This window comes from Peromyscus maniculatus, chromosome 6, assembly GCF_049852395.1.
Source record: "Peromyscus maniculatus bairdii isolate BWxNUB_F1_BW_parent chromosome 6, HU_Pman_BW_mat_3.1, whole genome shotgun sequence".
Taxonomy (NCBI): domain Eukaryota; kingdom Metazoa; phylum Chordata; class Mammalia; order Rodentia; family Cricetidae; genus Peromyscus; species Peromyscus maniculatus.
In genome coordinates, this window is record NC_134857.1 from 93,449,302 (window position 1) to 93,593,480 (window position 144,179).

Below are 144,179 nucleotides of genomic sequence, written 5' to 3' on the forward strand. Positions count from 1 at the left end.
ATATATATATATTATATATATAAATTATATATATTAGTATTAGTAATCTAAATAATAAATGTAATAAATATATTTAATTTAATATTTAAAATAAATTGGTGTGCTTTATTTAAAATATTTTAATAAGATTATATTATATATAATTCTCTCTTTTCCATTTTTGAATTCTTTTAATTCATCTTTATTTTTGGACTTTGCTCATATTTTATAGATAATTGTTTTATATCTTTCCCCCCAAGGCCTTTGAAGCGCTGTAAGCTACAATATTTTCATTTTTACAATAAATGTATAGAAATCTATCAATGATTCAGTATTACTTCCTAATCTGCGTGCATCTCCACTGCTGTTTCACCACTTGAAAACATTGACAGAACACTGGAGACATCCTACCAATGTCCTAAAACAAATGACAAAGTGTCCAACATATCAAAATATGTCTTCCTCAGGAAAATTATGTGTGACATGAGCTACTGCTCCAGATCGATTAGAATGGAGTAAATAACTGTTAACTGATTTGACTTACAGCCTACTCCGCTGAGATGGATCTCATACTTGACATTAGTTGGGTAACCAAGAATCAGAGACTACAGAGCTCAGCGACTTAGAGTAAAACCAAATACTACTGGTTTAAAAACAGAAAAGAAGGGGGGAAAAGCAGTGTAAAATGAATCTAATGATAGTATGTCATGTTCGCAGATGGTCTTGTTCAGCCATCGTTAGAGAAACTTTCTCCTGCAGCAGATGGGGAAAGTACACATTATTACACAGGGAATGAGAGACCTTGGAACAACCAGCCATAAATTTCCTTCACAAATCCCTCACCTCAGAGCTCAGGGGCCCCTCAGAAGAAGATGCAGGAACAGTGTAAGAGCCAGAGGGTGTGGAAGACACTAAGAAAACAAGGCCCTCTAAATCAACATGAGCAAGGCTCATTTGAACCCCAGAGACAGAAGCAACACGCACAAAGCCTGCACTGGTCTGCACCAGGTCACCTGTGTACATCATGCTTTTCAGGTTAGTAGTTCTGTGTGATCCGGAGGGTGGGAAGGACAGAGCCTCTGCATGTGCACCTTCTCTTGAGTGCTTTTGCTCCTGCCTGCTGCTTTGTCCTGCCCAGCTTTGATATGATAGATTTTGTTTTGCCTTATATTTTATTTTGTTATATTTTAATATTATCTCTTAGAAGCCTGTTCTTTTTTTTAACATATTTTTTATTGATTCTTTGGAAATTTCATATCATGCACCCCAATCCCAGTCATTTCTCAGTCTCTCCATATCTGCCCTTCACCCTTGTAGCATTACCCCCAAAGGGAAAATTTTAAAAATAATAATACAAAAAAAATATTAATTTAAAAACAAACACAGGAAAGTAAAAACAAGAAAGCAAACAATAAGACACTTCATTCCTCCTCCACCTTTGCTGCTTCTCCATCAACTCTTCATTTGTCTTAGTGACATTGGGAGCTCCTGTGTATCATACAGTATACCCTTTTGTCCAACGAGCTTTACTTGCAAATATTCATTGTGTGATGTGTTGTTGGTCAGGTTCAAGGTCTCTGGCTTCTGGTACACCATCAATATTGCACCTTCACCAAAACACCTTCCAGATATCCTGTGTTACTCAGAATCACAGAGATATTACGGCCTTGGTTTCTCTTCAGGACCAGACCCTTCAAGTGCTCTAGCAGATCATAGATGGGGTAGATGTTGGGATGTGCCAACTCATTGCCCTGGATATGTGCCTGGGTAGTAACTAAGTTAATCAGTTCAGGATGCTGGGTCCATCCCCAGCTCTCTCATGCCAGGGGTGAGAGGTAGGACTAGCTCTCCTAAGTGTGGGGCAGGACCAGCTCTCCCATGCTGGGGTCTTCAGAATCCACTATCCCAGGGCCAACAAGGAGCAGGATCATCTCTCCAGTGAGAGGGGATGTGGCCTGTTCAACATGGTCATCGTACTTCAACTCATGTTCACACATGGTTCGTATGTGGCCCTGTGGTAACATGGGCAACAGATAGAAACACAGAGCCTAGCTGCAGCAGGACTCCAGACCCAGACATGGCCAGCAGCAGCAGCTTGAGCCAAGATATCACAATGGCTCTAGGTGGCAGTGCAGGCCTCTTGGACCAGCATGAGCCTAGTAGCGGTATGGACCCAGGACTCCATCATGTCCCCAGGTGGTGGCCCAGACCCAGGTAATTGCATGGCCTTCTATGGTAACAAGAGCCATGGACATTGACACAGCCCCTGGCTATGGTAGGGCAACAGACCCAGATACACCTGTTGGCCAAAGCTTAATCCTAGATATCACCATGGCTCCTGGGAACAGTTAAGACCACTCCCATCTGTATGGCCCTGACGGCAGCATGACCCTCAGGCAACAGCATGGACTCAGGTGTTGGCCCAGACCCTGGGCATCTGCTTGGCCTTGGTGGTAACAAGAGTCGTGGATGTCAACACAAATCCTAGCTAGGGTAGGGTCAGGTACCCTGACATGGCCCTTGGAAGCAACTCAGACCTGGATGTCTCCATGGCCACAGGTGGCAGCATAGGCCACTCAGATCAGCATGGCCCCTATAGTGGCATGACCCTTGGGCACCAACAAAGCCACATGTGACAGCCCAGTACCCAGGCAATCTCACAACCTTCAGTGGTAACAGGAGCCGTGGACATTAACACAAGACTGTAGGTACAGTAGGACTATGTATCCAAACATGGCCCTTGGCAGCAGCCTCAGCCCAGACGTCACCATGGCCCCAGGTGGCAAGCAGGTCACCCACAGCAGCCCATTCCTCGCCATCTTCACCTCTTCATATCTGCCTCTCTCCACAGGACATGAACCATTCTGACTCTCTCTTTCATACCTCACCATATATTTACTCACCATAATGGCAACTGTTGACACCAGGTGGGTCATTGGTTTCTTCTACCTGCCCAGGCTAAAGAGCCACAGACTAGGGAGTGGGAGTTCTTCACCTACTCGGATCTAATCACACATAGCCCCATGGTTTCTTCCACCTGCCCAGGCCATGTGGCCCTAGGCAGCATGTGGGTGTCCACCCATCTGATCCTAATGGCGCCAGCTTGTTCTTTTCTAATGAGAGACAGAAAGAGAATATGTCCTAATGGGAGGGGAGGTAGGGAAAGACTGGGAAGAGTGCAGGGAGGATAACTGTAATTAGGATATATTATGGGAGGAAATAATCTATTTTCAGTAGAAGAGGAAAATGATTTTTAAAAATGACTTCAATTTGAAGTTAAAAGTGTAAGACTGTTATATATGTATGTAAACTCTGTATTTAAACTGTGGAAAACAATTCCTTGTACCTGCCCACTGCAAATCCTTTGAGAGCTAAGCATTGCTCACATTCCCTAGTAATATCAACACCGTGCCATTCAAACATATGAACAATGGCAATCTGTCCCTATTGAGACTATACCTGTGTCATACTGAACATAGCAGCACCCAACGGCTGAACACAGCAGAAAATCTTTATTTTGCACTGAAGTTGCCAGCATCTGTTCTAGTGATGAATCATATATTGAACATGAATACTGGAAATAAACATTTAGAGTACAAACTAATTGTTCATCATGAGAATGGTTGCCAATAATAATATTAACAGGTGAAGTACACTCAGAAAATCTCATAGGAAAATAAAGGAAACGCCTATTGAGAACATGTATTATTTCAATGGTTATTGAATCTTTTTTTTTTTTTTTTGGTTTTTTGAGACAGGATTTCTCTGTGTAGCTTTGTGCCTTTCCAGGTACTCGCTTTGGAGACCTCACAGAGATCCACCTGCCTCTGCCTCCCGAGTGCTGGGATTAAAGGAGTGCGCCAAGTTATTGAATCTTATTTCTGATGCCATCTCCTCACAAGGAAATCGAACTTAAAGCCAAAACAGGATTCTCAATTCATTTTGGTTTTTCTTGTTTTACTCAGTTTTTTTAAATTATTTTAATATTTGCATTAATATATTAAAAACATGAGTCATAAAATCCTGACCTTAATCATTATCTATACCAACAGGATGGTGATGGTTGATTTTTCCATCTTACCCAAATATCCTTTATACCAAAAAAAGAAAACTAATAAAATAATTAAAGTTCCTTTCTTACTCACTATTAGTGAAATCCTATGAGAGAAAATGGTGCTACAGGTAAGAAACACCTTTCCCCATCCACTCAACAAGTGTTGAATGAGTGTCCTCAGGTTGCCAGGCACTGGGGGTATTAAGATATAATGATGAACAAAACAGACAGGTCCCCATGCTAGAAGTTCCTTTTAGATGAAAGAGAAGAAAACATGTTAATAAATATAACTATGATTATAAAATGTTGATTAAAATAATCCAGGTAGAATAATGATCAGTGTAATAAAAATGTTAAAATACTGAGTTCAACACTGAGGTCTTCCATACTTGATTGTCAGGAAACACCTCTCTGACAGCTCTGACTTACAGAGTGAAAGCCATCAGTCCTTTGAAGGACAGAGAAAGAGCAACCTATGTAGACTAAGGCATAGGGATGAAGTAAGCTTCGAGTAAATGGTAAGAAGTATAAGGAGTGTTTTACAGACACAGTAGGTGTGAGGAGCTAAGAGTGCCAAAGTAGGAAAGGTATATTAGATATGTAAAAAGTTGGGAAGAAAGAAACACAATTTTTATTCTGAGAGACTTATGAATCTATCTGTTATATTTGAGATTTTATATTTTTGAATTGTATTAAAGGTATTAAAATGCAGAGACTACTGAGAAACACTAGAAAACTTGTACATTAGTAATCAGTTTAGTTCTTTTATGGTACTCCTGAATGTTTGAACTAGTGGGGCTGTGATTCTTAGACCTTCTCTTTGGATGATTTTTCTTCTGTTGGTTTGCCTTATCCAACTTTGATGTGATGGTTTTGTTTTATCTTATATGCCAAGGACTAGCTTCAGCAACTTCAGTGGTCTGAAGGATGGAATACCTGGAAGGCACAATAACGACTCAGAGACAATGTTCATGCAAGCTGACAGGTGATTTGGGCTTCTGTAGTTGCTAAGTTTCTTTTGCTTCCCTGGCTTCCCTTAGCTTCTCTTAGTTTCTCTTAGCTTCTCTTGGTTTCTCTTTGCTTCTCTTAGCTTTTCTTAGTTTCTCTTAGCTTCTCTTAGCTACTTCTCTAACTTCTCTTACTTTTGCTTCTACATTTGCCCTGGTGACCTCAGTCTTTTATAATCATAAGAAATGGGGGAACAGGAAAAAAAGGGGAAATCACCCAATACAAACTGTTCTTATGATTCCAAAGATTATTCTTGGAAAATCACCAATATACTCTTCATCATCTTTTACTAAACACAGGGACTACCCCAGACTTAACACTAAAGCAAGTATAATCTACTTTTAATATTAATGATTATACAACCTTCTGAGTACTTGATCCAGAGGCTAGCATCATGCAATTTTGCAAAAAAAGTAAAAATAAGAACAGTGGTCAATGTACCAGACAGTCATTTCCTTCTCACACAGCCTGCTCCGACTTCAAGACCCCTGCAGCCACCTAAGTTCCTCCTCAGCCCTCTGCAAACACTAAGCCACATAACTGGTGAGCTACAATGACCTCAGACAAGAAATCTGTCCCTGCAAGTCAGCAACTTCTGTCCTTCTATATCCAACAATTCCAAGGAAGACCTAATCTAAATTATAGAGCTTCTATGAAAGGAAGCTCACCTTTCTTGGCAGCTCTTTTCAATGTAGGAACCCAATAAAGCTTGTAGCAATCACTCCATCAATGTCACATTATCTCCACACTCCTTCAGGAGGAATAAAAAGTATCTGAGTTGAAGTTGCCATCTCCCTTTCTTGGTGGAGGCCACTATTCTCCTCCTATTCTAGGTTCCCACACTTTTAGTTTGTCATCCCATCTAGATGTTACTCCATCCACAGTCTTCAGCCAATACCGCTTAGGGTCTCAAGTTTTACACAATGTCCTTGGAATAGCCTCAGAAACTGAATTATTCATCATGACCAATTTAAGTTCAGTGTGTTAATACACATCACACCATGTGCTATAGTTGACCACACATTCAGTACAGTTTGTCCAAGCCTAAAAAGCTTTCCAGGCTGCAAATTTTTTTCCATGAACTGCATAACTGCCTTAACCCTAGCCTGAGTGATCACCTTTGTATAATTTCCTGTGAAATTTACTTCACTCCTTTCCTGTATCACAGAAATCACCATTGGTCTAAGAACACAGAACATGAAGATCAGATAGAAGAAAAAGACTAGTATTGCATGAAGTATTTATATGGAGGAGGGCATGACATGTGCATGCCATAAAGCATGACCTTGGGACACGTAGGCATTTCTGCCTTGGCCCTCTAGAGGCATGCTAAGCATGCCTAGTAAGATCTGGAGGGGAACACACGGAGGGTTGATGGTTCACAATCTCGGGTCCCCTTTTCTCTGGCATCACGTCAGTCATCTTATATGCCGTCCCGGGCACTTATAATGTTTTATAAGTTTTTATATTAAAATGTTTATAATGTTTTTATATTAAAAAACACTATTGAGACAAAAATCCTTTAAGCATCTTTATTCTCAGAACAGATGACAATTATGGTTGAAAGGAATTATGTATGTAAAGAAACTGAAGCATAGAAAAATAAAACCAGGAGTTTTCTATGGGAATCACTAATTCTAGAGAAAAGCAAAAGCAGAGAGTCTATTATCAGGAAGAAATAAGCAGATAAAACTTTACAAACATTATGTTAGCATAATAGATTATTTCGATTTTGGTTTTCTTTTTCATGATTTTTTTATATTGAATAAATTTTCTACCAATGTAAAAATAAGAAATCTAAGAAAGTTAATTATTTCCTGAAATGAATTTGATATTTCAATAAATAGAAATTTTATAAATATCAAATATTTATATATTATAAATCAGTGATAACCTAGCTACAATCTGTAGACCCAGAGAGGCTGAGCATAGAAGAAGGGACTAGGGGGAATATGTAGATCTCCTTAGATGGGGGAAATTGAATAGATTTTATAGGTGGACTGGGGCTGGAGGAGGGGAGGACTGGAATAGAAGGATTAGGTGGGAAGAGAGAGGGAGATGAGGTTGATGGAGGGAATGCAGGGAGAGTAGCTAGAATTGGGGGGCATTTGAGGGGTGGTTTAGAAACTGAGTGCAGTGGAAACTTCCTAAAATACACAAAGGCAAGGCTAATGAAGGCTCCAGATAGTGAGGGAGCTGGATCTCCAACTGGCCATCTCTTGTCACCAAACATAGCTTCCCGTACTGAGAATGGCTTGCATCCAATTGAGTTTTTGGCCAAAGGGGTCCTGTGGAAATTCCCAAACAACTCAGCCTGTTGCCAAGACAATCGGTTTCTCGCCAAAAACTGACAGCAAGACCCCATTGCTAAAGAAAACACCCACACAACTCATTGAACATGGAGAGCTAGGGCTAGTGCCTACATAGGACCTTCACCTCCATGTTCTAGTGTCTTTGGTATGGGAAGGTACTCTGCAGGCTGCCAGAAGAGAAGCATGAATACCAATCCAGCCACAAACCCTTTGACCTACAATCTATCCTGTCTATAATATATGCTAGTGCAATGGTGGCACAAGGCTTGTGGAAGTAACCCACCAATGTCTGATTTGACTTAAGGCTCACTCCACAAGATGGAACCCATTCCTGATACTGATTAGGTGACCAAGAACCAGAGACTAGATAGCCCAGAGACCTAGGGTAAAACCAAATACTGCTGAGCCAGGGAGGATAGAAGACACCAAGAGAACAAGGCCTTCTAAATCAACTGAGCAAAGCTCATATGAACGCACAGAGACTGAAGCAGCACTCGCTTAGCCTACACAGATCTGTGACATGTCCTCTGTGAGTATATTACTTAGGACTGTAAAGGAGGCTTGATCACTTGAATCTTAAGACTGTTGAACTTTGTACATAATTGTGATGAAAGTCTACACAAAGAGATCTAGTTGTCCCTCTTCATACCAAAGATTTGTGTAGGTTAGCTAGTTATCCATAGTTAAATGGCATTCCAAGCTAATCCAGACAAAAACAATATACTCCACCTACAGTCTTATGACACATAGATTATTGTACATAAGTAACTAATGTGACAGAAGAGAGTAAGGTAGGTGAGTATAGAGGACAGGATAGGAGGGGCATTTCTATAGTTGGAATGTAAATATCAAATGTCTCTCATAGGCTCGTGAACTTGACAACTTGGTACTCCAATTATGGTAAGTTTAGAGAAGCTATGAAACCTCTAGGAAATGGAACCTTGCTAGGAGAGGTTGATCATTAGAGGAAGGTTTAGTTTTATAACCTTGCCCCGTTTCCTTTTCCCTCTCTGTTTGCTTCTGCAGGGCAGTGTGAAAAGCACCTGAAGGCTGCTTTCTCTAACCCTACAGTGTATATCCTCTCAACCATTAAATTGTTCCTTTACAAGTCTTTTGTGATTGCCATGAGAAAATTTATTAATAATTAATACCAAAGAGTGCCACTGTCACTCTGAAAATCCACATGATCTGTAGGCTTTGGAACAGCTTTGATGGACAAATAAGGAAGAATTTGGAATTGGGGATTAGAAAAGACATTAAATGTTGAGAGTAGAGATATCGGGATTTTCCTCCTGGATATGGGAGACTAGAAAATAGAGAGAATTACTAACAATGGAGACCAGGTTCATGTGGCTTCATAGCAGAATATGGACTCTGGAAGCTGCTGGGCTTGAAGTCCTTCACATTATAGTCCGACAAAAATCTGCTGTATTTTTCCGAGAACTAGATTGAGGCTGAATTTTAACATGTGCTTGGCAGAGGAAATTTCAAAGGAGAGTACAATTCAGACTCTGGAATAATTTTTCTCACCATTCTAATCAAGCTCTATATAGAAAAGAGCAATAAATATGGTAGAAAGATATATATTAAAAGTGTTCAGTTTGGAGGATTAAATGGCTCACAAACTACAGGCAAGACCAATTCTTGAAAAGCAATTATAATTCTTAAGAGAAAACCTATTGCTAATCACTGGGACAAATAAAAGAGCTGTCCTAAAGATATTGTTCCACTCATCACATGCTTCAACTCATGGAAATGAAGATTCATTTGAAAAGAAAATGTCACTTATATGATTTCATGGTCTTAGAAAGCAAATCTGTAAGGCAGGATTTCTTCAGGGTCAATACCATAACCAATCTGAAGAGCAGGAAACTATAAAGAGCTAAAATATATTACTATTGTGAAGAAATCTGTAAATAAATCATTGATGTATGTGATATCCAGGATGGAACAAAAACAAAAGGAATTTTAACAGATTTGCATTTTCATCCTAGAATAGTTTCTCTAAAAGAATATTATTTAAAGAAACAATAATAATTTGCAATATAAATATTCTATTGTCAGTCTCTCCAGCATTACCCTACATGGAGGAAGAATTTTCATTATTATAAAGATCTAAGGTTGTCATACTATAATAATTGAGATAATTTAAAGATTTTTAAAATTATGAAATAGAACTAGGATTGTAGTTTAGAGTTAGAATGTCTGCAATCTATAGATTCAACTAAATTCTCATAAAAATTTCAGCACTATTATTCACAGAGATAGAAAAAATTATCTTAAAATTCTTATGAAAACAAAAGAGATTCCGAATAGCCAAAAGAGTTCTAAGTAATAAGAAAAATGCTAGAAGGATCAACATAGGTGATTTGAAGTTGTAATGTGGAACCATGGTGATAAAAACTATCATGGTCCAAGCTCAGAAATACCCATATACATTAATGGAGTAGATAGAGAGCCCACATACAAGCCAACAAAGCTGTAGTAGTCTGTCTTTGATAAAGGTGGCAAATGAAAACATGGGCAAGGGGCAGCTATCCAATGAGTGGTGCTGGGAAAACAGGATATCCACATGTAGAGGAATGAAATTGATACTTGTTTATCACTATATACAAATGGATCAATATTCAGTTCCCAATGGATCAAAGATCTTGTTTTAATACATGAAATAATGAAACTGCTAGAAAAGAATGCATTTCAAGATAAAGGTACGGTCTTTCTGAACTGGCCTCTTCATTCAAGAAATAAGGCTAACTTTTGACAAATGATATCTCATTACACTAAAAAGCTTCTGTACAGCAAAAGAAAAAGTCAACTGAGTGCAGAGACCACCTGGAGAATGAGAGAAAATCTTTACTTACTAGGTATGTGACAGAGGATTAACACCTGAAATATACAAAGAACTAATATAAATAAACAACAAAGAAACAAATGACTAAATGGGATTAAACAGAGTTGTCTCAAAAGAAGAAATAAAATTATCAAATAAATATATTTTAGAAGTGTTCAACATCCTTATTCACCACAAAAGTGCAAATTAAAACTAATTTGAATATTTCATTTCACCCCAATCAGAAAACCTATCATGAAGAAATCAAGTTACAAGTTGGTAAGGTAGGGGGATAGGAGGATACTTATTCACGTTTAAGGAGAACTTAAACTGGCATTGCTAGTTTACAAATCAGTGAGGGGGTGTCTCAAAAACAAAGCTTCCATGGTATCCAGCTCTAAAACACATGACATATTGCCAAAGGACTCTGTATCTTTCTACAGAGATATCCATACACACAGGCTTAATATTGTTCTGTTCATAATAGCTAGGAAATAGAATCAAATTAGATATCAATCAACTGGTAAATAGATGATGAAACTCTGGTAAATGTAGCTGGAGAGTTTTCTCTCCAGGCCCCACCAAGTCCCTGCAGTCTGACAGCCCACTTATAAAATAAACACACAGATGTTTGTTTATATTATTTACAAAATGTGTGGCCTAATGGCCCAGGCTTCTAGCTATCTAGTTCTTACATCTTAAATTAATCCATTTCTATAAATCGATACCTTGCCACATGGCTCATGGCTTACCGGCCTCTTCACATGCTGCTTGTCATGGCAGCAGCTGGCAGTGTCTCCCTCCGCCTTCCTGTTCTTTCAAGTCTCCTCTCTGTTAGTCCCATCTACACTTCCTGCCTGGCCATTGGCCAATCAGTGTTTTATTTATTGACTAATCAGAGCAACACATTTGACATACAAACCATCCCACAGCAGGTAAATTCTATTCAGATAGAAAGAAAAATGAAATTAGAAAATTTTCAATATGAACTAGAAAATATAGTAAGCCAACACATGCCCAGAAAGACCAATGTTGTTTATGATCTCTCAGAGAAGGATCCTAATTTCAAATCTTTAGATTTGTTTCTTTAACATAGAGTCCCTGTGGCAGCCAGGGAGCCTAAAAATAGGCCGTTGCATAGCACCTGATAAGAGGAGGTAAAGGAGTGAAGGAACTAGGAGAGATGATGTGAATGTAGAACAGGGAGAGAACAATATGAATAAAAAACTTTTGAAAAGTGATATGGATTGAGAAGAGTGGTGAGGGAGATTTACCAAAATTAAAAACATAATCAGGCCAAGTGACCATGTTTTTAATATCAGTAATCTCAACACTTGGGAAACAAGAAGCATGTTGATCTCTGTGAGTTCAAGCCCAGCCTGGTCTACATAATGAGTCCTCGAATAGCCAGAGCTGTAAACTAATTTTAAAATATTATAATTACAAAGTAAAAGGTTTTGTGAAGTGAGGTACTCCTCATACGTTAACAATGCTACACCCCAAAGCCACAGAACTCTAAACAAAATCTCATTTTTTTTTTCAATCCTTTACAATAAAGCAATTACTGGAGGCATCATCATCCCTGGCATCAAGTTCTGCTATAAAGCTATAATAATAAAAACAGCTTGATATTGGCATAAAAACAGACACATGGACCAATGGAATCAAATTGAAGATGCTGACATTAATCCACCTATGAACACCTGATTTTTGAAAAGGAAGCCAAAACTATACAACATCTTCAACAAATGGTGCTGGCATAACTGGATGTCAACATGTAGAAGACTGCAAATAGATCCATATCTATTGCCATGCACAAAACTCAAGTACAAGTGGATCAAAGACTTCAACATAAATCTAGCTGCACTGAATCTGATAGAAGAAAAAGTAGCAAGTAGCCTAGAACACATTGGCCCAGCACAGCACTTCCTAAATATAACACCAGTAGCACAGACACTGAAAACAACAATTAATAAGTGGGACTTCTTGAAACTGAGAAGCTTCTGTAAGGCAAAGGACATGGTAAATAAGATAAAATGACAGCCTACAGAATGGGAAAAGATCTTCACCAACCCCACATCTGACAGAGGGCTGATCTCCAAAATATATAAGAACTCAAGAAAGTAGGCCTCAAAATATCAAACAACCCAATTAAAAAATGAACTACAGAGCTAAACAGAGAATTGTCAACAAAGGAATCTCAAATGGTTGAAAGACATTTAAGGAATTGCTCAACATTCTTAGTTGTCATGGAGATGCAAATCAAAATGACTCTGAGATACCATCTTACACCTGTCAGAATGGCTAAGATAAAAAACACTGATGATGGCAGCTTTTGTTGGAGAGGATGTGGAGCAAGGAGAACACTACTTCACTGTTGGTGGGAATGCAAACTTGTACAGCTACTTTAGAAATCAGTATGGAGACTTCTCAGAAAATTGGGAATCAATCTACTTCAAGACCCAATGATACCACCCTTGGGCATATACCCAAGGACACTTGCTCAACTATGTTCATAGCAGCATTATTCATAATAACCATAACCTGGAAATAACCTAGATGCCCCTCAACCAAAGAATGGATTTTAAAAATGTGGTACACACACACACACACACACACACACACACACACACACACATACACAATGGAGTATTACTCAGCTTTAAAAAAAAACAGTGACATCATGAAATTTGCAGGCAAATGGATGGAACTAGAAAATAACACCCTGAGTGAGGTAATCCAGACTCAGAAAGAAAACATAGTGTGTTCTTATTGAGAGCTGCTCATAGCAAAAGGTTATGGGAATATACAACAGGTGACAACTACTGATCAGAAGGTCAACCAATCAGAACCAAGGGTTCTGTTGGAGGAAACCATCACACAAGGTATTTTGGAATTACTGCCTTTTGATTGAACTGGCTGTTTCTTGTTGTAAACTTCTTGTGCAATAACAACTATGATATCTTCCCATTACCATACATCTTCATGTATATGTAATCTCATGATTACATCTCAGTCTTATGGGTGGGCACATATTACTGTGGGTAATCAAGAAGATGACTTTTCATTTAGCTGTATAATTTTAATATATAGAAAATATACTAAGATCTGCTTCATAGCAAGATCTATTTTCCCATGAGACAGTAGACACTAGACTAAAGGCCTTTGTATATAGATCATAAGTTTAAAACTTTACAGTTATGCACAGAGATCAGAGTTGCAGGTGTCTACCAAGGTTACTAACACAAAACACCCTAAGAAAAGCCTGCCAATTCTTTGCTTACCAAGTCTGCTGATAACAAGCTATGTCTCAGAGATTGTTGCATTGGCCACTGCATCCCCTCCCTCTGGTCCTAAGACCTTGAAACCTTGTGTTACTATGGTATTGGCTCTGCTCCTTCTCGTCTATTCTAGGAATGTGCTATGGCCTTGAGGGTTTTGAAATTTTTCTCAGGATTGCCAGGAGTACTGGCAGGTACCCAGGGCGCTTTTAATATGTACTCACTCATAAGTAGATACTAGATGTAAAGCAAAAGATAATCAGACTACAATCCACAGCTCCAGAGAAGCTAGGAAACAAGGTGGACCCTAAGTGGGATGAATGGATCACCCTGGGAATGGAAAAACAGATGAGATCTCCATGAGTAAACTGGGGATAAGGAGGGAAAATAGAAGGGAGGAGATGAGGGATGAGAACATGAGGGAAGGGGATGGCCAAGCTGTGGGAGAGCAATGAAAGAAATATCTTGATAGAGGGAGACATTATAGGGTTAGGGGAAACGCTGGTGCTAGGAAAATTCCCAGAAATCCAAAAAGGCAACCCAGATTAGACTACTAGCAATAATGGAGAGGGTGCCTGTACTGGCCTACCTTTCATCCAGTAACTGATGGAAGCAGATACAGAGATACAGAGATCCACAGCTAAGCACCAGGTCAAGCTCCAGGAGTCTAGCTGAAAAGAGGGAAGAGAGTCTATATGAGCAAGGGGGAGGGAGGATTAAGAACATGACTGGGAAATCTACAGAGACAACTGAACGAAGCTCATAGGCACTCACAAACGTTAGACCAACAGCTGTGGAACCTGCATAGAACTGAACTAGGCCTTCTGCATATGAGAAACAGTTGTATAGCATGGTCTGTTTGAGGGGCCCCTGGCAGTGTGATCAGGATCTATCCCTGGTGCATGAGCTGGCTTTCTGGGGCCCATTACCTAAGATGGGATGCCTTACTCAGCCTTGATGAATGGAAGGTGTGGTATTGTATTCCCCCAAATATTGTGCATGCTAAATAAACTTATCTGGGGTCATAGACAGAACAGCCACAATATTAACCATAAAGGATAGGCAGTGGTAGCACACACCTTTAATCCTAGCATTCCAGAGGCAGAAATCCATGTGTTCAAGGATACATGTGGTGGTAATCTAATTGTACTGAATTATTATTTTGATTGTATGTTAATAAATAAAGTTGTCTGGGAGTCAGAGCTATTAGAGCCATAGTAAGAGTGTGGCGGTGGTGGCACACGCCTTTAATCCCATAAGATCTCTGTGTGTTCAGGGTCAGAGCTATTAGAGCCATAGCAAGAGTGTGGCGGTGGTGGCATACGCCTTTAATCCCATAAGATCTCTGTGTGTTCAGGGATACAGTCAGAATTGGAGACATATGCCTTTAAGATCTAGGGGGCTGTACATTCAGACAGTGACGAGGCAGTCATGTGTTTGGGTTTACAACCAATGAGAAGGCAGAACAACATACTATAAAAAAACGAACCGACAGGAAGTAGGTCTCTTTTCGCGAAGCTGGGACAGCAGGAGGAAGGGTGAGATTTTAGCTCTGAGCTCTGACTTCTCGGCTCTCTCTTACATTGTTTCTGTGTTTCTTATTTAATAAGACGGTTGGTTACATCTACATCTGGCGCCCAACGTGACAAGAATCCATTAAAAACTGCTTGGCTTGGCGGCAGGTCCACTTTCCCGCAAGGGCGGCAGGCTGCCCGCAGCGGCGGCAGCGGCGGCGGCGGCGGCGGCAGCACGCGGCGGCCGGCGGCGATCGGCTTCTTAGTCCGAGCAGCGGCTTCTTAGCCTGGGTCTAGTTCTGCTTGACCTCAGGCTGGACTATCGGTGAGCTGCTTGCTTAAATCCTGCTTGCTTAAAGCCGGTGCTACAAACAACTCAGACCTGCCCTGCCGAACAGGGCCCTGCCTGTAAAACCAACGCACGTGGTCGGAGCTTAAGGAAGTCAGACCCAAGCCTTGACTCGGCACAAGAGGGAACACGTGGCTGCATTTAAACTTTAGCCAGCTACGCTTTCTTGTTCTCTCTCTCTCTCTCTCTCTCTCTCTCTCTCTCTCTCTCTCTCTCTTTCTCTTTGGATTTACACCTGGGACACTAGGTGGCTGCTTTGAAAATCCCCTCGAATTTCTACTGTTCTACGCAGATGTGGTAAGTCATAATATATCAGATATTTTAAAGGAAACTATCTAAAAGAGAATTTTTTTCCACATTAAAAAACAAATGGGTTTTATGTGTACATTGGAAGAAAATTGGTTTTTGTTCGAAATTTTAGGCAGTCTGGCAATGGAACAACTATATAATATTAGTATTGGTGGAATTATGCACCTTATCACTATAATAATCCACATTTTAATATTTAAAAAGATAGTCAATTTAAGTGCCAGGATAACAGCTTTAGAAGAACTTGTTAAACCTGTTTTAAAAATTCAGACAGAAGAAATTAACAGTGAAGTTGTTTCAAGTCGGGATCATAAGGTTGCAGAAAGAAAGCCTGTTTTCACACAGTCAGCCTTAATTTATCCTGTAACCGTACAGCAGATGCCTGATCAAATGGCTACACAAAATACTTGGGCTCCAATTGAAATGTTGGATTTAAAAAGGTTTAAGGAGGCAATAGTATCTTATGGCATGCATTCCCCATATGTAAAGCAAATGTTAAACACTTGGTCAACATATAATAGGATAGTACCACAGGACTGGCGGGACCTTGCACAAGGTGTTCTGGAACCCAGCCAGAGACTTCAATTTCTGACTTGGTTTAAGGAGGAGGCTAAAAACATAGAAAAACAATGGAGGAATAAAGGAATACAAGTTTGCCAGGATCAGCTTATGGGCGAAGGCCAATATGCTTCAGCACAAACACAATGTTTATATGATGTCCAAACCCTAATTTTATGTCGAACGGCAGCCTTGAATGCATGGGACAGAGTTGAGGAACCAGGAAAAAAATCTGAGTCATTTACAAAGGTGATGCAAGGCCCAAAAGAGTCTTTCACAGATTTTTTACAAAGACTGGCTTCAGCAGTAAAGAGAATGGTCTCGGATTCAGAAGCTAGTAAGGCAATAATTGAATATTTGGCCTTTGAGAATGCGAATGCAGCATGCAAAAGAATAATCAGGCCATTAAGGGCAAGATCTGCACCTATGGAAGATTGGATTAGAGAAACAATTAATGTTGAAGCTGATGAGCATGATGATACATGGGTAGGAGAAGTAATTTCAAAAAGTTTGAGGAGTGTTAGATGTTTTGGATGTGGAAAGCAAGGACATTTGAAAAGGGACTGTAGACAGGTCATTCCCAGAAACAATGTTTCTTCAAGGAACAATGGCAACAGAATGCCCCTTCCTTCTGGAGTATGCAGAAGGTGTGGTAAGGGAAAACACTGGACCAACGAATGTAGATCAACAAAGGACAGACAGGGTAATCCTTTGCCTCAGTCTTCGGGAAACTCCCAGAGGGGCCTCAGGCAGGCCCCCAGTGCAAATCCAGTTCAAACCTTTCCTGCAGCCATAGAGGAAATGCCTGCTCTGGAGAGCGATTAAATAACCAAATGCCTATTGGAATAAATCATGCTGGTCAGGATGATGAAACAGAGAGAATAGAAAATTCAGGAGAAAACATAAAGAAAATTTTTTGGCAAACTTCTATTAATGAACAAAGACCAAAATTAACAATAAAAATAAATGGTGTTTTGTTGTCTGGTCTGGTAGACACAGGTGCGGACGTTACCATAATTGCACCAGAATTTTGGCATCCAACTTGGCCTCTTCAGGAGGTAAACGTTCAACTGTTAGGAATTGGGACATTATCTCAGGTGAAACAGAGTGCAAGATGGCTCGAATGTATAGGTCCAGAAGGACAGAGAGGAAAATTAAAACCATATGTGGCTAACATAACTATGAACCTGTGGGGTCGAGACTTGTTGCAACAATGGAATACTCAGATTAACATCCCTCCAATCTCAGAAACAAATCATAAACTAGCACATGTTACTGAGAGAAATATTAGAAGATATTGTTCTAATGAGTGGTCACCAGCCATCCATATTATACAAGAACAGGGCACAATAACTGATGATCTTCCAAAGACACCAACAGCTCTACCTTTAAAATGGTTAACAGACAAGCCTGTATGGGTCCAGCAATGGCCTTTAACAACAGAGAAACTCCAGGCTTTAGAAGAGCTGGTAGAAGAACAGTTAAATGCTCAGCATATTGAAGAATCAACCAGCCCTTGGAATTCTCCTGTATTTGTTATTAAAAAGAAATCTGGTAAATGGAGAATGGTAACAGACCTTAGGGCAATTAACAAAGTAATTCAGCCAATGGGTTCTCTACAATCTGGGATGCCTTTGCCTACTCTGTTACCAAAAGGATGGCCTCTCATAGTTATTGATTTAAAAGACTGTTTCTTTTCAATACCCTTACAAGAAAAAGACAAAGAAAGATTTGCTTTTACAGTGCCTACTTATAATAATTCTCAACCGGTTAAAAGATTTCAATGGAGGGTCCTCCCTCAGGGAATGTTGAATAGCCCAACTCTGTGCCAATATTTTGTACAACAGCCATTGGAAGTGATACGTAAAAAATTTCCTAAATCTATAATTTATCATTATATGGACGATATTTTACTAGCTGACTCAAATGCAGATACTTTAGAAATAATGTTTGAAGAAGTAAAGAAAATTTTGCCTTGCTGGGGATTACAAATTGCTCCTGAAAAGATACAAAGAGGAGATTCTATTAATTATTTAGGATATAAAATAGAGCTACAAAAAATTAGACCCCAAAAGGTGCAAATTCGGAGAGATAGACTACAGACTCTTAATGACTTTCAAGGAGATATTTCTCATCTACGAACTATTGTTGGGGTAAAAAATGATGAACTGACTAATTTGTTCAAAACCTTAGAAGGTGACAAGGACTTAAATAGTCCAAGAAAATTATCACCTGAAGCTGAGAAAGAATTAGCCTTGGTAGAAAAGAAAGTGCATGAAGGACACGTGAATCGTATTGATCCAAAGCTGGATTGCATTTTGGTTATCTTACCTTCTAGGCGTTCTCCTACTGGAATATTAATGCAGAGGGAAGATATTATATTGGAATGGATATTTTTACCAAATAAACCAAATAAAAAATTAAAAACTTATGTGGAAAAAATCTCTGACTTGATTTACAAAGGAAAACTGAGACTTCGTCAATTAGCAGGCATAGACCCAGCAGAAATTGTCGTACCATTAACTAAGGAGGACATTGAAAAATTATGGACAGAAAGTGAACCTTGGCAAAGAGCTTGCAGTAATTTTTTGGGAGAAATTAACAGCAAATATCCCAAAAGCAATAGAATTGATCTTATAAAGAGAGCTGATTGGATCTTGCCTCGAATTGTACGGCAAAAACCCATATCTGGAGTTCGTACATTTTATACAGATGCCAACAAAGAAGGAAAGGCAGGTTACAAATCAGAAAATTTAAGTAAAGTGGTTCAAAGTTCGTATAATTCAGTTCAAAAATCAGAATTGTATGCTATTCTGTTGGTATTAATGGATTTTTCAGAACCTCTCAACATAGTAACTGACTCTCAGTATGCTGAAAGAGTGGTGTTACATATTGAGACTGCAGAATTTATCCCTGATGCTTCAGAATTAACTTCACTATTTATTCAATTACAAGATACAATCAGGAAAAGGTATCATCCTTTATATATAACTCACATTCGATCCCATACTGGTCTGCCAGGCCCTCTAGCACAAGGCAATGATGAGATTGATAAATTATTGATAGGAAATGTGCTGGAGGCCTCAGAATTTCATAAAAAACATCACGTCAATAGTAAAGGTTTAAAAAAGGATTTTTCCATAACCTGGCAACAAGCCAAAGAAATAGTAAAGAAATGTCCTACTTGTTCCTTCTACAATCAAACGCCATTACCAGCAGGATGTAACCCAAAGGGTACTCAGAGAAATGAAATCTGGCAGATGGACGTGTTTCACTTTGCAGAATTTGGAAAATTGAAATATGTACACCACACTATCGATACTTATTCAGGATTTCAATGGGCAACTGCTTTGAGTTCTGAAAAAGCTGATTCTGTAATCACTCATTTGCTAGAAGTTATGGCCATCATGGGTATACCTGCACAAATCAAAACTGACAATGCTCCATCATATGTCTCTGTTAAAATGAAACAGTTTTTTGCTTATTACAATATAAAGCATATTACAGGCATACCACATAATCCTACAGGTCAAGCAGTTATAGAAAGATCAAACAGAACTCTAAAGGATATGCTAAATAAACAGAAATGGGTAACAAAAACCCCCAGAAATAGACTGCATAATGCTCTTCTAACTTTGAATTTTCTGAATGCCAATGAGAAAGGAACAACAGCTGCAGAGAGACATTGGATAATAGAAAAAACTACAGAATTAAATCAGCCTATATACTTTAAGGATGTCCTGACCTCAGAATGGAAACCAGGGTATGTATTACATTGGGGACAAGGTTTTGCTTTTGTTTCTACAGGAGAAGATAAGCTGTGGGTACCATCAAAATTGATAAAGGTTCGATTTGAACAAGAGAGACCTCTTAATTAGAGGCGGTGATAGTTCATCAACCAGCATGAACATCCAATTTAAACTAACTTGTATCAATAACACATGCCTTTTCATTTAATCAGATAATAACTTGTCAAAAGGAAACATCCCCAAAATTAGTCTTGGGGAAAGGTTTTTGTTTTTGTCTTTTAGGAGAATGAAGGTTAAGGAATCTGAAGAACACTGGACAAATGAGACAACTGAAGAAAAGTGACAAATCATCTATCCCAAGAAACAGAGTGAAACGGTGTATGGGTATATATTATCTAAAAATATTTTATGTCTTCCTAAATGTTTGTTTCTGCTTTTCTCTAAAGATTTAACACTATTGGTCTTCTAACAGTCCCAGTTCAATTAAAATTTAAAGCTGACTTTAGAGTTGGAGAATGGCTCTCTCCTTCTTTAAAATCAAGCATGTTGTTAAAAGGTAAATGCAAACTCCCTGTATCATGCCAGAATAAGAGCCATCTTCTGCTATGGTACAGGACAAAAGCAAAATTAATTAAGGGACTATTCTATTACTAATCTCAACTCTTTGATTCTATTCTGATTCTTTAAACTTTTCTCAAAGTATAAATTTTATATCAAAATTTACAAGATTAATATATATATATACATTTTAAACTTTGTTAAGATATGAATGGTCACATAGAGTACTAACTAATTCTAGAAAAAAGGCTAGCTGCATATATATGTTTTTGTGTTCGAGTCTCTTATCAGTTTTCTGCAGGAAATCATGGCCAGGCCTAACATCAACTGAAGTCTCCAGAAAGAAGATGGGGCCCCACAACAACAACAATTCCACGTGGACAATAATAATATCATTAAGCTGACAAACATCATCCACAGATCAGCTTTGAACTACAAGGTGCTCAGAGCAATTTTGAGATGACTAGCTGAGATGATCCAGTCTCAAAGACTACTTGAATAAGGACTTGAGATAAACCCTGAACTTTGGCATTATACACAGACTGGATAATGAAGGATATAGTTACCTCTCCTAGAATTTGACAATTAACCTAAAATTTTTCTTTCAGGATAAAGAAAACTTCGCCCATACCCAGCAGGAAGCAATTTTAAGAATACGACGCCCACATTCCCAAAGAGGTGGTGTGGGGCGGGTGGTTTTTTTGGTCTTTTTAATGGGTTTTGGGTCTGGGATAATTTTCAGTATTTAGGGGGGTTGGTTACAAGTTATTGTCAAGGGTTAGGAAAAAGGCTAAGCAAAGGAGATTAGATTTAAGGTTCTTGTTTAAAAAAAAAGAGAGAGAGAAAGAAAGAAAAGAAAAAGACAATTACTAGTTTTAAATACTTTACATTGGATTGGATTGTTTTATATTGTATACAAATTTGTAATTGATATTGTTAGAAAATGCTATATGTATATTTCTAATTGTATTTATTCCATCCATTTAACAATGTAATGCAAATTTCTGATCCTTGAATGTTATTATTATCAACTATTAGGATATAAAGAAATGAAAGCTAGTAGTTAGACATTATCATAGAACTTGTAGTCATATTAGATATGTTTTAAAAATTGAGCAGAGATGTTTTAGACAGGTCATCTTCAAACCTTTCAGAGATCTACAGAATATGGCATTTAAAATGTTTTAATAACTTAGAAAATTTTTATTTTTTGAGACATGTCGGCTCCTGGCAGTACCAATCTACTTGAGAGAAAATATGGGCATTGAAGAAACTGCATATGGAGTCAACTTTCATTCTGGCAAAAGTTAGCCACTGGACAACAAAGTATCCTCGAATCAACAGGACAAAATGGACAGACAGATCACGAAACAAGGGACTACTGATTCTTGCCAAAACAAGTGTGGTTATGGCTTTATCAAAAGGCATCTTCTGAGGCCAGGACAATATGGCCCCATCCCTGAAGTGGCCTTCGCATCCGGAAAAGGTACGGTGCCCTTTTCTTCGAAGGCAGCTTAACAGGCAGAGGGCCGATGGATTCTGTTGTACAATGGAACAGCAGCTGAAAGCTCATGCCTCTCAAAAGTAGACTGGCATTTAATAGAGGGATGTGGAGAAGAAGGGGATGCTGAGATGAAGCCATATATACACAGCCAAGAAGAATGGACAGCTGAATTAAAAAACTGTCAACAATTTCCAGAATTTAAAATCCTGAATCATGACAGGACACTAGTGGAATTCAGGTGTTTCTGGTACGTGGACTGCTCTCACCCAATGTGAGGTTGAACTGTTGACCTTGTGTACATCCTACTTCACAAATGAGTCTGTCAGATACACTAAGCCTATAGGCTGAAGATGATGCCCCAACACTGCGGAGAAACCTCAGGTGACTGCCCAGGCAGCTGGCTGTTTCTGTCAACTCACAAAAATTTTTTGGAAGTTGCTTGCATGCACTTCCTGTTTTTATTTTTGTTAGCTAATATTATTTCCTTCTTGGGTCTCTGAGGGAGTTGAAGATTAGTTAGTTATGGTTGAAGATTAGTTAGTTATAGTTGAAAATTAATTAGGATAGAAAGTGCATTAGATACATCTTGGATTTACCAAAATAGGATAGATAATGGAATTATTTTCTCTGATTTGTCAAATACCTGTTTAGGTATTTATTACTTGTATATATTGTATATAGTTATTGTACTTTTGTATATAGTTTTTCTTTTGTTAGTTATAACCTTTTGCTTTTTTTCTTTTTATTAAAATAGAAAAGGGGAAATGTGGTGGTAATCTAATTGTACTGAATTATTATTTTGATTGTATGTTAATAAATAAAGTTTTCTGGTAGTCAGAGCTATTAGAGCCATAGCAAGAGTGTGGCAGTGGTGGCACACGCCTTTAATCCCATAGATATCTGTGTGTTCAGGGTCAGAGCTATTAGAGCCATAGCAAGAGTGTGGCGGTGGTGGCACAAGCCTTTAATCCCATAAGATCTCTGTGTGTTCAGGAATACAGTCAGCATTGGAGACATATGCCTTTAAGACCTAGGGGGCTGTACATTCAGACAGTGACGAGGCAGTCATGTGTTTGGGTTTACAACCAATGAGAAGGCAGAACAACATACTATAAAAAAACAACCGACAGGAAGTAGGTCTCTTTTCGCGAAGCTGGGACAGCAGGAGGAAGGGTGAGATTTTAGCTCTGAGCTCTGACTTCTCGGCTCTCTCTTACATTGTTTCTGTGTTTCTTATTTAATAAGACGGTTGGTTACATCTACAGATACAGGCAGGCATGGTGACTCATCACACCTTTAATCCCAGAAAGCAAGCCTTTAATCCCAGGGAGTGGTGGTAGAAAGCAGAAAGGTTTATATGGCATGAGGACCAGAAACTATCAGCATTTGGCTGGTTAAGCTTTTAGCTGGTTAAGCTTCAGGTTTTCAAGTAGCAGTTCAGCTGAGAGCCATTGGGATGAGGACACAGAAGCTTCCAGTCTGAGGAAACAAGATCAGCTGAGAGTTGGCCAGGTGAGGTTAGCTGTGGCTTGTTTTGGTTCTCTGATCTTCCAGTTCACCCCAATTCCTGGCCTCAGGTTTGATCTTATTAATCAGAACTTGTTAAGATTCATGCTACAGGAAGGGGCTTGGCTCAGCCTCAACTAAATGTACCAGGTTTTGCTGACTCCCCATGGGAGCCCTTACCTTTTTGGAGGAGAGGATGGGAGGAAGCCAGGGGAGGGAGGAAGGCTAGGGGGGGAGTGGGAGGAGGGATGTGGCTGGATCTGTGGTTGGTATATAAAATTAATTAAAAAAAGTCTTAATTTAAAGAATTAAATTACACAAAAGAAAAGAAATACAAATGATTGATGCTCTCAATATGTATTTATTTTAAACTTTATATTTTTGATTCAGCATGGATTGCAATAAATGGGTCTTCAGCAGAGTTACTAATAGAAAAGTGAGCATTGCCATCACTGCCAACATAGACTTTAATTCCGGTGCAATTGCCGTCAATTTTGTCTCCAGAAATGACATCACAGTATGTGCCAGCAGGAAGACCAGTTTGTAAAGTTGTTGACAATTCCCTGAAAAAGTAAAAAGTAAAAAGAAGTCAAATTCAAAAAAATTCAAGAAAGCAAACTATCTCCAAATTAAATAATTGCCTAAACTTTTATAATTCACTGGCCAAAAAACAAATAAGTGAAATAGATATGTAGATGATAGATAGATAGATAGATAGATAGATAGATAGATAGATAGATAGATAGATAGATAGATAGATAGATGCATGCATACATACATACACACATGCATACATATAAAAAGAGCACTTGTTAAGTTAAAACGTTGATCCCCATGTAGTGACATAGTTTGGAGAGTTTAGGAAAAGTGGATTTGTTGGAGGATTTGTGTCACTGAAGGTAGCGCCTTGAGAGAAAAAGAGTCCTACCTTTTCTTGTCAGCTCTTTCTGTATTGTGCTGAGGTGCAAAGTGTGAGCAATCACCTTCCTGCTCCTCCCTTCATACCTTGCTTTCAAGGAGTGTAGCCCACCCCCAGAATTGCAAGCCCAAATAAATTCTTTCTTCTATAAGGTGCCTTGCACATGGTATTTAATGACAGATTTAATACAATAATCGAAATGAGCAAAAGATAACTTTCAACTGAGATTGTCAACTACTTACACAGAGATTTTCTACATATAGTTATATAAATATATATGAGGAAATTATTAAAGAAGAAAAAAAGATGCATGCATCAAAAATGGAAGGTCAGTCATTGGAAACTGTAGAACCAAATCATAACTGCCTCTTGAGAAAAAACCACCAGCCATGGCCGAGTATACAAATGCAATGAAACTACTCATCACACAGAGGCAGAGAATTTAAAATTATATATTAAAGAAACAGAAAAATAAATAGTTGAGATACAGAGCTAGGGGATGGTGGGGTACTTTGAATCTAATAATGCACATACTTACATGGATTTTTAAGACTTTTTATTGAATGTTTAGACTTGTACAGATGTCATGTGTATATGAATGAGAATATATTCACATGACAGTGTAAGACTACACCAAAAACAACAGTAACAACAAAATTTAAAACAAAATCTACAAAAATGGAGAAACAAATTAAGGGCAAGTATCTTTTCTTCTACAGTTTTCAGGTCACTCTGGTTTCTCAAATCCATTAATGAAAAGATTTTCAGCTACACATGAGCAGGAATCAAAAGGAATGCTCTAAAAATATAACAGTATACAATTCTATTTTAATTGATATCCACTTACCAGTCATCATTGTTAAAGACAATGAATCCTCTGTTCCCTCTGCCAAAAGCCACTTGGTTGCTGCCATTATCCCACCAGTTTGAGAAAGGCTGACCATTGACGACGTTTCTGAAGGCAACCATGTTCCTAAAAGCACAATATCATGTGAAATGCTGATACCCGTAAACTTCAACAATTTAAAACATGAAGTCAAACAACTTTCTTATTAGACAAGATCTGCAGGGGACACTCCCAACCTTATTTGACGCCATCGATGTTCACAGACCCAGCCATTGCCACAAGTGGTATCTGGATTAATGGTCACTTCTTTGGTTACTCCGTTGTCATTGGGTGGTCCAACCCAATCATTGATATCCTATATTGTAGGGGAAATTTTCAGGATTTTAACATGAATATTTCATTTCCACTGCACAAAACTCAAAAAGTTCTGCTACTTAAGTCTCTATAGTATCTACTTGGTGTCTAACTTCTTCAGTATTTATGTAGACATTTACCGAGTCTTTATTATTTGAGTGTATACACCACAGTTCTCTAGAGTCATATTTCAAAAAATTAAACATTTTTATTCACTCAGAGCCTTTTCATGCAACAGCTTCTTATATCTCTCTGACTTCTTTAATTTCACTAGAATGGTAAGAGCACTAGTATTGGGAAAATTAGGATTAAAGACCAGTCTCCAGTACCAATGGCTTTAAAAACTACTCATTCAAGATACATAAATTCCCGAGGCCTGAATTTCATCATTTGTAAGATGGAAATATTGTTTGGTTGCTACAAAAAATAACCCAATGTCTATAAAGCCTGTAAGATTTTTTAACAAATATAATCAATACCAAATTAGTATCAGTTTAGGTTTTGTACAATCTTTTAAGTAAAAGAGCTAATAAATATACCCTGATATTCTGTAATAAATTCTCTAAAATTTTAATATGCCATTTCATGATTGTCAACACATTCAAACATCTTCCTAAAACAATCGAACAAACATTCTCTCCATTGTCATCAGAGGAAGGGTCTCTCCCCCTAAACCCAGAGCTGGCCAATTTTATGATCCAGGAATCTTTGGTCTCCACTTGTTGGGCAAATGCCTTACAGGTGAGATATCAAACTGCTCAGCATTGCAAGGTGACAGTGAACTGAGCCCTGTCCCTCCTGCAAGAGCTTTACCCTCTAAGTCATCTCCTCTGACCCTTAGTTGCTTTTTGAAATTATTCATATTAATGTATTGCATAATATTTTTGGAATGCTTAGTATTCTTGAATAAATCTTCAAATTTATTTGCTTAATTTAGTATAATTTCACACACACACACACACACACACATATATATATATATGTATATATATGTATATATATATATATGTATATATATATATATTAGTTAACCTCAGTGAAACTGAATGATTTCTTTTCATTCCATAGAAAAATCTAATAGTATTTAGCAAATATTTACCTTGATCAAGTTTTAAACTGTGGATCTGGCATGAAACTAAGAAGTCAAAATTTTTTCATAGTGATAAAGTAGCGGATACTTCTATGATATACTTACTTTACTAAAATTACAATAAATAAATATTTGATGACATGCACTTTATGCAACAATTTTTATGTGAAATTAAACCAGGACTGCTTCCCTTCTCTTGAAATAATATACTCACTTACCTGTCCATTCTGAAAATACCTTGGCCAATGGTAACTTGACATTACTCGTGTGAATCCATAAGGATGAGCCAACATAAATCCAACTGCCATTTTATATAGTCTGAAAATTACAAAATATATTATAATAGAAGAATAGAAAACTTGTCATCACTAAAGGGGAAGTAACAAGACAGTGAACAATGGTTTTACCCACCTAGCATCCCAGAATGTCAGAATGGATGCTCCTCCAGCCCCATGCCCTCGCTGATTATCATGGTTGTCCACAAAGACAAGGGCTCTGTCGGAAGGCATGAATCCCCAACCTTCTCCCCAGTTCCTATTTTTTTTAAAAAAAATATGCATATATTATTCTTTTACAACACCTTTAGATTACCCTAAATCTGTATCTCTTTTTATAATCTATTTTAATTTAACTACTGATTCTCTAACTAAATGATTATTCCACAGGAAAAATTTCTTTTAAATATGTGCATATATATGTATGCACATATGTGCATATGTAATTGGCTAATATGTCCCATGATTCTATGTATAGTAAGTTTATTTGCATTTCCTTCACATTGCTCCTGTAAGATTGTAATGTAGATGGACTCAAGAAGGGTAAATATTCCTATCACATTACATACAATAAAAAACAAATAAAATGAAGATTGAATATTACACTGTATCATAAACAGTTAAACATTTCAGATTAATTTATTGCAATGTATAAGTGTAACAGTATGGCCACATTATAGTTTTATTTATGTGTAGTAGGGTTTTTAAAGTAGTATCTTGACTTTAGCAGATTATAATTACCAAAATCTAGTTGACTCGTATCACAGGCAGAAAAAAAGTCTCTAGGTGATGTTTTGTGTTTCAGGAATGCCTCTTTGTTATTGACATTTAAAATGAAAATTATTAATTCCAGATGATTAATTGTGATTTAGAGAACAATGAACCTTCTTGATAGCTAACGTATTCATAAATATTTAATAAATCAGAATGTTCTAAGATGATCACGTATTGGGATAATAGGACAACAGATACATGGCAGACGAAATCACCAAGTGTGCTGTATTTACTTTAAGTAGGCCATCTTCTCTCCATTCCACTTGCGGATGACTGTGCCCAGTTTTGCTCCGTACTTGAATTCTGTCACACGACCATTTCCAAAATATTCATTGCTTGTCACTGCTTCACCACCCAGATCAATGACCTAGGCGAGATATAGGAGAAACTGTCGTTTGAATAAAGTAATATTAAAATATTTAATGTGAAAATAATGTCCTATAAATTCCTTATGCTGTTGACGCTCAAACTGGTTTTCTTTATTTCTTTATAAAATATATACATCACTCTTGAAAGAAACTTAACAACAATGCCATTTCTTGTCCAATGAAGATGGCTGACAAATTTCAATTTAACATATAGTTGAAAATTCAGAAATTCATATCAACAAAGTACTTACTGTCAGATAAACAATTTCAGAACTTACGAATTCTTTCAGTTCTCCAAAGAAATCAAATACAAAACAGCACTAACCTCTTCACACAAAAAATTTGCATAGAAATATTAATCAGTTTACCAAAAATTTACACATTTAATAATACCTCAGACAAAATTTAAATCTAGAAAGACTGGCTTGCGTCAACAACTAAGATTTTCTGTCTTGTTTAATGGTCCCTGGGTATATATTAAGTGACACAATAATGTCGCAGGCTACACAAATTCTCTATACTCTCTTAGACCTTTATTTTGGAAAATAATTAAGTCTGTTATATCCAAATAAAAGGAAGTTAAAGAACCTGCACATGTAATAAGGCATTCAGACATTAATCTATTAAACTTATGTTTAATAAAACCTTCCATCTATCTTCTAGTTAATAAATATGGTGTCATTTATATGCACATATATGTATTACTTTACCTCTTGATAAATGAAAGGTCTGCTTCCTTGAGAGAACCACTGTGTATTGAGGTTATGCAGTTTGTCCAAAACCGCCTTTATGTCTCCAGGCCACATGTGCTTAGAAGCATCAAGTCTGAAACCTGCTACACCCATGTCAATGAGACGGTTCATATAATTAGCCACTGTGGTACGAACATAATCTTTCTCAAGTGCAAGATCCAGAAGGCCAGACAGACGACAGTCTCTGACCTGTTGAGACAAACAAATAAACAAATAAAACAAAATGGTGATTGATTTATAAATGTCAGCTCTCACTCAGGAATCATTCAGTCTATAGGAAGCTTCATAAAGCCTTTTCATGGAACACTGGGAACATTCTACTGTGGATACACTCTAAGAATATTTTCCCATATGAAGACTGAACTATGAGGAAATAAAGTAGATAATATTATCAGTTGATCAAGGAAACACTTCCTCTTCCTCTCTCTTTTTCTTTCTTACTGTGGTACAAGAATCAAACCCTGAACTATCAAATAACTAGGAGCTCTTTGAAGATTGGTTTGCATTTATAACTCTTAGTAATATGTTTCCTGAGGTATCTAAACCACATGTCAAATGGTATTCCAACAGTTCTATGTGCACAATAAGGCCAGATGATTTTTTATTCTGATCATTTTCCTCACCTGATAAGCATCATTGTAGTTCTCAATGCCTCCACTTCCACTTTTACATTTGCCATCATTAAAATCCCAACCAGAGTATGGAACTGCAGGGAAGTCCCTGTTGTGTGGGTTGAAATAGCTTCCACATGTGCTGCTTGTTCCTGCTTGAGCCCCTTCTCCACACATGTGGTTAATAACAGCATCCACATAGATACGGACCTGAAGAGACAAGTGTGTGCTTCAGTTCAATGTAGAGAGCTAAAACCTATATAATTAAACTGCACAGCATGCAAGTAAAACTAATAAATAGATAGATAAATAGATAGATATAGATAGATTATAGATAGATAGATAGATAGATAGATAGATAGATAGATAGATAATAGGTAGATAGATAGATAGATAGATAGATAGATATGTTATTTTATAGTTTAATTTTAGATAAGACAAAAAACAAAGTGTAAAAGAAAATCAGTGTGAAATGAAGATCAAAAACAGTCCTCATATTTGGTTGAGGATTTATAGAACTGATATGTGGAAAACCAGGAACCATTATCATTAAAATCAAATGAAAAGTGTTGTTTTTTTAAAACTAGAATTAGGTTAAAGATAATTGAACATTCTTGGTTTTAAAAGGAGTTAATGTGAGTCTTTTTTTAGTCTCTGAAGGAAAAAAGGGTAGATACTGATCTTTATTAAAAGGAGAAATAGCTATTTATCACAATAATGACAGTAAGTATTACATCTGAAATTTCTAATAAATGATGAGAAAGGGGTTAGTAGAAAATGAGTGTGGTTATAAGGATTAATCGTCAAAGATTTGCCTTCTATGTATTCTTCTTTAAATGGTTCATATGAAAGAATTTTTTTAAAGTTGACCATAAAGGAGTAGTTAATTTTGAGTTGGAGCTAAAATGTAAAGAAAAAATTAAAGTATAAAGTTTTTTGCTCAAGAAGAATAAGAAACAAAAGACAGAAATTGGTTTTTCATATAATGACTTCAAAGGAAATATGAATTCACTTACACCAACATTATTGCACCTATTCACCATGTCCCTGAATTCATCTTCATTTCCAGACCTTGAGCATATTTTGTAGCTAATTGGTTGGTACCTTTCCCACCAAGGTCTTGAAGGACTGTTAACTACTAGGTTTTCATTGGGTGGAGAGACCTACAAATAAAACAGTTAAGATTGTCAGATTATGGTTTACTCCTATAGAAAACTATGAATGACCCTGAAATTCTTGAGCTGTGTACTTGTAGATCTATTGCTTCAGAACCACTAAAATCATTGACAGCATTATGGAGAGGGCCTCCTAGTGTCCTAAAACATGATATAAAGTTGCCATCAACACCGGCCTTTTTTCTTCCTCAAGAAAATTATCCATGAAGTGCAATATTGCTTCAGAATAATTATGAACTATTAGAAAACAATTTTATATAAGCACAGTGAACTCTTCATTTAAGTTGTGAAGAAATCTTGCCTGAACTCCTCCAAATCCGTTAGGAGCTAAGTATCGCTCGCATTCCTTGGCAATATCAACCCAGCGCCATTCGAACAGGTGGACAATAGCACTTCGTCCATATGCAGTATGTGGGTCATATTGAGCCCAGCAGAACCCAATGAGGGAAAACAGCAGGAAGAACTTCATTTTGGTATGATGTTAGTGTTTTTTCTAACAACCACTTTATTCCTGAAAAATAAAAAATAGAAAGAAAAGGGGGGGAAAGCATAATGAAATAAAAGCCAACATGAATCAATATTTGAGTACTAGCTATTTTTCAACTGTAAAGGATTATTAATAATATGGTTAACAAGAACCTAATAACAGAAAAAGAGAACTACTAAACATCTAGGTGTTTGAAGGTGATATCACCTATTAAGGAGAAGAAATGAGAAAGTATCAGATCTCTGAAAAGGTTTATCAAGACTGATATAGATATTAATTATTCCTTTGTCAATTATGATGCTCTCTTTTGCTCCCTCCCCAACAAACTGTATGAACACTATCCTTAATAAAACTAGACTTTTCCGTAGCAAGGCAACCCCATGCTATTCCATGTTCTCCCTATGACCCACCACCCTTAGGTACATGGTACATATTCAACCGGAAGAATATTTTTGTTTTAGTCTGCATTTATATTCCCAGGTAAAATTAGTAAATATTTTTTGTGTGACAGCTTTTAGATTATGCTAATGAATTGTTTGATTTATATTTTAAATATATTAATATTTATACATTCACCTTTCTGAACCAAACTTTATTAAAGATGTACTTCATATCTAATGTTCCTAGTCCTAGCAAATGTTTGTAAAGTCTCTTATTTTCTCAGTTAATGGCTATAACAGGCATACACTAAGTTCCAGGTATTGTACAAAATATTGACATGAATTGTGTCCTAATTTTTAGTAAATGAAAAGTATATCAGAAAATATATTTTATGGTCAATTATAAGCCTTGCAGTACACACAAAAATATACATACAGGACTAGAGAAACTATGTCAATTAGGTTTATGTAATGATTGACAATGTCAGAATTTGATAATATGTCTAACTAAAAATCATTGTATTCTTTATTTCACAAAAATTTCTGATGTTATACTTCACAATATGATACCCATTAGTAAGGATTACTTGTTGAATCAAATTAAATTGAGGAAAATTTACAGCAACTCCATTAAAATCAGGAACATTACAAAGTTGTACACTCTTTACATATCTATTCAATATAGTTCTTGAAATTCTAGATAGAGCAGTAAGACAACCTTTGGAGATCAAAGATATATAAATTGGAACAGAAAAAGGAAAAGCACCATTATTTACAGATTATATCATAGTGTACATAAGTGACTCCAAACATTCCACCAGAGAACTCCTACATCTGATAAACACCTTCAGCAAAGTGGTTAGAAACAAGATTAACTCTAAAAATTGAGTAGCTCTCTGACAGATGCCCCATTGCCCAGCCTTTGACCAGCTTTTAACCAGCCTTTCAGTCTTTTTGGGGTCCTGACAACAGCACCCCAATGCCAGCTCGAAGCAGTTCCAGAAGAGAATACATTGTCCCGTGTTCCCTGTTCAGAAAAGGCTGAAATGCTGGGTCAAAAGGAAACTCCTTGGCATAGAGGCAAGATGGCCAACTATAATGCCCATTGACATACCATGAAAATAGGTTCAGAGTTGCCAATAGATAAATTTATTAACTGAGATGGTTCTGCAATAAGATAAAACACTTGACATTCTTTATGTAGAACCAAAGAGGTACTATATAAGATGTTAATCTCATTGTACTCAAAGATCAGAACTACAGGGCCTTAAAAATGGCAATACATACAAATGGCACTGCCCTAGAAAAATCTGTTAGCTAATGGTTCTTAGGTCCCAATACCCTTGAACCTCTGGACAGGTAAGACTCATGATTGAGTCCTGTCATTGGTACTTGTGAAGGGGGGAATGTGAAGGCCTAGACTTAACTTTACAGGCTCAGGAATATGCCATGATAACTCGAACAGATACCGAGCAGTGTCCTCCTGCAGACATCCTGTCTGCTGTTTATACAGGAAAGGAAAGCTTAACAGGATCCTCTCTGTGGTTTATGGCCCTTGGAGACATCTAGGCAACCCTGCTGAGCAGTCCAGATAATCCTGTTCAGTGGTTTGTTGTTCCCACCAAATGTCTAGACCAATAGTTTCAAAAAATCACCTTGCCCCTTCTACCCAATTCCAAGTTGCCAATTCCCTGCTTGTGGGTTTTCCCTATAAAAACCCTCTACACCTGGGCTCGTGGCTGTCACCACATTTCCTTCCATCTGCTATGCAGCAGCCCAGGTTGAACCTGAATAAAAGGACCCTTATGTGCTTGCATCAGAAAAAAAAAAAAAAAAGAGTAGCCTGCCTATATACAAATGACAGACAGACTGAGAAAATAATCAGGTAAACAACAACTTTCACAATAACCTCAAATAATGCAAAATATCTTGGGGTAACTTTAACCAAGCAAGTGAAAGACTTGTACAACAAAAACTTCAAGTCTTTGAAGAAAGAAGTTGAAGAAGATATCAGAAAATGGAAAGATCTCCCATGCTCATGACACCATAGGATTAACATAGTAAAAATGGCCATCCTATTACAAGCAAACTAAAGATTCAATGCAATCCCCATCAAAACTCCAACACAGTTATTTGAAGACCTTTAGAGGAAAATTCTCAACTTCATATAGAAAAGCAAAAAGCCCAGGATAGCAAACATTCCTGAAAACTAAAAGAACTGCTGGAAGTTTCACCATCTCTGATATGACCTTGTACTGTGGAGCTATAACAATAAAGCCCATGTAGTATTGAAATAAAAACAGACATGTTGATCAATGAATCAACTGAACACACAGGCATAAGCCCAAACACCTATAAAAACTTTTTTTATAAAGAAGCCAGAAACGTACATTGGAAAAAAGAAAGTATCTTCAGCAAATGGTGGTGGTCAAACTGGATGTCAGCACAAAGAAGAATGCAAATAAATCCATATCTTCACCATGTACAAAACTGAAGTTCAAATATATTAAAGACCTCAGAGACAGTGAGGACTAGCCTTGAAATCATTGAAACAGAAGATGATTTTCTGAACTTAAACTGCCAGAGCAGGCACTAAGATCAGCACCTAATAAATGGGAACTCATGAAACTGAAAACCTTCAGAAAGAGAAAGGACACTGTCAATTGGACAAAGTCACAGCTTAGAGAAAAGGAAAAGAATTTTGCCAACTCCACATCCAATAGAAAGTCTTCTATCTAATACCCAAAATATATAAAGAACTCAGGAAAGTAGATATCCAAACACCAGATAATGCAATTTGAAAATGGCATACATGCCAATACCAAGCTGTTTTTATTACTGTAGCTCTATAGTAGAGCTTGAAGTTAGGGATCGTGATGGACACAGATGCTTTCAAGAAAAACTCAGTCCCCTCTGTCCTCAGAAAGTCAAGAACTTTAACTTATTATTATAGATTCACCATATATTCTAACTCATTTAAGAGGGAACTATTCTCTATATAGGATACCATGGAATTATGGAATGTTCAAATGAACTCACCTTAATACAAACACAGCCCTGAAACAGACTGCAAACCAGAACACACAGCACTACATAAAGTATCATGAGGTCACAAGAGAACTGAAGAACTCCAAACCCTGGAGGAGACTTATCTGACAGGTATGTCCGCAAGAGGAACATATGTTTCAATAAGTCAAAAGTGTCAGGAAAGTACAATGAAGCATATGTCTCAGAGTCAGAGCCACCCAGTCTCAACTGCATAGACTTTTATTTTTAAAATTTTATTTTTAAAAGAAAAGTTTTTCCTCCTATTTTATCTGTATACAGAGCTCTGTCAGCTACAACTTAAACAATAAGCCTTTGTCTTCCAATGAAAATCTGTAGAACCTGGAATAAATAAGTTATTTGTGAATGTGTTAATATCTATAAAATTAAAAGTTGTGATACATTTGGTGTAAAAAAAAAGAAAATGGCATACATATCTAAACAGAGAATTTCAACAGAAGGATCTCAAATGGCTAATAAACACTTGATGAAATGTTCTTGGCACCAAATCAACTAAGCAGGACTCACATGGGCTCACAGAGACAGATTGGCAAGCACAGAAACTACATGTGTTTGCACAAGGTTCTCTGCTTATATGTTATGGCTGTTAGTTTGTTGTTTTGTGGGACTTCTAACAGGGAGAGTAGGTGAATCTCTGACTCTTTTGTCTGGTCTTGGGTCTCTTTTCCTCCTATGGTGTTGCCTTGTCCAGCCTTGATATGAGGGCCTTTGCCTTGTCTCATTTGACTATTGTCTCTTAGAGGACTATTCTTTTCTGAAGAGCAAATCAGGGGTGAAGTGGATCTGAGTGAGAGGGGAGGTGAAGGGAAGCTTGGAGGAGTGGAGAGAGGAGAACCCGTGGTCAGTGTGTAAAAGAGAAGAACCTATTTTCAATTTTTTTAAAAAATTAAAAGGTAGAAATGTTCAACATCCTTCACCATTAAGGAAATGCAATCAAAACTACTTTGAGATTCCATCTTACACCTGTCAGAATGGCTAAGCTCAATAACACAAATGACAGATCATACTGGCCAAAAACTAAAATCAATAAAATGATTCCTAATAACATTCTGCTATACTCATATATCAGTACCTTTTCTAGTCATCATCATAGACGATTACTCCAGCAGCAGATAGGAACAGATGCAGAGGCCCACAGTCGTAAATTATGTGGAAAGAAAATCTAAGTTGGAGATCTTTATCAAATCTCTACCCAGAAGAGGAGGAAGAAAAACTGTATAATCCAGAGAGGATGGAAGATGCCAGGAGAAAAAAGGCCCTCTGAATCAACTAAGCAAGGTATATATACATACACACACACACACACATACACACACACACACACACACACACACACACACACCCCACACACATATATGTATATATACGTATATATATATGCATATATACATGTATATATACACGTATACGTATATATACATATATACATATGTATATACATATGTGTGTGTGTGTGTGTGTGTGTGTGTGTGTGTGTGTGTGTTCACAGACACTGAAGCAGACAGCACATGGCCTACAGGGTCTGCACCATATCCTCTGCATATATATTATAGCCATTAGCCTTGTATTTTTATGGGACTTCTGGCTGTGAGAAAGAGTATGTCTCTGACTCTTGTGCCTGCTCTTGGGACACTTTTCCTCCTGTTGGGTTCCCATGTCCAAATTCAATATGAAAGTTTTTGCTTCATCTTTATATATTTTATTTTGTCATGTTTGGTTGTTATCTCTTAGAAGCCTGTTCTTTTATGAGAGACAGAAAGAGAGTCATTCTAAAGGGGAAGGATGGTGAGAAGGAACTGGGAGGAGTAGAGGGAGGGTAAACTATAATCACGATATATTGCTTGAGAAAAGAAACTATTTTTAATAAAAGAAAAAAGAAGGGAGAAATTGGACATATAATTTTGCCTGGGAGAATATTCATCTAGCTAGGAATGTGTTCGTATAAATGTAGATGAGCTAACAATGTGGTAAACTAATATTTCCAAGTGACTGAATGATCCATGAGCCCATTTTTTAAAAAAATTATCTGTTGAACTATTAAAATGCTGGTAGTCTGAACAGACCAAAGCTTTTCCCAGAAATTATATGTTTTTAAAGCAAAATCCCAGTGTCACATGTGAAATGAGTGCACTACGAGTTGTTGGCCAGGGAGCCCGCAAGGCAATACATGTATTGTTATTGACAATGATTCCGGTTACCTGCCAAAAGAAAATGGAATGTGTTGAGGACAACACATTCTTTGGATACAGAACACAGAAATCAAGTTGAACTGAGCTGTAAGTTTCCTTCCCACTGACTAGTTTTCATAGTACAGGAAGGTTCTGTGCAAGTGATTGAGAGAGAAAATTCAGCGATGATCTAATATAGTCTTGAACTCTATGTTATAATAGCAACCTTAGGCCAAGATGTATTAATAACATGGCAGTCCCGGAGACAAGCTATCACTTTCTTTTTGGATCTTGGGGCTGCAGGAATACACACCTTGTACTGTAAACCTAGTCAAGCATTTATGGCCTTGGGTCCCATGGTAGACTCTACTACCAATGTTTTGTTAAATAAACTAGTTGAATTGCTTTCTAAATATTTGTGTTTACAAACATAGATTGATATAAGTCTCGGCCTTAGCCAAAGAACTCTTCAGCAATGGGTGACAGTCAAAGCAATTACTCAAAACTCTTCAAAGGGCTGAGAATCAGGGAATTTAGAGTGTTTGGCCACAAATAGAACATCTATATTATCCACAATGGGCCCCAGAGTGATGGCTCAGTCATTAATAGTGTCTTCTGCCCTTCCATGGGACCTGTTTTTGATTCTTGTCACCCACATGCAACTCACAACCATCTGTATCTCCAGTTCCTGAGGATACAACTTCCTCTTTCAGCCACTGAGGGCACTGCATACACATGGTGCAAAGATATGCATGAAAGCAAAACATTCAAACATATAAAGTATTATTTTGATTTTTTTAAAAGGAATCTAAGATCTGGAGGATGTAGTTAAACATTGTAATATGTTACCTTCTGGATATAGCACAACTTTTGCAAATATAAGCACAAAGCAAATATGATCATATACACAAGACTTGCACAGAAGAATAAAAAAGACATAAAAATAGAAGTTGGACTAGTTAGGAAAGATGTCAAAAGTGTGAGTATAGGACTAAGAAGGTAAAAGGGAAGGGAATGCGATCACAATATCTTGTATACAAGTAAGAAATTTTAAATAATAATAATGTCAAACAGAGCTAAGGACAGTTCATTGCCTGAATCTGTGCCTAGTATTTATGTGGCTTTGAGTTCAATTTCCAACACACACACACACACACACACACACACACACACACACTCCATCTTTGATAATATATATTAGAACATTTGATAGCATCTGAATAACAAAATAGTTCCTCTCAAAAATAGGAAGAAGCAAAGTGCTAGAGAGGTCCCCAGAAATCCACAAAGACACCTCCACAATAGACTATTGGCAATGGTCAAGAGAAAGCCTGAACTGACCTACTCTGGTGATCAGATGGCTGACCACCCTAAATGTCATGATAGAACTCTCATCCAATGACTGATGGAAGCAGATACAGAGATCCACAGCCAGGTCCCATGTGGAGCTCCAGGAGTCCGATCAGTGAGAGAGAGGAGGGATTATATGAGCAAGAGGTATTGAGACCATAATTGGAAAATCACAGGGACAAATAGCCAAACTAGTGGAAACACATTAACTATGAACCAATAGCTGAAGAGCCCCCATGGAACTGGATCAGGCCCTCTGGAAAAGTGAGACAGTTGATTAGCTTGAACTATTTAGGCGGCCCCCAGGCAGTAGGACCGGGACCTGTCCTTAATACATGAGCTGGCTCTTTGGAGCTTGGGGCCTATGCTGGAACACTTTGCTTAGCCTAGGTGAAGGGAGGAGGGGACTGCACCTGCCTCAACTGAATCTACCAGGCTGAGCTGATTCACCAGGCTGAGCTGAGTCCTTGCCTTGGAGGCACTGGGAATGGGGGGGGGTGGATTGGGGGACAAGGGGGCAGGAGGAGGGAGGACAGGGGAATATGTGGCTGATATGTAAAATTAAATTAATCATAAAATTTAAAAAAATTTCAAGTTCAAAAAATATTAATAACTAAAAAAAAGAATCACAGGCACTTGAATTTTCAATAAAGCATATACAATATTTATAGATGCTTTGTAGTATTACAATATACATACACAGTGCATACTAGGAAAACAGATTATTTAATGTTTCTTGGTCCTCATCTTAACTTTTTGTGAAGCTTTCTATCTTATTCTTTCCTATTGTGACTCACAGGTATCTGATAAGCTATTGTGAAATATAATCACCTATGTATTTGGGATAGCAATTACAGGTTTATCAAAAACTTTGAGGTGGAAATGCTGACAACCCCAATTTTGTTATTGTTTGAATAATTATTGAATTGACACAGAATATTTCATAATTATGCATAATGCAAATTAAAATATATAAGAATAAAAATTAAAAATCTTAACTAACATTAAGAAATCTAACTAAAAATTAAACATAATATTATCAACAGCATTTTCTAATCAATGTTCTAAAATAGGTCTTATTACTTCAGTATAAATATTAAAGAGGTAAAACTATTTTAAATTCAAGATTCCTCTTAATGCATCAGCTGTCATAAATTGAGGCATTTAGCTTAATTCTACTTATGGATACAAAGTCAAGTAATTTGAAGAAACTTGATCTAAATGTTAAGAAAAAGGTAGTAGTAAACTCTAATTTGTATTTATATCTCTATATATCCATGTTTGCATATGTAAATACTAATTATTTACAAAATTATTTTATTGGATTCTGCCCAAAATTGATGGCACACTAAGACATTATAAAAATGAATTAATAATGATCAATAAGAAGCAGCTCATCTACTCTCGCCATTAGTAATTAGTAGCCTAGAGGACTCATAGTTAAATATCTTTATAGTGAATGATTTAATAGTAGTGTCATTAAAACATTAGAGTTTCTTTAATCTTCACATGAAATTTTATCATCTATGTCTCCATTTACACTATCACTAAGTGTTGAAAGTGTCCACACTTTATTTTTACAGTTTTTAACATTCTAAGGTGTTACTAAGAAACATCACATAAAAAGTATTCAAGTTATGGTTGCTTTACTGAAATAATTCATAATTCCTCTGAATTGTACCTTGCATTCTGTCTCAAGTCAGTGAGCATTTATCCAGCAATATCTCCCACCAGAAAAATATATGAACTTACACTTAACATAAATCACATATGAAGGCTAGAGAAGAAGATTAAGTTCATAAAGTTTGCACACCAGATCTCTAAAATTAAAGATAACTTTTGTTCCAAGGCTCAGTAGTGTTTCCAACACAAATAGTACATTCTGTGCTTCTGGGAAAGCAAACACGATCTGTCAACAAACCTAAAAAAGACCGTGAAACCCTTAAGCCTGAAAAGGATCATGAAACCATTTAAACACACACACACACACACACACACACACACACACACACACACACACACACACACACACACACACACAACTCTTATTTAAGTACAAAAAGGAGGAAAAAATGTATGTATTTTTAGAATAACTTACCAGAGTAACTTGTATAAATCAGCAATCATACAAACCTACAGCTAAGTGTTTGTCAATTACAAAACAACAGGAATCTCACGGTTTGGGTTTCAATTTCTTTTCAGTTGAAAAAAAGGTCAGATTTAGAATTTTATAATTTTCTATAATCTCATCCTTTCAATATTCACTCTTGAAAACCTTATATAATTCTCCAAATAGGACTTCTGCCAGCATTGTGATCTGATCTCTACTGTGACTGACAGTGGACTGGGCACCACCACCCTGGTGCCCTTAAAAGGCTGCTGCCTGCCCTCGGAGCTGCTTTGCCCCCTCTTCTGTTACAACACAGCTCATCAGCTTGCTCTTTCAATATGCAACATTTCCTTTTACTTTCAGCTTTCTCGCTTATGATTTGTGTGAAACGCCAGGGTAAAAGTCCAGTAAGACAATTTTAAAGATCACATTAGTTTGTCGCTGAGCCAAATTGAATCAATAACATAAACGAGAGCACAATGGGAACATATTCACTGAATCAAATGTCTATCATTAAGTCTGAAGTTGTCACCCACAATTTGATGCTTAAACAAAGTATTAAATTCATAGAACTCATGATGTGCCCATGTATCAAATAATAAAACTATTGTTAACTGTGATTTAGAAAAAGAACAAACACTTAATGTTTTATGACATGTTTCATCATACATCTGAAAGATGGAATTGTAATCATCTTTACATTTAGAATGAGAAAAGAAAGTTATGGACCAAATCAATGGCGAGATTGGTTCAAAATCATATAACAGGAAATACTGCAGTCATAATTCTAAGCCAAGCAGTCCAGCCGCACAATGAGTTCCTTCCTCCTACCTTGTCCCTTACTATTTGTTACTTTTAAAAATCAAATCATTTTTGTTGTTGAAAATATCTTGGAATATAGAAAAATTAATGTAATAACAGTGAACAATATACTCAGTTGTCTTATTTTTTAAATGTTCACTTAAAATGAGATTATTTGTTTCTGTTTCATTACTCTTTAATCTTACACAGAGAAAATAAATTATTATGAAGAAAGGATTTGATGCTTTTCCATTTATATAAGTATATTCACAGCTGAGAATGAATATGTGATGTTGATAAATGTGAAAAAAAATTTTAACTCAAATTATTTTTTTCTTAAATACACAATGATATAGTAACTAGAGCCTTGAGAAATTAACATGAGTAAAATCTATCTCAGAAAAAAATTTTCAGAAAGTAAATTTAACTCACCCAATACAAAAAGTCGGTGGTGTTTTCCTTGCTGTGTTTTTTAATTAAATTTTTTATTCATTTTACATATCAATAAAAGATCCTCCTCTTCCCTCCTCCAGCCCCTCTAGCCGTCTCCCCTTAACCAACGCCCCATTGCCTCCTACAAGAAGGTAAGATCTCCCATGGGGAGTCAGCAGAGCCTGGTACATTTAGCAGAGGCAGATCCAAGCCCCTTCCCCTGCCTCAAGGCTATATGAGAGGTGTCACACCATAGGTAGTAGGCCCGCAAAAAAATGTTTTCTTAAAGGCCTCCTAAACTGCACATCCCAAAATGAACTTTTCTTTATCATATCTTTTCTTTCTTTTCATGACAAAGAGACTTCTAAGAATCCCCTTGTTGATGTTTGAAATTTTCAGGTTTTTTTTTTTTTTTTTTTTTTACTAAAACATCTTCTCTACTGATTAGTAAAGGCATTTGATTTCAGTGCTCTATTTATTTGTTTGTTTGGTTTTGGTTTTTCGAGACAGAGTTCCTCTGTATAGCTTTGTTCCTTTTCCTGGAACTCACTCTGTAGCCCAGGCTGGCCTCGAACTCACATAGATCTGCCTGCCTCTGCCTCTCAAGTGCTGGGATTAAAGATGTGCGCCACCACTGCCTGGTTTCAGTGCTCAGTTTAACTCACAACATGTTCTAATAGCATTCATTTCTCCTGGGAAATATGATGCCAAAAGTGGATTAAATCAAAGTGTTGTAAAATATTAACAATTAAAGAAAACTTTGGAATAATTTAATTCAGTGATTTTCAGACTGTTATAGAAAACCAATATAATTTTCAATATTTATCAACCCCCTTTTACTGTTATCTTGAAGATAAATCTGCGACCTTTTGTTTGCAAGCAAAGCACTCCAGCATTGAGATATATCTCTAGCCCAAGTTTCAAAAAAGTTACAGAAAGACTTTTGACATTGATAAAACTATCATTAATACATTGTTCCTTCTTAATTTTTTGTTTTTGTTATTTAAGGTCACATACATCCATTCTTATTTAACATCTATAGAAGATGAGAAGTAAAAATATACAAGTGCATATGCTTAAATTAAAAAAACTTTAAATTAAACAACAATTTTACAAAGTAAAACATTGCAAAAATAATTCTGGGATATCTATGGTATGACCCTAATTACTAAACTTACCTAAACTTCTACCAGAATAAACACTGAAAAATGAGCAATAGGAGAGAAGAAAAAATTAACAACATATTATAAAATAATGAAGACATATGAGCTCTAGGTACTAAATAAACGGGAAAGTAGAGAGACATTTAATACAAAATGAGCAGATCTCTTCCACAGGAAAGGTGGTCAAAGAAGCACAGTGTAGCTGAAAATTTTTTTTTCAGCCAGAAAGGCAAAAATTTGAAACACAATAACATCAATTTTTTGTTAAGAGTGTGGAAAATGATCCTATAGTGCCCTATAATGTAAAAAGAACATACAAAATACTACATTTTAGAGGAATTTTTGTACATTATAATTCCAAATATACTGCACATTCTACTTATATTTATCTGTGCTACAGAGTGGCTCACCTCTGCACACTGAGAAAGCTGCACACGTGTTCATCAGGACTTTTCTTCTAACAGCTAAAGCTCAAGTAGTAAGCGTCCATTGTATAAGGAATTGGCCAAATACAAGAATGCGTGTTTCCCATGGGATCTAGTCCTGTTGACAGTAGAATACTGTGCTGTTCAAATTCCTTAGAAGACTCACTTTCTGACCTCGCACGTAGACGACTGTGCAAAGGATATGTAAATCTGTGGATATGTCCATTTGGTCCTTCATAATTACTTGTGTTAGTACTTTAAATATCTCCCAGTTTGATTGTGCATTCCTTAATATTCCTAATTTCACCCCCGCCCCAGCCTTGATCTTTTTTTAACATAAAATTGATTCAAAGATTTTGAAATTAATGAGTTTCTAGTCACAGTAAAGTAGTTTGATATATAAAAGATTTACCTTGGCCATTAATTTGGCCTCTATTTTGTAAAAACTCACTGGATTTCATAGTTATATTCACTGGGTTTTTGTTGTTGTTGTTTGTTTGGTTGGTTGGTTTGGATTGTTTGACACAATTTGCATGGGTAATTTTTGTTATAGCCTCTTATTTTTATCAACTACTTTTATCAATTTTTATCATACCAGAAAATGCTTGTGCTTTTAACATAAACAATTTTCTTATATTGGGTTAAACTACTAATATATATTTGCATTTAAATACACGTTCTTACTGAATTGTTAATTTTTCTTCTTAATGTCTTACCTACTTAAACATTGTTTTTATGATACAATTTCCTTTTTGCTACAGTAGAAAGTATGTACTCTGTTTCTAATCTGTTACTGGGAATTACATCATGCAGCCTGTCAAAGTTCAAAGAAACATCAAAGCTGTTTGCCAGAGAAAGTACAGTGACATTAGGACAAATGAACATTTCTTCTAAGTTTATAGTCCCCGTGTTCATTCTTAAGTCACCCTCATATTAAACCTGGAAGACAGTATCTTCTGAAATGGGGAAAAATAGTGTAGGTTAGCCCATATCCTTGCTACCTCACTTTCTACTTATGAATCTGATAGCTAAGAAAACTCTATCTAGGATTACTCTGGACATCCAAAATAGTTTCTTTATAATTTTTTTTTGGTGACTATCTCCTCAGACAAATTCTGTTACTTGGTGGTCTAGAACTGACTCTGTTTTTTACTTTTATTGTTATAATTATTACATAAATAGAATTATATAAATAATTTTCTTTCAGACCTTTGAAAGTATTCTAAAGAAATCTGCTGTATGTTTTAAGCATTCAGTGTAAAAATATTGTCAGGATTTACTACTTTAAAATATTTTGTGTTTATAACCAGATGCCTTTACAGGAGTCAAATGCATGAATTTTTATTTGTATGTTTTTTGGATCTGGAGAGATAACTTAGAAGTGTTTACTACTCTTACAGAGAACCCAGGTTCAGTTCACATTTGCCTGTGACTCCAGTTCCAGGGGATCCAATGACATTTTCTGAACATCATAGACTCCAGCACATACATACACTCGGGCATAAAAAAAATAAATGATTTTAAAATTTTATTTATTCCCTTAGTGTACAGTGAGATATTTATCAGAAATATAAACCATAAGAATTACAATGTTAAACTATGTTTTACATAGTTTCTTCCCACTTTTTGTAACTTAAAGAAAGTATATAAAAGTTAACATTGATATTAAAATTTTTGTTAAGCTTACTTCCATGTGGTCCATTTTTTACTTTTTACTATCAAAGCTGGGTTTTGTGGAATCTCTTTAAATATGGAGAAAAGCCTTGCCATGCTTTGTGGTCCACTCTATTGTACAGAATAGTAACATTCTGGCTCTGCTTTGCCTGAGTGAATCGATCTTATAAACAGAAATTTGCCGTGAGGTGCTGCATTTTGACTGTAAGTTCCAAAGTAGAATGCCCTGTTTATACAAGTAAACACCCACCTGCCAGCACACCACAGGCCACAACTGGTAAATAATTTATTAGTGCCAATAAAAAGTTCCACCCACAGACATTTCAAAACTAAAAGAACGATCAGACACATGAACTCCATCTATCACACCAGTTCTCTCTCCCATAACTAAAGACTAGAAACAGAGGCACTCCAAGACAATGGCACAACTGCCTGCCCATCACTCAGTCATTTGTCAGGGAATTACTGGGGTGCATCAACAAGAGAATTTCCCACTGTCCTCATATTTCAGTTTAAGCATGCTTTCTTCTTCCAACTCTGCATGGTCCACCTCAGGGTGACCCATCAAAATGACATTCAGAACTGCCTGCCAATGCATAATTTCTCTGTGTCTTGGCAGTGCTCGGATGGGTTTCCTGATCATTTATTCAGCCAGCAGTATCAACCTTCTACACCAGTATTTGCTCCCTGAGTTCTCTTTCAGTACTGACTGTTTACATCCCATGGCGTCTTCATTTATTCACTTGCTGGTCTGTAATCCATATGTCATTGTGTGAAGTATAATGTACAGAATGTTATTAATTTAGCAATCAAAATTTGAAGAGAATCTAGAACTATGATTGCCTTAGTCATGTTTACCAAGATAACTCAAAAGTGCTTGGTGGCTTAAAGCTGATGAAAGAAATAACTTGCAAATTCTGACATAGATATAAGGTCAAATGTACATGATTACACTCCTGGCATACTTTACTAATGAGAGCTGTAGTAGTTATCATGATTTCACTAAAATTCAACAAATAAAATCACTACTGCAAAATATTTGAAGTGATATGATTTTCCAAAAAAATTAAATCATTTGATGATATGAACAAATCCCTGTGGAGATTTGTGATCAGAAACTAAAAATTAATTCTGTTAAGCCAATGCCTGCCTTGTGCTGTTACATCCTTCTTTGTTATACTTGATCACAGGGCTGGAAAGAGGCATAACTTCAATCAACACAGATGAAAAATTAATGCTTAATGAGATTGGAAGTCATACCACTAACAAAGGGAAGGGTCTTATTCTCACGAGAAACTGGCTAGTTAAGGAAATAGACAAAGCACCATAAAGAAGAGAAGCAAACATCAAATAATGCAACTAACATGATTTTATTAAAAATTCCTTTGTCTGTTTTAATTAATTTTTTGACATTGGTTTTTTTTTAAGATTTGTTTCTTTATTTATTTGATGTACATTGGTGTTTGCCTACATGTATGTCTGTGTAAGGGTGTCAGATCCCCTGAAACTGGAATTACAGGTAGTTGTGAACTGCCATGTGGGTGTTGGGAATTGAACCCGGGTCCTTTGGAAGAGCAGCCAGTGCTCTTTACTGCTGAGGTATCACTTCAGTCCCCATGACATAGTTTTAATCATATTACAGGTTTCTAGTTTACTGGTGATTAGATAGATAGATAGATAGATAGATAGATAGATAGATAGATAGATAGATATAGATAAATAGATAGATAGATGATAGATAGATTGATAGATAGATAGATAGATAGATAGATAGATAGATAGATAGATAGATAGATAGATAATGATAGATAGATTGATTGATAGATAGATAGATAGATAAATGATATAGATTACTGAGAATTTTTAAATTTAATTTTATATCTTATGTGACTGTTCATGTTACATTATCCTTAACTAACTACTTTGTGAAATGACATGGATACCCAGATATGAACATATGTTTAGGTATTTTTGTGTCTAGCCAAATAATTACTGAATATCATTTAATTCCACTCAAAATAGCACCCAATACCTTTCACTAGCAATAAACAAACACTCTATGGATTTCACAAACATGCAGCCATAACATGAAACACAAACTCAGTTGCACTGACAGCCTAACATGAATGCACTAACAAAATCCGTACTCAAACTAGCATGCCCTTCAAAGAACACATACCATGTGCAGCCTTCCAGTGCAGTTGGAATCTTCTGATCTGGATCAAGAGTGGCCGATCTAACCCGAGCAGCTCAATTTATTATCACCTAGGAAAAACATTGTTCTTATTTTTGGCCACTCTATTGGGATTGTGCTTCCATAAAGCTTTCCCCGGTAATCTCCATAATGCATCATGTAGAAAGAACAATGTGATTCTTCTGGCGACAGAGTCATTGAACTTCTGTTGTCAGAGTCATGGGGTAGATTGTAGAGAACAGACCGTGCTTTGATCTGCACTAGCCAATACTGAATAGAATGGGAGCTTTGGGGTTGTGTACTACCCTGAATTTTCTACTTCGTGAGACAGTAGTTTTTCATGAGTTATTCCGTTATGAGCACAATGGTCAAAGTAGAGTAACTCTGTGTCATATTTAAACAAGTAATCAGCCACCAGCTACCTACCAGCACATGAGAAGATAGACTATTCATAATGATTAAAAATTCTATGTGCGATAATTCAAAATGATACCAGGAACGCCAGAAACATGTGTTGACCAATATAACTTCCCACCATGATATTATAAAGGAAGTAGTAGTACTAGATGCTGCTGCTGTAGCATCCAAACCATCACTCTGACACTTCTTAGGGGATCCTCTTGACAAAAACACCTGGAAAAGAACTTCTTGCTTTCTCCAGGTCAGCTCAAACATGATTTCTCCTGCCAATGGTACATGGTCAGTTTCAGGATGACACTCCAAACTGCCTGTCACATGAACCTGTGCCTGATCGCTTTGTGCGTTAGCATCTTTGTGGCTGAATTTATCCCTTACCTTCTGACAATCGCAGGACTTCTGTTCCGCGAACTGCTCTCTACATGTGACTTCAGTATCAACTATATATTCCTTGGCTTCTTCAAACACGTTCTTTGCTGTTCTATAGTATATATGTTATATACATATGATATAGGTCATGTATGTACTATTATACAAAGTATAATGTGAAATCAGAGTGGTACTGGCTTTGGTGATTAAATTTGAATAACTTAGAAGTTGTGATTGCTGTAGTACTTGTTATGAAGCAACTCAATTGTTCAGGGAGACTAAAGTTGCTGAAGCTGAGATAGGAATAGCTTTTATTCAATAAATGGTGATACAAATTATGCAAACATGTTCATTTTAAGTTAATATACTCCTTCCTGGCAATCGGTAGAGTTCATAGGATTTGATTCATTAAAAAAGGAATAGAGGATGCCGGGCGGTGGTGGCGCACGCCTTTAATCCCAGCACTTGGGAGGCAGAGCCAGGCTGATCTCTGTGAGTTCGAGGCCAGCCTGGGCTACCAAGTGAGTTCCAGGAGAGGCGCAAAGCTACACAGAGAAACCCTGTCTCGAAAAACCAAAAAAAAAAAAAAAAAAAAAAAAAGGAATAGAGGACCCCAAAAAAGACACGGAGAAATGGATGAGATCTACATGAACAGCCTGGTCATGAGTGGGAGCAATGAAGGGCGGCGGTCGAGGGAAAGAGAGTGGGAGATCCTAGCTGGATCAAGAAAAGAGAGGGAGAACAAGGAATAGGAGACCATGGTAAATGAAGACCACATGAGAAGGGGAGGAAGCAGAGAGCTAGGGAGGCCCACGGAGATCCACAAAGATACCCCCACAAAAGACTGCTGGCAATGGTCGAGAGATGGCCGGGACTGACCTACTCTGGTGATGGGATGGCTAGACACCCTGATAGTTGTGCCATAAACCCCATCCAAGGACCGAGGAACCTGGATGCAGACATGCATGGCTGGGTCTAATTAGTGAGAAAGAGGAGGGTTTATATGAGCGAGAATTGTTGAAGCCAAGGTTGGATAAAGCACAGGGACAAATAACCAAAAGAATGGAAGCACATGAACTATGAACCAAAGGCTGAGGGGCCCCCAACTGGATCAGGCCCTTGAATGGGTGAGACAGTCATTTGGCTTGATCTGTTTGGGAAGCAGCTGTGCGGTGGTGCGGGGTCCTGGGCTTGTTGCATGAGTTGGCTGTTTGAATCCTGGGACTTATGCAGGGATGCTTGACTCGGTCTGGGAGCGGGGGGACTGGACCTGCCTGGACTGAGTCTACCAGGTCGTTCCCGGTCCTCGGGGGAGACCTTGATCTGGAGGAGGTGGGAATGGGGGGGTGGGCTAGGGGGAGGGGGAGGGGGGCGGGAGGGGGAGAGCAGGGGAATCTGTGGCTATTATGTGGAACTGAATGGTGTTGTAAAATAAAATAATAATAATAATAATAATAAAAATCAAAAAAAACTGAAAAAAAATAAAAAATAAAAAAGGAATAGAATCAATAAAGTGACCACTGGCGTAATATTTGAAGTTATATGACTTTATCACAGACAAGCTAACCAACTCAGTGATGTATATAAAATATATTTACACTACAGGGCAAGATTATCCTTTTTACAGTTATACCTGTTTTATGTGATGAGAGGTAGCACACCTCTGACATGGAGATCAACAGCTGACATTTAAGAGATCCTGGGAGGCGCACACTACCTTTCCTGCCTACACAGCAAAGAGTCTCAATCTCAGGAAATAGTACCTAGCAAAAGAAATATACAAAACTGCAATAAGTAAGAAAATAAAATATCAGATCTAATATAATATCCATGTAAATTGGATTATAATATATTAAGAGTTATAATATACTAAGCAATTATTTGAATTAGTCTGAAGACTAGACTATGCAGAGGTTACACTAAAATTAATTTTACTAATACATAGACAGGATATCTAGAATTCTCATTTAAGAATGCAATCCTTGATTTACAGAATAGGCATAATATATGATCATCATCATGTCCCAATCACATAAAATAATATTAATGACAAAATAACTTTCAAATTAGGACCTCCCACAGCCAGAAAATAATGAACCTTAGAACACTAAATTAACCAAACACTTCTCTGATGAACTAAATAACAATCCAAAATTGTAGACTATAACAAAAAGTACACAAAATAAATATCACAATAAGTAAGTGATGCATATGATAAGCCAAGGAAAATATAGGACAGCTAGGTAGTTACATGAATGTAAGCAATAAAGCAGAACAAGTTTTCAAAGAACACATTCCCTCCAAGAAAACAGAGAAAAAGATGCAGTTTTTTTCTCATAACCTGGAAGGAGACCTGGACAAGAATAGCATCTAGAATCTTGGGGTAATAAATCATACATAAAATTAACATTGGAAATTTAAAAAATAGAGAATTGCATTCACATTACTACAGGGCCATATTTTACATATAAGGTTACATATGAAAAATTGTGGAAGGCTGAATTTGAAGACAAGAAACTAATTAACATGATAGTAAAAATTTCAGTGCAGCTCAGCATTCAGGTGGTATTATAGGTCTTTGTGACTGCTTTCAGTCAGATATAGAGTGAGAATCGGGAACAAAAAGCAGAACAGGATGCAAAAACTTTCAGTTTGGTGAGGAAAGAAGCAAGCTTAAAATTGGGGCTTATAAAACTAGTGGCTGAAAAAAAAACTGGTGGCTGAAGAAATTAGCACCATGAGAAAAAAAAATGGTGTGATGACTATAATGTAATTGAAATTAGAGGGAATACCTTTACATATTCTTTTATGATTCTGGTGTCTTTTGACTATATTCCATCATGTTTCTTACTGTAAGAACCATCTGTTTTATTAGCCCATTTATTCATTTTGTTTCCTTGGTGTTTAATTATTTATATTATTTATAAATTATGAGTATTAGGCCACTGTCTGAAGTATAGCTGATAAAGACTTTCTCTCATTCTGTGAGCTTTTTTATCTGTTAGTAGGTTTTTTCTTTGTTTTGTTTTGTTTTTATGTTTGTTTTTTTGTTTGCTGTACATAAACTTTTTAAATCTCATGTTGTCCCATCTGTAGATTCTACTGCATTTTATATAAAAATTATAACCATAATCTGCCAGTATGCCACAAAAGTAATTCAATGTCAATAACAATTCTGCCTCTGAATATTTCAAGTCATCTCTGACTGAAATGCCATATTGTGAACTGATCGATATCACGGTATAATTCCTCAATGAAGACTATTAAAGAAGAACTGGCCCCCATAGATTTCATAGCATGTGACTCATCAGTCATTTGTTAGGGAACTCTTTCAGGAAGATCACCTGAGGATTAGCTTCTGACTGTCCCTGGATCTCAATTCAAGCATAGTTTCTCCTGACCAGGATACATGGTCCACTTCAAAATGATGCTCCAAGCTGACACTCAAACTGCCTGCCAGGTAGATTTGTGCCTGAAAGTTCTATCCCTTGGCAGTCCTGTATCTGTGCTCCTTAATCCCTTTTCCAGTCATGGGCATCACCTCTCTGCACAAGAACCTACCTTGTATTTTTGCCTTCAATATTAACCCTTCATACATTATAACCACAACCATTTTTTGACTGTTTGGTAATTGGCATATCATATTTTCTTGTGAAATAAAATGTGTCAGCTGTTACCGACTTTAGCAATCAATATTGGGACAGATAGAAATGGCAGATTAGGATCTCCTGCATATGTGTGAATGAATTTCAAGAATTCTATATTTGCAAATATAGACTGCATTCTAATAAGACACTTTGAAAGAACATCAGAAATCAAAGATAGGATGATAAGACATTCGAAAAGTACAGAGAAACAGAAGCCTAACTCAGCACAAAGTGCAAAGCAGCTCATCAGTCCATCAAGCCTGGACTCCCCAAAGGGCTGTAGATGTGGATGGGGGAAAAACACAGACTTTTTTTTCACTAGATTAAGCAGATGTTCCTGATGAAAAGTAGTTAGAAGTCATACCCACAGCATAAGCCCACAGTTCTTTAAAGCCGAGGATCTAGCTGGAGAATTTGATGAAACAATGATTCTTCCTTCATGCCAGTTCAGCAATCGATAGTTCAATTTTGTTACATTTTGTTACTCCTCAAGTTTCAGAGAGTCGTAGGAGAATACCATCTTCAACAATAACATATCATTTAATGTTAGCTTACTCTAGGATCCTTATAACATGGAACAACCATGAGGCAGTAAGTACCTGGAAATAATTTAAATGAAATGAACTTTAAGCAAGAAAGTTCTAGTATAGTTGAGGGCCATGTTTGTCCATCAAATAAAATACTCTAAAGTCTATACTTTGTATGAATAATTCACTTGATAATTGAGGTGTAAATGGTCATCATCTATTTTAGGTAACACTCAGTTTAGAAAGACATCTTTTTTTCTTTTTTTTTTTTTTTTTTTTTTTTTACTTCAAAAGCTCAACATGGATGGGAGAATTTTCATGAGGCCTCACCCTTAGATGAAGAGATAAAGGCAATTAATGGCTACTGAGAGATAGGAAATTGATCTTCTCCTGTGAAAAGTCTCTTAATAGATTATCCATTATCCATTCCCAAGTGGTCAGTACTAAGAACATACTTATATGAACTGTGTGTGTGTGTGTGTGTGTGTGTGTGTGTGTGTGTGTGTGTATGTGTGTGTATGTGTGTGACCATAAATAAATAAGAGACCATGAATTTGAGAACAATATAGGTGGGGCCTGGAAAGAGTTGGATGGATAGAAATGGTATAATTAGAATAATAGTAAATGAGATTCTCAATTTTTTAAACAACAAAAAAGGAAAAGATACAACCTTTCATCCATGTTCCTATGAACATGTGTCAAGCTAAAGAAAAAGAAGAGCAAGAAGGAGGGGAAGATATTTCAGGGTTGGGAATATAGCTCAGACAGAGGAGTGGTTGCTGATTGCCTTGCAGAAGCCCATAGATACTATCCCCAATGTCACAAAGACTATTTTAATAACTGGTAGCTGCAGCTTCATTAGCCTAAAAATAAAACCTGCTTATGTGATATGACATGAAATATCAATAATATTTTTTCTTGAAATTATGTTACCTCAAGTAATCAAAATATTTAATGCTGTGGATATCACTCTGTATAAATAAAATGCTGATTGGCCAGTAGCCAGGCGGGAAGTATAGGCGGGACAAGCAGAGAGGAGAATTCTGAGAGCAGGAAGGCTGAGTCAGGAGACGCTGCCAGCCACCACCATGAGTACCAACATGTAAGATATGGGTAAGCCACGAGCCATGTGGCAAGGTATAGATTTATAGAAATGGGTTTATTTAAGATGTAAGAGCTAGATAGCAAGAAGCCTGAGTCATTAGGCCAAACAGTTTAAATAATATAAGCATCTGTGTGTTTATTTTATAAGTGGGCTGCTGGACTGCCCGTGCTTGGCAGGAGCTGGAGAGAAACTCTCCAGCTACAATTTAACAAGAGAAAACAAAAGGAATTATCAGGATACAAAATATCATTAGTCTTAAAGTTCTCTCATAAAATTTTATTAAGCATTTGTTTGAACATCTTTTTTTTTATTTTACAATACTATTCATTCTACATTTCAGCCACAGATTCCCTTGTTCTCTCCCTTCCTGCCCCCTCCCCTTCCCCCCAGCCCAACCCCCATTCCCACCTCCTCCAGATCAAGGTCTCCCCCAAGGACTGGGATCGACCTGATAGACTCAGTCCAGGCAGGTCCAGTCCCCTCCTCCCAGATTGAGCCAAGCGTCCCTGCATAAGTCCCAGGTTTCAAACAGCTAACTCATGCAATGAGCCCAGGACCTGGTACCACTGCCTAGATGCCTCCCAAACAGATCAAGCCAATCGACTGTCTCACCTATTCAGAGGGCCTGATCCAGTTGGGGGCCCCTCAGCCTTTGGTTCATAGTTCATGTGTTTCCATTCGTTTGGCTATTTGTCCCTGTGATTTATCCAACCTTGGTTTTGTTTGAACATCTTTTGAATTAAATTTGATTTATAACTCTGGTTATATAAGATCCTATAAGAGTTTTCAAGTTTTTTAAAGTCTGGTGTTCCCAATAGAATTTTATCATGATTGTTGTTTTAACGTGCTATAAAAATACCTAAAATTGGATTGCTAATTTACTATCGTGGACATGCATTGTCAATATTATTTCAGATGACATGAGATGTCTGTGTATGGTTAGTAAGGGATAATCTTGCTTTATTAATTCTCATTCTTTGCATGTGTCTATTCTTTAAATTTTTTGATGGTTTCTCTTATACACAAAAATGTATTATCAGTGTATGCATTCCCTACCACCCATTATATCCACTTTCGTTCCTGTCTTATTCCCTTATTCTTCCTACTTATTCTCCCAGTGACTACACCATTAGAAAAAAAGGGACACTCCCTCTGCAATAGCCATTCCCAGCCATTAAATTCTTAAGAAAGGATGCAAATTCATGGAAATCTCTATTCATAACAGAAAGTTAGAAGGCCTATTCTTGTACAGGTATCCATATATGATCAATGCTCATGGCAGCAATGACAGTGCCATATCTGGATGTCAGTGCTTCTTGACTCTTCTTCATCTTCAGACTCTTAAATCATTCCATCTTCTCTCTTGTGAAATTGCTAGGTCTTAGGGATAGGAGACAGCATAGATGTCCTGAAGACTCATCAGTCACTTATTCTCAGCACTTTGACCATATGTAAATCTATTTATTAACCATGATTCTCCACAAAAACTCATATTCCCAGGCTAAGAGTTTCACTACCCTGTGGGCATAAACTTATCTTTCCTCAGATTATGTAGAAAGATATTTTTATTTACAGTGTCATTCCCCTATATGAGACCAGATGACAGCAAGTCACATATGTTCCTCAGGGAAACCAAAGTACAGAAAGATTAGTGATGTTTTTAGACAAAAAGTTTCGAAAGACTAAAATTGCCCCCACCAAAAAGCTGCAATGAGAACAGACAGTATAAAAATTCTGGTTCATCTCGTGCATCCTTCCAATTGGTGCTGCACTTATCTATCATCTGTCACTGGCTCCTTCTCCATTCCTTTCAGGCAAAAGCTTGGGAACCTATTACTGGTGTGCTGCAGGCACCCTCATCCATAGTAACAGATGGCCAAATAGATAATAGTGTCTGAAGTTTCTCAGTATTAGGGAAAAATAAAGAAAAGAAGGGGATTACTATTGAATCCCAGGAATTAGAATCAATTTTCAAAGTTTGTCTTGTTGTTGTTCCTAATTCCAGCTCCCTTAAAAGGGAAGACCAGGCTAGCACTGTAAGAACGATTTATCTTCAAGTTATCTATGGTATCTGAGCCCCACAGATAAAGTACACATGTATATTTACTGGCTTTTGTTTCCTTTTTTTTTTTATGTTACAACATTGATGTGAGCAAAGTGGAGACTCAAAATTCTTACTATTTTTGAGCAAGCTATTAATGTATATAGGTGTTTATTCTCTCCTCTTCTCCATCTCCACCCTCTTCGACCTCACCCCCCCCCCCACTCCCTCTCTCAATGTAGTGCATCTGGACCCAGAGCCAGGCCTTTGGTCAGCGATGCTTGTAACATTTCAGTTGATTCTAAATTACTCTTTAATATGTCTTTTTATGTTAGCATATGAACTGTAAGTACAATTTACTTATATTTCACTCATTTTCAGTGAAGAGATCATTGACTGTGATAAATGTGTAAATTAGAAGAATAAGTACTACCCCATTCAAGATGTAAAACACTTTCTCACTAGAAAATTCTTTCATTTTATCCTGATGTAAAGATTGGGCTACTCATTGATTGGATCCTCATGAAACTAAGGATTGTTCTACAACTTAATAAATATAAATATTACAGTGATGGGCTTAACAAGGTCTGAAAAATACCTACTCTGGGAAGAAACTGCCAGGAAACTAGGAAAGGTAGAAAACTAGTACAACTTGATAAAGAAAACAGAAAAGAATAATGAGGTACAGCTAGCACCATTTTTGATAGATAGACACTTTAAGCTTTCCTAAATGTTTCTCAGAGTTTCTTTCCAGAACTATATAGGAGGTTCTAGTTAAGAGAAGAAAAAAATAAATGAAAGGTGTAAAGATGGAAAGAAAAGAAATGTATTTGCAGTTGATACAATTGTTAGGTTATAAAAATTTTTAAAGTGATAAAGAAGGAAAGGGGAAACAAACAGGTAATTATAGCAAGCTTACAGGACACTGTTAATATACAAATATCAGCTGCTTTCTTATATACCAACAATGTTAACTTTGGATTTTAATTGTTTTAATTAGCATTATTTTGTAACTAGCTAAAGGCTGAAATGTATTTGATTTTTTTATTGAATTTCATACAGAAATACAAAACATTTTAATAATATGGCATTCCTTTCTTTCCCTTACAATTCTTACCATGACCCTCACATCTATCATACCAGAAGTAGTACCATCAACCATGAGACATACAGAAATAAATCAAGGCCAAGTGGTTTTTTGTTCTGTTTTGTTTTAGTTTCCTGCATGAAGGAATAAGTTGGGAGAGAAATAATTTTGGCTGTTTTGAATACCTTCAATGGCTTTTGGGTAATAGTGGTTGTCTCTGATTGGCACCTAAACATAAACAGTTTAGATGGGCATGAAGTTACAAGACTGTAACAGTTCTATAAGGAGGTGGCTGGGTATTTTGACTGAACTACTTAAAAGCAGGACTGGCCAGGCCCTCAAAACTAGATCAAGATGACATTCATGAAAAGTACATTATGACAGTCTTATGCTTTATATCACTATGTGACATTCTATACATATAATGTACCATCATATGTTTATCCAATCAGATGTTGGTAGAATTTGAGTTGTTTTCATTTTGAACAAAGCTGCTAAGAAAAAATATGAACAATGCTTTCCACAAATAATTTTTATATCATATGTGTTAATATCTAGAAAAAAGATTGTTTATATTATATATGCATAGACACTACAAATGCTTGCCCATTTTTCAAATACTTGCCCAAAGTGAGAGTAACATTTAATACTCCAAGCTATCAAATAACAATGGAGCTTTCTCATGTTATTCATAACATTTGACATTGCCAGTCTTTTGAATTTTAAAATGCCATTCTACTGTATCTTATTAAGGCCTTGATTTTATTTAGATAACCTTTGAAATTGGACATCTTGTTCCTGAAACGTTTAATAATTCTCACTATATAAGTCTATTTAATACATTTATTGCTAATTATTTTATATTTCTAATACTACCATGAAAGGTATATTTAGTCACTTTCTCATTTCTAGTATATAAATATAAAACTTTCGTTATGTCATTGCTAAATTCATTAGTTACAACAGGGTTTTGTGGCCTTCTTTGGGATTTTCTACATCAATCCTAATAATCCATGAGCATGGCAAGAATGGAAGATTTTTCCATCATCAGGTATCCTCCTCAATTTCTTCAAAGACTTGAAGTTTTTGTCATAAATCTTTCACTTGCTTGGTTAGAGTTACCTACCCCAAGATATTGTATATTACTTGCAGTTATTGTGAAGAATGTTGTTTCTTTGATTTCTTTCTCAGTCCATTTGTTATTTGAATATAGGAGGGTTATTTATTTTGTGAGTTAATCTTGTATCCAGCAGCTTGGGGATATTGGAGGCATGCAAAGAGAGTGGAGCACTTCCATGGGCAAGCAGTCTCCTGGACTTCTGGCAGCTTCCACAGTCTTTGGTAGAGCAGAAGGTCTCTGCCCGAGTTCACCCATCTGTTCACCTATCTGCTCTTTTGGCTAGTGCAGCCTGCACTTGAGCAGGGATTGTCAGTCCAAGTTGGGGTCAGGGACACAGCGAAGTGGAGTGTGGAGTGGTGGTGAAGGATTATATATGGGGGAAGCATGGAAGTGGGAAGTTCTGAGGGTGGGTGTCCTACTTGTTCTTGTAGCTGGCATGGCCTGCACTTGAGCAGGGTATGTCTGCCCAAGTTTGGGGCTGGTCCAGGGCAGCATGGATGGGAAGTTGGGAGGGAAGAGATGGCAGCAGATTGAGTCTGGGGGAATCAAGCAGAAGTGGGAGAGTTCTGTGGCTGGGTGGCCTACCTGTTCTTCTGGCTGTTATGGCCTCATGACACACCTCATCTTGATCGACTCCATTTACTACTCCCCAGAAGTGTTGTCTTTACCGAAAAAAAAAAAAAATGAGTCCATCTGAGCAGGTGACCAAAGTCTCACAACAGAGAGCATTTTTTTTTTTAAACAGGGAGCATCTTAAGACAGGATCATAAGCTTTCAGTTCCTGGATTCCTAGTGAACTCAGAGAATTCTAAAGACTAGATTTATTCTCTGACTCCATTGGCTTTCCTTGCCCCATGAGCTTCCATCTCATGCAAAAAGAGAAGGCAAGGGACCAAGATGGCTCCAGGAACTCAGAGTCTGAGAAGCTGAGTCTGGAGAAATCCCCTACTCAGCTTAAGATGAAGGTAACACCTCGAAGTCCCTTGCCCCATGAGGTGAGTCACAGGCCTTCTGAGACCAAGTCCTTTGGCCTGATGAGCCAGACTACAGCTGCCCCAGCTAGAGCCCTGGCCCCTCAACCCCACCACCAAAGCTCCAGAGTCCCTGTTCTTGTATGCATGTGTGCAGGTGGATGGACCTATGATTGGTAAAAGAAATAAAGTGGAAGGGACTCAGAGGACCCAGGAGGACTGGGGCTTTCCCCAGTGTATTACAGCTCAATTTTAAGCAGCACTGGTGGCCTGAGGTGGTCTGGATGAGAGGAAAGGCCCATAGGGGAGCTTCAAGGGCCAGTGCCCTGACCACTTGGAGGGGCAGAGGCTTTGATCCCAGGGTTTGAGACTCTAAAAATAATACTCCAGGCCCAGGTACCCAGGGTAGCCATGCAAATGCTGCTGGCTGAGAAGGTGGACCTGCCAAGCCCCACGGCAAACACGCCTCTGCTGTAGTGGGCTGTGGCGGGCTTACAGCTAGATGACCTACATTTAATTACTTCAGATTTATCCTCCTTCTTTGAGGGCAATGAGAGCCCCCAAAGGCAGCCTGGGAGCCCTTCAATAACCCTGAAGTGCTGTCAGAGCCAATGGAGGAGCAGGTAGAAGCCATCCCATCCCTGGGCTGGGGCTTCCTTCTGATTCCTCAGGTTACAGGCCTTTCCAGACCGGGATTTACAACCCTGAAGCCTATTGAAGCCAAACAGGCCCCTAGAAACGATCCCAGGAACTGATTCAAGAGAATGAGGGTACCCAAAGCCAGCGCAGGGCAGACCTGGGGAGAACAGGAACCCCACATGGAAATTGCTGGCTGCTGTGTTGAAGAGCGGCTTGCTCTGACTCCCTCCATGCAGGTGCACTGATATTGCCTGGGACTCTCACCTCGCTGCCTCCTTGCTCATCTTGCCACAAGGCTGTTTGTGAAGACCTTGTATATGCAGGTGTCCATGCACTTTATGTGTGTGATGTCTGGAGATGGGGGTGCATTAACAAACAGATGTATGTATGAAAAGAAACCATTTCTCACTGCACCCCGGTACCAGGCTGGGCCTATATGCCTATAAATTAGAATTGCAGGCATAGGTGGGGGTAGAGGGTCAGGAACACAGTTAAAGTTAGTAGGTTCCTAAGTTTATCATCACATCTATATACTAAAATATGAGGAAGGAACACGCCTTCTTCCTCATATTTTAGTATATAGATCTGATGATAAACTTAGGAATGCTGTACTTCATGTGGTCTGTGGCTTTGTTTTCTTGTAAGCTGAGCATTGAGGAATGCAGAATTTTAATTGTAACTTCACCAGTACTTCTATCTAGAGGCCTGCTGCCATTTTTGTCTTCTATGAAATTTTTGTTGCCAAGGAAGAAAGGATTACAGTTTTGTCTGACAGATTGAAATAGCGTGGTGTATTCTTGGTTATCAAAATACTCCTGTAGCATGGGGTTTTTAGTTGGTGAATATTCGCAACGTGGGGGAAAGCATGGTACATCCTGTATAATCTCAGTTCCCTAAATGTGTGTACACTTGCAGCGCCTAGAAGGGCACGTTAAGCTGAGCTGCTTGTGACTGGGGGGCTATTCTTGGCTTCTTGTGTTGTGTTTCCTGTAATGCACATACTACAAATAAATGCTTCTTTTAAAAGCTTAAAAAAAAAATCAAGTTAGTAGGTTCCAGATCCCTGTTCTTGCCAGCCCACTAAATAAGTCTAGGGCAGTAAAAGAGAGTTCATATAGTGAGAATTGGGGCTGGTGGTGTTTGCTGTTTTATTTTTGTTTTTGTTGTTGTTATTGAGACAAGGTCTCAAAGACACTTGTCTCAAGACATGTCTGGCCTAGTACTTGCATAGCTCTTTCTAGCCTATATTCATAGCAATCTTCCTGCCTCAATCTCCCAAATGCTAGGATTACAGAAATGCACTACTATGCCTAGCTGCTGATGTTTAACAGAAAGACAACTACTGTAGATTCAGAGGGATGGGAGGGAAGAGAAGCAGGAGTGAGTGGAAAGAGATGTTAGAGACAGGAAGAGCTTGAGAAAGCACCCAGATGTCCATAGAGTGCAGTCGAATTGGCCCCACATGGGGTCAATGGGAACAGCAGGATGTGCACAGGGTAGAGAAGAGGTCCAAGAAGGAAAGCGGAAAGGACAGGAGAAGGGAAGGTGACCCAGGAAAGGAAGGGAGCCAGAGTGGGAGGTGACCAGCAAGGAGGACTATCTGTTCCAGAGGGCACCAGGACCTGGGTTTGGCAACTGTTTCCAACATAGCCACATCTGTGAGTGGCAGCTCACTTGGCAGCGTGATCCAGGGCAGCCTGCCCTCTGGCCACTCCCCTGCCACAGATTGGCAGCCACCCAACCCCAGCTGAGAGCACAGGACTAATGAGCCAAGCCAGGCCAGGCATCCAGAAGCAAACTTGTCACCTCTGAGAGTGCGTGTGCACAGAGCAGGGGCTCAGTGTGCAGACATGAGTGAGCTGATGTATGTGAAAATGCACCTAGCAAAGTCCAGCTGGGACCACGGTAGAAATGTGACACCCTTCACATGCCTGGGGCTCCACAGGACATTTCTGTCTTGACTACCCTGTACCACTGTTAAGAGAGAAACTATTCCAGCTATTTCTTTCTACAGCCCTAGCAGTTCCTCCACTTGGCTCTACAAAGTCTTCCCTTTGTGTCCTTGACTGTGTAGCATAGGATCTTTTGACAAGACTGGCTGGGATGGGCTGGACTGGGTCAACTCATTTCTAGCAGCCTGAACCAGAAAGGCCCGATCTGGTCCTGACGATGAAAGTGAACTTCAGCTCACTGCTTCAAACTTGACTATACTGTCAACCCCACTGTACTAGACAGGGGAATCTGTGTTTATAAGTGTGCATGTTGGATGTGTCTGTGTCTCTAAGTGTCATGGATGTCATGAAGCATCCAGAAAGGTCAGATGTGGGGATTGCTCAGCCAAGGGTCATGTGGACCCCAGGGGTCAGGAAGAGGCCCCTGTGACTATAATCCTACAATTCCCATACTTTACTAGCTCAAATGTATCCTCCTCCAGGAAGCTTCCTTAAGCCATAGCTAGAAATGAGCACTCTTCCTCCATGCTCTGCTAGGATGAACAGAATACAGCAATTGTTTATTGTCGTTGATTTTTATGCATGCAGACATGCAGTGACATAGTAACACCTTGTGCAGGGAGGTCTAGGGGTCCCTGTGATCTTCACCTCCTGGTGTTCATGATTTTGCATAATGGCCCCCATCTTTAAATGTAGGCAATGCCTCTGACTTGTTTCTGATAGAATCTGGAAAAGGGGATAAGATGCCTCATGACATCAGGTTGGGTAGAGCTTAGTCTATTTCCTTCTAAATTCAGATGGTGATTCTTTCAGATGGTGATTTCATGACCATTATGGCAAGGAGCATAGCAGCAGACAGGCAGGCATAGCCCCAGAACAGTAGCTAAGAGCTTACATCCTGATCCACAAGTTGGACAGAGGCAGAGAAAGAGATTTGGGGAGGGTATGAGCTTTTGAAATCTCAAAGCCCACCTCCAGTGACACACTTCCTCCAACAATGACATACCTCCTAATTTATTTATTTATTTATTTATTTATTTATTTATTTATTTATTTATTTATTTATTTGAGTCAGAGTTTTTCTGTGTAGCTTTGAGCCTTTCCTGGAACTCGCTTTGTAGACCAGGCTGGCCTCAAACTCACAGAGACCCGCCTGCCCCTGCCTCCCCAGTGCTGGGATTAAAGGCGTGCTCTGCCGCCGCCGCCACCACCACCCAGCACCTCCTTATTTTTTTCAAACAGTTCCACCAACTAAAAATCAATCATCCGAACATGTGAGTCTATAGGAATCATTCTCACATTCTCATTCAAACCACCACAGTGGTCCTTGGCTCTTGCAGTGAACATTGTGAGTCCAAATGAAAATTTTTTATTTAAACTCTACATGTGTATTTATACAAACTTACATGTATTATGGGGCTTTAAAATGTAGTTAATAATATGATTTCATATGACTTTTGCAGATATCATTATGGTTATTCTACCATCTCCCTCCCCATACTTTTCTCCCATCTCACTCCCTAATTTAGAATCCTGCTTTTTTCCTATTTCACCAATCAGATCATTTGTACCCTGCTATTCTTCTCTATTGATCCCACAAACACTCACCCTGGCAGTGGTCTCATTTCCTGGTTTCTGCAATTACTCCATTATATGTACTCATATCTAAAGATTTAAAGCTAGGAGACTCCAAAGAGAGAACATGTGACATATGTCTTTCTGGGTCCATGTTACCTCACACAATATGGTCTGTTCTAGTCCCATTCATTTACCTGCAAATTACATGGTTTCATTTTTCTTCTAAGATAATAGTATTCCATAGTGTATATGCATACTCTCATTATCCACTCCTTGGTTCAAGGACATTTAGGTTATTTCCATTTGCTAGCAAATTTTGAATAGAGGAGCAATGACTATGGCTAAGCAAGTATCTGTGGTGTATGATATTGAGTCCTTTGGGCATGTGCCAAGTAGTAGTATACCTCAGTCATATAGTACATTTGTCTTCAGCTTTCTGAGAATTCTCCACACTGGTTTCCATAGTGACTGCACCAGTTTTCAATCCAACCAGCAATCAGTGTGGGATAACTTTTCTCTCAACCATCTCTAGCATTTATTGTTGGCTGTTTTATTGGTCTTTGCCATGGTCACTGGGGTAAAATGAAATCTTAGAATTGTTTTGATTTAGCCGGGCGGTGGTGGCGCACGCCTTTAATCCCAGGGCTCGGGAGGCAGAGGCAGGTGGATCTTTGTGAGTTTGAGGCCAGCCTGGTCTACCGAGCGAGATCCAGTAAAGGTGCAAAGCTACACGGAGAAACCCTGTCTCGAAAAAAAAAAAAAAAAACAAACCAGAATTGTTTTGATTTGCATATTCCTAATTCCTAATTGTTAAGGCTGATGAACATTTTTTTTTTTTTGAGATATTTCTTAGACTCGGTTTCTCTTTTGAGAAACTCTCTTTTTGGGTCCCAAGCCCATTTTCAATAGCTCATTTGATTTTTGCTGTTTTATGAGTTTTATAGTCTGGATAGTAATCTTTTGTCTGACACATAGCTGGCAAAGATCCTCTCCCATCGTGTGGGCTTTCTCTTCACCCAGTTGATTTGTTTTGTTTTAGCTGTATGTACACATTTTTAGTTTTATGAAGTTCCGTTAGTCAGTCATTGGCCTTAATTCTTGGCCAAATATAGTCCTATTTAGAACATCCTTTTCTACATCTCTATCATGAAGGGAACCGCCTATGCTTTCTTCTGACAGTTTTAGTGTTCCCTGTTTGTTTTAGGTCTCTGATGCATTTGGAGTCACTTTCTGGCGAGGTGACAGATATGGGTCTCATTTCATTTCTCTCCATGTAGATATCCAGTTTTCTCACCATCACTTAAGACACTTTCTCTGCCCCAGCTTTTAAATATTAAATGTCTGAAGTTATGTGTACTCATGTTCGAGTCTTTGATCCCCTCCCCCCAATGGCCTAAATGTCTGTTTTTGTGCCAGTATCATAGTTTTTATTACTATAGCTCTGTAAAATATCTTCAAATCTGGAATGGTAATCCCTACAGAATTTTCATTTTTGTTCAGTATTGTTCCAGCTATCTCATCTCTTTTGTGTTTTCATATGAATATTAAGATACCTTTTTTCTATATCAGTGAAGGAAGATGGAGTTTTTGGTTGAGGTTTATTGGGTCTGTAATTAACTTATAGTTATTTTCAAAATATTCATAATACCCCTGAGCATTGGGTGTCTTTCCATTTTCTAGTGTCTTTATCTTCTTCATAGATTTGAAAGTTTTATTGTAGAGGTTCTTCACTTTCTTGGCTATGTTTATTCTTATTTTATTGTCTTTGAGGCTTCTGTGAATGGGAGTGTGTTCATGATCCTTTCTATATGTTAGTTGGTGGTGCATAGAAAAGCTGATTTGTTCAGATTGATTCTGTATCCTGTCTCACTGCTGAATTTACCCTTTCTGGGAGTTTTTACATAGAACTTGAGGTATCTTGATTGTAGAGTATCATGCCTTCTGCAAAGAGCAAGTTTGATTCTTGTTTCCCTACATGTATTTCCTTTAATTTCCTTCTCTTGACTTATTGCCTCAGCTAGTACTTAGAAGCACAACATTGAAAAAGAGCAGGGATAGTGGAAATTCCTATTTGGTTTCTGACATCTATTGGGTTGCTTCAAGCTTTTCTTCATTTAAGATGATGTTTTTATTATGTTGAGGTATATTCCATCCAATTTTACATTTTCTAGGATTTTTTTTATCATGAAAGCCTACTGAATTTTGTCAAAAGCTCTGTGTGTGTGTGCTTATGATCATCTGATTTTTGTCTTAATTCCATTTACATGGTTTACTACATTATTGACTTGAGTACAGTGAGTCATCCCTATAAGGATAAAACCAACTTGGTCATAGTGTATATAAACTTCTGCAGGCATATCTGTATTCTGTTGCATGTATTTTATTGAGCATTTTTAAGTCTATGGTCCTCAGGGATATTGGCCTGATATCAAGGTGAACACCCTTTTAGGAGTTTGGGAGTACATTTTCTGGTTTCTTTGTATAGTCTACAAAGGACGGCTATAGATCTTCCTTGACAATATGGTGGAATTCTGTTTTAAATCTATCTGGCCCTGGATATTTTTAGCTGAAAGGCATTTTATTACTGTTTCAATCTCATTTATTAGAGGTATGTTTAGGCTGTTGACTTCATCTGTTTAATTTTGGTCATTTCACTGAATCTAGAAATTCACCCATCTCACCACCCTCAGTTTAATGGAGAACAGGTTTTTAAAACATTGCCTTGTAATATTCTGAATTTCTTTGGTATCTGTTGTAATAATTCTTTATTCATTTTTAATCTGTTAATTAGTGTACTCTCTTTCTTTTGGTTAGCTGTGCCAAGGGTCTGTCAGTTTTGTTTATCCTATCAAAGGACCAGATCTTAGGTTATTGAATATTTGTATTGTTTACTTTTTTTCAATTTCTCTGACTTCTGCTCTGATTTTTAATATTTCTTGTCATCAACTAGGTTTGGATTTGAGTTGTAATTGTTTTTTCAAATTTTTTTAGTTCTACAGCATGTATTTACAAATTTCCTAATTTCTTAATGTAAACACAGAGCTATAAATTTCCCTCATAACACTGCTTTCAATGTGTTCTGTTATGTTTTCATTCATTTAGTTCCGGGAAATCTTTGCTTTCTGGATTTCTTGTTTTACACTCATCATTCCATAATGATTTCTTTAATCTCCATTAGTGTATTTACTACAGATTTGTTTGGTGTCCATTTGTTTAATTGCACAGTGGCCAGATGAGTTACAAGGAATCATTTCAAGCTCTTTGAATTTGTAGCAACTTGTGTCCCAGGATGTAGAGTATTTTAGAAAAGCTTCTATGTGTTGCTGGGTAGAATGTGTATTCTTTGGTGTTTGAATAGAATATTTTGTAGATATCTGTTAAGTCCACTTGACTTTTATCAATTAACTGATATATTTATTTATCCACATGACCTATTGGACAAAGTAATTGAAATCACCTGCTATTAATGGGTTGATATTAATCTGTCTTTCCATCCAGTTGTATATTTTTAATGAAATTGGGCACCCTAGAGTTTGATGCAAATATGTTTAGGACAGTAGTATCTTCTCAATTAACTGCTCCCTTATTTAGACTGAAATGTCCCTCTTTCTCTTTTCTGATTAGTTTTAGTTTGATGCCCTCCCCCCCCAGATATTAGGATAACAACACCCACTTGCTTCCCAGTCCCATTTGATTAGAGTACTTTCATCCATCCTTTTACTCTAAGGTGGTGCTTATCTTTAAAGCTGTGGTTCTTGTAGAAGGAATCCAGGTGGATTTTTCTGTCATTCCTTATAGATTTTGGGTCAATACAAAATATTCTATGAAGCTTAGCAGTTGGGGAGTATTAGAGAAATAATAGTGATTCTTTTTGGTAAACCCCTTTAGCAACATAACTGTTTGCTTTTCCTGAATTTAAAGTGGGACACTGCTTTCAATGTTCCCAGAAATGACATATTTTCTATAATATAATTACTTTGTAAAGTTTGTCACACACAGACACTCACAGACATAATATATATGTCATATAATAAGTAGCAGTAGTAACAAAAGTTTTAAATGTTTATATGGACATTTCTGCTAAACAGTACTGTTAAGTTGGTGTTTATACTGTTAACATGGAATTCAAGGTTCAGAGATGTATGAACCAGCTGCAGATACAGGCAAAATGTTCCAATTAATATCAATAGTAACAACAAATATCCTCAAATGGGCTTACAGAAATAAAAATCAGTGATGAGCCTGGCTTTCCACCCAAACTGAAGACACTTCATACATAAAATAAATCACAGATTTAGAAAAATCCTTGAAAGGCATTCTCAAAGGAAATTACTTTAAGGGAGAAAATTACATGTTTAATGTCTGCTAATAGCTTGGTATCTAATAACAAAGATACTCAAGGTGGATCAAAGCTTATCATGAGAAATTCTATACTATTTATCACAAGGATATACACACATCACAAAGGGTATAAACAGGACAAATACTTTATTATGAAAATTTCATACAGTAAAATCTGTTGTCTGATGTAAAGATCTATAGTTTTTAGAAAGTACCTTTTTAACTAGAACCACAATACAGAATAAAGTTACGGTATCCTAAACTCTCACATCATTTTGTACTCAACTTGTTCATCTACTTTTGAATTCTGACTAGTTGTACCCTGTGTATCCTAGAGTCCGCCTTCACATTGTTTTTTTGAATATGCTGTCACAGTAAGTTTTAAGCTTGTTGTCTTTATAGTTATTTCTCAATTGCATGTAATATTAACATTTGGGTGCTAACCTGCACCCATTAGTCCTTGAATTAAGTGTCTATTCATATTTGTTCCTCATTTTTGTATGATGCCCATTGTTTTAGATACAATTGCCATTAAGATATGCTTTTACAAAAATGTTTCTCTATCAATTGTCTCTTTATTAAGTGCTTTTGCAATGCAAAATACTGTCTGAAATCCATCCCTTAAATGAATCCAAAAAGTGGTGGCATATGAATTCATTGCTTAACTGTAGTCAGTGATTTTATCTTATGTTTTTAATTTTTAGTTTTCCATTCTACAATAGGCACATCTTGAATGTTTCTGTGTGAACAATATATAGTTTTTAAATGGTGTTCAAATATTCTATTTTGTGCACAGATATATTTAAGAAAACACCAAGACACTAATTTATGCCTACTGAATTGGCAATTCACTGTGTCAAAGTTCGCTGAATTTATGTGGAATGAGTCCCTAGAATTATGTTCAATTATTTTTGTCTTTTATTCTGGAAAAAAAAAAAACTCATGTTGATGAGTTTTGAAGTCTTGGGTTTATGGAGAAGTTGTCAAATATGAATTCTGTATTTCTGCTGTTTTTACAAAGATGTCTGAGTTATTTTGTCAGCATAAAAACAGTATCTGTGATATTTGAATGAGAATGAATCAGAGGAAAAACAGATATCCTAAAGTCTTCTGAATAATGTACATAGTATATCAATAAACCATGTTAGGTTTGCAGTATTTAGGTCAAGCACATTTTGGTGATTACTTATTGAAATGATACTTTAAAACAAAACTCAATTTTAATAGCTTTTTGTTAATGAACACTAGCTTTCAAATCTAGCAACTTTGCTTAACACTGTGAGAGCCATTTTGCTATTTCTTAAATTTTCTGTCAATTATCATGGCAACATGCAATGTGAACAGCTTCATTTCCTCATGCCTAATATTCATGCCATTATTATCATTATTATTATTATCCTGCCTATGTTAGTAAGACTTGAATAGGAATGGTGATTCTGTGAAGATTTGCCTTGTTCTTAATTTCAGATAAAGACATTCACTAAGTTCTTCAGCATTAAGTAAAGTTGAAGCTGGTAAACATCTCTTCTTGGTTTCCTAAATTTTTATTAGACACGAATGTCAATCTTTTCTGTTTCCATCATTTTATGTTGTTATTATTAGCAATACTATTTTTTAAAAGCTGAACAAGTCCTGCATCTCCCAAAATAAATACCACATGGCTGAACTGGTGGCCACAAAACAATCACATCACCTTCCCCCCACTCTCATCCATTCCAGCTACCCTCCAATGCCCCCTCCCACTCTTAAGTTGCCTATATTATCATTACATCATATATGCCTGTTAAGTTATGCACGTGTCTTCACTAAATTTACTGAGATGTTCAAAATGTTATCTTTTCACAATTTGGTGAATATTTGAGAGATTTAATGATACTATGTTGGTCACTGGTCTTTTATCTCAGCAGTGTGGGTAGGACAGAATATTAATTGCATTAATCTTTTCTCTGAAGCAGGTTTGTGGATTTATTATTTTCTTCTACCTGTTTACTCCATCTAAAAGCTTCTGAAAGTACAAAGCTATTAAATTAGCCTTCCCTTCTAAAATCAGTAACCTTTATACACTCCTTTAATTATATCTCATAATTAAGTTTCTCATTTCCAATCTATTAAAACACTTGATTTCCTCAGAGAATCTTGCTTTGACCCATGTTGAGTAATGATAATATTCATAAATTTGAAGAATCTTCAAATTTTTATGTTGTTGAAGCTTTCAGTTATAATAGAAGAATCAACATTGCATGATCTTTTTTAGATTGTAAACTTGTTTAGTTTTTCTTTCATGTGTTTTGTCCTAGAGTGCAGAGGGAGAAATAGACATACAGCATATTGTGTTTGGAATATTTTGTCATGGAAATTTCATGAGTTATTTAGTAAAATTTAAGGTTGGCCAGGACTTCCAGATCCTCTTGCCTCTATTTCTAGAGTACTGAGGTAACAGGGTACATGCTGTTACCAATTTTAGTTGCCTGTTTCTTTTTTCTTTTTCTTTTTTTTTTTTTTTTTTGATTTTTCGAGACAGGGTTTCTCTGTATAGCTTTGCGCCTTTTCCTGGAACTCACTCTACAGTCCAGGCTGGCCTCGAACTCAGAGATCCGCCTGGCTCTGCCTCCCGAGTGCTGGGATTAAAGGCGTGCGCCATCACTGCCCGGCAAGTTCCCTGTTTCTTTTAAGGAAAAAATAAACTATTCACCCTCAAACTTTCTACTAGGAAACCATAGAAATGGTTCAGTAAGAGTGCTTTCTTCGAAGCCCAAAAAAGCTAAAATTGAACTCTGGTACCAACACGGTAGCAAAGAGGTGTGTGCACCCACATACCCACATAAATACATACCACACTCTCACAATCTAAATGTAATTTAAAAATTAAAAGATTACAAAGTTGATAGAATCATTTCCACATGTCGTATATAATAATGCTGTATTACTTGATACTATTAATGTGAGCAATGTACGGTGATGGAGCCCATTTGGGTTTCCTCGTGGCTTTACCCAGGTCAGCATAGAGGATGACTGGACCAAGGACCTGAGTGCAGGTATCTGAGATGGTCTGCACTTGGCTGTGCTGGGTGGAGGTCCTTTGCTCCACCCCTTGGCATTCCTTTAAATACCCTAGCACAGAGACAGTTGGGGCCCAATAGATTCAGATTCAGGCTCTCTCGAGGCTAGCCTGTATTTTCTGGTTCTCTCCCCTCTATCCCTCTAATATTTCCTGCTGCTACTACTCACGAGTACTCTGTGGAAATGTGCAGGTGAGGGATGGTCCCCCACAGTAAGGTAGCATCTTGCATAGGAATCTTTTTCTAAGTTCTAGAATATCACATGCAAGTGCTCAGTTTCTTCTAGCCTTTAAATTTTCAAAGATCTTGGCAAAAACCATCCCTTTCTTTTTTAAGATGCATTAATATCTTTTGATCTTAGTTTCTTAAGTGTTTCCTTTCCAAACTTTCTAAGAAACAGCAACTTCCAGGCTAATATGTACGAAAATAACTTAATTAGGATTATACAATTCCACTAGAGACAGTAAATTTACATTCTTGTGGGAGTGACTGTTCCCTTAACCTTTAATCCCGACTAGATCATTACACAGCAGCCTGGCCATCAGGCCATGTGTGGTATAAATGGGAAAAGATATGCAACTGAGCGTTATACAATGAACACCAAGGTAAGACATATGCATATGCTTTCAGACACCTCCTATGCAGTATTCTGCTGAATTTTTAGTGCTATACTTTCCCTGTGTAGAACAAATTCCCCTTGTCATGTATTTAAGAGAAAACTTCCCCTCTGTAGTGTCATTATTTGACCTCCACTTAACTAGTTATAATGCCTAATTCTTCCACTAAATAGTAAGGGACTTGGTCAAAGTAACCGAGTATTCATTTGTGGTGATACTTTATTTGTGCTGAAATGTGACATTTAATTTGTATGTTAATAAATAAAGTTGCCTGGAGATCAGAGGACAAAGTGAGCCATAAACATGGCAGGTGGTGGTAGCCCACGCCCATAATCCAATCACATGGCAAGCAGAGTCTCTGTGTGGTCAAGGACACAGTCAAACATGGTGACATAGACCTTTCTTTAATCCCAGTACCAACCAGAGACCTGGAGGTCTGTACAAACAGACAGTGACGAGGAAGTCATGTGGCTGGGTTTAGAGCCAATGAGAAGGCAGAACAGGAAGGCAATAAAAGCTCAATTTAGACAGAAGCTTGCTCTGTGGAAGCTACTGCATGGTGGTAAGCTAAGGCTAGTCGTGGCTATTGGCTCTGATCTCTTTGTCTATTACCTCTCTATTTGGCTTGGTGTTTATTTAATAAGACTGTTTAGAAATTTGTCTACATTCATTTTCTACAGATTCAAATGACATTTTCACTACTTCTCTTCTGTGACAACTCTAGTTTTGGTTCACAGATAATGACAATGAACTGTCATAAGGATGACTCAGCATAATGGAAGGCAACTCTTGACTTAGTTCTATCCAGGAGAAAAAAGGTTTGTGTAGTAGTCTAGGCATTTTTATGCCTAAGAAACTTGGGCAGCATGTTCAAGAGATGAGGTGAGCATAAGGTTCAAATTTTATTTATTTCTCTTACACTCTGTGGTGGTTTCAATGAAAATGGATTCCACAGGCTCAGGGAATGGCATTATTTGAAATTTTAGGACATGTGGCCTTATTGCAGTAGGTGTAGCCTTGTTGGAGGAAGTGTGTCACTGGGGGTAGGCTTTGAGGTTCCAAATGCTCAAGCCAGGCCCAGTGGCTCACTTTTTCTGCTGCCTGTCCAAATGTAAAACTCTCAACTCCTTCTCTAGCAAGCACCATGTCTGTCTGCATAAAAACATGCTTCCCACTAAGCTTCAGAGCACTAACCCTCTGAACTGATAAGCTAGCCCCAATTAAATGTTTTCCTTTTTAAGTATTGCCATGGTCATGGTTTCTCTTCATAGTATTAGAACCCTAAGACCTGCATACATGCTTTCTTAAACTTGTCAAATAACCCAAAGCTCTAGATGAGGAAAGGGAGGTAAAAAAATATAGAGGGCATCTCAGAGATAATTAAATTGGAAGGATGACTAAGGAATTTTCGAACACTTTGTGATTGTTAACCAATTTACAACTGAGTTAGTTTGATACTAGTTTTGACATGTTTTAGTTCTTCCTGTAAGAGGTTAACATTAGTGGCTTGTTCTTTGGTGTGATAACGTTAAAGTGATAGAATCTTTTATGAAATGGAGCATGGTGCTAAGTGGTTGGGTCTCTAAAAATATATTCTCAGAAAGGATTGATTATTTCTCATGGAACCCCAGTTAGTTCCCCCCAAATAATTGCTGTAACAGGGCAAGAGCACTCCTTCAAAATCCATTCTCTGCTCTTCTGCCTCACTGCAATTTGTCCCTCTAACTACACATTCCAATGATGGTGATGCCATTTTACTATGGAACCCCATCAGAATCCAGTGGAAGTCAAAGCCAATCCTGGCTCCTCAGAGATATGTGCTAAAGAAACTTTACTTAATCTCAGATATTTCCTTATATCTATGGAGAACAGATTAATAAGTTGATAGCATAACTAAAATCTCTTAATTAAATCTTACTGTTTTATGTTTACATTATATACTAACTTATGGTACTAACATTGTAGATACTATTATCCCTTTAGAAATGAGGCACAGAATAAAATAATTCTCCTCATGTTATAATTTAGGTTATAATGTAGTATTTAAATTCAAAGCATTTTATTCCTGATGCTACTACCTCCAGGACAGGTGGCATATGCTTGAGATCTCCACAGTAGAGACTGAGATAAAGGGCTATAACCTCAAGGAAAGCCTAGGTCCCACTGTAAGACCTTGTTTCAAATAAACAGAAAAAAAAAATAACAAAACCAAACACAATTATAATGTTTGTATTATTTAAGACTGAAACTTCCTATTACCATTGTAGGACATGAACACAAAATTAAGCTTATTAAAAAACTCCTAATTTTATTTATTCTATTCCTACTTGTATCTCCTTTATTTCCAAATCCAACTTCTAGGAGAGAACCCTAAGCCATCTTCAGCTGTACCATTAATCTATATAGAATTGTTATTTTCTACAGTCTCAATCTCTTTTTTTATGTGCGTTTTGCCTTTGCATTTTGAGACAGGCTTTATCTGTGTAGCTCTGGCTGTCCTGGAACTCAATTTGTAGACCAGTGTTCTCAAACACAGAGATCGACCTGCCTCTGTCTCAGGAGTGCTGGGATTAAAGGCCTGTGTCACCACCCAGCCTGTCTCAATCTCTTTTTCACTTTATTCCTTGGATTATCCTTCCTATGTTCAAGACCCTGGTTCTTCTTCAGTTTTTGTTATATTCATTTAGGAAAATCTCACCTTTGATTAAATTCACAACCCAAACCTGTATTCAAGGATAGCACTTAGGCAGAACACTCACTGCACTATTTTGAGAGGTACTATAAATTTTTAGAAGGAACTTACATGGAAAATATTGGTCACTGTGGGTTTTTCTTAAGAGTTGTGTCTTGCCATGTCCCTTTCAGGTTTGTCTCTTTAAGGTTTCTGTCTGCTGCGATGTAGCAATTCCTTCTAAATGGCCCTCAATCATGTTATATTGTCTTACCATAGCTCCAGAAATAATGGGAGTCAGAAACTACAGACTAAACCCTGAAACTTTAAGATAAAATAAATCTTTCCTTCTTTAAGAATGATATTCTCAGGCATTTGCCATGTAAACATCAAAAATTTAACATAATTAATGCCAATAAAAATGTAATATGGCTTACCAAACTAAAACTATCTAGGCTGAAAATTTGTCTTTCACAGCATTAGTATTAATGAGCTACTTGTGTTCCTCTTAAAACTATCTACTTATATGCAAGATCTATAATTCAGAAACAGTCCTTTCCTTTCTACAATGTTTCTTCCTTTAATCAGCCCCATTACCAAACCAATTTCCTTGCCAATCTTAAAAGCAAAAAAAAAAAAAAAAACAAAAAAAAAAAACAAACAAAAAAAAACTTGTTAACACATGTCCCATTAAAAACCTATTTCCCTTGTCCACTTAAAAGACAGCTTTTGCCAGGCGGTAGTGGCACACACCTTTAAGCCCAGCACTCGGGAGGCAGAGGCAGAGGCAGGCGGATCTCTGTAAATTAGAGGCCAGCCTGGTCTACAAAGTGAGTTCCAGGAAAGGTGCAAAGCTACACAGAGAAATCCTGTCTCAAAAAACAACAACAACAACAAAAAAGGCAGCTTTTAAGAGTTATCTTCTGAGTGAATTATATAATAATAATGTAATATACTATTTATGCACATATAACTTCAAAACAAAACAATTTTTTGATAATTGACCATACAAAGAGTATACTTATTTACCTGAGAGAGAACTGTTTTCAATTTTTATTAAAATCTTCTTGCCCATTTTACTGAATACCATCTCTCTTTTTATCCAGCTAACCAGTTCACTCTGATCCAGGTCATGTGTACAGCTAAACCTTAATCTTCTTTAGTGACTCATTGAAGAACTCCTGTATTTGTCTACTGTCTGCATCAGATCTCAAGATTTTCCTTATTGTTCTCTATTAAAGGTGCTTTAACTACTTGACCAGCTAAACATTATCCGCATGTCCTAGGGTTCACCTCTCTCTATTTCTAATTCCTATTGAATTATTTTATTCTGCCCATTCTACAATGCCATAAATACAAGGGAAGAAGCTATCATTCTCAAGGGCATATCGGTGACAGCACCAGCTGTAGCAGGAATCTTAAATGGAGCCAGGTATTGGGGTGAACGCTGGAAGATCAGAGAAGCAGAACAAGCCACAGCTTCCTCACCTCGCCAATTCCTCAGCTGATCCTGTTTCCTCAGACTGGAAGCTTCTGAGACCTCATCCAAAAATGGATCTCAGCTGAACTGCTGTTCAAAGCCTGAAAGCTTAACCAGTTAGTTCCTGGTTTTCACACCTTATATAACTTTCTGCTATCACTTCCTGGGATTAAAGGCATGAGTCACCATGTTTCCAGTGTGGCTTTAAACTCAGAGATCCAGACGGATTTCTGCCTCTGGAATGCTAGGATTAAAGGCGTGTGTGCCACCATTCTCTGGCCTCTATATCTAGTGGCTGTTCTGTTCTCTGACCCCAAATAAGTTTATTAGGGTGCACAATATTTTGGGGAACACAATACCACCACAACCAGCCTTTGGGGAGCCGCTCTAAAGTAAAGGTATATTCTATATAAAAATAAAGATAAAGATATATTCACCGGTGACAAATAAGAACTTTTGTAAAAATCTAATTCTTCTACCAAAAATACATTTTACTAAGGGAACAAAATAATTTATAAGAAACATGTTTACCTTTGAGCAATGGTTCTACAGAAATTAAGTTTACAGATATAAAATTCAAATTAGAGGTTAGAAATGGTCACAAATATTAACAGATAAATCTACCATTATCAGGAGAGGGGGCGGTGATAGTCTCAATAAAAATTGAAACTCTTCTTAAAACAATTGCCTAGCCGGGCGGTGGTGGCGCACGCCTTTAATCCCAGCACTCGGGAGGCAGAGCCAGGCGGATCTCTGTGAGTTCGAGGCCAGCCTGGGCTACCAAGTGAGATCCAGGAAAGGCGCAAAGCTACACAAGAGAAACCCTGTCTCGGAAAACCAAAAAAAAAAAAAAAAAAAACAATTGCCTAAATAATACTTGTAAAAATATGTGTATATAGGTAAGAATGGAAAATAAAAGTATTAAGAATCATAAAGGAAAATGTATAGTTAGTACTAAAAAATTAATAGTTCATATTCATTGCTAAGTAACAATTCCTTAGATATATAAAAAAGTAATAAAAAAAATTATAGACACTGCTGAGAAGAAAATAATTTATTATATATGCAATAAACTATTATAAAATATCTCCAAATACTAATGTGAAGATATGAGACTTTTGAATGCTTTCAAAGTTGTTACGCACAGTTCCAAGGTCCAGATTGCCAATTTCTTCTCTCATAGTTCCACAGTACTTGAAAGACAGAGAATTCAGAAGGAACCTAAAACACCACAAAAGCCCATTAAAAATAATAATAATTCAATTCATTAACTTTAAAAAGCCCAAATACTTATATGTAGAAAATTAGTGAATCATGTCAGCACAACAAAATATATATTAATGACTGCTACTTATAATATTATAATACTTAAATCTAAACTAATTCAATTGTGTATATCAAGAGAATATAATCTCAATTTTGGTAAGTTTCTAATATTAGGGTGACAAATAAGAGAATTTTGAGTAGTTTTATAGCACTTATATTAGCACCATTTCCAACAAAATGTTGAGGATTTTTATTTTACTACTAAAAAAATATTGTATGACTAAGGTGGTATGCAATGGCCAATCACTTTAACAAAGTACCATCTAAACTTGTCAGTGGTCCTTTCTATTACTAAAGGAACCTTTCAAATTATACTGGATGTAATTTCAAGTGACTTTGATTTATAGTTCTAAGATAAGAGTCTAAAAATATTGTTACATAGAAACTCTTCCTTGGTAGTTCTCTCTATATTAATAATATACTAGAATCAAACTCTAAGTCAGAAAATGGGTAATACATTATTACCTAATTTAGAGTTATCAGGATTTAAATGTGCAGGAAAATTTGACACTAACTGTTCTGAGAGATTCTAGTCATCATACAGCCTGGAATAACTTCTTATTTCTAGAAGATAATTTACTAAGCTATCTGAAGTATAACATGTCTTATCTATTATTCTTTTCAAGTTTATATATGTATATCAAAATTTATATATATATATATACACATATATATTTAAATCTAGTTTTTTAATTTTTCATTTGTGTTTTGAAAAGACCAAGAGTAAGGGAAATCCTACCACTTCTCAAAGGCATTTCATTTAGACTGTTTATGTGGTATCTGTTACTCTACTTTGAGATATTTATGGAATTTTGTTAGTTTCAATGTAGTTATTAATAAAGGGAAAAAAGATCCTTTCTCAGACAAATTTTAGAACATGTTATATAGAACAACTCTGCTGGATAGCCTTGTCAACTTGACACAACAACAAATAACCTGGGGAAACAGTCCTAATAAACCATCGTCTAGACTATGCTGGTCTGAGAGCATAAGATGGTCTTGAATGTTAAATGATGCAAGATCCAGCCAATTTTGCGTAGCACCATTCCTTAGGAAAGGGACCCCGAACAGTGTAAGAGAGCAAAAAGCTAGCTCAGACTAATCAAGTGAGGATCTATATGTTTATTCTCTCTCTGCTCGACTGTAGATATGAGTTTTTAAACTCATGCCTCGCCTTCCCCACAACAATGAACAGTAACTTGGAAGTATAAGACAAATAAACCCCTTCTACCCTAAGTTGCTTTTGGTCAGGGTATTTGTCACAGCAACAAAAATGAAACTAGAACGATACCTCAATGGGATATATCATGAAACAGAAAGTCAATAGAGAAGAAATACTACCATACTCTGCAGTAAAACATATGTATACACTAAGTGACCTGATTCACTAACTTTCCCTGAAAAAAACTCCTTGATTATATGACAACATAGAAAGTTAAACAGTGAATCTAGAATACAGGTAAAATATTTGTTCAGGCTACAAAACTAACTTGAGAACCATTTCATTTGAATGAAGTATAAAAAGTATTGCTTAATCTGGATAAATGATAGAAGGAAGACAAAGCATTTCTAGAAAACAAAATGAAACAAAACCACTGCCCCAAAAAGGATACAACAAGAAAGGATACACTTGTATGACAGTATTACAGCAGTATTTACGCAGGAATGCTTCTAAAGAAGAACAGCAGAATGTAGTTTATTTTTTTTTTCTACTTGGTAGCAAATAGATTTATAAACGATTTACTAAAACACAGATTGAAATTCTTCATTTTTTCTGTACAGTACTTATGAGACATCTGATTGTCTTGAAAGAAAACTTAAATACTCCAAGAAACTCAGAGATTCAACAATAAACAAATCTTTCTATTTTTATAGTGTTTTCCCCCAGTTAAAAAGCAATTTTGACCAGTTATTTTCATGTTCTTCCAGGTCCAAGGGGTAGAAAAACTAAAAGTAAAATATCTCTAACTCACATCCCAAAAAAATCAAAAAAGAAGTATTCCACTCATTTCCCAAAATAACAACTTAATTTAAAATCTATAGCTCTACCACTTGAAATCATTTACTTACTTACATAGGTAGTCAATGTGTTCCAAATAAATTATGCCTCATAATCGTGTTTGTAAAGAATGTTAATCATTCTAAATACACAGCATGGGAGAACTGTAGTAACTGTTTCCTTCAGTTTTCAGTGCCGTCCCTGACCAAACACCTCACTGTCACCTAGGAACTCAATGACTGTGCAATTGGTCTGGTGTCAGTAAGAATACCCAACTAGTCCTGGCTTCCATGATATTGCAATTTTAGTACTGCAATTACTACATGCTGAGAAATTCCTTAATTACAGGATAAATGGGACTACCTGTCACCAACCTCAGAACAACTGACACAGAAGCTCTTGGAGGGAAGGACCAGCAACCTCTTTTTATCAAGCTCTCCAAGTGAGTACAACATAGGTTAGAAATTAAAAACATTATCATGCAGGGACATATACAAAATAACAAGCAATACATACCCTTTACAAAATTCTCTAAAATTGTTACATACAAACTGACTTCATTCTAATTATAATTTTGAAGTTAATGAGAATGAACTATATACACCACAATTTTCTTAAAAACTCATAAAATACATCTAAATTAGTAACCCATAAGATTTTATGCTTCCTTACTTTTACTCCAAGAAACTGTTGTATCTTTTACTGTTTTCTCCATACTTACCTTTATCCATTGCTATCACTTTCGTTTTCCTTCTTTAGAGTCTTGTTTTGGTCTAGCAGATCGAGCAAACTGCTAATGCATTAAAATTAAGGCTTCCATCGAGAACACAAGTGATTTTTTTAGTCATCAAAATCAAATACATAAAAATATATACTATACAGTTCTAATATCTAATATAGAAAATAGCACTAAAATTATTTTCCTAATTCTTTATAACTGTCACTTTTTTTTATCTGTACCCTCACTAATTCTAATTTAAAACTTGAATTTACGGTAAGACAGTTATGCAATGATATATTTTGGACATTGGAATACCAAAGCAGAAATGTGAATTATAATAAAACTACAGTGGAATCCATTCCAATTACCCCAAGTATATTTCTAGATAGTATGTCTTGACGTTAACATGAGGCAATAATTCAGAGCTGAATAAATGTATAAACTTGGCTGAACTTTCCTTACATTGCAAAAGTTATATTATTTTCCAATAAGGATTAAGAAAATTTGTCATCTGATCTAAGGCACGTTGAACTGTTAAGTAAAAATGCAACCTTAAATAACAATTGTTGATATTATTATAAATGATAACTTGAAATTAATTATTTATACTCCACTGTTAAAATCCCCAAGAATTTAGAATGGATTGGTTTAAAGGATACAACCACCATGGGTTTTCCAAAAAGAACATAGCCATTAGCTTCTTTTAAGGCTTTAGCTGCTGCTTTTTCATTTGGAAGTCCAACAAAAGCTTGTCCTTTCATGCGTCCTTCTTTCATCAAGCGGATATCAAACCTAGACGTAGTAAAAAAAAAAAAAAAAAAGTAATTATGACTTAAAGCATATCAATTTTAAAACCATGGGTCAAAGGTTTTAACAATCCACAACTTGGCCATTTCAATGTAACAACAGAACTATTAGATAAGTATTAAAACTAGATATTCTAAAATTCTATTTTGTATTATTCTTAACAAGCAACAATTATATTATGCTCATAAATTAAAAATTATATCACTAGTGAAGATAAAAACGAACTCTTAATTTGTTGTTGTACTATGATCCAGGGTTCTAATAGAGTTATATTATCAACAAAGCAAGCTCAAATTTTTTATTTAATCTTTTTTATCACACAACTTGCAATGAGTTCAATATTATATACTCAAGTGATTTACGTGTAAACCAGGTAATTGGTTTATATTGTTGAATTTACATTATTATAAGCATTTAGAGACCAAAGCGGTAGATACTTATCAGATACTCAAAGCTATCATTTTATTAATGGTACGTGGACACAGAATGACTCTTCCAAGCATAGGGATAAAGTCACATATTATTCCTAGTATACTCTCCCAGTATCTTATTATACAGTACAATCATATATAAACATTTTCGAGAAATAACTGTTTTTAAAAGCTATTTATAAAAATGAGATTGCAATTTACAATGAAAACATGATCTAATATTATAAACCCCAAAAACATAAAACAAAAAGCTGGGCATGGTGATATATGCTTATAACTGCAGAAGTAGGGAGGTAGAAACAGATGGCCCCTGATTTACTGGCCAGCCAGACAAGCCATCTTCACAACTTGGTGAGTATTAGGCCAATATAAACTGTGATGTAATTCTGAATTATTTTATTAAATAAGAAACACATAGCCAAATGCAGGGTTAAAAGCCCAAGAGGTCAGAGCAGCAGCCAAGAGCTAAGACCAAAACCACCTTCTTACCCCTCTGTCGCTGTCATCTTTCCCATCAGGAAGAGACCTACTTCCTGTGTGTCTGTCTTTTTATTGACTTTCTGTTCTGCCTTCTCATTGGTTGTAAACCCAACCACATGACCTCCTCGTCACTGCCTGTCTATACAGACATCCAGGTCTCTATGGTTGGTACTGAAATTAAAGGTGTGTGTCTGTGCATGCTGGTGGTGTCCTTGAACACACGGAGATCTGCCTATCATGTGATTGGGATTAAGGGCGTGTGCTACCACTGCCAGACTTCTGCTAAATGGCTTCTTATTAGCTCTGACCCCCAGGCACTTTTATTTATTAACATACAAATAAAGTCACATTTCAGCACAAATAAAGTATCACCATAATAAACACTTGTCTCAAGCATACAAACAAACGTTAAAAAAGGAGGATGTGTGCTGAACACATACAGGCACATACACACACAAACAGGTGTAACTACCCATCTATGCATGTTTGTGAACACACATGTAAACATAAGTGAAAATGCAATGCAATTATTTTTTTTGCAGTGAAATTTTTTTAAACATCATTACTTGTCTCAGAGGAAACAATCATTTAGGGATCTACAGCTTTTTCTAAATTGATATTTTCTTTCAACTCAAATTGTAATTATAGGCAAGATAATAACAAAAATAATCTTTACAATATACATCTTGTATGTACTTGTACATATGAACATAAAATATATCCAAAAGACACACAGGTAGGTAAGATTTGGTTTCACTTAGAAATTAAATAGCTAATGTTATTTTAGAAATGCAAATTTATAAGCTCTGACCCAACTAAAAAACCTATCTTTGGAGATGGGCCAACAAAACCAATGAACCAAGCTCTCCAGGTAGATATTAGGCAATGCAAAAAGAAAAAAAGAAAAAAAAAGTTGAGTAGCAATGCTTTAGTGTCAAAGGGCTTTGGACAAAATATATTAGAAGACTTGTATGTATAAATAAGGATTTAGCAGAATATTAACAATAAGAATTTCTTTACATTTAGTTTATCAGCTTTCATACTAGGAAAAACTGAACAGTTATAACAAATATCTGATTTAAAATATTAAAAATTTTATTTGCTCATTAATATAGAAATTCATCTATTCCTGTTCTATACTTCTAAAAAGACATTTATGTAAGAGAACAAATGATTCATCATGTGGGTTTAACCGCCCCCAAAAAAAAAAACAAAAACAAAAAAACAAGCATAACATAGTGAATTTGTAATAGCTAACACATTAATTTGAGATTATGTCTGCCACTTACATTATCCGCTGTGTTTCTGAAGAAAAGTCAACATATCTTCCAAAGATAAATTTGAGGTCCTAGAATTTGAAAGTAATAATAAAAAAAGGTAAGACAAATAATAACAGACAAATAAGAAAAACAGGGGGGAAAGTACAATAACAAAATCAAATTGCAAGTTTCACCTTACCTTTTCTTGAACATGTCTAGCTAAATTCTTTACATAAATTCGGCAGTTTGGTTCACCAGGTTCATAACTTCTGAAAACTGAAAGGTTTTCCATTTCTTTTTGAGAACAAAGCAAAATAAAGATATAAAATTAAAATACAATCAGCAATTTTTTAGATAAAATAACATTCAATTTTAACTGCTAAAAAGGCAAAAATAAGCTTCATGAAAATGTTAACAGATAATAGTAACATTATATAAATAGATATGAAATTATTCATTAAAATCTAAAATGAATTATATAAAAAAATTGAACTTTTGTTTAAAATTTCTCAATTATATAAAATTAAAATTTGTCCCCAAGAGGAGTCACTTTATTAAAAATCCTAAATATGTGATGACAACCACTTATATTACTATTCTGCTTAAAATGAACTTCCCAAATCACTAGTCACTGTCATATTCAAACATAAGAATAATGCATTCAAAATTAATAGCCAGAAATATCAGACAAAAGTCTTCAAAGCCCTAACAGTTCCTCATATTCACTGCCATTTATCTGCTTTGGGAAACTAGATTTTATGTTCAAATATATTAATTGGAGGATGATTCCTTATTATTGTGGAGAAAGGTATTTATAACAACAATGGCAAATCATTTAATTAAAAAATAAATAAAAAATCATTTAGTAGTGTGGTGGTTTAAATGTGAATGGGGCCTTTAGGCACCTATGTTTAAATACTTGGTCCCCAGTTGGTAGAACTGTTTGGAAGGATTAGGAGGTGTGGCCTTGGAGGAGGACATGTATCAGTGGGAGCAAGCTTTGAGATTTCTAAAGACTTGCACCATTCCTGGTATGCTCACTCTTCCTCCAGCTTGTGATCAAGACATGAGCATTCAGTTGCTCCTACCATGTCTTTGTTCTGCCATCATGGACTCTAAAACATGAACCCAACTACACGCTTCTCTTTAAGTTGCCTTGGTCCTGGTATTTTTGTCATATAGAAAATTATTAAAATATATGAAAAAAATTTAAAGTAAAGAATATTGGAATATTAAATTCTAAATTCAGATTTCTAATCACCATTTTTAATAATCACCTTGTATCGACTTTAGATAGTGTATGATAATGATTTGTCAGCTATTTTATATACAGTATATGTAACTTCAGACTTGTGACACATATTGAGTACCCAAATATTTACTGTAAGCAATGTATGATAAGGAACTTCCCCAGTACTAGGTGAGTCTTTAAAAGAAGAAATGTCAACAAACTAATTATAGAGAGACACTAAAGTGCCCATCTTAATGTAAATGACCCATAGAGTTTTCTAATTTCAGTAAGACATGAAAAATAGAAGTAGAACACTAAATATAAGATGGATTATGAGGTGGTTTATGTGATTATATTACCTTCTCTAGAAATTCGACCCTTTTCCAACTCCCTTCGAGAAATACATTGTGAGGGCATTTCATCAGAATCATCTTTAATCTCTTCTGTGATGCTCAAATTAGGTTTGGGGAAAATTTTTCCAAATCCTGTATTTGAATCATCAAGTCCAGTATCTGGTAAATCTAAGAGTTCAACATTAGCATCAGTCATTAAATAAATAAATGAATGAATGAAACAAACCAAAAAAAAATCATGTTTGAAAACATAATTTAGGTTTCTTTTCCTGTACAATTTACAAAAGTATCATTTGGCAATTTTTAGTGTTTCTCAGTATCTCAGGACAGAAGCAGGCTAATCTTTTCTGTAAAGTCCAAAGAATAGTGGTTTAGGGTTTTGTGGGCGAGGACAAGAATTTGGTTTTGACTATTCGGTTCTGTTATTGTAGCATGAAGGCAGCCATAGACAATAGTTAAAGAGTCAAAGGCTTGCGTTGTAGTGTTAGTTAGGGGGCAAAGAGAAAAGACAATGAATTAAGCTTTAGTATACTCAGTTTGATGTACCAAATGGAAATGTGATGAAAATGTTCAATGTTAGATAAGAGTATGTATATTGGTATGTAACAATTGATTGTTTAACCTCTCCCTCCAAAACAGTAATAACTACACGTTAAAATAAATGTGTAATTAGTTAAATTATAAAATTAATAGTATTCTAACCAAATACAGTGACTCATGATAACATACAACAGTTATAAGATACATAATACAACATCAGAATATTGTTAAACAATCTTACTGCTTTCAACATAAATTAGAAGATTTGTGTCAACATGTTAGGCTGAAAGGAACAAAACAAAAGAGTTGTTCCATTTGGGGATACAAAAACATTCCATTAACCCCTTCCCCACCACTTCAGGAAAAGTAAGTAATAATGTTCATCCTTCATGGACAACTATTTCATACTTAAAAAATTATTTAACTAAGTATTTTTCAAATTAACATTTTACTTTAGATAGCAACATACTAAATTTTAAAAATATGAATTTTTGCATTAGCAGTAACTGACTAGAACTGACAAAAAATGTTGGATGATGAATAGGGTTAAGTACTACTAGAATTCTTCCAAATAAAAGCAAACATTGGAAACTCAAAAGTTAGCTGGGGAAATGAAACAAAACATGTTACATATAAAAGTCTTAGTATAGGAAATATATTACACAAATAGAATATCTGTAGTCTAAAAACATAAAACAGTGAAAAGACCTCATGTTTCTACTATCCAACAATTACAGCTTTGACACTAATACAGAATGGGATAATGGACTGCCTTTCATAAACATATAGAATGTTTTATTCGAGCATAAAATTGTATCCCATAAATGTGTTTAATTTTTATTTATCAATTATACTAAAAGAATATTAATGAAAGGTGACTAGCTGTTAAATGAGAAACAATGAAAAATAGAAACATTAAAAATAAAGCTAATTCAGGCTGCAGAGATGGCTAAGCAGTTAAGAGCACTGGCTGCTCTTCCAGACGTTCTGAGTTCAATTCCCAGCAATCACATGGTAGCTCACAACGATCCATAATGAGATCTGGTGCCCTCTTCTGGCCTACAAACATTCATGCAAGCAGAACACTGTATACATAATAAATAAATAAATCTAAAAAAATAAAATAAAGCTAACTCAAAAGGCAATACATTGTTACTTACTATGCACAAAAAAAGGAAAAAGAAATGGAACAAGAAATTAAAAGTTCACTCACTACATATACAGTCCTTACTAGAATTCTTTATTATAAAAAGTAATCAAACATGCAACAAGAAATATACTCTAGTATTTACTCAACAAATACTCAAAAAGAATGAGGCTGGAATTACAAGCTTGCTCAGTTTAAGAAGTACTAGTGACTAACCCAGAGCTCTATGCGTGCTCTCTACCAACTGAGCTACAACCTCAGTCTGTAACTGTATACTTCAAGTAAAGCAGACAAACACTACTATAAAATTTGATTTTTAACATAAAAATGGTTGTCAAGGGTATGAAATAAATAACTAAAGTTTTCTTACCAGAATTTTTTTCCTCATTGTTCTGTTCCTTCTCCAAATCATTCTTAAATGCTGCTGGCATGTTGGTAGATATATTGAATTCAATTTTTTTATTGCCAACAGGTTGTGGTTGGTCAAATACATCTGATGGTAACAGCACAGGATGCAAACTGGTATTTATAAACAATCATAAGATTATTATTTAAAATAAAATTCTAAGAACATTATTTCAGATTTTCTTTAAATTTAAAAAGCTCATGACAATAAAACATTCTATACATTTTTTCACTACACAAACTGACTAGATTTAGTACTCCAATAAAGCTTACCAGAATATAATGGTAATATTAAACACCTAATTTATAAATGAGGGAACTGAGGTTAAAACAAAGTTTAATAAATAAATAAAGAAGTTGGGACTTATCTATTCATTTTAAACAGCAGATTTACCAGGGGCAGGGAGGTACACACTTGTTCAGTCAGTATAAAATAACTTTTGTTTGTTATTTATTTTTTATGTGTGGTGAGGAACACTTTTAGGTCAGAGGACAAACTGTAGTAGACAGCTCTTTCCTTCTACCATGTGGATATTTAGGATCAAACTCTAGTCATCACCATTGGCCACAAGAACCTTTACCCATAAAAGCACCTTGCCAGACCATTTAACACAGGAGTAAGCTTGGTAGACGTATCAGAGAATTACTTTGAACTTCTAAGCATTCAGTGTCCCTCTCCCAAGTGCTAGGATTACAGATATATATATATGTATATATATATATATATATATATATATATATATATATATATATATATATACCTCATCTGGCAGTATTTTTAATACAGTATATATTGTATACTAGGTAATCAGTGCTGTGGTATGCAACAGTCACTAGCTACATGTAGATAGTGAATTTCTATAAAGAAAAATGTCTAACTACTCAACATTTTTATACAGATTGTATGATGAAATAATATTTTGAGTATAATGGATTAAGTAATTATAACTAGCCTTGATTTGCTCATTTTTACTGTGTAGTAAGGCTACTAGAAAATGTAGCTTACATTGTTTTTGCTGTTTAGCATTATTAAGAGTTAAAAGCATGAGACTGCCATGTCAACACAAAAAGAGGTTAAGGTGTCATAATTTACACATAAGATTATTTCTATTAAAATGTAACTTGCAGAAGAGTTAAATGAACTTAAAATTGCAATCACTAGTAAGAAGTAGTAAATATGCCTAATAAGAGAAGATACGAATGTGAAATGAATACTGAATATTATTAAATGCTGGTAAACAAATAGAATTATGAAAACTTTATAAGTTTGGCAAATAGAAACCCAGTAATCAAGTAAGAAAACTAACTGCCAGACTGAAGAATAATGAGTTAAGTGAATAATCAAAGCACATACAAACAACCCTCATTTCATAAGTATACATAAAACTACCTCTGTGAAGTTGACGAAGGTATATTCAACATATCCTTTATTTTTCGCTTTTTTCTCACTTGGCGTGGCTTTGTGGCTTTGGGTCTTTTGGGCTGAAGATTTGCTAGTTCCATTAGTTTGTTCATTCTGTTAAGAAAAGGGAAGGTAAACAAGAGTTGATATTCTAGAATATGGTTTATATCTCTAATACGAATATATTTAAAACTAATTAGGATAACTTTAAAGCCACCAATAGGCATAATCAATATGAACAAAATTCACATTCTAAATTGACCTGTACCATTTAAATATTTTTAATAAAACCATGCATTTAAAAAATTTACACGAAGTGACTATAGAGTCTGTCTAGTGTTTCATCATTGATTTTGGTGTATCCTTACAAAACAATGTAATAAAAATCCAGGACATTTTCCCTTTCTATTTTTAAGCATTCTGTCTTATTAACCTGTTTTTCTATGGAATATGAATGATGAGTCCCAATGGTATTCCATAAATTTCTTGTGCATGACTAGATGCCTAGAAATTCCTTATTCTGATCATTATTTCTCTTATTAACTCATTAGTATCACCATATTTATTAATTTCTCCATCACATTTAGTTGAAGAAAAAAGTTTCCAAATACTAAAGTTGCTTATAAGTAACAAGTAGAAACTGACAACTGTTATCTCATATATAACTTTCTTCCATTATGACTGGTCAGTTAATGTTTAGAATGGATCCTATTTGGATAGTTTGGTATCTGTCACAAAGAAGCAATTAAAAACAACTCAGTACAACTCTCTCAGGGCTTCATTTATGAAACTTGAAGGTAAAATGGATATACACATACAACACATTATATAGAAAGGTGGGTGTGGCTAAAAATTTTAGGCTATTTTTCTAATAAACAGGTGAAGTATAAGCACATACTACATAGTAGGAAATTTCACACAATCAAGTCTCATAAAAACTTGCATTAAAAAGTTGAGCACGGTAGCCCACGGTTGTAATCCAGCACTCAAGGAGCAGTGGAAGGAAGATTTCAAATGTGGTCCAGTATATATAGCAAATTACTGGCAGCTAGGGCTAAAGACTGGGTCTGTTTCTAACCAAACACAATAAAAATGTTATTAAAAATACAAACATTTGAATATTCAAAACACACGCTAAGCATTAAAATTATCCACCCAAAATATACCAACCTTCTAAAACAAGACCAGGCATATAATAAAAAATTAATAAATATATGACAACTAAATATATTTCTTAAAAATTTTGTCTTATTCCCAGCAGGTAACAAAAGCATGCATTAGAAATTGGATTTGTTTTCTTTTAAGACTCAAGATGAATTTTAGGCAGAATTTCATACATTTCTAATTAGAAACTTACAAAAATTAAAATGGGTTTAGCCTAGAATATTAGAGCATTTCTAATTAGGATCACTACTTTCACTTTTTAAAGTATTCCTAAATAGCACTACAAGTTTACTAAAAAATGTTTAAATTATCTAAGAGAATAATTAACAAAATGTAGTATTTTATATTACTCGTTAGCTTGAGCAGGGGTCACATTAATCTTCTCTGTATCATTCCAATCTTAGTATACGTGCTGCCGAAGAGAGCTCTACTAGCTTGTAGTAAGATAGATTTCCATGAAGAACTTACCTGCTTTGCTAAACATCGCCCTTCCAAAAAGATTCTATCCATCTTACTTAGTAGTTTGAGTCCCACCAGCAATTTGGTTTTTCCAAAGAGAAGAAAAACCACTATTTAGATGGGCAATGGCTTAGTAAAACTGTTGCTGATTAAATGTTTTCCAAGTCTCTGTATGGGTCCTGACTCATACTAACACTTCCTTTTATATCTTTTTGTATAGTTAGTGAAGATTCACATCATTACCTATTAATTACCATAAGGTAGGGGTTGGCCCAAGGACCAAATCAAGCTATCTATCAGCTCTTGTATATACATAAAGTTTTGCTGGAACACACCACACCTATTCATGAGGTATAAATACGGCTGCTTTCCTGCCATGAGAAGAGAAGTTGTAATATGTGACCAACACCACACCTCACTCATGAAGTAAAAGCATTTCTTCTTTGGATTTACAAAGAAAATGTTTGGCCAATTCTTGTACTAAGATAGGTTCAGTTATATGCCAGAAAATTGTTAAGGAATACACAATTTTTTTTTAAACAGAAACTTTAAATAAACATGTAGAATCTCCAGTTCAATGAATAAGGGCAGTAACTAGCATGAATGGTTATGCATAGAGAACTTCCAAAATTCCTCTAAAAATCATTCTGAAGAGAACAGAGTATAGGGCAATCAGCTGTTCAAAATATGAAGCCAAGAAGCTTTTTTCTATGGAAGTCATGCCAAACACTGAATAATTAGTGAATAAAATAATATATCCAAAGAAATGTGGGTTATCTTCCTTACTGCTTATAGTATATGATCAGATGATAATACACAACTATGTTTTATGCAAGAGATGTCTTATTTAACAAACATTAATGATTTAACATATATTCAATGCTATTACAACTTTGGCCCAATTTTCTCTGTATAGTTTCCTTGAGCTTAACATCACTAGACCACAGTTAAACTTTATAACTGAAAATCATTTTGAATGTATTAACTAGTAATAAAACAAAAGTACGAAAAACAAATGAAACTAGACCATTAAAAAAAAACATGACACACATGACTAGTACGAGAATTAAAACAAGAATGTAGGAGATAACTGCTATAATTTGAATATGAACTATTTCCCAATGGCCTATTTGTGAAAAGCTTGATTCCAAACATGGTAGAAGCTGCTGAGGACCGTTGGGTTACTTAGGATAAACTATCAAAGAGGTTGTGGAACCCTGATTTCTTCATTTCTCTTGTTTTTATGGTTCTAAGTTGAGTACTCCTGTGCTGTCTTGTGATCTGCTATGATGGACTGTTTAACCAGAGATCTAGAGAAGTGGGAACATGGCTGGCTGGTCATGGACTGTACCCTCCCAAACTGTGAGCCAAAGACAATTTTGTTTTTGCATAACTCTCCGGTACTTCAGTATAATGCTGGTATGCTGACTAACAACTGGCTACTTTGTATCTCATTTAGGATCCTATCTGTCAAGTATGTCAGTTTTTCAGGATATTGTTTATACTCTTATCTATGAAACACCTTATAAATACATCAAGCCCTTGTTAAAAAAAAATACAATTTAAAAAAATAATTTTTAAATTTTTCTTTTCAAAGACCAAAGGTAATTTTGGAGCTACTAAAATTTTAACAAGCAACGTAACAAATACAGAATCATAAATAATGTGGCTCAATTGTACTCTGTGATACTAAAATCATCAATCTAAAAAATTATTCTCCATTCAAAAACTTTTTCAAAGACCCTAGTATTCACTGAGCTACTGCATATGCTCAAGATCTTGGAGAGGTTTGAGATACAATTTAATGCAGTCTAATTTTGAATAAATTATGTGTAATATAGGATGAGCAAGTCTTTTCCACATTCTTATTCTTAGAACAAAAATAAGTCATATATGTCATAGCACAAACCTCTGTCGGTCTTCCTCATCACTGCTTTCATATTCTGATTCTTTACTAGATAAATCCTCATCCTCATCTGGCAAGGGAGGTTCCTCAGGTGGTTGAGGTGATGTAGGTGGAAGGGGCGCATGCAATGGCATATAGTCCTCATACTATTTAAAAGAACAAAACAAACACTATGGAAACAAATGATATTTACAGAGTAGACAAATTATTTTGTATAAATTCTTGATTCTCATCAACAGACTCTCATGCCACAGAAATACTTGATTCTTATTTCTCTTCCTCGGTACATTCAATGTACATTCAGGAAATATCTGTGATGGTAGACTATTAGATGGTAACAGTTTTGTCTTCTATATTCCTTAGCCATCTAACTATATAAAACTTGGAAATATACCTTGTATTTCACCATGTAAATTACCCCATGGAATAAGAACTTAAAGTCTACATGTAATCCTCCCTGTTTCTAATCTACAATATGTTCTAATCAGCATGGATAGGCACATAATGAAGACAACTTGGGTCATATGAATGACTCAAAACATCCCTCTTTCCCTATTATTTGAAATGGAATAGCCATGACAAGACATGACGACTTACTATATTAATAGTATCTAATATTACCTTAATAAATTTCTAAGCAACAAGTACATGGTGGTATCATAATAAAAGTTAGAAAGCTAATAATTCATACAACAGAATAGTAGTCAACTTCAAAGAAAATTCTTTTATCTGTATGTTAAAAGCCAAAGTAATTTCCTATTAATACTATTGATAAATACAGAGTACCACTGTGAAATAACTTCAAGAGCTGACAGCCTACTATGTAAATTAGTGAACAACTTTTAGCAACCTTATTTACCTTTCCAAATGAAGCTAACTGTATCTGAATTAAAACCACAGCAACAAATTTTTAGATAATTTATTTAAATAAAATTATCTTTTACTTACAGGATAATATAATATTTGGGATCAAAGTACAGAAAACTGGAAGAAATTTTGGCTTTATTAACAAAAGCAATTCTTTCATAGTCTCACTTTCTTCCATTTTCAGTTCTCAACTTTACCATTAGTATATCCGAAGTTGTTACAAAACTGCTAACATTTACCACTCAGGAAAGAAAATGGTGACTTCTAAACCTCTAAGAACTTCTTACCATAGGAGGTCGTGCAGTAATAGGTCCAAATGGGGTGGGCAAATTCATTTTATTCATAAGATGAAGCACCTTAAAGGAGCAAAATATTTAAAAGTCACATGGAATTAAAGTCATGATTAATTTCATATATTTTACATAATTAAAAAAATTCAGAAAAACATTCTTGTTTTGAGAAAGTCTCACTACACAGACCAGGCTGATCTTGACTCACAGAGATCCTCCTGCCTCTACCTTCTCAGTGTTGGAATTTAAGGCCTGTACTACTATAAACCCAGCATGTAAAAACACTCTTGATTAATGTAGTAAAAACCAGAGTCACTCTCTGGCCTTCATAGTTCTTAAAACAAGAGAAAATAAGGCACCAGTGTATATCAGAACCTTGATCCTCCTACAATATTTGTCATTTCTACAAATACATTGATTTTAATTCCTATTACTAAGAATACAATGGTCTTACAATGTAAAAACCTACTGAAAATGTTCTCATACAATGGTCCTTTTTCACTGGGAGACCACAAAACAAAGAAAAAAGAAAATACATACCATTTATATTTTATAATTCTAAGAAGTAACATATTACCATCAAGTTTTTCAAGCATTTGCTGAACCAATACCTTTTCTTTAAGAATTTCTATAAGTCAGTGCTATACTCAAGTTACAGTTATAACAAAGTACATCATCCAATGTAGCCCTCTATTAGTATCCATTCACTGTATTTATGAAGTTATTATTTGAGAGTAGCATGTGACAATTCACCACATTTAAAACACTACATCGAACACTGTCTCTCTGGAATTAATAAATTTCCTTTGTTATAAATAAGTTACAAGCATCAGCACAGTTATCTAAAGTACCAAGTTATAAACCTCATCCAATATGTGAAAGTGAAGAGGATTCTGCATACCTGTACATAGAATTTGGGCACACTTGCCAGAGCATTTACTATATTTGCAAGGATTGTACTTGAAGGTGGTGGGTACATATATTTGAGGCATGAATTTAGAGGAAAAGTCAGCCTAAAAAAATGAAGAAATATGCTTATTACATTTTAATAATTCCCTATCAGTAACTCACTTTAGATAATCTATTAACACACAAAGCTGCCAAAATGATAACAGTCATGCATTTGTCTTATTTCTTAATATTCCTATTACCTTAAAGAACATGGAAGCATTTCTTATCAGAGTTCACTTACAGACCTGAACACTTTAACACACTTTATGCCTAATTAAATTCAGTGAGAAAAAAAAAAAACTCATACCTAAAAACTTTTTTTCAAAACATTAAATTATACATGACATATTAAAAAGTTGACTTTAAAAACTATCCTACTTACAGTATATATGTATAATATACATACACACACACACACACATAGCAACAAAGGCAGAATAATAACAAATAACAAAAATGCAAACCCATGATTTGGTGCAATTCCATTTTCTATTGTTAAAAAGTCAGGCTCTTTCTTCTCTTTATCATCTTCCACAATGTCATCCGATCTAGAACATACAGAATCACAAATGATATTTATCTTTAGAAAGAGTGAGAAACTGTATACAGAAAAGAAAAATCTTTTCAAACATGTCATTATGAAATCAATTTCATTAGAAAAAAAATACAAATAAGCACTGATGAGAAAAAAAGAAGAGTATAATTAATCTCCACTTAATCCCCATAGCCAGTTTATGAACATGGTATGGCAATTTCAAATGATCCCAAGAAAATTAAAATACACATTATATTATTCAGGTAATGGGGAACTCAGATCTTTTTCATGTGCATCTATAAACAAAATTACAGATTTGGAGGGCCTTACCTCTTTCACCTTCATCTCTTAAATTTCTGATTCTAATAAAAGGCCTAGAATGTTGTAATTCAGCCAAGTTCCTGGATGATGAAGGTAGTTTGGGTATTAAACTTTGAGGTCAACTAGTGTAATGAAACTCTGCAAAGGCCAGGATTGGAACTAAAATACTGTGCTTTAATTTTTTTTCTTTTATTAAAAATAGATTTTTTTTTCTCATACAATATATCCTGATTATGGTCCCCTCCTTCTACTCTTCTCAGCTCCTCTCCACTTCCCCTCCCCTCTGATCTGCTCCCTTTCTCTCTGTCATTAGAAAAGAACATGCTTCTAAGAGGTAACAACCAAACATAACAAGATATAATAAGGATGAAGAAAAAAAAAACTATTATATTGAAGTTGAACAGATCAACCCAGTAGGAGGAAAAGGGTCCCAAGAGAAGGCAAAAGAGATATTTCCACTCTCACTACTAGGAGTCTCAACAAAAACACCAAGCTAACAACCATAACATATGCAGAGGACCTAGCAGAGACCCATGCAGGTTCCATGATTGCTGCTTGAGTCTCTGTGAGCCCCTATGAGCCCTGCTTAATTGGTTCTATGGGCTGTGTCCCCCATCTCTCCCTTGGCTCCTACAATCTTTCTACCTCCTCTTCTGCGTGATTCCCTGAGTTCTGAGGGGAGGGATCTGATGGCACTAGGGGCAGCTGGGGACTGGAGTAGAATAGGGGAGAGATAAGGTAGAGGGAGAGAGTTAGGGGAGAGACAGCTAGAACTGGGGGAACATTGGTGGGTGGTATGGAAACCTAGTGCAGTGGAAACTTCCTGGAATGTATGAAGGTGGTCCTAATGTGAGGACCCCAGTAATGGGGGACATAGAGTCTCAAATGACCATCTCTTGTTGCCAGACAAGACCTCCAGTTTAGGGACTGGGTCACACTAGATTGAGTTGCTGGCCAACAAGGTCTCATGGGAATTCTCAAACAACTGTTTGCTGTTGCTAAGACAAAGGGTTGCCCTCCACAAACTGACAGTGAGGCCCCAATGCCAAGGACAACAACCACACAAACTCACTGAACAAGGAGGGAGAAATTGAGCTGGTGCCTACATGGAAGCTTCACCCCTATATTCTAGTGTCTTTGGTGCAGTAAGGTACTCTGCAGGCTACAGAAAGAGAAATGTGGACAGCAACCCAGTCAAAAAACATTTAACCTACAATCTGTCCTGCCTGCAACATAGGCTAGGGCAATAGTGGCACAGAACCTGTGGGAATGAGTAGCCAACCACGTCGGATTTCACTTAAGGCCCACTCCACTAGAGAACTCATGCCTAACTCTGCTTGGGTAACTGAGAACCAGAGACTAGACAATTCAGAGATCTACAGTAAAAACAAACACTATTGGTCTTAAAAAAAAAATTCATTAAAATGACTCCTGATGATATCCTGCCATACTCATAGATCAGTGTCTTATCCACTCATCAGAGACTTCCTCCAGCAGCAGATGGGAAAGATGCAGAGACCCACAGCCAGACATTATGCACAGAGGGTCCAAATGGGAAGTCAACAAAAAATCCATGCCTATTCAGGACACCTTATTATCTCTAATAAAGAGTGTTATTCCTACAGGTTGAAATCTGAAATCTACTGAAATTTGAAACTTTGAGGCAACATGTTACAAATTAGAAAATTCTACTGGTAACCTCATATAACAGATCACAGAACAGGATAACACTGAAAATATTATATAAATTATCTTCAGGCAAAGTATACAAGGCAGATATGAAACAAACGAATTCCATATTTAGGCTTGGGATAACACTTCAAAGATAATCATGTATTGGTAAATATTCCAAAGAAAATACTATTTATCCCAAACATTTTGGGCAGTGGATAACCAACCTATAGTTGCCCTTCTTCTATAAAAGTAGAATGCCATCCACCCCACTTCCTTTTACTTTTGTTACCTTTCAAGGCTTAGTCCTCAGCACAACTAGAAACAGAACTACTGCTTTACTTTTTAGGTTCATTAGAGCAACATTTTATTATGCTTTCAACTTATTTTGTCTGTCAACAATGCAAAACTGTAAAAATGACTGAAAACACATACACACACACACACACGTCCTTTTCAAGATGGTAGGAAAATATGAACATCTACTTACCTTTTCTTTTTCTCTGTATTTGAGGTGGGACATGGGGAATGAACTCGATCTTGCTCTTTTGCAAATTCAACAACTAAAGTATGGCCTAGCAGTTTCAGCTGATGGAGTCTTGTCAATGCCTTTAGGTATGGCAATAAAAAAATATGATTAAAAAAATTACTTGTTAAATCATCTTAATTGAACCAAATTTATATTCTTTTACTATTAATATTGTATCTATTTCCTTCTCAGGCTATTTTATTAATATTACTTCTCAAATTACTACACTTTAGTAAAATGAAATCTAACTGACTCCAATATTCTGTTAACTGCTTATACCTAAGCTGAATATAACAACAAAAAAAAATGTAATAAATCTTCTGGTCATACACAGTAAATTCTAACCACAAAAATCTCAAGGTGACCCTTACTGACACCAAACAATTATATATCACAATCTTGGCCTAAATTGCACTAATCTCCAAGAGAAAATTTTGTTATGTTTTCCTTGGTATGTAGTCTCAGTTTCTTCTACCCGCTTAGCATAGCACCTTCTGTCCTACTTTGGAGACAAAAAGAGTACTCTGAACTATAAATCCTATTTGCATCCTCATGCTCCACTTTGTATCTATTATCACAAATTAGCTATCCACATATTCTAAATCCAGCTGTTATCAACTAAACTCCATCCTCTATCATCTCATGTCTTTCTTTAGCTACTCTTTGGACCAGTGGTTCTCAACGTTTCTAATGCTGAGACCCTTTAATACATTTCCTCATGTTGTGGTGACCCCCAACCATAAAAGTATTTATTTCATTGTTACTCCATTAACTTTAATTTTTCTAGAGTTATGAGTTGTAACATATAACTGATATGTAGAATAGCTGATATTTGACCTCAAAAGCGTTGTGACCCACAGATTGAGACCCACTGCAATAAACATGAGGGAATGTTTCAGAATATTCCTTTACACTGTATGAAGATGTATCACTGTGATTCGTAAATGAAGAGCTGAATGGCCAAGAAGTGGCAGGAAGAGATTAGGTGGGACTTTCAGTGAAAGAGAGGACTCAGAGGAAGAAAGGTGAGTTGCAAGCCAGACATGGACAAATCAGCATGAGATGAGGTAATGAGACACACAACAGAAGAGATGAGGTAATGATACACACAACAGAACGTAGATTAAAATAAATGGGTTAATTTAAGTTATAAGAGCTAGTAGGACAAGCCTAAGCTAAGGCCAAGCTTTCATATTAATGCCTCAACTGAAGGTACCAGGCTCTGCTGACTCCTCATGGGAAGCTTTATCTTGTCAGAGGAGGGAAGGGAGGGTGGGTTGGGGAGTGGGAGGAGGGAAGAGAGGGGGATCTGTGGTTAGTATGTAAAATGAATAAAAAAAATTATTTAAAAAAAAAGTCTTCGTGTCATGTCGTTATTTAGGAGCTGGCAGTACAGAGAAAGACTTGCTACAAGGGCAAGTATTAACTACATTATGTTTTACATCATCATTCAAGTACATAAACTATATTCTCTAATAATCATATAAAATCATTCAGACAATTATGGGCCAAAATATGGATGCAAACAAGTTTAATATCTCTTATCCGATATGTCTGGGATCTGAACTCAGATTTTTGGGTTCTTTCATGTTTTAAATATTCAAAGACATAATCAAGCATCATGGGGGTAACATCTAAGTCTAAATATGGCATTCACTTGCATCATATATGACACACAGACTCAAGAAACTTATACAATATTTTTAACGTATGCAGTTTGACTGTGGCCTGTTAACTGAGATAGAGAGTAAAACTTTTCACTTGTGACATGTCAGAGGTCAGAACATTCAAGTTTTGGATCATCTCACATTAAGGATGATACATATTTTTAAAATTACAGTATTCCTCCTTGATGAAGCTTTGGGTTATTCCTTTTTTTTTTTCCTCCCTGTTTTATGAAGAGTATGGGCAGAGTGTAGTTTAATCTCAAAACCCAGAAGGCAGAGGCAGAAGCAGTGGCAAAGTAAATCTCTGAGTTGGATGCCAGCCTGGTCTACACAGTGAGCTCCAGGTCAATCACAACTACATTGTGAGATCTTGTTTCCAAAAGAAGTCCTGATTAACTCTGATTAGTAAGACTATGCTCATATCTCAGTTATGTCTCAATCACAGACTCTCTCCCTAATTTCTCTTTTGCATCAATATAGCATGTTTTTCAGTTTTGCATTTCCTTGTTCTTCCTTTCTTTCTTTTTTTAAAATGCAGTATTTCTCTAGGCTTTTTTTTTTCTTCTTGATTAATCATTCTTTGGCCCATCATAGCCATTTACACATTTGAAGAAACTTTCTTAACCTTGCTCAACACAAGAAAATATTTTAAAATGTTTATAATTTCCATAGAAGTATTTCAAAGACTCCTCGAAATTAACAGATAACGTAAGAATTCATTACACGTCTGTGTAAAGACCCTCATCTTCCTTTTTCATATAAGCTAATCAGTCCAAAGATCTTGAACTAGGGCTGGAAAGACAGTTCAGCTGGTAAAGGTGCTTGCTGCCAAGACTGATAATCTGAGTTCTATCCTGAGACATATACTTGGAAGGAGAAACCAACTCCTGTCCTCTGACTTCCACATCTGTGTAGTGGTAAATGTGCAAATAAAACATGCACATACGTGAAAATAAATAAAACTGTAAAAAAAAAAACATATTAAGATCCTGAACTATTTATTCTTTTGTTGTTAGTCCTGTATCACTAAGACCTACAAACTTTATTTCTGTAGAACTGGAATTTCAACTCAGGACCCTGTGTATCCTATGCAACACTCTACTGAATTACTTCTGTAGCCTAAGACCCATAAACAACTTCTCTCCAAAGAATACATGTACTTCTCTCTCTTTATTTTCTTATTGCCCTCTTCAGATTCATATTCTTGCCTCTGCCTCTAAAACAGCTTCCCATGCTGTCTTTCTATCTCCAATTTTTCTCTTCATCCAATCCACTATTTAAGTATCAACCCTATCAGATACTTTTCATATTTTTAGCCTTCTCAAGTTTCAGTTCTTTTAAGTTATTTACTGAACAAAATTTAATAACTCTCTTCTACTTAAATATGGACTCAATTTTTTAGTTCTATTACTGCCACTGCCTTTAGCTCTTGCCTGACTTATGCCCAATTTTATTGTTTCAGAAACTTAAAAGAACAATTTCTCCTGTTTTAGTCTCAAAATTTAATGACTCATTTGAGGCCTAGTTCAAAGATAATAGCTTTTACAAATGATTCCTTAGGTTTATACCTTTTAATATTAAAAAAAGCACTATAAACACTACAGAGATATTTATATAATATCCTTTAGAATTTTCTTAAAAACTTATATATGATGTTATTCTTACCTTGCTTAATAATTTATGATTCTTACATCTCAGTATCTAAACACTGGACAAGGTCTAAAATCTGCTAAGCTAATTATAACATTTTGGGGAAACTCTTGGAACAGAAATGATTTTGCTTTTGAAAATAACAGTTTACTATTACCTTCTACTTCTGTCCTAAGATGGGAAAAATCTCTGAAAGCTTTAATAATAAAGAAAAAGACATACCTTTATTGCTGTTTTTTCATTAGGGAAAGTAGCAAATGCTGTATGTTTCTGAAAAAAAAAATTACAGTACATATTATTTCCAGTATGATTTGTTTCTCATAAAAAGTAACATTTTAATGGAATTTAATATATTAGTAAAATTATAGGAAAGGATGCAAATTTTAGACTATTTAACTGTTTGCTTATTCATTCAATTTATTTATTTATTTATTTATTTGCTAATTTCAGTTTATTTATTTGTTTGTTTGTTTGTACTAGTTTCAGTCTAGTGGTTCGAAAGTTTTCTTGGGTCAAATTTCTTGAACTTGAAATCTCTTCAGCCTTGGAACATAAGTGGATAAGAACAAACACAATATGTTTATAATAGCAAACAGTTCAACAGACAACAACTTCAAAAATATCTATATTGGGGGGGCTAAAGGAATGGGTCTGTGGTAAAAATGGGTAGGGCTCTTCCCAAGGACCTCAGCTGGGATCCCAATATCTGTGTCAAGCAGCTTCATAACCACCTGTATAACTCCAGCTCTAGGAGATCCACTCTAGCCTGCACCCCCACCCACTCCCACCCCCACCCAAAGGTACATAATTTAAAGTAAAATAAAGGGTAAAACATCTCCACTTTTCAAAAAGGATCAATCGCCGGGCGGTGGTGGCGCACGCCTTTAATCCCAGCACTTGGGAGGCAGAGGCAGGCGGATCTCTCTGAGTTTGAGGCCAACCTGGGCTACCAAGTGAGTTCCAGGAAAGGCGCAAAGCTACATAGAGAAACCCTGTCTCGAAAAAAAAAAAAAAAAGAAAAAAAAAAAAAAAAAAAAACAAAACACCAAAAAGGATCAATCTTAAAACATTTAAACATATGGAATACCCTCTTATTCACCACACCGAAAGATCTTAAATTTTCATACTGCCCAAGATAAAATTTAAAAGCATGCCGGGCGTTGGTGGCGCACGCCTTTAATCCCAGCACTCGGGAGGCGGAGCCAGGCGGATCTCTGTGAGTTCGAGGCCAGCCTGGGCTACCAAGTGAGCTCCAGGAAAGGCACAAAGCTACGCAGAGAAACCCTGTCTCAAAAAACCAAAAAAAAAAAAAAAAAAAAAAAAAAAAAAAAAAAAAAAATTTAAAAGCATTAATTAATAGCAGAAGCACCCCTCAAGTTAAATGTTCTCTTTCTGCTTTATTTTTCTAATTAGTTTCAACGGTGTGAGTCTAGTTTTTTAATTCTGGGTATTTTTAAAACTATCCTGAAAAGGTGAAAGGAATGATGTTACTGAAAAGTTCTATTTTGGTAAGTTTGAGTTTTTTTATTATAAGTCTAAAGTTGTCCAATCTGACCCAACATGACCTTAGTATACTTAAATTGCGCCAGAGAATATTTTTATTTGAACTTGTTGAAATACATAACACTAAATGCTCAAAATCGGTCTTTCTTCTAAATTAACAAGTCTCAATTTTGAGTATACAAGTCAGTCTCCTGAAATTTTAAAACCATTGGTGTCTTGGCTCCATTGGACTTTCAACTCTCAAAATAGCGTTCGCTGAAAGATGACTTCGGGCAAGTTTCCTGACTGTCAGAAACGTATGACCTCGAGTTCACTCAGCTGTCTGAAACAATGTAATTCCGGCTCTACAACCAAAATTTAAAAAAAAAATCCTTCTTCACACGTCTGTAACAACCTAACAAAAACCTGTCCATGTCTAGCGCGTTTTGAATTCACTGGGTAGATGCACAAAAGGGGCCACACAGTGTCCCTCTCCGCGCCCACGCCTCTCCTCGGCCCTCGGCGCAGGGCCGTGATGACGTCACGGCCGGCTCGCGGCGCACGCGCAGAGCGCCGGCCCGCCGGATCCCTTCGGCCCGCCCCGCCCCCGTCCCCCCGCGAAGTGCGCACGCGCACAGCGGCCTCGTCCCCGCCCCCGCCCCCCCCCCCACCGCGAAGTGCGCACGCTTACCAGGCGCCCCTTGTCGGACAGGACGCGCACCGACTGCGCCCCGAAGTACTTGAGCAGGTCCTCCTTCTCCTCGGCCGTCAGCTCGGCCGGCAGGTGCCTGACGAGGAGGGTGCGGTCGCCCCGGGGCGGGGAGAGCGAAGCGGAGCCTGGGCCTCCTCGCGGCAGCGGCAGCGGCGGCTCGGGCACCGCCATGGTCCGCGCGGAAGCAGCCGGCGGCAGACGCGCCCTCCGCCGGCGCTGACGTCCCCGTTGACGGCGGCTGCGGGGCAGACGTGTTCCGCCTCGCGTGAGGGATTCTGGAACCTGGGAAACACCGCGAGAGTTGGCCTCCTCGCGAGAAGGGCCTTCTGGAGCTCCGGCGAACTCTTAGTGGATAAGAGTGAGGAGCGCTGCGGTTTGAATTCAGCGAGACGTTGACGGAAAACAGGGGCGAAAGAGACGCCGTTGTTAAAAGACCAGGCGTCTAAGCGAAGAAGAGGAACCTCGGTCGTGTGGGAGACAGAGGCTGTGTAGCCTCAAGGACCGAGTGCTGAGGGAGCGTGTGGTGCATTTAACGCTACCACCGCGTCCGGGCCGTTGCGCTCTCGTGGAACTCAACCCAAGTTTTCAGGAAATCAGTCTGACTGGCAGAGGGGAACTCTCCAGAAATGCTAAGTGTGCTCCTACAATTTGGGAGTGGTGAAACCCAGAAGTAGTCATCCTTGCGTATGAATCATGTCGGCAGGAGAACACACCTCTGTCAGTAGGCATATATGTCGTTTCTGAGCATAGTAGTCAATTTCACCCTCTCACTGCCTTCTGAATCTCACTTGGTATCTCTTAAAGTAGGCCTTATTCTTGACAACTTTAATAAACCCCATTCTGAGGAAGAAAGACTTAAAATCTCAGCTCTACACAGACCCGCAGGCCTGCTGGGACTATGTGGGCAAAGACCAGAATCTTGTGCACCCATCTTAATTTTTTACCTAATTAAAATGTACATGTGCTTTTTGATCTAAAAGTTCTTTTTTAATCCAATTTTAAAAAATGACTTCTGTTTTTAAGTAGCTGAAGTGTTTGCTTTCGTTGGACCTATGCAAACAGTGGAGCAAAACTATGGAGTTACCCCTCCCCCCCAAGAAATATTCTGTTTTATAGTGACCTATTGGATTTTCCTTTCTTGCCCTATCACTTAGCTTACATATTCATTTTGATTTCTGCTTTGATTTTTAAACAATCTACTGCTAGGACTGGAAAAAGAGCCCAATCCATAGGTGCTTATCTTGAAAGCAGGGGGACATGAGTTTGAACCCAGAATCTACATTGTAAAAGCTGAGTATTCTAATTATATTATAATCTGAAAACAAAAATCTTAGCATGGTGATCTGCTCTAGTAATCTCGGTGCTGCAAAGGTCAAGACCAACAGATCCATGGAGCTTGTTGGCTAGTGTATTAGTCAGTGGTCTTTAAAGTAACAGAACTTAAAGAATGAACCTGTCTTATATAAGTATAGAAAGGGGATGTATTAGAATGACCAATAGGCTGTGGTCCAGCTAATCCAACAATGGCTGGCTATGAATGGAAAGTCCAAGAATCCAGTACTTACTCAGTCCATGAGGGTGGATGTCTCAGTTAGTCTTCAGTATAAACTGGAATCCCAGAGAAGTAAACTCTAATGCCAGTGGAGAAATGGACTTAGTATCAAAGTGAGAGCAAGCAGGCAAAAAGGAAAAGCTTTCTTCTTCCATGTGTTTATATAGGCTTCCAGCATTAGGTGTGGCCCAGATTAGAGATCTGGATTAAAGGTGTGACTTTCTACCTCAAAGGTCCAGATTAGAAGTAGATCTTCCCACTTCAAATTAATCAAAAATCCCTCACAGATGTGCTGTCTATTTTTTGTTTTATTTAACTCCAGATGTAGTCAAATTGAGTACTAAGAATAGCCACCACAAATGCATCCCTTGTCAACTTCACATACAATCCCATCTCATGTCATGATTAATCACCAAATGAAAACAATCACTAGATCATAATAACACCTAAACATGCATGATAGAACTTTCCCATGTACAATCACAAATGCATTATGTATTTAACCATATCAAAATTATATTTAACATGCTATAACTATACCTCATACAACCACAAACAAATTGTAAATTAAGAATAGGTGGCAATGTCCCTTAAGTAACATTCTTTTAGTATCTCAAACTTAAATATGATATAACCATTGATATTCTCTTAATTGATGTTATATCACATGATAAATTGAGGAAAGAAAACACAATTATCTTTACAAACATATTCTTAACAAAATATGAAACATTCATGTCAATTTTAGTCCTCATCTTTGCAACTGGTAATGTGGCCTTAGCTGGTATTTATAACTACCTTCCTCTGCTACCCATTCTGTATTGCCTCCACTGTTGGCAAGCACCTCAGAAGGTCTTTGCACTTTTTGTGGAGGAGTTACCTATACCTTAATTCCTGAAGGCTCTTTTTCCTTTGTCAGCCTGCCTGGGTTAGGCTGTTGTAGTTTCTCATTTACTTTAATCACAGGATATGGTAACACCAAGAGAAGCCCTAAAGGATCTCCTGCACTTCAGACATAAACCTCCATTGTGTAGAAGCAATCCAATTTTCCCATGGAAATCTGGATCAATCACCCCTCCTACCACTGTTTGTTATTCTTTTATTGGCCTGTTGGCTTAATGACATCAGAAGCCTAAAGTGGACAAGGGGAAGTCTGAGCTTCCAGTTCAATGGAATATTTGTTGTGGCTCCTGGCAGAAACATTCCCCATTCTGGAACCAAAACTTCTAGGCCACCAGAACATAGAGGTGTGGGAACAGGAAGCAAAAACTTCCCTAGTGGGTCATGAGGGATGATAGTAGGTGGCACTATTCTCTTTTCCACCCCTTGATTCCTGGACCCATAGATCCCGACTATGGAAGAAACAGTACTTACATTGGATACTGATTCAAAGCATATACTGCCTTCTCAAGAACCCTTACCCGGCCTTCTATGCTGCTGCTGCTGCCACCTAATTCACACTTTAACTGTGTCATCAAACGGCCATTTCATCTTTCTATCAGGTCAGCTGCTTCAGGATGGTGGAGAACACGGTAAGACCAATGGATTCCAAGAGTGTAATCCCACTGTCACACATCTCTGGCTGTTTAGTGGGTTTCTTAGTCAAGCAATATTGTATGGAATACCATGATGGTGGAAAAAGAGTTCTTTAAGACCATGAATGGTGGTTTCAGCAGAAGCATGTGTAAGAAAGGCAAATCCATAACCAAAATAAATATCTAATTCAGTAAGGACAAAGCATCATTCTTTCCATGGAGGTAGTAATCCAATGTAGTCAACCTTCCACCAGGTTGCTGGCTGGTCACCCCAGGAAATGGTGCCATGTCTGGGACTCAGTGTTGCTCTCTTCTCTTGGCAGAGGTGGCACTCAGCAGCAGATGTAGCCAGTCAGCCTTGGTGAGTGGAAGTCCATGTTTTCAAGCCAATGCATAAACCCCATCTCTGCCACATGGCTACTTTGTTCATGGACCCATTGGACAATGACAAGAATGGGGGAAAGAGCCTGAGTGTGCAGAACAAAATATCTTAGATATCCTATTTAATTAATTATTGGATAGCTCCTCAGCTGAAGTCACCTTTAGATGAACATTTACACGGGACACAAATATGTTCACATCCTTCATCCATTTGGAGAGACCTAACCACATACTTCTTCCCCAGATGTCTTTCTCACCAATTTTCTAACTGTGTTCTTTCCAAGTCTCTGATCATCCAGGCAATCCATTGGCTACAACCCAAGAATCAGTGAACAATCACATTTCTGGGCATTTCTCCTTCCAAACAACATGTATGAACATGTGTACTGCCTAAAGTTCTGCCCACTGTGACAATTTCCCTTTGCTGGTGTCTTTTAGGATTGTCCCAAAAAGAGCTTGTAATGCTGCCTCTGTCCACTCTGAGTGGTGTCTGCATAATGTACAGAACCATCACTAAACCATTCCCTGGTCTTCTCTTCCTCAGTCAATTGATCATAGGGTACACCCAATGAGGCTATAGATATATGCTTGGCAGCCAAATGTGTTGTAACTGTCTTAAGGTTTCTATTGCTGTGAAGAGACACCATGACCATGGCAACTCTTATAAAGGAAGACATTTAATTGAGGCCATGGCTTACAGTTCAGCTATTCAGTCCATTATCTTCATGGTGGAGAGCATGGTGGCGGCATGCATGCAGACATGGTGCTGGAGAAGTAGCTGAGAGTTGCCATCTTGCAGGCAACAGGAAGTCAACTGAGACACTGGGCAGTATCCTGAGCACAGCAAACCTTAAATCCCACCCCTCACAGTAACACATATCCTCTAACAAGGCCATACCCACTCCAACAAAGCCATACCCCCTAATAGAGTCACTCCCTATGAGATTATAGGGGCCAATTACATCCAGACTACCACAGCAAATGAAGTAGAAACTATAGGCATTTGGGCTACATTTTCATATAACTTGCTTGTGCCTTCAGGACCTGCTTGGGCCTGATTATGTATATACATACCACTTCCATTTGATAATAGATTGCTGTAGGGCATGTTCTACTTTATGACTTGGTGGGTCAGAAAACATCCAGCTCATGATTGGTAGCTGGAGTTGCATGGTAACTTGGTAGCCCATTGTCAAACATTCAGTTTCCACTGAATTGGCCCAATAGCAGCCCAAGAGCTGTCTTTCAAAGACTAGTTGTCTGCAGATGATGGTAGAGCCTTGCTCCAAAATTCCAAAGATCTCTTCTGTGATTCACCTACGGGGGCCTGCCAAACATGCCAAACAGCATCCCTATTGCCACTGACACCACAAGTACCATTAAATATGTTAGATCATATGGTCCAAGTGGTAGAGCAGTATGCACAACAACCTGGACCTCTTCAAGAGTCTTCTGTTCTAGGCACCACACAAAGCTGGGAGCTCTCCAAATCAGTTGATATGTAGGCTAGAATAACACACACAAGTGAGGAATATGCCATCTCCAGAATCTAAGTAGACCAACTAAATGTTGTGCTTCTATCTTGGTGGTGGGAGGGGTCAGGTGCAATGATTTATCCATCACCTTAGCAATATCTTTTGCATGCCCCACACCTCTGGACTCTTAAGCATTTCACTGATGTAGAAGGCCCTTGAATTTTGCTGAGATTTATTTCTGATCTTCTGATGTACATATGTGTTACCAATGAGTTCAAGTTGGTTGCTATCTACTGCTCACTTGTCCCGATCAGCATAGTGCCATCAGTATAATGTGTCAATGAGATATTTCGTGGAAGAGACAGACAGATGTACCATGAATTGTTAAACGGTCTTATTAATAAAGAAGAAAAAACCCAGAGCCAGATATTGTAGTAAAAGCTGAAAAATCAGAGGAACAGAACAAGCCATAGCCAACCTCACTTTGCCTACTCCTCAGCTGATCTTGTTTCCTCAGACTGAATCTCTCTGAGTCCTAACCCCTGAGGGTCTCAGTAGTTCTTATCTCCTAACACCATGTACTGTTCTCCACCCAGTCATGTCACTTCCTGGGATTAAAGGCATGTATGCTTTCCAAGCAAAGGCATGAGATCTCAAGTGCTGGGATTAAAGGCATGTGCCACCACTGCATGACTCTGTTCCCAGGGTGGCCTTGAACTCACAGAGATCTAGACAGAACTCTGCCTCCCAAGTGATAGGATTAAGGGTGTGCACTACCACTGGTTGGCCTCTAAATCTAATCTGGTGACTGGCTCTCTCCACTGATCCCCAGATTAGTTTATTAGATTGTGGGAGCCCATTCTCGGGTTCCTCATGGCTTTACCCAGCAGGTCCACATAGAGGATGATTAGGACCACAGGCTTGAGTGCAGGTGTCTGAGATGGTCTGCACTTGGCTGTGCTGGGGGAGGAGGTCTTTTGCTCCACCCCTTGGCATCTCTATAAAAACCCTGGGGGCAGAGACAGGCTATTGGAAAACGTTCCAAACCCTCTCGAGGCTATTCTATATTTTCTATCTGTTTATCTCTGCAATAGTCTCTGCAATAAATCCTTCTATCTAATATCTCCTACTGCTCACACTCAAGAAAACTCTGGGAAACTCTGGGGTTGGTGGGTAAACACCCCACAGAATGGTGCCATGAACAGGGACTAAAGAAAAAAGAAAAAAAATTAAGGTGGGGACTAAAGAAAAAAAAGGGACTAAATAAAAAAAGGGACTAAGGCAAATGAACAGGGACTAAAGACAAAGTAATAGGGACCAAAGATAAAGGAAAATAATAGTTTTATTACAGAGTTTTTGGCGAAAGTGCTGAGTCAGCCCTGCCAGTGGAAAGGCATGCCAGTGTTATGGAAAATATATATTATATAATACATATATATATATGCATATATATATAATTGAGGGGCAGGGGTTTTATCCTCGAGAAAAGGAAAGCGGACTGGAAGAATGTCCGATGCTGCAGCACAATTCTCTTCAGTCAAAATTTTCTATCTTCTATCCCTTTCTCAATTTCTATCTGTGAAAAATAAGTATAAGGTATAGGGTAGTAATAAAGTGTAGGAAAAACTTAGAAGTGTAAGATCGTGTAGAAAAAAAAATAAGTAAGGCAACTAGACAGAAAACCTCAATTTCCTAACTTTGGGGGCTATGAACACAAACTGGGGGAAAAAAATCTATCTTTGGGCTTTACGGGTAGTAAAAAACTCTTCTTTGAGCTTATGGGGAAGAAAAAGTTTCCTATGGAAGCTTTTGACCTGGGGACAGCTGAAATGCTAAGTCCAAGCGGCAGGAGAAAGTGATCTCTCCCTAAGGCAAAAATGGGAGTGTAAGAAGTCAAAGTTTAAAGTTGGGAAGTTCTGGGGAAAGTTGGTCTTTCTCTCTCCTGGGGAAAAATCTTTCTTTTAAAAGAGAAAGCTTTTCTTGGAAAATTTGGGGGGGGGGGCGGGAATCTCTCTAAAAAGCCTTAATCTTTCTCAAACTAGAAGCTCTCTTAAACTTAAAAACTAAAGCCTTTCAGAACTCTCTCGGAAGGACAAATTAGAATCACCGGAAGATATTAGTATGGGGACCACCTATGATTAGCTCTAAGGGAAAACAACAAACCTCTTAAGACAGCAAAACCTCTCTGAGTTCTGCTTTCAAGCTTTAAAAATCCTCCCTGCAATACAGGAGGCAGGGATGGAGTTCCTAAAAACCTCTTTTCTAAGCTCTGTCTCTTCAAGCTAGTAAAAGACAGTGGGTCAGAGTACCCTGAGGGAAACACTTGGGAGAGTGTGGGTAAAGAGCTACAGAGATTCCAAAAGGGCAGAAAACTTTACCTGAGAAAAGCAAAAAAAGCCAAGCTTTTCAGTTACAGCTGAGCTGAGGCATCAAGGGTTTTGTTTCTGAGTGTTTCAGAATGAAAAGGTGCTCCTAATCTTCCTAAGCAAAGATCTCCTGAAGCAATGCAAACTGTTAGCACTGTATCCTTGCTTCTGACCAAAAACCCAGAGGTGACTGGACAGCGTCTCTGAGTTGGAGTGAAATTCGGGGATACAAGGGTTCCTGCATTTGTAAACTTCCTGGAGCACAGAGCTGAGGCAGGAAGGTGCAGGACCCAGGGGAAGATTGCCAATGAACAAACAAAGCTAAAGCTGGTGGGAACGGCACAGTTGTCCACTTTCCTACAAGTCCCAGGTTGATGGGTCCACAGCTACAAAAAGAAATCTGAGAAAAAGCTTTCCTATCAGAGAAAGGACCTTTCTGGGAAAACAGTAAAGCTGAACTGTGTCTGAAGCAGTTGTGCTGCTGAGTCAGAACGCTGTCTGGGGAAAAGCCCAGCCAGGGCAGAACAGAACTATCCAGGAGTAAAGCTTTCTTTTCTGTCAGAGAAAGCACCTCTTTGAGAAAAGCTTTGTTTCAACTGACTCTAGGTGAGATGGAGTGTAGCCCTGAGGGGTGATTGCCTCTGGCATAAGCTCTGTCCTTGACAGACAAACACAACCCACTGGGGGACTGGGCCAGGTGAAGGCCTGATGAAGCAAAACACCTGTCCTAACGGGAGTTTAGAGATGGCAAAAACCTCCCTTGTTAGATTTTCAGTCTGTTCGCAAACCACACAGACTCTGAAAACAAAAACGGACTAAAGCCCCCACCTTCAGAAGCAAAAAAGCTGTCACTGTGGCGTTGGGAAATGTTTCTGGGGTAGAGGGGATAAATTGAGACCAAACTGGGAACTGTCCGGGAGAAAGACTCTGAAGAAACAGAAGGGACATAATCCTCCCCAGAAAATATATGATCTGAAAAAGCTGCTAGAATTTGAGGCAAATTGGGGGGGGGGGGTGCGGGGGGGGGGGGGAGAGAAAAAGCCCCTACCTCCAAAGGCAGCTAGCAGAGGTACAGAGCCACAGACAGTTACCTGAAGCTCTGCATCTGGGGGCCAGGGGAAAGGAACAAGCAAAATGAGAATAAAATCAGTGGGAGAAAAATCTCTGAAAGAGCTATGGAAAAGCTGTTGTATATGATCTTGTTTTTCACTGAGTGGCTAAACAAACACAAGCCCTGAGGAAAGTTGCTATCAGAAATGCCAGCCTCAATGCCGGCTAATGAGGCAGGTGTGGTTCTGATCTGGGGCCAGTGTCAAATGAAGGAGAGACACCTGTTGAAGCCAGCTGAGGAGAGACCAGAAACCTCCCAATGTCCCATAATTGAAAACGTAAAATGCTTGGTCAAATCTCCCGTTGCAAAAGCAAAAAAAAAAAAAAAAAAAAAAAAAAAATTTTGTTCAAACCTCCCGGGCAAGTCTGGTAAAAGAGAACCAGTTGACTCTCAGACCGGAAAAGAACTATGGGAAGTGACTGATATAAGGGAAATGATATAAGGGACTGATATAAGGGACTGATATCATTATGGACTGATATAAGGGAAATGCATTCTGGGAAAGGTAGTTTTTCCGCTAAAGATGGTGACATTGCCCTGAAACACTTGTCAGCTCGAAAATACATTCATGGTAAACTTAAAATACAGCTTTTTAAAAGAATAAGGAGGAAAATTGTCTAAGGGTTTGTTAAATGTCAGTTCCAATGAAAAATTGAAAGGATACTGAACTAGGAGCCTCGCGGTTTGGGGCACCATTGGTAAAATGCCTTATTTACCGTAATAGCTGTGCAAAGTTTTTACAGTAGTTGGATGACAAAAATCTACCTTTAAGAGCAAACAAGCCACTTTAAAATCCTTAAGAAAGCAAGAGAAAACAGTTTATACACTGAACGTTGTCTTAGATATGAAGAAAATTATGTGAAATTAAAAATTCTTTACATCTTGAACCAATAGTCTGTAATGAGTGATTTCTTTGCAAATCTAATTAAGAGGATAAGAAACAGGCATTCAAAAAAGAAATGACTGCTGTATAGACTGGAAACAAACTTCAGAAAAGCTGTCTTACAAAAGAGTTGCTTCACCTGAAAGTTCCTTATAAAAAAAATCAATGCTAAATATTACAGCTGCTAATAACATGAAGAGTTAAAGCTAATGAAGTGAAAATACTAAATCCTGAAAATGCTTTTTCTCAAAGTAAGCTAATGAAGGATATGTTTCATGAAAAAAACATCTATGTTTTTGACTCCTTTAAATAGTAACAGTTTTGGTGAAAATATTGGAACAATCAAGTTAAAATGTTTCAACAAATTCAAGACACTATTCACAAAAGAAAGCTGCCATGCTTTGTGGGCCATATTAGAGCCCAGTCCAATCTTCCTGGCCCTTTAGCTGAGGGTAATGCAATGGCTGATAAGTTAACACAGATAGTAGCATTATCCCAAGTGGAAATGTCTCAACAGTCACATGCTCTTCATTAAATAGCAAAAGCTTAAGAAAGCAGTTCAATCTTGCCAAAGAAGCAGCTTGTCAAATAGTTAAACAATGTGGGATATGTCCAAAATATTTTCCTATCCCTCACTTAGGGGTAAACACTCGAGGTCTTCTTCCCAATCATCTATGGCAAATAGATGTTACGCATATTGCAGAATTTGGCAAATTAAGGCATGTACATGTGACCATTGACACTTATTCAGGATTTTTAATGGCTAGTGCACAACCTGGGGAAGCTACAAAACATGTACTTATGCACTCCTTGAAGTGTTTTTCATATATGGGTATACCAAAAATTATTAAAACTGATAATGGTTCTGGATATAGTAGTAAGGCATTTCAATTTTGTACCCAATGGGAAATCGTACATAAAACAGATATTCCTTATAATCCTCAGGGACAAGGTATTGTAGAAAGAACTCATAGCAGTCTTAAAGTACAACTTCAAAAAATAAAAATAAAAAAGGAAGAAATTTACCCTCAATCACCACATAATGCATTAAATCATGCTCTTTTTGTTCTGAACTTTTTGAATATGGATGTCTATGAACAGTCTGCCACAGATAGATTTTGGCACGGTGGCACCCAAGCGACTTTTGCTCAAGTGAAATGGAAAGATCCCTGCTCGGGATTATGGAAGGGTCCTGATCCTGTGTTAATATGGGGTCGAGGACATGTTTGTGTTTTTTCACAAGAGGAGAATGAAGCTCGGTGGAGCATCTGGTAAAGAGCGTGGAACTAAGGAAGGTCAGTTCCAATGAGGTTCCTATAAAGGAACCAAAATGAAAGTGGCTCGATTAGTGTTTCTGAGGTTTTGTCACTGGTTAATGCAAACAGTGAGGAAATAGAGTTTGGAGCTGTGCCACTTGGCTTTACTAGCTCCTTTAGAAAAATACTTTATATCACCTAATAGCTGTGCAGTATTTGGCGAAGAGATTTACAGCAGCTAACTACGGTAATTTCACCCTCAGCATGAAGTGAAGTTTTTCGGTAGAGCAAACCAAGAATACTGCTGTAATAGAAATGTTTGTCTGAATTGAAGCACTTAGGGGAGCTATTATGAATTTGGGTGAAGGGACAGACTCTAGTTAAAAACCGTTTACCACTGACAGTGCATCTCTGCCAGTTCAGGAACAGCTGAGAGAACTGGCAACTTTGGGGTGTGGCTTTGTCCTGAGAATGCTACAGTCCTAGCAACAAGTATCACAACTCTAACGACAACACTCACTAAATCCCAGTGTTGTACAGCAAAGCTGACTATAAACTCTAAACTTTAGAAATGATGTACATACTTCCTGTCTAGTTAAGAGAATCTTTCTAATAGAGATAGTGATAATAATTAAGAGTAAGAAGTAGGAAATATATGCTCTGTGGCCGCTGGAGAGATCTCTTCCAGGGCACACTTAGAAATCTTTAGACTGTTTATGCACATCTGGAGCTGTTTAGTTTTATCACTAAGTTCATTGTTGTCCTTTGCTGTATTCTGAGATGCTAGGAGTTGATTAATTTATCATGAGTTCATTCCTTTCCTTGGTTAATTATCCAGAGATGCTAGGAGCAACCAGCCAGCAATATCATTTTTCTTATTTTTCCACAAACTGTCAGAAGTTTGATATACAGGGTCACCAAATCTGTTGCCTCCCACAATTGGTGAATCAGGATAATCAAATGCATCTATCTCCTTAAGTCCATAAAATAGTTCACACCATGGGCTTTTAGTACTCCCCAAGATCCCAGGAGAGACTTTGGGAACTTTGGGTATTGGCAAATTGGAAAGCCTATTCCAGATACTTAAGAGATTCGTCCTTATACTTCTGTTGCTCTAAAACCACCCCGGTACCAAACTCTGTATTAGTCAGGGTTCTCTAGAGTAAGCCAATATTGTTCAGTCTACTAGGCTGGACATCTCAGCTGGTCTTTAGTAGATGATGAAATCTCATAGACGTAGGCTGTAATGCCAGACAAGAAATGGACACTCTAGTGAGATGGAAGCAAGCAGGCAAAGGGCAAAGGCTTCCTTGTTCCGTGTCCTTATACACTGCATCATATACTATAGAATATACAGGCTTCCAGCAAAAGGCATGGACCATATTAGAGATGTATTTTCCTATTTCAAGAACTCTGAATGAAACGTGTGTCTTCTTACCTCAAAGGTCTGGATTAGAAGTAGGTCTTCCCGGCCGGGCGGTGGTGGCGGCGCATGCCTTTAATCCCAGCACTCGGGAGGCAGAGGCAGGAGGATCTCTGTGAGTTCAAGGCCAGCCTGGGCTACCAAGTGAGTTCCAGGAAAGGCGCAAAGCTACACAAGAGAAACCCTGTCTCGAAAAAAACAAAAACAAAAACAAAAAAAAAAAAAAAAAAGAAGTAGGTCTTCCCACTTCAAATTAACCAAAAACATTCCACAGGTGTGCAATCCCTTTGGGGGTATAGTTAATTCTAGCTGTCACGTTGACAGCCAAGAATAGCTATCACACCTACCAAACTATTTCAGAAACAAAGTTAGAACATACTTTTCAGTACTGTCATTTGAGTTACTTAAGCAAAAATTTTATTTTAAGGGCACCTTAAAATTCTTGTTTTTTTCTGTCGAAGGAGGGGGCTTTTCTTGCAAATGAGTGAAGACTAGAACAGGACCATAGCCAAGTGGAAGAGAAACTGTCTTTTCTTCAGACTACTTGTGTTGTATGGGGTCTGAGAGTCCAAAGCAACCGAAGCAGGCATGAGAGTCCACACAAAGTGAGATCTTTATCGAACTGGGCAGCAGAAACTGACCAGTCAGGGACAACAGTACAGATCGCGGAGCTGACTGTGTCCCCGAACGTTCACTTCAGCAAGTATTTAAAGCACAAACTCCACAAACTATGCCAAGTTACATTTTTCCATCAACCAAGATTCAAAGATTAGGGACTTTCCTAGGACCATTTCCTTGTGGTACACTTTCCTGGCCTTCATTGGTTGGTTTACTCACCTGTAGCAGGGTTGCCCAGCGTTCACGTCTCGACTTGCCAACCAGGATCTCAGTGATGTCAGTTACCCAGGAAGGTCTCTGGGAATCTTGGGAACTTAAACTTTGTTTCACTCTGCTTTTCAAGATGGAACTTTTATTCAAAATGGCTTCAGTTTGGTTCCTTCTTACACTTGTAAGCCAATCCTAAGAGCTAACGGTTTCTTACAGCTTGTTGGTTGGGGATTACTGACAGATGCATGGATGAATTAAAGGCTACTCCCTCAATGAAGACCCCATCTCAATATGAGCAGTGAGTGACTTGTACATAGTCTCACTGATCAAGTCTCCTCTCACTAGCAATTGTCACTGCTTATATAACCTTGGGAAGGTTCTAAAGGATCTGTAAGTTCAAGAGCTTACTAATTTTCTTTTTTTGCTTTTTTAATCATAACTGACCATCCTCTAGGCAAGAGTATTTTAATTCTGAGGAAATAAGCATATATACATATATGCTTATTTATCAATATTGTTCATTTTTTCAAAGACGCAACCTTTTGTTGATCCTATATATTCTGTTTGCTATTTCATTAAGTTCTTCCAAAGGTCTTTATTGTTTCTTGCCACTTACTGCTTTAGGGTATAGTCCACCATGTTTCGCAAGCCCTGGCAGGAGTAGATGGAGGCATCTGATGATAGTGCACCCAGTCAAGAAGCAAAGAATGATGAATGCTGGTGCTGTTTCCCTGTGGTGGTATGAATGAAAATGGCCCCGACAGACTCATAGGGAGTGCATTATTAGAGTAGGTGTGGCCTTGTTGAAGGAAGTATGCCACTGCAGAGTGAGGTTTGAAGTTTCAGAAGCCCACACCAGGCCTAGTGACTCACAGTCTCATTCTTTTGCCTGCTGATCCAGATGTAAAACTCACAGCTATCTCTCCAACCCCATGTCTGCCTGCATGCCACCATGCTTCTCACTATGATAATAATGGATTAAATTGCAAACTTAACACAGCCCCAATTAAATGTTTTTCTTTATAAGAGTTGCCATGGTCATGGTGTCTCTTCACAAGAATAGAAATCCTAAATAAGCCAGTTTTTTTTTCCTTTGTATTTGTCTGGCTGTTAGGTTAAGTCTTCTTTTCTCATTTTACCTAATCTAAATAATCATTAGCAGGAATGCCCTAAGGCTTATCTCTTAGATGATTCTAGATCCTCTCAAACTGACAACATTAACCATCTCAGTATCTAGAAATTTACAATGGTTACAGCTGTTTGATGAATTATTCTGACTAATGTTTAGTTTCACAACTACTTTACCATATCTATCAAAATAGCTTGCATTTGATTAACAGACCGTTTTACAACTGTTAACTATAAGTCTGTGGGTGTCTTTATCATTGTGCTATGTTTCTTGTAGACAACAGATAACTGGTTTGTTTTTTTAATCCTGTCAGCCAGTCTGGGTCTCTCTACTGGTGAACTGGGGCTATTTACATTTAATGTTATTAATGGAAGATGTTTCCTAATTGACATAATTGTGTTGGGTATCCCTAGCTTGACTTTGATCATTTATTTCTCTTTTGAAATTTATTCTTTCTTGTACTTTAGTCTGTTTTTCTTCTCTGTGTAGAATATCCCTTCATTATATGGTGCAGTACTAGTATGATGGCTATGAACTGCCTAAGCTTGGCAATATTTTTTCACAAGTTTTAAAACACAGCGCTGTTAAAAACAGCAGTATTTATTGGTAATTATTTACTGCCAAGACTTAAAATGTATTATCCCATGCTTTTTTAGCTTTGTAGTTTTCAGATGAGAGACCAGATGTCATTGAAATGTCTAACTTTGTGCTTGATTACAGATTGTAATATTATCCCTTTACATTTATAACATCTTGACTGATACATGCCATGGAGAGAGTATTCTCTGGTTAAAATGGTTAGTGTTAATTGTCAGTTGACAGGATCTGGACAAGTTAGGAGACCAGTCTCTGAGTATAATCATGAGACTACCATGGTTAACATAGTTTCTAGGTAGGTCTGTGGGGTTTCCTTAATTAGATTAATCAACTTGGGGAAGCCCACTCACTGTAGACAACACCATCCCCCATATGGGATGCTGGGCTCTTTAAAAAGGAACAGCTGAGCTGGGCCCAAATATCCCTTGCAGTCTGTTTCTTGATTGTGGATGCAGCTCCCTCATGCTCCAGCTGCCTTGACTTCCCCACCATGATGTACTATAACTCTAAACTGAGCCAACTTTATTAAGTTGCATTTTTATTTTTTTTAAGTTCTCATTTATGACCATATGTGTGTGTTTGCTTGCCTGTATTAGCGCCACATGCATGCAGGTACTTTTGGAGGCTAGAAGATGGAGCTTGAACACCTAGACCTGGAGTTACAGTCAGTTGTGAGCCACCCAATGTGGGATCTGGAAACTTTAAGAGTGGTAAATTCTTTTAACTGCTGAGACATCTTTCCAGACCCTAGTGAGTTGTTTTTGTCATGGTATTTTATCACACTAAATGCAAATTAACTAAAACCCTGGTCATGCTTGATTGTGTTGTAAATGCCTCATACCTGAATATTCATTTGTTACCCTGGATTTGGGTAATTTTCCACTATAATTCACTCAATAGTTTCTCTACACATTTAGTTTTATCTCAGATCCTTCAGTACTGTATATCTTTAGGTTTAATGTCTTGACCTTTTATTAAGGTTCCTGGATTTTGTGGCCATTCCCCTCCAAAATTAATATTTGAATATTGTATTTCATAACCTTGTGTTCCATCCTTAGTAATGTTCTGACTGTGTTGAGTCTATTGGTGATACTTTCCAATGTTGCATTTATTTGACTGAGTTTTTCACTTACAACATTTCACTTACAACATCTTTTCTTCCACCTGTTTCCTTCCTGAGTTTTTCTTCCATCTTCCTGACTTTTTCATCTGTGTTAGTTGTGGTGATATTGTGTCCCCCAATATATTGTGTACCCTAATAAACTTATCTGGGGTCAGAGAACAGAACAGCCCCTAGAAGACATAGAGGCCAGAAATTGGTGGCACACACACCTTTAATCTCATCACTTGGGAAGCAGAGATCCATCCAGATCTCTGTGAGTTCAAGGCCACACTGGAAACCACCAGGCATGGTGACACACACCTTTAATCCCAGGAAGTGATGGCAGGAAGCAGAAAGGTATATAAGGCATGAGGGCCCGGAACTAGGCTTTTTAAGCTTTTAGGCTTATAGCAGCAGTCAGGTGAGATCCATTCAGATGAGGCTTTCAGTCTGAGGAAACAAGATCAGCTGAGGAGTTGTGAGGTGAGGTTGGATGTGGCTTGTGCTGTTTCTCTGATCTTTCAGCATTCACCCCAATACCTGGCTCCAGGTTTGTTTTTATTAATAGGACCTTTTAAGATTCATGCTACAGTTAGGTCTTCCATCCACTTTGAGTTTTTCCTGTGCGTGGGTGACTTTCCTTTTCAGGTCCTAGTTTGAATTCATCCTCTTGGTTTGTACTCGTTCAGGTTATTAATCATTTTAGCAGTAAAGTTTTAAAATACCATCTTCTGGACCAGGCCCTCTGGATAAGTGAGACAGTTGATTAACTTGACCTGTGGAAGCAGATGCAGAGATCCATGGCCGAGCCCCAGGTGGCGCTCCAGGAGTCCAATTGGCGAGAAAGAGGAGGGTTTGTATGAGTGAGAATTGTTGAGACCCTGACTGGAAAAAGCACAGGGACAAATAGCCAAACTAGTGGAAACACATGAACTATGAAACAATAGCTGAGGAGCCCCCAACTGGATCAGGCCCTCTGGATAAGTCAGACAGTTGATCAGCTTGAACTATTTGGGAGGCACCCAAGCAGTGGGACAGGGACCTGTCCTTAGTGCATGAGCTAGCTGTTTGGAACCTGGGGCCTATGCAGGGACACTTTGCTCAGCCTGGGCAAAGGGAGGAGGGGACTGGACCTTCCTGGATTGAATCTATCAGGCTGAGCTGAATCCCCAGGGGAGTCCTTGCCCTGGAGGAGATGGGAATGGGGGTTGGGCTGGGGGAAGGGCGGGGGTGGGAGCTGGAGGAGGGAGGACAGGGAAATCCGTGGCTGATATGTAAAATTAAATTAAATTATAAAATAAATTTTAAAAAGAAGATAATTGAAAAAAATAATAAAATAAAATACCATCTTCTGTATTTGCACTCCTTAATCACTAGATGGCAATCTTGTTCAGGCAACACAATTGCCTGCTTTGAGCCCTCATAAATTAAGCATGGTTTCTTTCAGGGTAAATGCTGAATATGTGGTTTTTAGACATTTACAATCACAGAAAGGGGACAGTTTATCCGTGTAACATCATTGCTTATGACTTATTCCTGTTCATTCCATTTTGTTCTGTATTTTCCTGACAAGTTCATCTTTTGCATAATGATGTTCTTAAAAATCATCTCTACTAAACTCTTATTGCTATATTAACATCTATCTATTAGAAAAAAAGTTTTGAAAGAACATTTAGTACTTCTGGATCTTATTAAATTTGGAGTCCTTACTAGTTGTCTAAAATACATTCATTTTGACTGGGACATAGATTACCTTATGCTATAGTTCATATCTAATCTCACATATATAATAATATATAATATGTAAAGCCTAGGATATAAAAGAGTCTATATATAACATGATTATTTAAGTGGTCATTTTTTAAGTTATAAATTTATATATCAGTTACAGTTATAAATTTATATATACAGTTACAAAGTTGGATATACTTTGACAAATTAATCAAATTCATTAAAATTGTAGGCATATAAAAATAAGTAATAATACTGTAAGACAGTGGTAAAAAGCTTTAATTATATTAATATTTAAAGTTATATTCACATTTACCTTTTAAATTATCTTTTCAATTATGTGGACATAAGACTAACTTTAAAAATACTTTTTTTTTTTTTTTTTTTTGAGCTTTCAATATTAACTTTAATAAGAAACACATTTTACATTATAGCAAGACATATACACATATTGAAATAAATATTTTCTTGAAACCATGGTTATATTATTGCAAAAGATTGTATTTTCCTTTATATTTCAATTAAGAAATACTAAAGGCAATCCACTATTTTATTACCAATGAAAACATTGTAAATGACAGTTTCAAGAGACTATAACAAGAGATAATTTTGATTATTGATGGCACTGACTTTGTCATTGATCCCCCTGTCATCTCAAACAAATGTGAGAGGCAAGATCTTCCTTACTTACACTAGTCTCTGTAATATGCTTTCTGACATGATCTTGCTGGTCCATTGCACCCTTTCATAGATTAAACTAACCCAGTTCAGATCTAGTCTTTTTTTTTTTTTTTTTTTTGATTCCAGAAATGTGTTTATTTTATTTTATTTTTTTTTTTGGTTTTTTTTTTATTATTATTATTATTATTATTATTTTACAACACCATTCAGTTCAACATAATAGCCACAGAATCCCCTGTTCTCCCCCTCTCGCCCACCCCTCCCCCCAGCCCACCCCCCATTCCCACCTCCTCCAGATCAAGGTCTCCCCCGAGGACCGGGGTTGACCTGGTAGACTCAGTCCAGGCAGGTCCATTCCCCCCTCCCAGACCGAGCCAAGTGTCCCTGCATAAGTCCCAGGATTCAAACAGCCAACTCATGCAACGAGCCCAGGACCTGGCACCAATGCACAGCTGCCTCCCAAACAGATCAAGCCAACTGACTGTCTCACCCGTTCAGGTGGCCTGATCCAGTTGGGGGCCCCTCAGCCTTTGGTTCATAGATCCTGTGCTTCCATTCATTTGGTTATTTATCCCGGTGCTTTATCCAACCTTGGCTTCAACAATTCTCGCTCATATAAATCCTCTTCATACTCACTAATTAGACTCCCAGTGCTCCACCAGGGGCCCAGCCGTGGATGTCTGCCTTCAGATTCCTCAGTCCTTGGATGGGGTTTATGGCATCACTATTTGGGTGTCTGGCCATTCCATCACCAGAGTAGGTCAGTTCCTGCCGTCTCGCGACCATTGCCAGCAGTCTTTTGAGGGGGTATCTTTGTGGATCTCCGTGGGCCTCCCTAGCTCTCTGCTTCCTCCCCTTCTCACCTTCCCATGTGGTCTTCATTTACCATGGTCTCCTATTCCTTGTTCTCCCTCTCTTTTCTTGATCCAGCTAGGATCTCCCACTCTTTCCCTCGACTGTCGCCCTTCATTGTTCCCACTCATGACCAGGCTATTCATGTAGATCTTGTCCATTTCTCCGTGTCTTTTTTGGGGTCCCGTTTTCCAGGTAGCCTCACTGGTGATGTGAGTAGCAGTCTAGTCATCCTTGTTCCACATCTAGCATCTTCCTATGAGTGAGTACATACCATATTTGTCTTTCTGAGTCTGGGTTACCTCACTCAGGATGATTTTTTCTAGATCCATCCATTTGCCTGCAAACCGTGTGATGTCGTTGTTTTTCTCTGCTGAGTAGTATTCCATTGTGTATATGTGCCACAATTTATTTATCCATTCTTCAGTTGAAGGGCATCTAGGTTGTTTCCAGGTTTTGGCTATTACAAACAATGCTGATATGAACATAGCTGAGCAAGTGCTCTTGTGGTATGATTGAGCATTTCTTGGGTATATGCCCAGGAGTGGTATAGCTGGATCTTGGGGGAGATTGATTCCCAATTTTCTAAGAAAGCGCCATATTGATTTCCAAAGTGGTTGTACAAGCTTGCATTCCCACCAGCAGTGGAGGAGAGTTCCCCTAGTTCCACATCCTCTCCAGCATAAAGTGTCTTCAGTGTTTTTGATCTTAGCCACTCTGACAGGCGTAAGGTGGTATCTCAGAGTTGTCTTGATTTGCATTTCCCTGATGATTAGGGAAGTTGAGCAATTCCTTAAATGTCTTTCAGCCATTTGGGATTCCTCTGTTGAGAATTCTCTGTTTAGTTCTAAAGCCCATTTCTCAATTGGACTGTTGGTCCTTTTGATGTCTAATTTCTTGAGTTCCTTATATATTCTGGATATCAGTCCTCTGTCAGATGTGGGGTTGGTGAAGATCTTTTCCCATTCTGTAGGCTGTCGCTTTGCCTTGTTGACCGTATCCTTTGCTCTACAAAAGCTTCTCAGTTTCAAGAGGTCCCATTGATTGATTGTTTGTCTCAGTGTCTGCGCTACTGGTGTTATATTTAGGAAGTGATCTCCTATGCCAAGGCGTTCAAGACTATTTCCTACTTTTTCTTCTAGCAGGTTCAGAGTAGCTGGATTTATGTTGAGGTCTTTGATCCACTTGGACTTAAGTTTTGTGCACGGTGACAGATATGGATCTATTTGCAGCCTTCTACACGCTGATATCCAGTTATGCCAGCACCATTTGTTGAAGATGCTTTCTTTTTTCCATTGTACACTTTTGGCTTCTTTGTCAAAAATTATATGTCCATAGGTGTGTGGGTTAATGTCAGGGTCTTCAATTCGATTCCATTGGTCCACATGTCGGTTTTTATGCCAATACCAGGCTGTTTTTATTACTGTAGCTCTATAGTAGAGCTTGAAGTCGGGGATTGTGATGCCTCCAGAAGTTGTTTTATTGTACAGGTTTCTTTTAGCTATCCTGGGTTTTTTGTTTTTCCATATGAAGTTGAGTATTGTTCTTTCCAGATCTGTGAAGAATTGTGTTGGTATTTTGATGGGGATTGCATTGAATCTGTAAATTGCTTTTGGTAAGATTGCCATTTTTACTATGTTAACCCTGCCTATCCATGAGCATGGAAGATCTTTCCATTTTCTGAGATCTTCTTCAATTTCTTTTTTCAGGGACTTAAAGTTCTTGTCATATAGGTCCTTCACTTGCTTGGTTAGTGTTACCCCAAGGTATTTTATGTCATTTTTGGCTATTGTGAAGGGTGATGTATCTCTAATTGCCTTCTCAGCTTCTTTGTCCATTGTATATAGGAGGGCTACTGATTTTTTTGAGTTGATTTTGTATCCTGCTATGTTGCTGAAGGTGTTTATAAGCTTTATCAATTCCTGGGTGGAATCTTTGGGGTCACTCAAGTATACTATCATGTCGTCTGCAAATAGGGAAAGCTTGACTTCTTCCTTTCCAATTTGAATCCCCTTAATCTCCTTATGTTGTCTTATTGCTCTGGCTAGAACTTCAAGTACTATATTGAATAAGTATGGGGAGAGTGGACAGCCTTGTCTCGTTCCTGATTTTAGTGGAATTGCTTTGAGTTTCTCTCCATTTAATTTGATGTTGGCTGTTGGTTTGCTATATATTGCCTTTATTATGTTTAGGTATGTTCCCTGTATTCCTGATCGCTCCAAGACTTTTATCATGAAGGGGTGTTGGATTTTGTCAAATGCCTTTTCTGCATCTAGTGAGATGATCATGTGGTTTTTTTCTTTGAGTTTGTTTATATGGTGTATTACATTAATGGACTTTCGTATGTTGAACCACCCTTGCATCCCTGGGATGAAGCCTACTTGATCATGGTGGATAATCATTCTGATGTGTTCTTGGAGTCTGTTTGCCAGTATTTTATTGAGTATTTTTGCATCAATGTTCATGAGGGAGATCGGTCTGTAGTTCTCTTTCTTTGTTGCATCCTTGTTTGGTTTAGGAATCAGGGTAATTGTAGCCTCATAGAAGGAGTTTGGTAATGTTCCTTCTGTTTCTATTATGTGGAACAATTTAGAGAGTATTGGTATTAACTCTTCTTTGAAGATCTGGTAGAATTCTGCGCTGAAACCATCTGGTCCTGGGCTTTTTTTGGTTGGGAGACCTTTAATGACTGTTTCTATTTCCTTAGGGGTTATTGGACTATTTAAATAGTTTATCTGGTCTTGATTAAACTTAGGTATGTGGTATCTATCCAGAAAAATGTCCATTTCTTTTAGGTTTTCCAGTTTTGTGGAGTAGAGGTTTTTGAAATATGACCTTATAATTCTCTGGATTTCCTCAATGTCTGTTGTTATGTCCCCCTTTTCATTTCTGATTTTGTTGATTTGGATTCTCTCTCTCTGTCTTTTGGTTAGTTTGGATAAGGGCTTGTCTATCTTGTTGATTTTCTCAAAGAACCAACTCTTTGTTTCATTAATTTTTTGTATTATTCTCTTAGTTTCTAATTTATTAATTTCACCTCTCACTTTGATAATTTCCTGGCGTCTATTCTTCCTGGGAGACTTTGCTTCTTCTTGTTCTAGAGCTTTCAGATGTGCTGTTAATTCACTAGTGTGCGATTTCTCCAACTTCTTTATGTGGGCATTTAGTGCTATGAATTTCCCTCTTAGCACTGCTTTCATAGTGTCCCATAAGTTTGGGTATGTGGTGTCTTCATTTTCATTGATCTCTAGGAAGTCTTTAATTTCTTTCTTTATTTCTTCCTTAACCCATTGGTGATTCAGTTGAGCATTATTCAGTTTCCATGAGGTTGTAGGTTTTCTGTAGTTTTTGTTGTTGTTGAAATCTAGCTTTAAACCATGGTGATCTGATAGAACACAGGAGGTTATTCTGATTGTTTTGTATCTGTTGAGATTTGCTTTGTGGCCAAGTATGTGGTCGATTTTAGAGAAAGTTCCATGGGGTGCTGAGAAGAAAGTATATTCTTTCTTGTTAGGATGGAATGTTCTGTAGATATCTATTAGGTCCAATTGGGTCATGACATCAGTTAAGTCCTTTATTTCTCTGTTAAGTTTCGATTTGGGAGATCTGTCCAGTGGTGAAAGTGGGGTGTTGAGATCTCCCACTATTAATGTGTGGGGTTTTATATGTGGTTTAAGCTTTAGTAATGTTTCTTTTACATATGTGGGTGCTCTTATGTTTGGGGCATATATGTTCAGAATTGAAACTTCATCTTGGTCGATCTTTCCTGTGACGAGGATGTAATGTCCTTCTTGATCTCTTTTGATTGATTTTAGTTTGAAGTCTATTTTGTTGGATATCAGGATGGCTACCCCTGCTTGTTTCTTAAGACCATTTGATTGAAAAGTCTTTTCCCAGCCTTTTATTCTTAGGTAGTGTCTATCTTTGAATTTGAGATGTGTTTCTTGTATGCAGCAGAAGGATGGGTCCTGCTTTCGTATCCATTCTGTAAGTCTATGTCTTTTTATAGGTGAATTAAGTCCGTTGATATTAAGGGATATTAATGACCAGTGATTCTTCATCTCTGTTATTTTTGGTGGTAGTGTGTGTGTACTTCTCTTCTTTGGGGTTTACTGTGTGGCTTTATCTATTGCCTGTGTTTTCAAGTGTGTATCTGACTTCCCTCGGTTGGAATTTTCCTTCTAGTGCTTTCTGTAGGGCTGGGTTTGTGGATAGGTATTGTTTAAATCTGGTTTTGTCTTCGAATGTCTTGTTCCTTCCGTCTATGATGATTGAAAGTTTTGCTGGGTATATTAGTCTGGGCTGACATCCATGGTCTCTTAGTGTCTGGATTACATCTGTCCAGGTCCTTCTGGCTTTCAAAGTCTCCATTGAGAAATCGGGTGTTATTCTGATGGGTTTACCTTTATAGGTCACTTGGCCTTTTTCCTTGGCTGCTCTTAATATTCTTTCTTTATTCTGTACATTTAGTTGTTTAATTATTATGTGTCGAGGGGACTTTTTTTGGGGGTCTAGTCTGTTTGGTGTTCTATAGGCTTCTTGTATCTTCATAGGCATTTCCTTCTTTAAGTTGGGAAAGTTTTCTTCTATAATTTTGTTGAATATATTTTCTGTGCCTTTGAGTTGGTATTCTTCACCTTCTTCTATCCCTATAATTCGTAAGTTTGGTCTTTTTATGGTGTCCCAGATTTCTTGGACATTTTGGTTCATGACTTTGTTGGCTTTAGTGTTTCCTTCGACTGATGGAACTATTTCTTCTACTGTATCTTCAATGCCAGAAATCCTCTCTTCCATCTCTTGCATTCTGTTGGTTATACTTGCATCCGAAGTTCCTGATCTTTTACTCAGGTTTTCTATTTCCAGCATTCCCTCTGTTTGTGTCTTTTTCATTTTTTCAATTTCCCTTTTCAGATCTTGGACTGTTTCCTTTGTTTGTTTCATTGCTTTTTCATGATTTTCTTTCAGTGCTTTATTGTTTTCTTCCAGGATTTTAATGTTTTCTTCCAGGACTTTATTGTTTTCTTGGAGGGCTTTATTGTTTTCTTCTAATTTGTTTGCCCTTTCCTCTAGTTGTTTACAGCGTTCTTCCAATTTTCTTGTCTTTTCCTCTACACACGCCTCTACCTTCTTCATGAAGTTACTCATAAGGCTACTTTCTTCTGCTTCTTCCAATTTTTGGTGTTCAGGTCTAGATGTTGGAGGCGAGCTAGGTTCTGGTGATGCTGTATTGCTCTTCATTTTGCTGTATGTACTTCTGCTTTGACGTCTGCCCATCTCCTTGTGATTCCTTCTTGGTCTTATCAGTGGACTTGTTTCACAAAGATCTGACAGACTCAGGAGGACTCTCTCTCTTGTCCAAAAGGGAGTTCTCTTGTTCAACTCTTTGGTCCAGAAGGGAAGTCAGGGGCAAGCTCTGGTCCAGAATGGCAGTCGGGGACAGGCTGGGAGCTGGGGGCCGGTCTCTAAGTCTCAGGAAGTGGGTGGGGTCTTGGGCAGATGGGCGTGGGGGCAGGGCGCGGAGACTGCAGGGGCTGCCGGGGGCTTGGAAATGGGGATCCCTCCCGGTGGGGCTAGAAGGGGAGCTGCCCGGTGGCCAGAACCCGGCGCCAAGCTGGGGAGGTCCTCCCGGGGTGGCTGGTGGCCAGGGATGCGGTCCGCGTTGGACCCGGGTACTCACCTCTGGTCCAGAAGGGAAGTCTTCGGGGGCAGGCTGGGAGCTGGGGGCCGGTCTCTAAGTCTCAGGAAGTGGGTGGGGTCTTGGGCAGATGAGCGTGGGGGCAGGGCGCGGAGACTGCAGGGGCTGCCGGGGGCTTGGAAATGGGGATCCCTCCCGGTGGGGCTAGAAGGGGAGCTGCCCGGTGGCCAGAACCCGGCGCCAAGCTGGGCAGGTCCTCCCGGGGTGGCTGGTGGCCAGGGATGGGGTCCGGGCTGGACCCAGGCACTCACCTCTGGTCCAGAAGGGAAGTTGTCGGGGGCAGGCTGGGAGCTGGGGGCCTAAAAATACTTTTTATTGACTGGATATGACATATTATGAGCTAAAATAAATTATTTTCCTTTGTTTTTATCCTGTTTTAGTCCATTCTGTCTTTTGTAGTAAAATGCCATGAGCTAAGTATAAATAGAGGCATTGATTATAAACCAGAAACATTTATTTCTCATAATTCTGGAGTCTGGGAAATCCAATATTAAGACACCAGTTAACCCAAGTGTCTGTCTGGTAAAGCACTCTCTATTGGTATACACAAGACATCTTCTCACTATGCAGTAGAAGGACAGAAAATTTCTGGGACCTGTTTTATGCGGGACTCAATTACCATTGGATAGGCTGTTTTAATGATGTCACCTGGGGAGTTGGAATTCTATCATGTCAGTTGGTGGGCAGCAGAAACATTGAAATTGCAGTGTGTCTCTCTTTAGGAAGATGTATAATTGTGTAATTCTAGAGAGTATCTTTAAATGCAGGGGATGTAAAATTTTCAGTGACTTCAATTGACTTTTTTTCTTCAAGTTTTCCTAAAAACAGCTGAGATGCAGTCATTCCCAATGCTGACAAGGAATTCAACCATGGGGACAAATCTTTCTAAAGTTAAATAATTAGATTGAAGAAAACATTCATTGGCGGGGATTTCTTGGGAAAGCTTATAGTATGAATTTGAAAAATTCCACTCACTTCCACATCTTCTCTATTGCTATGTCTTATCCTATTTCCACACTGTCTTTCATATTGCCCAAATTCACAGAAATGACTTATATATCCCACTTGAGGCTTTGTGAGATGAGCTACCATAGTGAGCAGGAATCATCCAAATGTACTTTCTAGCTATATTCCCCCCAGAAATATCCTATACTAAGTCATTCTAAAGACTTACGTTTTAAAAATAAGTATTACTTGAAAGTATACTTTACTATTTTCCTAGAGGTAATTTATAACCACTGTTGAAATTATATTCCCCAACAAAATGAAATGTATTTGTATGCGCTCACGCGCGCGCGCGTACACACACACACACACACACACACACACACACACACACACAAAACTTTACCAAATATTGACAGTATTTTTAACAACTTAATATAATTCCTTCTACTCTGTTACTTACGTTATTTATATTTTTGTAAAAACTTGAATGCTACCATTAATATTGTTTTTTAACTTTTAGCAAAATTCAGTGAACATCCTTCTATATGATATTGTTCTTCAACTTGGATGTTCTAATATGTTATTTGTTACACACTAGAATGAATGTAGGCAACATATTCAGAAAGCTGGAAGAAAATCCTTGCTGTGGAATGCTGTCCTCTAGACGTGATATAGACGCGTTCTCTTGAACTCTCAGTAACTGTGATTAGCTGAAGGAGACAAGCACACAATTAGATGTATCGGTGCTCTGTCATGGACTGGGGAAGGCCTCTGAGTCTTTCCCCTCCCCATCTTATGGGAAGTTAGGGGTTGCTAACAGAGAGGAGCTCACAGTGCCTGACTCTTCCGTGAACTTGTATAGCAATTCAGTTGCTGGGAGGCAAAGAGATGTTTCTTTCTTCTCTCCTCCCTCCCTCCCTCCCTCCCTCCCTCCCTCCCTCCCTCCCTCCCTCCCTCCCTTTCTCTCTCTATTTCTTTTTTGACTATTCTTTTTCTTTCTTTTTTATTAATTTATTTATTTTACTTTAATCCATACAATAGTGCTCATATTCACTGATTAAAAAACAAAAGTTTATGTCTATATAATATAGTTTTGATAAAGCAATGTCAAAATAATTATCATAACAATCACATAAGAACTACTTTAAAGGACACATTCCATTCTTTTTTAATTAAATTTATTTATTTATTTTACATCCTGACCATAGTTTCCCCTCCCTCCTCTCCTCCCATTCCCTCAACCCACCTCTCCTCTGCACCATGTCTCCACCTCCATTCACTGCTCCTCTGTTTCTGTTTAGGAAGGGGCAGGCCTCCCATGAATATCAACAAAGCATAGCATATCAAAAGTTGCAGTAAGACTAAGTGCCTCCCCTTGTATTAAAGCTGGGCAAGGCAACACACAGTGTAAGGATTATGTCCTTAATTATGTCACCAGGCTGCTACGGCGTCCCAGCCTAAAAAGTGGGCATGCCCTCTCTGTGCCCTCTCTTTCTGTATTCTCTCCTTCCATATTCTCTCTTCCCTCCATGCAGTTTCCCCCACCCTCCTCTCTATCCCAATAAAGCTCTAGAAAGGTAACCATGGCTCAAGATTCTTCCGTGACGTATACATACAGTGCTCTCTTCGTAGGCATGGCCGCTACCCTGCTTAACCAACACACAGTATGAGGAATAGGGTCTCAAGAGCCAGCCAAAGCATTAGGGACAGCCCCTGCTCACATTGTTGTTAGGGTTCTGGAGAAGTCCCACAAAAGACCATTAACTATGTATGCAACCAGCAAGAGTGTTTATTATCTTGAGAAAGATTCCAGTATACTGGGGCCGACCATTCTACACAAAGGCAAAATGGCAATGACCCTGAGAGGTGCTTACAGGCTCCTTTTAAGTATAGACAAGGGGAGGTCCTAGAGCAGTTAGGTCATTTTAGATATGACTGGCTAAAGCAAGTGACATTCATATTAGTACATTCTAATTGGCCAGGGCTAGTCCCCAGCTGGCCAGGGCTACAGTTTTCTATTTGGGGGCAGGCCTGGACAAGTCCCAGGCTTTGTTCTTATTTAGTTATCACCTTGAGCTTGCTGACTGTGGCTCTGGCCTGGCCTGGCACTCCGTGTACCAGCCCTCCTCACCCTTGCTGTCAGGGGTAGTGGGTGTTGGAGATTGTTTGTCCTTTGTTCTTGGCTCTCTTAGAAACTGCTTGTTCAGTCTCAGGAAACTGGAATTAAAGCCTGATCTCTGAGTAAAGAATGAGCAACCTGTTATGATATTTGCCTGGCCCTCTCAATTGTTAGGAGTCCCACAGAAAGGCCAAGCTACACAACTTTCATGTGTGTGTGTGTGTGTGTGTGTGTGTGTGTGTGTGTGTGTGTGTGTGTATGTGTGTGTGTGTGTGTTTGTATGTATGTACAGGGCCTAGGGTGGTCCCATGCTGGCTCCCTGGTTATTGGTTCAGATTCTGTGAGTTCCTATGAGCTAGGTTAGTTGTTTCTATGGGTTTTCTTGTGATGTTCTTGACCCTTCTGACTCCTACAATTTTCCCTCCCTCTCTTCAGCAGCATTCAGCCTAATGTTTGGCTGTGGGTCTCTGCATCTGTTTCCCTCAGTTACTGGATGAAGGCTGTCTCACCTATCTGACATTTCTTCAATGGTGTAGCCACTTAAGTTGCCATGCTCATGTAACATGTAAGCAACACTAATTAAATTCATTGGTTTACTAAGACTTAAGTGAAATAATTTCTTCACCTTTTTTTTTTTTTTTTTTTTTGGTCTTCTGTTTGTAGAAAAAGACTTTGTTTGTCATCCCAAGGAAAAATTAACACAACAGTGCTTGGCCAGTTTCCACCAAAAAGTAATTACCAATACTTGAGAATATAGATATGTTTAACCTGATTTAAGCATCACACTGCATATGCATACAGAAACGGCACAGTACCCCACTAAAAAAACATACATATAATTTTTGTGATTTTCTGTAATTAGTTTAAAAATAAATTTAGGAAAACCATAAAAGGCAAAGACCCTTGCCAGCAAAAATAAATTGTTCTAAAGCTTGTAAAAATGGTTATACCAGTGTACAATTATTTCAATTCACTAATTTTAGAAGCTTAAGATAAATATTTGCTCACCAATTACTCTAATTCCTTTCAAATTCACTTGATACATATGGCCTGGGCACAGCATAGTCATTTGAAATGCAATACAATGATATATTTTTAAGTAAATATGAATTAAACCAAAGAAAATTTTATTATAGAACTGTATTTTAAATTATTTAAGATTTCTCTCAAAAACATTTTATGAAGATTTTTCAAATAGTTATCAGATCTATCAGTGGTCCAGCAATTCCACCATAGGATGTCTAGTCAAAGGAAAAGAAATTGATATATTAAGATAATTTCTGCACTCCCATGTTTACTGTGGCAGCATTCACAGCAGTCAAGAATGGGGGCACGTACCTATTACTGATGAAAAGATAAAGTAAACGTGGCCCATGTACTCTATGGAATACTATTAATGCAAAATGAAAAAATGGCTGAAACTAGAGATCACTAGAATTAAGCCATTCACAGCAAGACAAGTACCTTGTGTTTTGTGACAAGACTTTTCTGGGGAAACACAACACACACATCTACTTGAAATGATCCGTGAAAGATAAATATTTACAATCACACTAATTAAGCCAATTATATAGGTATATAAAGCCTTTTATTATCCAACAACCAAGAACAGGCTCATGCTTCTAAGTCTTTTGATGTTGAAGTTCAGGTGTACAATATTTTAAAAGACAAAACCATAATTACATCAGTGTTTTGGGGAGGGGGTGGGGGTGAAGCAACATCTGTCATTTTGCAGAGCTTAGCAACATTTTTCAGAGACAATTTCACAAGACAATTAATTGCTGATTTACACTTTTTTTGTAATTATCTTAGTTTTTGGTTTTAGCTTGCGCAAACATCAGTTATTCTGGCTAACACATCTAGAGTGTGGTCAGGGTTACAGCCAGTCCCCAAAGCATTGCCAAGGCAGGTGTGACCATTGAGGGATGAAAGGCTTGAAAGTGTCTAGACAGACAAAAAATAAGAGGCAGGACAAGATGAAGCCAAGTCATGCAAGATAGGGAGCCCATGATAGACCAAAGTATGGATACCACCAAAGCTCAATTTGGCGAGCCAGTGTGTTTTATGGGATTACTTACAGGAATATGGGTGAGGGGTTATTTACAGCTGCAGAAAAGACTCAAAGACAGCTGCATTCATCAAATCCCACCCCAGTGGGGGTAACAACTCATAAAAGCTGGAAACCTAGAGCAGACTAAACAGCCTGCAAACAATTCAACAGGCTGGAGAGTGTCCTTTCCAAGTTACCCTGGCCTAAACCTCTTTTAGGCACGTTGGCTGGATCTAGTCTCAAAGTCTTCCTTGCAATTTGGCAAATCTAAGAGTCTTTACAGCTTGGCTTGTGTACTCTGGAAGGGAGGAGCCTAGAGAATCTAGTCAGTTTCAGGGACTTCCTGAGGCTGTTTTGAGTTGTTTATATTCATTTACATTCCTGCTTAAGGAGCTTCCCTGCAGAATGGAATATTTCAGTGTTGGAAGAAATTGTTACACAACACTAAGCAACCTCATCAATTAATGCATTCTGCATGGTGAATATCAGAGTCTGAAAAAAATAGACTGGAAGACAAAATAGTCCATCAGGCTACAGTTGCAAAAAGTAAAGTTTTGTTTTGTTTTTGTTTTTGCTTGTTTTTGTTTTTGTTTTTGTTTTGTTTTTCACGACAGAGTTTCTTTGTGTAGTTTTGGTGCCTGTCCTGGATCTCCATTTTATGAAAGAGTTAGAAATACAGATTTTGAATGCTTAATTATGAGAAAGGAAATAATAAATAGAAATATGCTAAAGCTCATTCAACATTGTACTAAATGCACATACACACATATACATATACATGCTACTCCATAAAGATATACATTTTTTGTTTTATGTGCTGATTTACAAATATATTATTTAACGATATAACAAATGTTTGATAGGATTCTAACACTACAAATCATCTATGTATCTGAATCCCCAGTGACTTTTTATATGATTATATCTGATCTGGGTTAATGTTTCTTCAGAAAATTATTTGAAGTTGTACTCTGTATGATTTCAATGGGTATTTTTCTTAAGATTTTTTTTTTTGAGAATACAAGTAGATACTACTATGCCCGACTTTCAAAATGTATTCAGAAACATTTTCTTTATCTCATGTGACCCTGTGTAACTCATAAATGCTTACGTGTTCTACAAGATTCTATGGGTCATCAGTTACCAGCTATCAGAGTTATCTCACTTTCCTTATTATTTTGTCTCATTCTTACCTGTGGCAATTGTAGATGAATGTGGCAACAATATTTCCAGCAAAGATGTTAATGTGGCAACAATATTTCCAGTAAAGATGTAGGCCTTGCTACCTCATGTCTCAGTATGTGATAAGAATTATATTTAGTACTTAAGATAAAATCTATCAATATATTTTTAAAGACATAACTGGAACTCAAAACTAGACAGGGCTGCTCCCAGATTTTATAACTTAATCCTCAATTATGCTTAGTGGGTGGTATTCTTACATATTTGTCTGTTCAACTTCTTGTTACAGAGGTAGTATATTCTTTAAAAAAGAATGTCATTGAAATTTCATTTCCTGAATTCTCATGCGTTAATCCTAATAAACAGTTATTTTCATCTTGTATCTTCCTCCAAGATGACTGACAGCTGGAAGGGTGACTCCTTTTGAAAATACCTTGATGAGTCTTTGACATCTAGGACTCCTAATATGCAAGAAACATTCACCAGAAAATATCCAGCAGAATCACCCACCAGGAGTAGAGAACATTATTCCTTAGTAAATTTCTCAAGGCAGAAAAAAATACCAAGCAAGGGAGTTACAGTTAAGCAATCTACTAATCTCAGATTTGCCTTGAGTTTTCTCTACCACCTTAATTTCAGTTTTAGCTTTCTCACCCACCTCTGAGTGTAATCTTGTCCTGACTTACTTATTGTCAGGAGCTAAGATAGGTAGATAGATACCACAGCTCCACAATAACTTTCAGAGACACTATGTTAATTTATACTTGAGTGAGTTGATACTTTGTAAGATAAATAAATGCAAAGGAAGTAAATGTAATTTTCATAAGACACACAAGTCTTCATTTTAAAATGTCTATTCCAAATGGAGTCCTTTTATTTATTCATAACCGAAGTCCTACTGTCTCTGTTACTGTGGCTGTGGTGAAACACCATGACCAAAAGCAACTTGAGGAATAAAGGATTTATTTCACTCACACTTCCATGCAACAGTTATTATCAAAAGCAGCAAGAGCAGGGACAGTATGGAGGCAGGAGCTGATACAGAGTCCATGGAGTGGTGCTGCTTACTGGCTGACTCCACATGGCTTACTCAGCCTGCTTTCTTATAGCACAAAGGACCAACAGCCTAGGGGTGGCCCCATTCATGATGGGCTGGGACCTCCATGCCAATCAATAATTCGAAACAATGCCCTGTGGGCTTGCTTACTGCCTGATGTTATAGAGATATTTTCTCAGTTGAGGCTCTCTTCTCTTTGATGACTCTAGCTTGTGTCAAGTTGACATAAAACTAGCAGCATCTCTAATGTTTTCTTTACTTCATAAAAATGACAACATTCATTTAAAGATTATTCATGCTTCTATTTATTACCCTTTAAATTTTTTTAGCTACTTTTAGGTAGAAGGCTTTATAAATTATTAGTTAGACATTTTTATTCTAATTTACTAAGTCAGAGAATAGCTATATGTGAATATCAAAACAAAAATGTATATACTTCTTGGGAATTTTTATGGTATGCCTACCAATAGGTTTGAATATAAGCAATATTTGCTAAATATACATTTTAGATAGTACAGTTGTTTATTAAATCCACAATTATCTTGAATTAAGAAATCCAGTAGCTTATACTGTATACAAATAAACCTCTCTAACATTCAAAATAGGTGTTAAAATTAATACAATAAAATTTCTACAGTGTGTGGGCATCTTGCTCCCCACCCCATATAATCAACTAAGAAGACTCTACTGCATTAACTTTAATCTAGACTAGCCTCAGACTGACCAGAAGTAGTCATAATCTGAATTGTGAGTATGTTTCAGTGTGAGTAAGAGAGTTTATTCAATCAGAGCATATTTCAAGCCTTATGAAAATGCCATGGGAGAACTTCTCTCCAGGGACTTAAAACAGCAGTGAGTGTGTGGAAAGTAGTAAAGCATTTTGTTAAAGTATGAAGAAGGGCCATTTCTCCAAAGAGAGTACAGCCTGGAGATTTATCCTGGAAAAAATGTTGCTGTATACTAGAGGTAGATCTACCCTTGTACTAGCCAACAGCCCATCCTGATTCAGTATTCAATTAGCTTTTTAGTTTCCTGTCACTTGCAAGCAAAACAGTCCTAGACAATTGAATATATCTGTGAATATTTCTTTAAGAAAAACATTAAGTTGTGTAGTTTTCAAGCCAGCAGTAGAAATGTGTACATGAAGGGAATGATACTCAGGTACAATAGCATTACAGGTAAGCTTATAGACTGGAAGACTCATGAAGTAAGGGGAGGACCTTGGTTTTCTTTGTATAATTTTTGCTCTCAATTGTCCAAATAATATATTACGCTTTTCAGATTCTTAATTAGCATCTAATACACTAATAAAATTGATATTATTATTATGTATCTACTTAGATATGTAAGCTTGGTGGTCATTGGAGATGAACCCCTCCATGATATCTAGCTTGTCAAATTAAGAAATAAGAACTAAGAGCTCTGTTAAGAGTCAAAAGAATAAGAACTGAGTTGCAACTCTGGCCCCAGAGTGGCCAGACATTCTAAACTTTTAGGAGAGTCATTAATAGATAAAGGTTTAAACCTTATCAGGGTTTATTTGCTCAAGGGTTTCTAGTTACAGCCAGGCTATACTATTAATCTCTCCCATTAGAGCCAATTCCAATCGGCCTGTTAATCACCAGAACAGAAAACACCCCTCTGCCCTTAAGCTATTAACATTTGTGGCCGTTATCCACTCTTACTCTGAGTGTGTTCTCCTTTTATCCCATTTAAACCCAGCCTATCTTCTCTGCAATGTTCTGCGTGTCTTCTCTAAATTCCTTTGGTGGATATCACAAAGACCGGGGAGCACAGGAGAGCTCAGATTGAGATTCTAGGGATGTTGTATTTAGTCTTTTCTTTTTTAAAATCTACATTATTTTTGCCTAAAATGTCTAATAATTATTGAAAAACAGACTTGGAGTTAAACATATTCACCTACAGGGCTTGCATGATTGCGAAGTGGGGAGAAAAAAAGCACTTTCTTGGCGAGCATGAGGACCTGAGTTCAGACCCAGTACTCACTCACATAAAAAGCCAAAGGGGTCCTTGTGTTCCAGCAACCTCAGTGATGAGAGCTGAAGGCAGAGATACGAAGATCTCTGGAGCTTGCTGCCCCGCAACCTATCTCAAAAACGGAGGGCTCTAGTTCACTGACTCTGTCTCAAAGGAATAAGAAGGAAATGAATATTCTACTCTGGCTTCCATACATGTGCATGGAAATGCACATCCACATACAACATGTGCTCACATAGAGCATAAACACACAGAAATAGAAAAAATGATCTTCACTTACAATAAATGTAAAGGAGTAATAAAAATATTATTTGTTTGTGATCATGAAAAATTGCATATCTGAACCTCATCAGCAAAATGCAAATAATTATCATGTTAATGACTTCCTCTAATAATTTAGTAACTTATGTAAAATTGTCATAATTCAATAAATATCAACTACTAAAGTAATGACTTTGTGTTAATAATGCTCAGTTGTTACTATGTTGTTATAACTTCCATGTTTTTGTTGAATGATAAATTGTTTGATTAAATTTTACACTAAGAATATCCAGTTAGATATGGATGTACATTAACTAGTCACATAAATTTTTCTCATCAAATGTCTTTATTTAGGAATATTGCTGGAAGCCTCTTTTATAGAATGCCTGACAGCATGGCTGCTGAACATCTCCACTGGTTTGTCCAACTACCCTTAGTTCTTTGTAGTAGATAACACATACTAATGTAGTCGGAAGTTTTCCTATGTCACGCCTGGTCCACAGCCACTCAGACCCAAGTAAACACACAGAGGCTTATATTAATTAAAACTGCTCGGCCATTAGCTCAGGCTTACTACTGACTAGCTCTTACACTTAAACTCAGCCCATTTCTGTTAATCTATATGTCACCACGTTTTCCATGGCTTTACTGTGTGCCATTACCTGCTGCCATCCTGGATGGCAGGCTGGCATTTCCTGACCTCAGCCTTTCTCTTCCCAGAATTCTCCTTGTCTGCTTATCCCACCTATACTTCCTACCTGGCTACTGGCCAATCAGCATTTTATTTATCAACCAATCAGAGCAACACATATTCACAGGAAGGCAAATTGTAGAGTCTTCGCCTTTGCTCTTCCAATTGAGAAGCCGACTAAATTTTTATATCATCATTACAGACTCTAATAAAAACAATAACAAAATATTTACATATTTATTTACCTTATCCAGCTGTGTCTTAAATGTACTCACACACTACACTTTTGCTTTGATATTCAAGAAAGAGAGAAAGAAATACCTTAAAGATTAATTTACTTTCAGGTGACCACTTCATCTGTTACCTTCTGTATTAATATCTTTTCTCTTGAGCTGTTATATCTCAGACTAGTGATATTATATAAGCATACATATGTGTGTACACATTCAGTTATGATGTAGTAGAAATGTAGGTAGATAGATGATAGATAGATAGATAGATAGATAGATAGATAGATAGATAGATAGATAGTAGATAGATGATAGATAGAGAGATAGATAGATAGATAGATAGATGATAGATAGATAAATAGATAGATAGATAGATAGATAGATAGATAGATAGATAGATGATAGATAGATGGTAGATAGATGATAGATATAAGGTAGATAGTAGATGACAGATTATACAGAAATAAGGATCAAAATTCATAGAAGACTAAGTTTGAGGTATAAAATTATACCGCAAATGTTTCCCTACTCCCTTTTTTCCCCTCAGCATTACCTCTATAACCTTTCACTTCAACTACAACAAAATAAACAATGGTATGTTGTAGACAAATTTCTAAATGGTCTTATTAAATAACAAACACAGAGCCAAATATAGGGGTGAAAGCCTTAGAGATCAGGGAAGTAGTCAAAGCCACCAGCTAGCCTTAACTTCCCAAGAGAGCTACTTCCTGTCTACCCAGGCTTTTGTTGCCTTGTTGTTTTGTCCTTTCATTGGCTCTTAGCCCAGCTACCTCACTTCCTTGTCACTGCCTGTCTGTACAGACCTCCAGGTTTCTAAGATTGGTACTGGGATAAAAGGCATGTGTCACCACGCTTGGCTGTTCCCTAGTGTGTCCTTGAACACACAGAAACCCTGCCTGCCAAGTGATTGGATTAATGGCATGAGATACCACTGCCTGACTTTTGTATTAATGGTTTGTTATTACTTCTGATCTCCAGACAAACTTTATTTATTAATATACAAATAAAATATCACCACATTTTAACACAAATAAAGTATCATCACATTTCCCCTTTTTGTCTAATAAAAATTAAAAATAATAAAATGATTATAACTAAATATAAGAAAAACTATATACAATAAGTACAATAACTATATACAATATATACCAGCAATAAATATATCAACAATGTCTAGTCCATTTGCATTTGACAAATTTAGAGAAAATATTCCATTATCTATCCTATTTTGGTAAGTCCAAAATGTACCTAATTCACTTTCTATCCTAACTTGTATTACCAACAGAAAACTATCCTATGATGTCTTTCAAATGTACACACTTTACACCTCTTAGTGAGTTTCTTTTCTGAAAATGCTTAACAAGGAAAATTGTTACTATAACTATCTAATGTTCAACTCCCTCAGAAACCCCAGAAGGAAATAATATTACCTAGTAAAACAGGAAGTGCAGACAAGCGACTTCCAAAAAAATGTGAGTTGACAGAAACAGCCAGCTGCCTGAACAGTCACCTGAGGTTTCTCCGCAATGCTGGGGCATCATCTTTAGTCTATAGGCTTAGTGTATGTGACAGACTCAGTTGTGAAGTAGGATGTACACAAGGCCTACCACTCGACCTCATATTCTGTGTGACTATTTCATGTACCAGATAAACCAAAATTCCACCAGTGTCCTGTCATGATTCAGGATTTTTAATTCTGGAAATTGCTGGTGTTTTTGGAATTCAGCTGCCCATTCTTCTCTGCTTGTGTGTGGCTTCATCTCCATCTCCATCCCATTATGTCTTCCTCTATCAGGATTGTGGACTTTTAAAATTTGGAATGTTTATATTGTAATTTTGATAATAATGTATGATCTTGAAGAAGAACAAGAAAGGAAATGTTGGCTTAACAGTGATGTGTCTGTGGGTCAAGTTGGCAAGGGGTCAATTGTACTTGCTAGTTTTATGCCAGCTTGACACAAGCTAGAGTTATCTAAAAGGAAACTTCAATTGAGAAAATGAAGATCCTCCTTAAGATCCAGCTGGAGGGCATTTTTTTTTAATTAGTGATTAATGAAAGAGGGCCCTGCCCATTGGAGGTGATGACATCCTTGGGCTGGTGGTCCTGGGTTCTGTAAGAATGCCCACAGGCCCACCTATCCCACTCAGCTGGGGTGGGTGGAGGATACCTGGTCAAGTAGAGGACACCTGAGATGCCCCTGCCCGCAGACACGCAGCACAGGCAGGGTGGGTGCCACTATGATGAGCAAGTACATGATGGAGAGATGTACAGAAAGAAGCAGCATGGTTTGCGCACTATGAAGAGAGGCAGAACTAAAGAGGCAAGGGTGATGAGGAACAGCCTGATGTGAGTAGCCTGTGTTGCCACTTCAGGCCACAGAGAATCTGTGGCCTGTTCTGCTGCCAACGGCCATGTCTGAGTTTGTGACCATGCAGCAACAGTGGTCTGGTTCGATGTCTATGGCCCATTTTAGCACCAAAGGCCTTGGGGACATTCCTGGTCTGGGCTGCCGCCTAGGGTCATCTTGATGTCCGAGGGCTGTTCAGAGCTGTCCCCACTCCTCACTGGCTGCAGTACTAGGGAGCTGGTCAGAGAGGGAGAGCTGGTCTTGAGGGCACGACAGTGAGCACTGATCTCTCCTAAGCTACAACGCTTGAGAGAGCAGACCTCACACCTCGCCTGGGCCGGACAGTAGACCCGGCCCTGGTGGTGCAGGTAAGGATAAGTGAGCCTGAGGGTGTGAGCTTCAGAGAGCTAGTCCCATCCCTTGTCAGCCTTGTGGTGGTGTGGGCACAGGGCAGAGGGAGCTCCAACTCCCAACCTGCTCCTAGCTGCCTAGCTGCCTAAGGCAGGCAGGAGAACTAGTCCTGCCCCTCGCCAGCTACAACATTCAGGAGAGTAGGTCCCCTCCCCTCACTAGGGCAGGGGTGGAGAGGTATACCTGGTGGTGTGGGTGTGGGAGAGCTGGCCCAATGGCATGAGTAGTGGAGAGCTGATCCTGCCCCTTGACAGCTACCACAGGCAGGAAAGCTAGTCTCACCTGGGCAAAGCAGGACAGGTGGCCACGGTGACATGGGTGTAGTAGAGCAGGCTGGCTGACCAACTCAGTTACCACCCACGCCCAGATCCAGGGGTGGGCTCACCTCAGCATCTACTCCACCTAAGAACTGCTGGAGCATGTGAAGGGGCCAGTCCTGCAGAACCAAAGCTGCAGAAGCTCCATGACACAGGGCAGCAACAGGATATTCAGGAGTCCTGGTTAGGATCCAGTATTGATAGTGTAGCAGAAGCCAGAGGCCTCGAACCAGACCAATGACTCACTGCAATGAATGCTTGCAAGTAAAACTGTTTAGGCAAATGGGTAGACTGGCCGATACACCATGATACACTGCGGCTTCCAAGGCAAGATTTTTTAAATTTAAATTTAAACTTTTTACTTTCTATCATTTTTATTTTATTTTTATTTTTTTGTTTTCTTTTGAGGGAGAGATTGCAAGAGATGAGGGCATATAGAGAGAAATGGGGCATAAGTGGGACTAGAATGGATGATATTAAGTTCACAAAGAATCAATAAAAAACTAAAAAAAAAATTAAAAAGAATGCTGGCTGAGCAAGCCTTGATGAGCAAGACAATAAGTAAGCAGCACTCCTCTGTGGGCTCTAATCAGCTCCTGCTTCCAGGTCCTGCCTGTTTGAGTTCCTGACTTGATTTAATGCTGGACTATGATGTGGAAAGGTAAGCCAAATAAACCATTTTCTCCCCAACTTCTTTTGGTTATAGTGCTTCATTACAGAAATAAACAATAGAAACCCCAACTAGGAAAATGGCCAACAGAAAACAAACTCAACATTATTGGAGGTTCTTAATCTCATAATATCATGTCAGGGGTTCTCACCTCTCCCACTTGGTGTTATAGACTGTGTGAAGATGTGTTGTTCTGATTGGTTTAATAAAATGTTAAATGGCCAATATCAAGGCAGGAGAGAATAGGCAGGACTTCGGGGGGTGGGGGGTGGGTGAGAGGAACTCTGGGAAGAAGAGAGGTGAAAGATGGCAGCAAGATATGGAGGGAGGCAGACATATGTTATAGGAGAAGAAAGGTAACAAGCCACATGGCAGAATGTAGATTAACAGAAGCAGGTTAACTTATAAGAGCTAGTTGGGAGCCTAAGCTAAAGGCCAAACTTTCATAATCAATAAGCCTCTGTGTCATTATCAGGGAGCCAAAGAAAGTTCAACAAGGAAGTCTAACAATATCTGGCACAATTACACAGAGAAATCGAGCCAGATGACTCCACAGCAGTGCCTCCCTGGCCCTTTCTGCAAGTACTCACAGTAGTTGGCTGCCACTCACAGGGACTCTGGAAAGTGGGCTCAGCAACTTCCCAGAACTGGGACAGCTTGGTGGGCATGAAGCTAGGCTCTCCCAGAAAGACAAATAGCTATTGCATCCCAGGACCAGTGGAGTAGCCTGCTGGACCAACCCTAGGGGTGGAGAGCCACCAGCCAGAAGCATGTGCTAAGAGCACAGCACGTAGCCTAAGTGCCACCTAGCCATTTAAGATTTGGCTTACATGGTCAGAGTAGCCTACAGATGTGCAGAAAGCCAGGTACAGACTGAGAAAAAACCCCAAACAGGTACAGAATGTTTGAAAATGTGCTTAGGTGCTAAAAAAAAAAGAAAAGAAAAGGCAGTGGGTAAAGACAGTCATAAAATATTTTAAAAATAAAAGTCTTTAAAGAGTGCGTAAAGTAATATTAAAAAAAGAATAAGCTGTGTAAGGATGGGAAATACACTGAGTGTCTGAATCTTGTATGGTGTTTGGTGGCTTTGAAGTTTTGAAATGCCAATGAACAAAAAAACTGCAGCTGCTGAGAGATATTGGATTATGCAAAAAATTACTGAATTAAACAAGCATATATATTTTAAGGATGTCTTAACTTTAAAACAGAAGTCAGAAAAATGGGTTGTGTTAGGGGAGAGGTTATGATTTTGTTTCCACATGAAACAAAAACTACAGATTTCTTCAAAATTAATAAAGATCAGATTTGACCAGGGAAATCTCCTGAAAATATTGGCTGTAGACCTGAAGGAAGAAACCAAGAAAAACTATGTGACAGGTGTAGTGGGTAGCCATCCCAGCTTGGTTCTGGAAGTTCCAACCCCCATTGAGACTCTGGCAACTGTCACGCCTACGAGGCGGGGCGAGGGGAGGCGCCTGGGGACCGGAGAGCTGGATGGGCCAGCGCTCGCTCTGGGCGCTCTCTCGGTGCCGGAACGCTGACCGGTGCAGATTGACTGTGCAGAGCTCCGGAGAACACCGCTAGACTGCATTACACCTTCCCCAGACCCTGCGACCTACCCAATACTTAATTTGTGAGTTACGCCATTTAATAAATATCCTTTTAACTACGTGGAGTGGCCAAAATAATTTCTCCAATAGACAGGTGATGTATATACTGATCTTTCTACTATGGGAACAGCTCTGAGACTGGATGAGACATGGTAAATCTTGTTGGCTATAGAACACTCATGACTTATTTCATATGACATAGATAGAGATTTATATTACAATTTGGTTATACAGTCCAAACAAACTTATGAAATTGACATATGCCTTTTACCTGCTTAAACACAGAACAGAGAATCATCTTTAGCTCATTTGTACATATTCCACATTCCATCTTTGTGTTAATGCAGGTGTGTATGTTACCTTTAAAAGTTTGTGTGTGTGTGTGTGTGTGTGTGTGTGTGTGTGTGTTAAGAAAGAGACCAGACACCAATATAAAAAGTAGCCCAGGTAATCTAGACTTTCAAAATGACTCTGTTTCAGTTTCCTCAAAAATCTACATCCAAAAAAATCTTCAAAGTTGCTATCTGAGATGGTCCGGCATCACAGATTACTCCAGCTAGGACTTCAGATAAGCCCTATACTTTCCCATCACACAGAGACTGAATAAAAAATAATACAGTTAGATTTCTCAGGACTTGACCACTATCCCAATTTTTTCAGGGTCCCCTAAAGATGCTATCACCCCCAGAAAACAGGAAGCATTCTAGAGAACACATATGCCAAACAATAATGGACTGGACATTGTGAATGCAATTCATACCTGGTAATTGTTCTTGTTGTATACAGTTTACTTCCCTTTTTATTTATACAAAAAGGGGGAAATGCTACGAGATATTTGTATACTGTGTGAAGATGTGTTGTTCTGATTGGTTTAATGAAAAGCTTAACAGCCAATAGCTAAGCAGGAGAGAATAGGTGGGACTTCTGGGGAGAGAGAGGGACTCTGCAAAGAAGAGAGGTGAAAAATGCCAGGGAGACACAGAGGGAGGCAGACATGCATTATGGAGGAAAGTAAATGAGCCACATGACAGAATGCAGATTTATAGAAGCAGGTTAATTTAAGTTACAAGAGCTAGTTGCAAACAAGTCTAAGCTAAAGGCCATGCTTTCATAATTCATTACTGGGGAGCTGAAAGTCCAACAAGAAAGTCTAAGTACACATTTCCCTTCCTTTCTTTTAAAAATTTTTTAAAAAAATATATAAAAACTATAATATCTTGCCATTACTTATTACCTAAACATATTCATTTTTATATATTTTTTATTAAGAAACTTTTTATTCATTTTACATACCAACCATAGATCCCCTCTCATTCCTCCTTTCACCCCCAGCCTTCATATCCAAACCCAGCCCTCATTACCTCCTCAGAAAGATAAGTCCTCCCATGGGGAGTCAGCAACACCTGGTACATTCAGTTGAGACAGGTCCTAGGCCCTCCCCCTGCATCAAGGCTGTGCAAGGTGTCCCACCATAGGTAATGGGCTTCAAAAAGCAAGCTCATGCATGAGGGATGAATTCTGATCCTACTGCTTGGGAGCCTCTTAAGCAGATCAAGCTACACAATTGTCTTGCTTATATAGAGGGCCTAGTCCAGTCCGATGAAGGCTCCACAGTTGTTGGTCTGAAGTTCATGAGTTCCCACTAGCTAGGTTTGGTTGTGTCTGTAGGTTTCTCCATCATAATCTTGAAGTCCCTTGCTCATAGAATTCCTCTTTCCTCTCTTCAACTGGACCCCTGGAGCTCAGCCTGGTACTTGGGTGTGGATCTCTGAATCCGCTTCCATCAATTACTGGATGAAGGCTCTATGATGACAGGGTATTCATCAATCTGATTATCAGGGTAGGCAAATTCAGGCACTCTCTTCACTATTGCTAGTAGCCTAAGCTGGGGTCATCCTTGTGGATTCCTGGGAACTTCCCTAGCACCAGGTTTCTTCCTATCCCCACGATGTCTCCCTGTATTAAGAAATCTCTTTCATTGCTCTCCAACTCCATCCCTGTTCCAGCTCAACAATCCCATTTCCTAATGTTCTTATGCACCATCCCCTACCCTCCATTGCACCCCAAAACCCAGTTTACTCATGGAGATCTCATCTATTTCCTGGTTCCAAGGTGATCCATGAGTACCTCCTAGAATCCTCCTTGTTAGATAGCTTCTCTGGAGCTGTGGGTTGTAGTCTGGTTATCCTTTGCTTTGCATCTAGTATCCAATTATGATATGAGTGCATACCATGTTTGTCTTTCTGAGTCTGGGTTACCTCACTCAGGATGATATTTTCTAGTTCCATCCATTTGCCTGCAAACCTCATGATGTCATTATTTTTCTCTGCTGAGTAGTATTCCATTGTGTATATGTACCACATTTTCTTTATCAATTCTTCAGTTGAGGGGCATCTAGGTTGTTTCAAGGTTCTGGCTATTATGAATAATGCTGCTATGAACATAGTTGAACAAGTGTCTTTGTGGTATGGTTGATTCTTTGGGTATGTGCCCAAGAGTGGTATCATTGGGTCTTGAGGTAGATTGATTCCCAATTTTCTGAGAAACTGCCATACTGATTTCCAAAGTGGCTGTACAAGTTTGCATTCCCACCAACAGTGGAGGAGTATTCTCCTTGCTCCACATCCTCTCCAACATAAACTGTCTTCAGTATTTTTTATTTTTAGCCATTCTGACAGGTATAAGATGGTATCTTGGAGTCATTTTGATTTGCATTTCCTTGATGACTAAGGATGTTGAGCAATTTCTTAAATGTCTTTCAGCCATTTGAGATTCTTCTGTTGACAATTCTCTGTTTAGCTCTGTAGTTCATTTTTT

The 144,179-nt window shown here is 37.6% G+C and overlaps 2 protein-coding genes and 1 non-coding gene across 8 annotated transcripts; all 3 read right to left on the reverse strand.

The window, feature by feature from the left end:
- Positions 1 to 23,852: 23,852 nt before the first annotated feature.
- LOC102904345 (alpha-amylase 1) lies at positions 23,853 to 75,815 on the reverse strand. Of its 5 annotated transcripts, XM_076574857.1 has the most exons (14): positions 75,693 to 75,815; positions 57,825 to 57,901; positions 49,346 to 49,475; positions 46,912 to 46,997; positions 30,978 to 31,187; positions 30,518 to 30,664; positions 29,514 to 29,711; positions 28,849 to 29,079; positions 28,004 to 28,137; positions 27,133 to 27,255; positions 26,940 to 27,039; positions 25,514 to 25,632; positions 25,278 to 25,403; positions 23,853 to 24,074 (listed from the first exon to the last, which is right to left on the reverse strand). In XM_076574857.1, the coding sequence occupies exons 5-14, from the start codon at positions 31,143 to 31,145 to the stop codon at positions 23,885 to 23,887; spliced, it is 1,536 nt and encodes a 511-aa protein (XP_076430972.1). In that variant the 5' UTR covers positions 31,146 to 31,187; positions 46,912 to 46,997; positions 49,346 to 49,475; positions 57,825 to 57,901; positions 75,693 to 75,815; the 3' UTR covers positions 23,853 to 23,884. The 5 variants fall into 5 exon arrangements, with proteins under 5 accessions (XP_076430972.1, XP_042135703.2, XP_042135705.2 ...); XM_042279769.2 differs by lacking the exons at positions 57,825 to 57,901; positions 75,693 to 75,815 and adding an exon at positions 51,724 to 51,879; XM_042279771.2 differs by lacking the exons at positions 46,912 to 46,997; positions 57,825 to 57,901; positions 75,693 to 75,815 and having other exon boundaries at positions 49,346 to 49,477.
- On the reverse strand, positions 75,693 to 104,126 carry Rnpc3 (RNA binding region (RNP1, RRM) containing 3). Of its 2 annotated transcripts, none has more exons than XM_042279765.2 (15): positions 100,832 to 104,126; positions 98,881 to 98,928; positions 95,303 to 95,421; positions 92,750 to 92,833; positions 92,236 to 92,347; positions 91,332 to 91,400; positions 90,181 to 90,323; positions 86,637 to 86,762; positions 85,212 to 85,360; positions 83,161 to 83,322; positions 81,770 to 81,864; positions 81,601 to 81,659; positions 79,253 to 79,385; positions 78,594 to 78,665; positions 75,693 to 75,768 (listed from the first exon to the last, which is right to left on the reverse strand). In XM_042279765.2, the coding sequence occupies exons 1-14, from the start codon at positions 101,021 to 101,023 to the stop codon at positions 78,609 to 78,611; spliced, it is 1,548 nt and encodes a 515-aa protein (XP_042135699.1). In that variant the 5' UTR covers positions 101,024 to 104,126; the 3' UTR covers positions 75,693 to 75,768; positions 78,594 to 78,608. The 2 variants fall into 2 exon arrangements, with proteins under 2 accessions (XP_042135699.1, XP_042135700.1); XM_042279766.2 differs by lacking the exon at positions 75,693 to 75,768 and adding an exon at positions 76,584 to 77,544.
- Positions 88,138 to 88,240, reverse strand: LOC121830606 (U6 spliceosomal RNA). Its single transcript, XR_006073821.1, has one exon. It is a non-coding gene; the product is annotated as a U6 spliceosomal RNA (small nuclear RNA).
- Positions 104,127 to 144,179: the final 40,053 nt, after the last annotated feature.

Bases quoted from the DNA above. Each gene is read 5' to 3' on its own strand.
- LOC102904345 (XM_076574857.1), bottom strand. From the start codon at position 31,145: ATGAAGTTCTTCCTGCTGTTTTCCCTCATTGGGTTCTGCTGGGCTCAA. The intron at 27,256-28,003 runs GTAAATACAGCA...TAAAAAAAATAG, and splicing joins GAGAAGATGGCCTACTTAAA to GAACTGGGGAGAAGGTTGGG. The intron at 24,075-25,277 runs GTAAGTGGATAT...TTACTTTTTCAG, and splicing joins GTCTTTAACAATGATGACTG to GGAATTGTCAACAACTTTAC.
- Rnpc3 (XM_042279765.2), bottom strand. From the start codon at position 101,023: ATGGCGGTGCCCGAGCCGCCGCTGCCGCTGCCGCGAGGAGGCCCAGGC. The intron at 90,324-91,331 runs GTAAGAAGTTCT...TCTTTTAAATAG, and splicing joins TTACTGCACGACCTCCTATG to TATGAGGACTATATGCCATT. The intron at 79,386-81,600 runs GTAAGTGGCAGA...TACTACGTCTAG, and splicing joins TCAGAAACACAGCGGATAAT to GTTTGATATCCGCTTGATGA.